The sequence below is a fragment of the Pleurodeles waltl genome, chromosome 8, assembly GCF_031143425.1.
Source record: "Pleurodeles waltl isolate 20211129_DDA chromosome 8, aPleWal1.hap1.20221129, whole genome shotgun sequence".
In the NCBI taxonomy this organism is placed as follows: Eukaryota; Metazoa; Chordata; class Amphibia; order Caudata; family Salamandridae; genus Pleurodeles; species Pleurodeles waltl.
In genome coordinates this window covers 644213062-644357240 of record NC_090447.1, presented here as the reverse complement: position 1 = coordinate 644357240, position 144179 = coordinate 644213062, and positions in this window count along the sequence as shown.

Genomic DNA, 144179 nt, shown 5'->3' with positions numbered 1-144179 from the left:
ACTCAAGTGGGTCAAAGACTGCATGGTGTGAGGACAGGCACAGCCCTTTGAGGTGTAAGTGTCAGCTCCTCCCACCCCACTCTGACCCACAAAACGCATCAGGACATGCAGGCTCCACCCCACCCCTTTGTGTCACTGTCTAGAGAGAATTCACAACAGCCCAACTGTCAGTCTGACCCAGATGTGGAATCCACATGCAGGCAGAGGCGCGGAATGGTTTGAGCAAGAAAATGCCCACTTTCTAAAAGTGCAATTTTTAAACTGACAATCTAAAAACCAACTTTACCAAAAGATGTATTTTTAAATTGTGAGTTCAGAGACCCCAAACTCCCGATTTCTATCTGCTCTGAAAGGAAAACTGCATTTGAAGGATATTTAAAGGCACCCCCCCCCATGTTAACCTATGAGAGAGATAGGCTTTGTAACAGTGAACACCCAATTTCGTAGTATTTCACTTTAAGAACATATTAAACACATCAGTACATGTCCCACCTTTAACATACACTGCACCCTGCCCAGGGGGCTACCTAGGGCCCACCGTAGGAGTGCCTTACATGTATAAAAAGGGAAGGTTTGGGTTGCAGGTCAAATTGGTAGTTTTAAACTGCACAGACAGACACTGCAGTGACAGGTCTGAGACATGTCCACAGGGCTACTCATGTGGGTGGCACAATCAGTGCTGGAGGCCCACTAGTAGCATTTGATTTACAGGCCCTGGGCACCTCTAGTGCACTTTACTAGGGACTTACTAATACATCAAATATGCCAAACATGGATAAACCAATCACCAATATAATTTACATAGGAAGCACTTGCACTTTAGCACTGATCAGCAGTAATAAAGTGTGCATAGACAACAAACCAGCAAAAACAGATCAGAAAAAATAAGAGGAAGAAGGTGAAAAGTTTGGCGATAATCCTGCAAAAAGGGCTATTTCGAACAACTACTAATAGGCTTAATAATAAAATCCTCTTTCCAAAGTCAAGTTAAATGTAGAGATTGTTACATCCCAGGGCCTTCCCTTCTCTTGGCTCACAAGGCCAGGGCATGCCATGGACTGAAGAGGAGTGAGATATCGAGCACAGGCGGGTTCTAATAACTGATAGATTGTTAATCTCTGAGCAATACATGATGTGGTTTGGGAGCAATCCTGAGCTGCACTGGAAAACAGCATACATGGATGATACTTTATATAAGCAGTCAAAAAGTCAGGTAAGCAACCTGCAAGTAATCATTGTATATAGAGTGACATAGTAAATTATATCAAGAGCTGAACCAAGTATACAGAGGAAAAAAACTGCAACATAGTGAATGTTCTATACGGACTAATTGGTGTTGACTCACAAGTGACCATAAGGAAAGCGCTAGATGCAAGTTGCCATAATAGTAGTTCAATAGCACCCATCAGGGAGCAACAAATCAGCAGTCCACAGCTTTCATTAGATACATGCCATCACTGAAAATCATTAAAGAGTACATTCCTCTTCTCCCTCATCAGATGATGCTGATGTACACAAAGGACACAAGAGCAAAGGGGTGGGGAGACAAAACATGGGAGAAATATGTAAATACCTGAATTATTGTACATTTCTGGTTCCCACATACTCCCATCAAGCTCACACACCTACATGCAGCACCTACAACAATACTCATGACTGTGCCCCTGACTAGTGGCCACTACCCCAGAATATACCCTATTACCCACATGAAACACGGACCTGAGAAACTGTGTGGACTACACACATGGGGGATCATGCCCAGACAATGCACCCACTAGTCCATGGGCCCACAAAGCATCCAAGAGAACAGGAAGGTGAACCCCCATGAGCCTATTTGGAAAGGCCACACCTGTCCCACACCATTTCAGGGTCTATGAGGGGCAGGACTGCAAAACACACCTGTCAGAGGTCCTGGCACTAGACAGCATCCATACCACAGCACCCAAACACATCCATCAAAGTAGTATTAAACAGTGTTAGTACTCACCCCGTTGTGGCTGCTGTGCTGCCTTCAAGTGCCCGTCCAAATCTGGATATGCCACCGCCAGAATGTGGGCCATTAGGGGGATAGCGTCTGACGGGCACCCCTTCCTCATTGGGAGGCTTTCCCCAGCTGGGCCTCGCAGGTCTTCCTGGCCCAGCACCTAAGGTCCTCCCACCGCTTCCTGCAGTGGGTGCTCCGCCGGTTTTAGACCCCCAGGGTCCACACCTCCTTGGCGATGGCTTGCCACATTCCTCTCTTCTGAGAGGCGCTGACCTGTATGGGACACAGGGAGCAGAAAAACAGACGTCAGGATGTGGGCATTTTATACAGATGGCATGTCATCCCCTATGGAATGGACATTTCAAAAAGACATGTAACCAACTCACAAACAGTACATGCCACACAATCTATGGCTGTGCAGTTACAAATCACACACATCCAAGCAAGACATCCACCAACTCAACTGCTCCTCTGGTTGCCCATATAACTTGGCATACAGGGGGTCGGACCCCGTCCACCAGCTTCTCGAGCTCCTCCGTGGTGAAGGCCGGGGACCGTTCCCCCTTGACTCACGCCATTGGAGTAACCAGAGTCAGGACGCAGCAGCACACCAGATTGCACGGGAATCAGGAGTCAAGTGTCGTGTGTGACGACATGGCGTACATTCCGTGGCGGTGTGCATTGTCACCGCCAGCGGCGATCATGGTAGGCCCAGGTTCCCCATTGGCAACCATGTAATCCAATGAGTGGGTGCACGCCGGTGAACACTGCCTTCCTCCATGACGACTACCACCAGCAGAATGATGTCACTTCCGATCCCTCAGACCTGGTTGGCAGGAGGCTGCCATCTTGCTAGCGCCACGTACATATATCCTGGCCAAGGGCCCCATTCAGGGCCTCCAAATCTCAGCCCTAGTCACTTGCTCACATGAGTGACTGATCCTCACATGCACCCATCTTATGAAATGTGTCCACACTGAGATGCCATTACAACAGACTTGACCGTGCACACATGTGCCTAACGTTGTACATAATCCATAGCGTCTGTCTGTGTAACCTACATATTGCACATCCATCAATACATTTACAACCTGTTGGGGACGTGTATGTGTGACCTTCATATGTGTTCTTTCATCCCCATAGGTACAGACCCATGTGGCGAGGGAGGGCCTCATCTGTGTACAGACCTCATCATTGTCACCGACAGACTCAATCGTGCTACAATCCATGACCTACGTGCCTTACTGGATCCTGTACTTAGACCATCTAGTCGGAATCAGTACTCCATCCCTACTGAAGTGCAAGTGCTATCTGTACTCCATTTTTTTTCAACAGGTTCATTTCAGGTGACAGTGGGCATGGGTGCAGGGTTCTCAAAGCCAATGTTCAGCCTCATCTTGTCAAAAATCCTGGATGCATTTGTCCAGCACCTGCCAACATATGTTCAGTTTCCCCAAGGGGCTGAACTACCTGCTATGAAGTCTAGATTTTAAGCCTTTGCTAACATCCCCCATGCCATTGATGGAACCCACATAGCTCTCATCCCCCCAAGAGAGAATGAACAGGTGTACAGGAATCAAAAGAACTTCCACTCCATGAACATACAATTGGTGTGTACTGCTGACCAGTACATATCACATGTAACTGCCAGGTTTCCAGGATCAGTCCATGATTCCTTTGTCCTGAGGAACAGCAGTGCGCCACACATGATGGACCAACTACAAGGGGACAGAGGTTGGCCCATAGGTGAGTGTGTATGACACTGGATCAGTACATAGCTGACAGCCAGGCTGTATGCAAGTAATGGCAGTTTGTTAAAGTCCTCTTTTGCCCACTTTTACAGGTGATTCTGGCTACCCCAACTTGCAATGGCTCCTGACACCAGTGAGGAATCCCAGGACAGATGCAGAGAGAAATTATAATGAGGCCCATGGATGTACTAGGAGGGTGATTGAGCGCACTATAGGTCTCCTGAAGGCTAGATTTTGTTGCCTCCATCTCTCTGGCGATCCCTGTGCTATGGCCCTGAGAAGGTGTGTAGAACAGTGGTGGCCTGCTGCATGCTGCACAACTTGGCTGTGAGGAAGGCTATCCCCCTTCTAGAAAAGGAGGGTGCTGTCCAACCAGACATGCAACCTCTGAGAGGGGGTGAGAGTAATGGTGAGGATGAAGAGTGGAAAGATGTAAACTCCAGGAACCAGCTGATCCTGTTATACTTCCAGTGACTATGAGGTACTGTTCACTGATGCTGTTGTCTTCACTGCATAGGTTTGACTCATGTGATTGGTGATGTGGTGTGTGTAGTCATTGACACTGTTAACTGAAGCCTGAAGTGGCCTGTGCCAGGGAAACCGAAATGGCTTACATTCTAACTTACTTCAGACACTTCAGTGCGTGGGATTTCCTTCCTGCAATAAAGGTATGATTATGAAATTGACTGCCTAATGCATACACACTCACAATTGTATACACATAATGACAGAGGACATACGATTTGGTGTAGATATGTTTTATTAAGTGTCCCAAATTTGTAAGTATGCTGTACAGTGATATGGAGAGGGCTCATGGTGCATATCCATACTCTGATACATGGGCTCAGCTGTTGGTGGCAGTGGGTATTGGTCCATTGGTCCCTTGGTAGATGTTGCATTGGTATTGGTGGGTCAACATGGTGGCACAGTGGCACACTTGGGAGACAGTTCAGGGCAGAGTCACTTCTTAGCGGGGGCCTTGGTCTTGGCAGGTGTTCCAGTGCCATATCTGGGTCTGAGGGCACGTTTGAGTGACTGGTGCTGGGCTGCAGGGCTAGGGGTGCTGGTCACCAGTGTGTCCTCTGGCAGTGCCATCAGTCCAGTAGCTGCTGCAAATGTAGATGGCAGGGCAGTTTCCTGGCTAGTAGTAGGGGTTTGCAGGCGGGTGGGGGTCTCAAGTTGGCTAGAGTAGTGGTGCTGCAGCACCCTCGCAATGGTGGCCATGGTGGCATTGAGTTGTTTCCAATGCTCCATGGCCTCTTGGTGTTGTGCTATCTTCAGCCTTTGATTATGCTCCAGGGTGGCCAGGATCTGTCCCATCCTGTCCTGGGTATGGTGGTATGTTCCAGGGATCTCAGAGATCACCTCCTAGGCTGCAGAATACATCCTTTGGCCTCCCCCTGGCCCACTGATGCTCTCCCACTGGACCTTGCCTCCTGTGCCTGTGTCCCCTGCACAGGTCTGGCAGTCCTACTTGCACTAGGGCCATCATCGTCCTGCCTGTTGTTAGGTGGAGACTGTGGCCTCTGTACATGTGGTCCGCCAGTCTGTGGCCTAGAGACACTGGTGTGGGGTAGTTTGGCCTGAGCTGATGGTGTTGGCTGGGTGGTAGGGCTGTCAGTGGTATCCTGGGTGGGGTTGCTGTAGCGAGACAGTCCAGGACTGTGTGACAGGCCAGGGTATTCCTCACTGTCCATACATCCCTCTCCCGTATCCAAAGTGGGGCCTCTGTCTCCATGTGGGACGCTGGAACTCCTTGGCCTTTCCGTCTGGGTGGCATGGGTGGTGGTTCCTGTGGGGGGGAATGGACATGTGTATTACATGGACTAATTCGGAAATGGATGCACAGCTCTGCCCAATTTTGCAGTTTTATTCCCCTGTCGGGCCATGCAGTGTCCTTTTGTGGAATTATCCTTTCATTTTGCGTGGGGGGTGGTGGTGCATTGTGGGTGCAGTAGTGCCATTGTGAATCATTGCAGGGGTAGGTGTATGTGCACAGTGGGAGGGATGTGGCCCTGTTAGTAGGTTTGGGGCCATGCAGGGTGACTGGATGTGGATGTTGTGGCCTAGGTGGGTATGTGGTCCTGGTGGTGTTGGGAGGGTTGGGGTGGTACATGCATTATAGGTGTAGTGGATATGAAGTAATTGTAGTTGAATTACCTGAGTTGAGTCCTACAGTGAGTCCAGTGAGGCCCTCCAGGTGAAGGATAGCCAGTACCTTCTCCTCCCAGTTGGTATAGTCAGGGGCTGTAGGTGGGGGTCCTCCATTAATCTTTTGTACCGGAATGTTGTGCCTTGATGCCATAGACCTCACCTTCCCGCGCAGGTCGTTCCATCTCTTGCGGATGTCCTCCCTTGTGCATGGATGGTTTCCCACTGCGTTGACCTTGTTGACAATCGTCTGCCATAACTCCATCTTCCTGGCGATGGCTGTCTGCTACACCTGTGCCCCGAAACGTTGTGGCTCAAACTTCAGTATTTCATCCACCATCGTCCTTAGCTCCCTATCTGTGAAGCGTGGGTGCTTATGGGGTGCCATGGGGTGTGATATGGGTGTGGTGTTTTGGGTGTATTGGTGAAGGTGCTGTTGTGTATTTGTGTGTGTGAAATTTGTTATGTTGTGTTCAGTGTGTGCATGTATTGTTGTCAGTCTTATTCATGCAAGTGGCATTGCAAAGGATTGTTGGGGTGTGTATGTGTGTGTTTTATAGTGTTGTGGATGTGTGTCAGGTGTGTGTGTTTCAAACTTGCCAATGTGTGCATTTGTTGTTGTTGGGTCCCTTTGCTGGCCGTGGTAGTCCGTACCCCCAATGGTCTTTCGACATCCACTATCCGCCGCAGTGATTTGTGAATCATTATTTGGTGGGCGGAGGATTTGTCTGCATGGCGGTGACAGGGTGGAGTGTTCAGCCTTTCTGCCATCATGGGCCCTGGCGGTGGCTGGAGGTTTCTGGATTTTTGGAGGTTTTAGTTTTTGGCATTATTATATAGCGGTGTACTGTTTACCGCCACTAGCAGGCTTCTGTTTACTGCTGCCACAGCCATGTTCATTATGAGGGCCTATGTTTGCCAAGGTCGGGTCAGGAATGACATAAGAGCAACCCACATCATATATTGTTTACAAAAAAACAGGATAAATGCACACTAATCTTCCACATACCCAACAATGTCCTTATATGTCCCACCTCTTACACATTGCAATCCTAACCACAGGGTGGCATATCTCTCAACAGACTCACAGCTCTCTTCTCCTATATTCTACCACAGTAAAGGAAAATGAGTGGTTCTCTATAGAATGAACAACATGCAAAATAGAACTGTGAAAGCTAGAACCCCAGAAGTGTAGAAGCCATACATTTGACCTAAGGCCTAAATACTCTGTTAAAGTCAAATAGTAGTATTTAAAACTTTAAAAAAATCCTACTTCTTCTCTAAATTAGCAAGTGTCTTTAATTTATTAAAGAATCTCTTCACAATTGTGAAGGAACTGCAAGCACCTGCATCTGTTCAAATTCTTATATCACCTCCAAATGAATTATGCAACAAACTAACAAGATTTTTCATTGATTAAATTACAAGTATAAGGCAACACATTGACTCAGAATGTATAAATAAACCATCAATAATAGATTAATTTTGCTTGGAAAGAATGGTTAAGGTGGCCATAGAAGAATGTCCCTCTATAAAAGGAATTTCACCTGATTGAGGTATAATCTATCCATGCTAATCAAGAAATTAGTATTCTGCTAATACTTGACTTTGTTGAATCCAACAACATCCTTGATTCACATTAGGCAAGTTTTGCTCCATGGAATGCGCATCAAATTGGTGGGAGTCTTCGTCCTAGATGATATAAATAAACTAATGGATGCCAAGAGGTCCAGGGACCCTTGAGCTACTAGAGCATCTTGCAGCCTTTGATATAATAGGTCAAAACATCCCAATCACCAGACTCAGGAAAATTGGCATTTAAGGTACAGTTTAGCAGGGGTAAATTGCTTTGTTGAATTAACAACAATTTCCAAGTTATTGGTTGTAGAATATCCCAAAGGTAAATCCTGTTGTCATTACACTTTAACATCTGCATATGTCCGCTTGCCACACATAGTCCACCAGATGGAAGTGAAATTCTATCTATGTAGTGGTGATACTCTACGCTGAAACCCCCTGCCTCAGAAACGTTTCCTTTTACCTCCAAACTTTATGAAGAATCATGCCCTTTCTTCTAAAAGACCTAAGGATTCCTCTGGTCAAATCACAAATCCAACTTGGATTGTTTACATGAATGCTCTAGTTTTAGATTACACAATAAACTGATTTCCTATCTTCAGCTTTTTCAAAATGCAACTGCTCGACTTTTGTGCTGGCAAAGAAAATACAAATAAATCTCTCACAATCTTAAGAAACTACATTGGCTTCCAAACCAGAAAATGATTGCTTTAAAAGTATTGGTTATTGTCCACTGATCTAGTGATACCAATAAATGTACATTTCTTGCTACAAAATTGAATTGGTATATGTTGCCTAGACAACTAGAGATATGACAAAAAATGACTTTCAGTACCAACAGCAAGTGCTTCAACATTTCAAGATAAATTTATCACCACTGCAGTAGCAAACCTTCGGAACTTCCTTTCCTCTTACTTACACAGTCAGGCATCCCTATTAAGATCTAGGAAATCCTTAAAATCTTACGACTTTAATGTTTAATTGTGCACTCCTCCAGCTTTCACCTAAAGGAACTTTTCTAAAAACCTTCACTTCTACAATCAGACAGAGATGAGAACGTTTAGTGCCCATGGGCTCTATGAATGCCCGTTACAGTGCTATTCTCAAATTCATAATCACCTGACCACAACCCTGAAGATCTCACCTCTAATTTTATATTGTATTTATCAGCAGTAATCAATGTATGGCCCCCGGGTACCTTTCCTTGCAGCCCACAGACCTTCCTTTTAATTCTGCTTGTCAGGCAAACCTTGTTTTGTTAGTTTCATCAGATTTTTGTAGGAGAAGGGCTGCCCTGCTCATAAAACAAGCTGAAACGACTGTAGAAACAAAACCCAGAATCAGAAAAACAATGTTGCAAGGGTAGGTTTTTGTGATCTGCGGATTAGGGTATTTTTTTTCTACAGTCAGTTCAGCTTGGACTGTTAGCGAGGCAGCCCTGTTGATAGGTGATTGGTTAGCCTAGGTATGGAAACTGTGATCATAAGCATGGCTGCCAAGGTAAAGCAACATTTACCTCTGTCTAATGAGCATATTTTCAGATATTACCTTTTTCAGCAATACAGTGGTCAAGAAACTCCAACTAGTCATTTTCATGGCCATTGTAATGGTCTATAAACTGACTTTCAAAGGCTAATAATGTGAAGTATGCATGGACAAAAAGGTAGGCAGGGCCATAAATATCATAAAAAGACACAATGCTACTTTAAGCTATCTCATGGGCTTGGCACTCATCTTTGCCCCCCACCCACCAAACACACACCAAGTCCCTCAGCAGGACACACACTAGATTTAATATTCAGCCAATACCCACCTAATGGACACCCAGGCCAAGATTTACAAAGCAGTTTGCACCACATTGTGTGGCTTTGTAAAGAAATGTAACACAACTCAGTGGCTTCAGTATTTTATAATGGTAGGCATTTCATGGGTGGAGCACAGGCATTCCCATGCATCTACCAATAGAATTTGACACAATCCCAGATTTACTGAAATCAGTAAACCAGGGATTGTGGAAAACTGGTACGCCACCCTGAACATGGCATATTGAGGAGAAATGTTTATTTCTCCTTGTTATAATCTCTATCCATGTGAGCTGCATTCTGTAGCACGCATCTGATTGTTTATCCTGGTTGTAAGGCGGGCACCCTTGCAGCATGGTGCAAAGGTGCCTGCAATAATAACAGGTGGGACAAAGTGCACCAGCACTATGAGGGAGCAGAAGTATGATGCATTTATGCTCTCTTTGTTTCCAGCAACTTTACTTGCTGCCCTTCATTGCAAAATACATTAGTACAATTTTCCCATATTTAATTTGTCCTTGCATAGTCAGTCATCCATCACTATCACCATCACTAAATCATATTAACGATGCAAACAACTATTGATTATAGAGGAGGTTATTGGATAACAGAAGAAAAACTTGGGCATCCATGCCAGAACTAACCTTCGGACGGATTTAACTTGCTTCGTCATCTAACTCCCTTAATAAGATGCACAGTAAGTTACCCCCTCAAGAAGCGTCATTACTCCCCTAAGATCATACAAAACAGATGGTTCATGACACAATTCATACAACTAAAAAGAATGAACAAGTTACTAAATCTTTAAAGGCTCTCCAAACACCACAAACAAGACAAAATAATACCTTATTACTAACTCAGATACTACAGAATCCTCCAATAAAATAAAAAAGGGATACTGTATAAACATAATTTCCCACAGTGCACAACCTCACAATGGGAAAATAAAGTAGCCAATCAATTTCAATTGTGCAAGGGTTTGTTCAAGACCATTAATTTTGCAAAACCTAATTTGCAAAGCAACTTTCAGAAGACAGAAATTTGTAAGCAGTGTGCAAGTATTACTTAAAACCAAAGCCCCAGATTTAAGAGGGTCTAGCACCTCCTTGCACCACATTAGCATCATTTTTTATGCAGCTAATGTGGCCCAACGAAGCCAAATTTGCCACACCACATTTGCAAAGTGTAGCAATGCATGCATTGCACCACTTTGCAACCCCTTGCACCACATTATGCCTGCGTCGGGCATAATGTAGACAAAGGGGGCGTTTCCCTATTGGGGGGACAGCAAAAATGGTGCAGTGGAATCTATAGGATTCCACTGTGCCATTTTTTGTAACATTTTTGTAATGTCTGCACCTAACAGGCGTTAAAAGGAGGCATAACATTGTTTTCAAAGGGCCCCTATGTATTCTGCAGGATTAGCACCAATATTTTGGCACTAATCCTGTACAGTACATCAATAGAGTCAAAAATGTTGATGCTATTGCTCCTACCCTGTTCCATGGTACGCCGTATATTAAATACGACACACACATTGTGGCGCTAAGTGGCGCAGCTTTGGATGCAGCGCCACTTTTCTTAAATTCTGCCCAAAAATCCACAATTCAACAAAACATACACAAGACATTTTGAGACATTGACTTGGCAGCAGGATGAAATCTACTGAGTTCAATTCAACAAGGGTCATGTAGCCAATTGACACAATAGTTTACTAAATATTCTATCACTATTGTTGATAACACTGAACAAACAGTTTGTCACATGCATCAGCTGGCAAGATAAATGTTTCTATAGTGAAATAAGTTGCAACCGTACAGCTAAAAGAACACAAAAAAACTTGTGGGACACTGTGTCAGCCGTAGTCATTGCAACAACACAACACAGGGGTTCTTATCATTTGTTTACCTGAGTTCTGGTACGGAAAAAATAAGGGCCATTAACAACGGACTAGGCCTTTGTCCCAACACATGAATATTAAACATTAGAGGGCAATAATAACCTCGGCACTTGGATGAGCCAGATTTAATACCATTCGACTGTAGGCGAAGAAACAATGTCAAATTATTACATGTCATTTGCAAAAAACTACGACGTGAACAACTCGGGAGAGACTGCATAGCCATACAAAGTTTTAAGCCCCAGTTGTTCAGACTCACTCTCGTAAAAGGACATGCCCAAAACATGTGCATTCGGTCAGCATCTCCAGCATGACATATTAAGCATATGTTTGGTGGGTATGTGCAGATTGTTATGTTGTATCAATTTAAACTTACATTTTCTAGATACCAGTCCTTGACAAGACACTGCTATGTGCCAATCTGCTGCGGACAGATTCTCACCCCATGTATCCGCTCAGGCCCCCTACAATAGTGCTAATATTGTCTTTGTCATGTTCAACCAAGCCAAGTATAACACTTAGTATAGTATACTTAGTAATACTTAGTATACCTTTTAATAGTGCCTAGGTATAATGTCAGAGCTAGCACAGCATGTGCCTGTGTTAGCCTGGAACTGAAAGCCCAAGTTTGCTCAAACATTCTAGTCAGTGAACTCAAAGCAAAGAATTGCCCTGATAAATAGGGTTTGTTTGTTGCAGACTCTGTTGTATTGCCTTCAAGTAACTCTCTGCGATTTGTGATAATGAACAACTGTCAATATTGCTGCGTTAGTGATTTCAGCCGCTCTTGCAAATCTGTGTAAACATCATAATGACTGATCAGGTGCATATTGCACATTTGTGGCTGTTAAGAGCAGCCCTCGATTCAATAATGTCTACCTGTAATAATGAGCCTGGAAAAGTGGTGATTTGTATGTTGTAAAAATATTTGTGTTAATATCAGATTTCCCTCTTTCATCTCACATGCATGGAAGCTTGCTTGTATTACAAAATATGGAGAATAGCACTATCGAGCGACATGAATATTGTGTCAAAATATAATTTACCAAAATATTGTGTTTCTATATTTATAATGTAAATAAAAAACATATCATCTCAAAAATATCATGGAAGAGAATATTGGCAAAAAAACATAAAATATATTTTTTTTTAATATAAAGACTTTGAAGTAATTTATTTAAAATAGTAAAGTAATAATATAATAATATGTTATGTTTATATATTCATTTTTTTAAATATAACAACAAAAAGTAAACAACTTTTTAATACCTATCATTCAAAATACTAACTGTAAAGTCGAACAAACATATGAATAACCAACAAAAATATCTAACCTAATTTAAATATCAAAAGGAACATAAAATCATTGTATTAAATACTTTAAATTAAGAGCCTAATTTATGAAATGTCTATGCCTCCTTTGTGTCATTTTTTTTACACAAAAGGGGCGCAAATTTACAAAATATAATTGTATTTTGTAAGTTTGCACCGCATTTGCGTAAAAAAATAACGCAAAGGCGCCGCAAATGTTTCATAAATCAGGCCCCACATTTACAAATACAAAAACAAAACACATATTTTAAAATAACAGTATTTCACCAATTTAAACAATTTACAAAACTAATGTTAGAACTAACAAAAATACATTAAAATATATTAAAAAATAATAATTTAAGCAACATAAGTATTCAAAATAATCTAAAATAAAAATAAAATTTAATAAAAATGATTACAATTTTCAACAGCAAAATATTAGTTAGTGGGGAAAACATTGAACTTTGGAAATGGTAGAAATACTGTTATACTCCAGTCTAATAAATAGTAGTGAAAGTGTTGGAGTTATGTTTACCATTTCAATTTCAATGTACACAAAAATAGAGAATGTGTTGGATTTGGAAGGGGTTACATTTACTACTCTTACTCCAGTCTAAGCAATAATAGGGAAAATGTTGGACTTCGGAGTTTAGGCTTACGATTTCCACTCCAGTGAATGTAAAATCAGAGAAAGTACTGGACTTGGAAAGGGTTACGTTTTATTATTCCCAATCCAGTCTAAGTTTGTAAGGGTTCAATCTACTATTCCTACTCCCCTCTATGGAACAGCAGAAGGCAGTTTTCGGATAATTACCCATATCTGCCCACCCGGGGGAGCAGATAGTCTGTTTCCCCATTTGTTGGGGTGGGGACATGGCCGTGCCCATTCTGGGCAACCTCCACCCCTACAATCCTAAAAGAAAAGTAACCCCAGGTTACTAGTGGGTTTTCTGACCCTCTCCTTGGGCTAAATCAGGCGTTATTAGCCCCCATCTGTCACCTGGGGGCAGAAATACTGTTTCTCCTCTTTTCTGGAGATGGGGGCATGGCCATGCTCACACTTGGCTCTCCCAGAGCACTGATTCACTGAAGGAGAAATGAGCCATTTGGCTTGTTTTACTTTCACTTTTGTATGCAATGACATCATTACATACAGAAAAATCTCAGGCTGCTCGGGAAGCTCTTCCCGAGCAGCATGCCTTGGGGATAAAAATGGAAACCCTCTGGTACAAAGCACCAGAAGGACCTTTCTAATCTTTCTCAGTCTTCACCAATGGCTGACATCCAATTTGTGCAACTATAGGGTTAAGATGCACTTCGGTCTTTTTACCAAAATATAGAAGAGTTCCACGACAAAGTAGAAAATATTGAATCCATTTTGATATGAGTACAGGCTACCAAACAAATTAACTACCTCATACCCTGGTATTTCTTGTGAATAGTGTTGGCCTTAAAATGGCACTAATGCAGGCTACTATAAGAAAAAAATATTAGCACAAAGCCAGCATTACCCTTTATCCACACATCATGAGTGATAATTTGGTTATAGATTCAGTCACCAAGAGCATGACCCTGAAGAAGGTGTGAGGTTCATTTAGTTACAATGGCCAAAACAGCATAGACACAATTAATAGGTATGTATGTCAAGAAAAGATACTTAAAAGAATATATCTGGCAGTCAGGTGCCTTAGTCAAGTAGACATTAGATTTTGATGGACATTAACTATAAGGAGCGTAGCAAGGGCCATAGATGCAAACTTATTCATAGGACCACTCATTAAAAAAGTATTCAAGACATGCTTCTTTCAACTGAATATCTTACATCACATATGTTTTTACCTGTCTAATATTTCTAATTCTGTTTCACACAGAATCATTGATCGCACTTCCTTAGATCTCCTCTCATATCTCACAATAAGACATGTACCGATGCATGTAACAACCTATAGCCCACTGCATCAAATGCACTGACCTTTGCTTCACAGACAGGGTGCACTAGGTAAATATCGCTTCTTAACTGAGAAGAAGATAAACTAATAATTCACTTTACATTAGCACATATTCATGGCTTGATTACAGATGTCAAGTTGGACACCTGTAAAATCCTGATTGTATTGTGCCTGTATCTCACCTGTAAATCTTCCTTGTTGACCAGAATGAACCCTAGCACCTGTTTCAGAATTTTCAGTGAAGAATTGGTTCTATCGATTTGACCTCTTTTGAACACTAATAAATACATTTAAAAAATTCGAGCCGAAAATATTTACTCCACCTTGCATTTATCTCACCAAAGGGTATCTGTATTTACTGAGGGAAGTAAATGCCCCATTTTCCAACATACCCAGCATGGGGGCCTAAGACATCTGAATGAATGAACAGTTTTGTAAAGTGCACAGCTCCTCCTGTGAGTGTTCCCTCGTTAAGGATATGTAGAAATAAAAGGCAATAGCACATCAGACAGAGGCAATCTTTTTTATATATAAGGTTACTCAAGATATTCTCAGATTTACAAATAATAATAACTGAAGAGATTCAAGACAGATTTGAAAGAGTATGTTCACAAAAGCCACACTACAAGGTCTTAGTAAACTGCAACCTCACTGCATTGGTATACAGTCCCTTGAAATCAGACCCTGGTTGTTGAAATCGAAGATAAGGGCAACTTCCCATATTAGAGCTAACTGGGGCCTGGAATTAAAACTCGTATTTTACTCCTTTGCAATATTTTTAGACTATAGATTATACGTGTACCAATAATCTATAAGGCCTTACTGCGTTAACAATTGTCAGTGTTGCTGTCTAAGCTCCTATAGTAGGCGATGCTGTTAATTATGTAATGCCATGATGATTATTCTTTTTGTAAACTGCTGCACAATACTTTAAAACAATTAATGATATAATTACATTTTAATGTTACTGTTATTTGTTTCATAGGTCTAAGCCCACAAACGTACATGCAATGTAAGATTAGGTAACCAATCATACCATCTCAACAACCCGACATATGTCATGCAAATGTAAAATCGTTTCTCCAAATTAATCAGGTGTTTGAACAAAACAAACCATGCCACATTAGAGTTTTCTATTGGCCAAGGGGACCAATTCACAAAGTTATTTCTCAGTATGTAAATTAGTTCTGCATAGCTCTCCCTTAGATACTTTTACGTGCCACTGTGAAATAGTACAAAACTCCTAAAAGGAGAATAAAGTGGGAGTATTCAGGGAATATTCATAACAGAGAGTTTGATGTTTTGGGCGATTCACAAAGGTGAATAAGAGTAAATAAAAGGATAGGTCTGTACTAGTACTTCCAGAAATCGTACATGCTTTTGTCACCTAGCCCCAATAGCATAAAAAACAATGGACACAGATAGAAGCAACAAAAACATAAAAACGGAAACCGTACAATGAAACATGGTATTCCTGAGCATTTAATATTTAGCAAATAAGTCAAATTTCCTTATTTTGTCTGGCACTTGTCAGCCAGGATGGATCCTCACCTTAAGCCTGCCCTAGTTTTAGAACTGAAGGATGTAAACCGAGGATGTGGGCTGATTGTAATAATGACATCACGATGATAAGTGTTCTTGATTTTAAAACTTAGTATTATTTAATATTATATGATGTATAATGTTTTGTGTAGATTTGTGCGGCACACCAAAATCGAAATATATTGGATTTCCTTTAATTTCGAAGGATGAAAGGATGAGTGGACTCACTGGGATTCAAATCACTATTACTCATTAGCCCATTGGTACCTTCTAAAGCATGGTGTAGTCCACTTAATCAGTAGACCAATCCGTAACTACCAGCCATCCACAGCACAGAAATCCAGCCTGCCCATCAGAACCCACCCCCACTTTAAGAAAAACATATGGGAAACTTTATGCACTAGTTCGGGGGAACATATGGAGAAACTTCCCTACTCAATAGACAGTCTGAGCACATTCAACTTTCCTGCATTAAAGTCCTCAAAAGACGGCTCTTCACGCATACAGACCAATCAATTTGCCTCCACTAACAATCAATTATACTACCTACTATTTCTTTGTTACCCATTCAAGAATGCTTCAACCTGTTATCTCACCAACCTTCAATCACATTTCTCATCTCCGGGTTCACATTTTTTTCCTAGCTCTTGAGTGATACTTAGGTTTGTAACAGCAGCTGTTTGCCTTAGGAGACTCGATACCTATTTCAGAACAATACAAGAGACACAGAACACTGTTGGAGCCTAAAGATAATCCCGCTAGTCCACATGCATACCAAGGGTCTGAATATGATCTTGGTGGACGGATTACTCTGTCACAAACGTGACGGATATCCCATCCTCCATATTATGATTCCGTTATGTCCTATGGAGATCGTAATATGGTGGATGGAATATCTGTCACATTTGTGATGGATTATTCCATCCGCCAATCTCGTAATCAGACCCCAAATCTCCCTTGTGACTAAGAACATTAACAGTCACATGAACACTCCCACATGCACCACTTACATTTTCACCATCTCAGGTTATTGAAAGGCCACTTACTAACCCCATTTGGAAGCATCCACTGATTATAAAGTGCTTGCTAGATTGATGTCCTCCAACCAGGCCCATTCAGACCTCCTACTGAGCCTCTGTGGTATCTCCAGCCTTTTGCCTTTTGCCTCTTTCTGCTCTTTTGCCTATTTGCTTCTTTACTTTGTTCTCTCTCTTGCCTCTATTCATTCTGTGGCATTTTTACCCTTTTCATTCTTTTGTTCTTTTGAAATTTTTTCACTCTTTTGCCTCTTTACCTCTTTTTGCTCATTGCTCTTTTGCGCTCTCTCGCCCATTTCTTTCTCTCACTCTCTCTCGTAACCCTCTTCTTTCTTGCACACTTTGGGGGTCATTCTGACCTCGGCCGGCGGCGGAAGCCGCCGGCCTGGCTGGAGCCGCCAGAATACCGCTGCGCGGTCAAAAGACCGCTGCGGGTATTCTGGGTTTCCCGCTGGGCTGGCGGGCGACCGCCAGAAGGCCGCCCGCCAGCCCAGCGGGAAACACCCTTCCATGAGGATGCCGGCTCCGAATGGAGCCGGCGGAGTGGAAGGGGTGCGACGGGTGCAGTTGCACCCGTCGCGATTTTCAGTGTCTGCATGGCAGACACTGAAAATCTTGGTGGGGCCCTGTTACGGGGGCCCCACGACACCCCATACCGCCATCCTGTGCCTGGCGGCCAAAACCGCCAGGAACAGGATGGCGGTATGGGGGTCGGAATCCCCATGGCGGCGCAGCAAGCTGCGCCGCCATGGAGGATTCCCCAGGGCAGCAGAAAACCGGCGGTACACCGCCGGTTTTACGTTTCTGACCGCGGCTGTACCGCCGCGGTCAGAATGCCCAAGGGAGCACCGCCAGCCTGTTGGCGGTGCTCCCGCGGTCGTTGGCCCTGGCGGATTTTACCGCCAGGGTCAGAATGACCCCCTTTGTGTCTCTTCTTCCCTTTCACTCTCTTGTCTTCCACTCTCTTTCACTCTCTCATTTCCCACTCTATTTTTTGTTTTGTCCTTTGCTCTGTTTTGCACTGTGCTTTTGCTCTGCTTTTCTGCCCAGTTTTTCAGTTTGCTCTTCATTCACTTTTGATGGAGTTTTACTCTTTCTTCTACCTCCTTTGCCAACTTCTCTCTATGACTCTTTTTCCTGCTGTTATTCCCACTCCTTGCCACCTTCCTTCCACACCACCCCATGCATCACTCCTCTAATCCAGCACCCGCCGGATCTCCTCCCCCTGCTCTGACCTTCAAATGGCGACTGTAGAAAGAACACACAAGTGGCGCACCAAAGGTTTGCCAAAGTAAGTTTACCTGCACTCATCTGTGCCCTGACCTTCCCAAACTCCAGGATGCCCTGTCCTCCGATCATCCACCCCAGCCCTACATGCTGGCTCTTGGCCCACAAGCTCTTCTCCCTTAACCTCAGTGCCCCTCCCTACTCTGCATCAGAGCCACTCAGATGTTCAGAACCTTCTCCTGCTGCACTTGCCTTCTCTCCTGACCCATTTACAGCACCTTCTCTCATGACACTCACCACTTGAACCGATCCCCAGTGCCCGTCCTGAGAACCACAGACCATGTCTCTGTCAAGCATGCCACTGAAGTCATACACTGCTTTGATGGCCTCTCCCCCGAACTGCTCATCCTCATGGAAACCTGGCTAAACTCTGCAATGTAATAAGACATAGCCATTGCCACTCTCCTGAGGCACAAAATTACCAAACACGACAGAACCAACAAACCCAGAGGTGGCTCTGCCATCATACACTGTGAGAACATTAACTGCGCTGCCACCTACACCAACATCAATAAATGGCTGGAATCCTTACCTTCGAAAGCAACATCTCCTAAACTACCACCACCATAGGCAGGGCTATAATTTGGTAGAAATAACTTGGGGGTCTCTCGAAGGGGCATGACCTGTACAATTAAGGGCATGACTTAAAGATGCAAGTTAAAAATCTTTGCAGCCTGACTGTTATTTTGCTGCCTCTTTCCGTCATTGTATGCAACTATATAATAGAGCAACTAGCATGCACTTAAAACAAGCCCAGACTATTGGGTTAATCAATGGCTGGTAGCTGCAGAAGATGAATGAGTAACAACAGTGACTTTATGGTGAATAATAGTGAAAATGTTCCAATTCTGTAATTATGATACCTTATGACTACATACCTTAGAGTCTGAACTTGTGTCTGCCTTTTACCCCTCATGCCCCGCTACGGATCCCCATGGCGTGCACTTTCAGATCACTAGCAGGTGATCAAATATGCTGATTAGCTACTCAGTGGCAGCATGCATAACAAGGTGTCTCTCCAGTGTTATATCAAATGCTGGTGATGTCTGTTAGTGTTCGCCATGAAAAGATTTCTTTTTACCCCCAGGGTGAGGTCAAACATGAAGAGCTCAATAGGGACCCGTTTCAGCACTTGTTTTTCAGAATTGCCAGTGTTTAACCCACTTAAAGCTCTGACCAGAGGCAGCACATTCCTTTATCGACTGCCTCGGCCAACAATCTACTTCAGCCTCACCCTCACTGATCTTGTTTCTTCAAACATACTAGAATCCAACACCTTCATCCTCCTTGGGAACCTCAGTTTCCAACGAGAGGACCAGACGGATATCAATTCTGCCAACCACCCAAAAGAACTTGAGATCCGAGGTATCACTCAATGAGTTAATGGCCCCACCCAATTGGCAGGTCACCTCCTGTACCCCATCTTCGCTAGCTTCCCCAACATCTCAGTGTACACCCCTATTCCTCTCACCTGGAATGACCATTATGTCAACCCATCCGACACCCAACTGCTCAACCAAGCTAAACCTGCCAATTTCCAAGCAACCCACCAGCAATGGAACAAAATCTCTGCTGACAACTACAGTAGAATGCCAAACTCCTTACCCAAAGCACTTCCCAGTCCACCAGCCTAACCCACACTATCTCAAATTTCAGTGACTGGTTAAACACCTGGGCCACCTCCATGGCCCTGTACAACTAACTCCCAGACCAGGATCCCTGTCACATGCTACCTAGTACACTGAAGACTTCTGACTGACTCCACTGAAAACAACTAGAATGTGCATGTCATTCTCCATAAAGAAAAGCAAGAACTCCACCAAAGAGTTCTTTGCCATCATCAAAGAGTTCAAATGCTAGACCATAAGCTCCGCGACTGTCACCCCTCATAGGATCTATGCAACAATATTTCCATCTACTTCTCTGGGAATATCAAAATCATCTACCATGCCTTCATCCCCCAATCAGATCCTGTCTCCCTTGACCTCCACTACACAGTATCCAGCACCTTACAAGGCCCCAGTGGATCTGCTTTTCAGAAATCACCTCCGCAGACCCCGCCAAACCATGTGATGCATCAAATTTTGGACCCCTACCCTTGCTACATCTTCTTAAAAGGGCTGGACCCCATCTGCTTACTACTCACCTCCATACTCAAACTCTCACTCTCCACTATCACCATCTTGGACACCTGGAAACGTACCACATTATTGATCCTCCTCAAGAAACCCTCAGCCTACCAGATAACCATGGCAAAGTACTGGCCCATTTTTCTCTTGCCATTGCCTGAAAAAGTCTGTGAAAAACTGATCAACGCCTGCTTGGACTGCTACCTCATGACCAACCTCCTTCTTAACCCTTCCCCATCAGGCTTCAGAACCAACCACAACACCGAGCTGGCTGTCATGGCCACCACAGACAACGTACGCCTCACCACTGGTAAGGGTGACACGGAAGCCCTTATTGTACTGGACCTCTCCGTAGGCCTCAACACTTTCTCTCACCCTCCCCTAATCCAGAGACTCCTCAAATCTAGAATCAGGGGACCCACCTTACAATGTATCATCTCCTTCCTCACCAGGTGTTCTCAAAAGTTCACCCTTGCTCTCTTCCAGTATGACCCAACCAAGTTGATCTGTGGCCTGCTACAGGGCTCCTTGCTGAATCCCACCATCTTCAATATATACAAGACCATACTTACCAATATTGCCCAATCCCACAATCTAAACATCATTTCAAATGCAGATGACAAGCAGCTATTCTTCTCCTTTTTAGAAGATATGACTTCTGCACCACCAATGTTTATCATGTGCATGTCTGACTGGATGACAGGAGCTGCCTCAAGCTCAACGGCAACTAAAGTGAAGTGATACTGTTCAGCAAACACACATGACTGTGGTCCCTAGCCTAGTGACCTGATGACCTAGGTCCAGCCACCAACACCACCAGCACCGCAAGGAACCTGTGCATGATAATTGACAGTCAAACCTCCATGGCCATCCATGTCAACATGGTAGAAGTGACAAGTTTCCACACCGTCAAGATACTCAGAAAAACATTCAAATGGCTCCCACTGGACACAGACATGTTACCCATGCTCTCATTGCCACCAGACCAGACTATGGCAGTGCCCACTATGCAGACATCTCCCCAAACCTCACCAACAGATTCCAAACAGCTCATAATGTGGATGCCAGACTCACTCTCAACCTGCCTCCTCAAGCCCATATTTCCAAACACCTTAGAGACCTACACTGACTCCCCATCCAGAAATGTGCCACCTTCAAACTCCTCACCCTTGCCTATAAGGCGCCATAAAACATAGGCCCTGTTTACCTCAATGACCTCATCCTCCTGCACACCCCGTTCAGACATCTCAGATCTGCTGGACTTCTCTTCACCTATTTCCCTCCCCATTTGGCATGTCAAAATATGTGGACCCACCTTCTCCAACAATGTCACAAGACCTGGAAAAAGTACCCCATCCCATCAGAGCAGCCAGATTCCTCCTAGAATTTAAACGAAACTGAAAGTCTGGCTTTTTAACTGAACTCTGCCCAGGCAGCTAGTTAGCTTCTTTCGGGGCACCTGGATACCCACTGAGTGATAAGCGTACCTTACAAATCCCGCTAACTTAGCAGAACTGTAATGGCTCACAAAAATGCAGGTGAAAGAATTGAGCAGTGGGAATATGTTGACAGAAAAATAAACAATCCCCATGTAAAGCCCTTGTATTTTAAGTGCCCAGCAACCCTAGAATAGAACATTCAAAACAAAACAGAGAATCTGATTATAAATTGAGCACAGCAAACTGATGCACTTCTCAAACAGGTGCTTAGCATTGTTTTCCTTAAGGATAATTGTTGGTGAATTATAAGAAGCTTGACGCATTTCCTCAAAGAAAACGGAAATAATTAGGCACTGTGAATCTTCTTTGCCAGAGTGCAGTCTTATTCTCCAGCAACCGTCCCCTTGCAAAAGTAAAGTGAGGAGAATTGCGATTATCCACTGTTGTGTGCCTTAAAATTGCTTTCTCTGCAATTGTGGACATGTAGGCCACAATAAGCTGTCTGTGTACTCATAGTTTATCTCAAACTTGTATCCACTTAGCAACATTAATCCTCATTTGCAGGGTAAAATAAGCAAATAATGAGCAGCTCATCTATTCCCATATGCCCATAAACTCAAACAATGTATTTTAACTGTGCTGCTGAAGCTGTAAACATGAAGGGCCAGATACATACATTTTTGGAATAGCGATTACCTAACTGCGATTTTATGTGAATCCCAATTAGGTAATCACTATTTGAATGTATGAAACTCCAAGAGTTTCATTTAGCGTTTCCCAGTGGCACACAAATTGACCTGCCTCATTATTATTCAGAAGGTAGGTCACAATTTGTGACCCATTAGAAAACGTTGAAATCACAGGGATGGTGGCCTCTGGGCTGAGCAGACCACCATGTCTGTGATTGCCTTTAAATAAAGCAATCTTTTTATTTTTGAAATGCAGCCTGTTTTCCTTAAAGGAAAACGAGATGTGCTTAAAAATGAAAAAATAAAAGTTTTTTTACCATTTTTTAAGTGCAGGCAGTAGTCTGTGACACCACTGCCTGCTTCAAAAAAACGTTTTTGCATGCATTCACAAAGGGGGAAAGGTCCCTTGGAGACCCCTTCCCGTTTGCAAATGCGCTACCACCTAATTGAAGTAGGTGGTAAAATGCAAATGTTCCTACATATGGCTGTGATACGGTATTAGGAAAGGACACCCTTGACACACCCCTTCCTAATACAGAATCAGTATGTAGTCGTAATTTCAAATTACAACTCGGTAACAGTGGGCCGTTTGCTACCACAAAAATGCATGATACGTCTAGCCCAAAGCATTTCAACGACCTCTACTCCCCACCTGCTTCTCAGTGCTACTTTTGAGAAGCAGTTCATTCAAAACAATGCACACTTGAGGATTTATTTCCTAACGGTGATACAGTGGTTGCTTTGGGCAAACTGCTCTAAGAGAATTCTTCTCGGAAAACATTGTAAGTGACTGCAGAGCTAAGTGCTTTAATGCAGCACTCAACTTTCGATCAAAGCCTGAAAATAAACAACAGTATAATCATACAGACGGATGTTCACACTTCACTGTGGCGGAAGGTTAGCATACCAGACCTCAGGGAAGAGCACCAAAAATAGACAACAAGCACTGGCAAAGCAAAGAAGTCTTGCCTGTACAAGATTAATGGTCTTGGCAACATGGTTTTGCATTGCTGTACACAGTGTGGCTGATGTTCAAAATAGCTAAAAGGTAGTAGTGTGGATTGTCATAGAGTGGGGGAATAGTTGTTGTAGAGTGAATTTGTTGGAGTAGAGTGTCGTAGAGTGGAGTAAGAAGAGTAGAGTGTCAGAGTAGAGTAGTGGGGAGTAGAATTCTGTGGTTTAGAGTGGAGTGGTGTAGAGTGAAATGGAGAGGGGTGCAATAGGGTGGAGTGGGTTGGAGTGGATTGAGGTAGTGGGCTAGATTGGATTGCAGAAGGATGGGGTGGATTGGATTGGGGTAGAGAGGGATGGATTGAGTGGAGTGGTGTGGGTTGGAGTGGAATGGATTGAAATGGGGCGAGGTCAGTTGGATTGAGGTGGATTGGAGTGGGGTGGATTAGATTCGATTGGAGAGGGTGAGTTGAATTGGAGTGATAGGACTGGGGTGTAGTGGATTGGATTGGAGTGAGTTGGTTTGGAGTGGGATGAATTGAGTGAGTTGGATGGAATAACTCGAACTGGAGTGGTGTGGATTGGATTTATTGGACTGGAGTGGAGTGGATTGGATTTATATGATTGGAGCAAGGGCGTAGCTTGGTCAATAGGATTGTAGTGGAGCAGATTTGAGTGGGGCAGATTGGAATGGGACAGATTCTTTTTTGAGCTGGTCAGATTCGAGTGGTGCAGATTGGAGTTGGGCAGATTGTTTTGGATTGGAGTGGGGAAGATTGGCACGGGCACATTGTTTTGGATTGCAGTGGGTCAGATTGGATTGGGGGAGTGGGGTGGTTTGGATTGGGTGAGGTGGATTGGATTAGAGTGTGGTATATTGGAGTGAGATGGATTGGAGTGGGGCAGATTTGAGTGGGTCATATTGGAAGGGGACAGATTGTTTTGTGAGTTGGTCAGATTGGAGTTGGGCAGATTGTTTGGATTGGAGTAGGAGAGGATTGGCATGGGGCACATTGTCTTGGAATGCAGTGGGTCAGATTAGGGTGGGGCTGATTGTTTTGGATTGATGTGGGGTACAGTGGAGTGGGGCAGAATAATTTGGATTGAAGCAGGGCAGATTAGAGTGGGACAGATTGTTTTGGATTGGAGTGGGGCAGATTGGAGTGGGACAGATTGTTTTGGAGTGGAGGGGCCAGATTAGAGTGGGGCAGATATTTTTGGATTGGAGTGGTGCAGATTGTTTTCCTTGGAGTAGGACAAATTGTTTCGGATTGGAGTGGGGCAGATTGTTTAGGATTTGAGAGAGGTAGATTAGAGTGGGGTATATTGTTTTACATTTGAGTGGGGGAGCTGTTTTAGATTAGAGTGGGACAGATTGTTTTGGATTGGCAATGTGCAGATTGGTTTAATGGAGTGGGACAGATTGTCATGGATTGAAGTGGGGTAGATTGGAGTGGTGAGATTCTTTTGAATTGGAGTGGGACAGATTGGAGTGGGGAAGATTGTTTTGGATTGGAGTGAGGCAGATTGGAGTTGGCCAGATTGCTTTGGATTGGATTGGGGCAGACTGGAGTGGGGAAAATTGTTTTGATTTGGAGTGGGTTAGATTGTTTTGGATTGGAGTGGGGCACGGTGGAGTGGGGCAGGTTGTTTAGGATTGGAGTGGGTCATGTTGTTTTGGATTGGAGTAGGGCGGATTGGAGATGTTCTATTGTTATGGATTGGAGTGTGGCAGATTGTTTTAGATCAGACTGGGGCAGAGTCTTTCAGATTGGAGTGTGGCAGTTTTGTTTGGATTGGCGTGGGACAAAATAGAGTGGGGCAGATTGTTTGGGATCAGAGTGGGGCAGATCTTTTTGGATTGGAGTGAGGCAGATTGTTTTGGATTGGACTGTGACAGATTAAAGTGGAGAAGAGTGGGGTGGGTTGGGAGGATTGGAGTGTGGTGGGTTGGAGTGGATTGGCTGAGTGGTTTGGTTTGGGGTGGGGTGCATTGAAGTGGGGTGGATTGGATTGGTCTGGCATCAATTGGATTGAGTGGGGTGGATTGGTTTGAGTGGGGTGAATTGGTGTGAGGTAGGATGGGTTGGCATGGATTTGAGGGGGAGGATTGGATTGGAGTGGGATAGATTAGTGTTGAGTGAGGTTGGATGGGATGGCATGGATTGGAGTAGTGTGGATTGGATTGAGTGGGGATGGATTGGTGTGGGTGATGTGGAGTTGTTTGTCATGGATTGGAGTGGGGCGGAGTGGGTGGATTGTGGTGTACTGCATGATTACGTGTTAAAGGATAATTTTGGAAATTATTACACATAAGAAGGAAACAATGTAATTTTGATTATTTAGAGCAAGATAATCATCATCGTTTGAGAACAGCGCCCACGTACAAAAATAATACATAAGTAAAAAGTGAGAAAAGACGACTTGGCAAAATGAAAGCAACAAGTTAACTATAAAATATAAAATTCTGCAATTTTGCTTGTCCTTTAAAAAATAAAACTCCTGCTTGGCACATTTTGTCAGTCACACAAGAATTACCTCAATCATGTCAGGAGCGTCTGAAGGGCACTCATTAAGTTGAATCAATCAGTGTGTGATCCCTGCTTCACAGACCGGAATGGAAATGATTCTTGGCCTCCCATGACCAGTTATGAGGCTGTAAAGGTGAGTGCCACGCAAGCCAACAAATGGTAAGCAACAGGAGTGCTCCAAGCCCACTGTAAGATTACAATAGCCTCACAGGGACAGTGCACTGTCTGGCCAAAACCTAAAAACTGCTTTGAGCTGTTGACAAAGTAACAAGTGGAGACGGAAACAGACATCTCACTCTGATAAAACTTCATATCATAGTAATGCAGAAGTTGGAATTAAATATATATTTCTAATGCTCCTTTTCTCTCTATTCTAAAGCACCTGCTCATGAAAATGAATATGTCTAGCAAAGTCACTTATTTAGAAAAAAAGATACAAGCTGCCAGTTTGAAGACAATTGTGCTGCACTAGTCTTCAAAAGCTATGATGTAATGGGACTGGAGTTTTTATTACATATCCTGGTGGTAAGTAAAGCAGAGCTTTGTGCATACAGCTTTTACCAACATAATATAAAAAAAAAACCTTTTCTCTAGTTCGTAATATGGGACAATAATGTTTATAAACATTTTTTGTGCTTCACTTCGTTGTGGTAGTGGTGTCTTGTGTTGTTTGTCAAATATGCTTTTTCTCTGCTTAACTGCATTGTGTTGTTGTGTGGCACTGTGGCTGATGTGTTCTGTTTCAACAGTGTAGGTGTGGTGGTATGTTTCTTTGTGTTAAATTATAGTATTATGTTCAGTTAATTACTTCAGTGAAGTCAACAAATTCCATGAATTTTCTAGCCAAAACTCTGTATTCCATTAAATTTCCAGTGCCTACCAACTATTTACCACTGTCTATGATGGTAAAATATTCATCTTTAGGGTCCTCAACTATTTAACCCCTAAGCCCTAAAATCTTTTTGGTCCACATAAGCTACCCATGCCAAATTTGGGTCCTTTTTGCCAGCATCCTAGGGATCCTAGAGGTACCCAGAGTTTGTGGGTTCCCCTGAAGGAGACCAAGAAATTAGCTAAAATACAGTGAAAATTTAGGTGGTCATTCCAACCCTGGAGGTTGGTGTTAAAGCAGCGGTAAAACCGCCAACAGGCCGGCGTTAAAAAAAATGGAATTAGACAGCCACTTTAACACTCCGACCGCCACGGCTGTACAAACAAACACTGCAACGGTAACTGCCAACAGACAGGCGGAGGACAATGTACCGCCCACAGAATTACAACAGTTCAATCCGCCACCTTTTCCGGGGCGGATTCACCGCTAACAAAAACACGTCGGAAACAGGACTTGGAAGGGAAAACGCTCACCTCTACACACCCCACGAGGAACCAGGACGCCATGGAACCGGAACTTCAGATACTACCAGCCTTTATCTTCCTGCTCCTCTACCAGGAGCACGAATGCCGGTGGTGAAGACAACGGTGAGTACTGCACCTATGACACAGGGGAGGGGGAGAGAAACAACAGTGACACACACATGCAATACGCAACACCCCCACCCTCACCCACTACAACACACACACAAATACAGCATGATACATTACAGTTACACCTCCAGCCCCACTGGAAGAATGTAAGGACAAAAGGAAATGAGTCGAATAATTGTAATATATTCAATTACATAAATCAAAAATATTTACATATATATACATTTACACTATAAACAATTATATACATCAAGAAGACAAGTCCAAGGGATTCCACCATCATAGTCCGTGGACCACTGGGCCCAAAAGGCATGGGCGAGGCCCACACTCAATACCCGAACAAGACGGAGAGAACACTGCTGGGGCATCAGATAGAAATAAAACAGGCACCTCAGGGGGAAGGGAAGGGGGGGCACCTCAGCCGGATGAGTGCACGACGCCAGATCCAAGAGGGGGCTCCATGCCCACTGTTCAATCCTGGTGAGTGCAAAGCCACAGTCTCTCAAGTCTCTACAGTAGGTGGGTTGCCCACTGTTCAGTCCTGGTGAGTGCAAAGCCACAGTCTCTCAAGTCTCTACAGTGGGTGGGTTGCCCACTGTTCAATCCTGGGGAGTGCAAAGCCACAGTCTCTCAAGTGGATGACAGTCTCCACTGGTTCTGGAAGAGGCTTGGTGCCCAGAGTGCTTCATCCTGACAAGGACAGAGGTAGTGGATGTAACTCTCTACTGGTTCTGTAGGGGGCTTTGTGCTTAGAGTGCTGCATCCTGCCAAGGACATCGGTGGTGGATGTAACTCTCCACTGGTTCTGGAGGGGGCTTGGTGGCCAGAGTGCTTCATCCTGCCAAGGACAGAGGTAGTGGATGTAACTCTCCACTGGTTCTGGAGGGGGCTTTGTGCCCAGAGTGCTTCATCCTGCCCGTGGCGGCCTCAGTAGCGTTGTAATCATTGGCGCTCACTGTCCTGCGGTGGTGCTGGCGGTCTTGTCCTGGGCAGCGGTGCTGCTGGCGCGGGGTCCTGGGCAGCGGGCTGGTGGCGGTGGTCTTGTCCTGGGCAGCGGGGCTGCTGGTGGCGGTCTTGTCCTGGGCAGCGGGGCTGCTGGCGGTCTTGTCCTGGGCAGCGGGGCTGCTGGTGGCAATCTTGTCCTGGGCAGCGGGGCTGCTGGTGGCGGTCTTCTCCTGGGCAGCGGGCTGCTGGCGGTCTTTTCCTGGGCAGCGGGGCTGCTGGTGGCTGTCTTGTCCTGGGCAGTGAGGCTGCTGGTGACTTTCTTGTCCTGGGCAGCAGGGCTGCTGGAGGTCTTGTCCTGGGCAGCGGGGCTGATGCTGGCGGTCTTGTCCTGGGCAGCGGGGCTGCTGGTGGCGGTCTTGCCCTGGGCAGCAGGGCTGCTGGTGGCTGTCTTCTCCTGGGCAGCGGGGCTGCTGGCGGTCTTGTCCGCCGTGCTGATCTTCCCAGACTTGCCCATTTTACTGTGCCCCTTCCCCACCTTGGATGGTGTCGCAGCTGTCTCCACACTCCCAACTGTACCCCTGGGAGCGGCTTTGGTGGCTGATTTCTTTCCCCTCTCCCGCCGGGCACTGGCCAACTTTTTATGCTTGACAGGTGGGGGACTGTCCGTGCTGTGGCTCCATGACACACTGGCTGCCCTGCTGCCTGGGGCACTCCAGAATCCGGTGACTGCTGGCACCACTGGTCCCGCCGATGCTGTCGCTGATTTGCTAGGTTGGGACCTGGAGAGTTGGGCCCTAGAAGACTGAAGGGATGGGGGTGGTGAGGGAAAGACGTCAAGGTTGGCCAGGAAAAGTTTCTTAGGAACACTGGGAAGGGTAGCTGGAGGGGGTTTGGGAGTGGAGGAAGAGGTAGTGGTTGTAGGAGGTGTACATTTGGTGACTTTGGGTGAAGGTGCATGGGCTGGAGACTGTTGTGAGGTGGATGGCTGTTGGATGGGTGTGTGGCTGCGTTTGTGTACCTTGGGAGGTGGCCTCACAGACCCAGTGGGAGAGGACACAGGGGACGTGTGAATGGTAGTGGGGGTGGTGACTGCACAGGAGCGGGGTGTGGTGGTGGGTGTGCTGGTGATGGACGTAGTGGCTGAGGATGTAGTGCATGCAGGTATGAGTGGAGACAAGACAGGGAGGGAGGAGGGAGATGAGGAGGAGGGGGACACAGTGGAGGCAGTGGATGTTGGTGTGTCTGTATGTGTTGATGCTTGCGGGAGTGCCTGTGGGATGTGTGGTGCTTATGTTTGCCAGAGCTTCCCTTGTGTGTTGAGTTGTGTGCATGCTGGTCTGATAGTGTGCTTTGGATAGGCTGAGGTACAGGGGATTGGGTCTGGGTGGAGGAAGTTGGAGGGGGAGGCTATAGACAGGGACAATGGCTGCCATCAGTGCTGAGGCCAGAGTCTGAAAAGCTTGCTGAAGGGCTGCCTGACCAGAGTGAATGCCCTCCAGGTATGCATTGGTTTGTTGCAACTGCCTCTCTACACCCTGGATGGCATTCAAAATGGTAGACTGCCCAACAGTAAGGGACCTGAGGAGGTCAATGGCCTCCTCACTGAGGGCAGCAGGGGTGGCAGGGGATGGGGCTGAGGTGCTGGGGTGAAGGTGATGCCCACCATCTTGGGTGAGCGGGCACGGGGCAAACGCTGAGGGGCTGCTGGGAGGGCGGTGCTGGTAGAGGGGGTGGCGGCTATACCTGTAGATACGGGGGGCACAGATGGGCCCGCCACCGCAAGGGAGCTCCCATCAGAGGAGGAGTCCGTATCTCTGGTGTCAGCTCCTGTCCCCGCCGTGGAGCTCCCCTCGCCCTCCGTCCCACTGGTGAATTCAGACTCCGTAGTGTTGCCCTCCAGGGCCGAGTGGGATGCAGCTCCCTCCTGCTCCGGTGCCACTGCTCCTCCGCCTGATGATGCTAATGCACACAAGAACAGGGAGACCACAAAAAGGGGGGGGGACGACAGAAGAAAGACATGTTGAGTGCATGGATTACCGCTACCGTTGGCGGACACGACAGACACAGAAGCCCACTGCACTACGCCGCGCACTTGGAGTCCACTATTCAATCCCATGGACATGGGTTACAAACCTATGCCTGATTTCTGCACACATGGATGTCACAGGAGCCTGACTAGGTGTAGTTGGCACTGTACACAGGTGGGGTGGGGTACCACAGGGCCTGCCTCAAGAAGGGTCCTTGCCTACTAAACTTGCCCTGGCCTAGGTGAACTCACAGCCCACTTCCCCTACCCTTGCCATGACGCACATGCACTCACCGTCATTTCAGGCACGCCTCATTCTCACCCCCCCCTATGTTTCATCCACCCCACTCCACACAGGCATTGCCCATACAGATTGCTCACAGTGTACTTACTTGTTTGTCTGGAGGACCGTAGAGTAGCGTGTACTTGGGGAGGACCCCATCCACGAGTTTCTCCAACTCCTCCGTGCTTGAGGCAGGGGCCCTTTCCCCAGACACACGAACCATTGCCTCTTCCAGACTGAGGTCACAGCTGCACTTGCAGTGTAGGTCCTCTCCTGTCGAAGATCAGGTATCAAGTGATTAAACAGATAGAAAATGGCGGTCACGTCCGCGGCGGTGCGTACCGTCACCGCCGGCGTATATCGTCATTGGCTCCTGGGACCCATAGGGTCCAATGTTAACCAATGCAGGATTGCGCCGCAGTCTTCGACCGCCTACCGCGACGGTGTACAACGCCAGAGCAGTTACCTCATATCCCCCTGTCCCACTTTACAGGTCAGGCAGCCGCCATTTCATGGGCCCACATGGCATTATTTTGGACTGCATCACACATATCTAGGCCTTGCCTAAATACTCATACAGGCATATTTCGAATTGCTAATATTTTCAAGTAAGCTGCGTTTACATACCTCAGAGTTGGTTGACTCTCTGCTCGCTGTTCTCCTCCATAGGCACTGTCCGCTGGGGCATGTGAGGAGATGGCGGCATCCTCCGGTGTACAGACCGCTGGTGGACCTGGAGGAGTGTCATGTGATCATCACCTACAGGCTTGATCGTGCCACAATCCAGGAACTGTGTGCCCAGTTGGAGCCAGACCTGATGTCAGCTATCTGCCATCCCACAGGAATCCCACCTCAAGTGTAGGTGCTGTCAGTACTCCATTTCCTAGCAAGTGGGTCTTTTCAAACAACAGTGGCCATAGCATCAGGGATGTCCCAGCCTATGTTTTCCAACGTGTTGTCCAGAGTGTTGTCTGCCCTGCTGAAACACATGCAGAGCTACATCGTTTTCCCTCAGGTGGAGGATTTGCCAACAGTGAAAGGTGATTTCTATGCCCTGGGACATATCCCCAACATCATAGGTGCCATTGATGGGACACATGTGGCCTTGGTCCCCCCCGCAGGAGTGAACAGGTGTACAGAAACCGGAAGAGTTACCATTCCATGAATGTGCAGATGGTGTGTTTGGCAGACCCGTACATCTCCCATGTTAATGCAAAATTCCCTGGCTCAGTGCATGACGCTTACATCCTGCGGAATAGCAGCATCCCTTATGTGATGGGGCAACTCCAGAGGCACCGGGTTTGGCTATTAGGTGAGGAGATGGACCCCATAAGTGGGAATAGTTGTCTGGGTCTGTGGATGTCCCTATGAGTTAGTGTGTGACTAACAGTTGTCCCTCGCCATTTGCAGGTGACTCTGGTTACCCCAACCTGTCATGGCTACTGGCAGAGGAACGCTACAATGAGGCACATGGGCGAACTAGGAGGATTATAGAGCGGACCTTCGGCCTCCTGAAGGCAGGTTCCGGTGCCTCCATATGACAGTTGATTCCCTATTCTACTCACTAAAGAAGGTATGCCAGATCATCGTGGCCTGATGTATGCTTCACAACTTGACTTTGCAACGACAGGTGGCTTTTCTGCAGGTCGATGGTCCAGATGGAGGTCTTGTGGCAGCTGTGGACCCTGTGGACAGTGAAGACGAGGAAGCAAAAGAAGAGGACATCAACAACAGGAACACGGTGATCCTGCAATACTTCCAGTGAGACACAGGTAAGAAGACAACACTGCCTGCTACATCTGATTTTAATCTACTACCTCTCTACTGTCTGTCATTTTCATCCAGTGTATGGTCACTGAGTTGGCACTTTCCCTTACGATTTCACAGATGTGGGACCCACTGTGTGACATCTGCTTTGTTTTCTCGTGGACTAGAGCTGTGTGACATAGGTATGTTGACATTACATTTGAAAGAGCATTTTGCCACTGTAATTGCTAATACACTATTTCGAAATCACAGACAGACTCCTGATTGTTTTGTGCTTTAAGGGTGTTTATTTAAGTGCTCAATATTGGAGGGGGCTGTAAAATGGTGAGGGGTGATGGTGGAGGAATGTCCATGGCATAGTCCAGTCTATTAGTCTCACGGGTGCATTGTCCAAAGGGGCATAGGAAGTGAAGCTGGGGCAGTTTAAGGATGGACAGGGTGACAAGGTGGGACAAAAGGATGACAATCAGGGTGGTCTCATTTCTTGGCGGGGTCTTGGCATCGTTCTCTGTCTTTGTCCTGGATCTCAGGGACCGTTTGTGGGGTGATTCTCCCTCTGCAGGGGGTGGGGTGCTGGTGTGGTGGTCCTGTGGCGGTGCCTCCTGTTCACTAGCGCCGGAGGAGGTGGTGGGCAGTTCATCGTCCAGGCTAGTGTCAGGGGCCCCTTGTTGTGCCACAGTGTCCCTCCTGGTGTTCACGAGTTCCCTCAGCACCCGTACAATGGTCCCCAGGGTGGAATTGATGGATTTGAGTTCCTCCCTGAAACCCAAATACTGTTCCTCCTGCAGCCGCTGGGTCTCCTGAAACTTGGCCAGTACCGTTGCCATCATTTACTGGGATTGGTGGTAGGCTTCCATGATGTTGGAGAGGGCCTTGTGGAGAGTGGGTTCCCTGGGCCTGTCCTCCCCCTGTCGCACAGCAGCCCTCCCAGTTCCCCTGTGTTCCTGGGCCTCTGTCCCCTAAACCGTGTGCCCACTGCCACTGCCCCCAGGTCCCTGTTGTTGTTGGGGTGGTGGGTTAGCCTGGGTTCCCTGTAGTGGTGGACACACTGCTGCTTGACGTGTCCTGGGGACAGAGGTATGGGCCCGCTGGGTGGGTGCTGTGCTGGTGTTTCCAGAGGGGGGAAGCTCTGTAGTGGCTTGTGCCAGTGTGAGGGGAACCGACCGTCCCGAGGTCCCAGATGGGCCGGGCTGGTCATCTAGATCCAGTTGGACAGAGCTGCTGTCATCACTGTGGGCCTCTTCTGTGGGTGGAGTGGACATATCTGAACCCTCCTGTCCGTTGACGTTGGGTAGGGGTCCTGCAGGGGTGTAAAAGCATGATTATTGCATCTGTGTGTGCCATGGTGTGCAATGGGTGGGTGACCCTGTACCCCAGTGCTTTCCTGTGTAGGACCTTGTGTGATGATGGGTTAGGGGGGTGTATGGGTATGTGCAGTGGCCATGCTTTGGTGATGGGTGTCCATTGCTTGGTGTTGCATGTAGGGCTTGGGTTTGGGATGTGTGGTTTGTGATATTGGGACATGTGTGAGGAGTTGGAGTGATGAGGGTGAGGGCGAGGGTTGGGGTATGTGATGGCATGCAGGTTGGGTGGGGGATGAAGTAGTAAATATTTGACTTACCACAGTCCATTCCTCCAGCTACTCCTGCGAGGCCCTCAGGATGCAGTATAGCCAAGACTTGCTCCTCCCATGTTGTTAGTTGTGGGGGAGGAGGTGGGGGTCCGCCGCCAGTCCTCTGAACCGCGATGTGGTGTCTTGAGACCACGGAACGCACCTTCCCCCGTAGGTCTTTTCACCTCTTCCTGATGTCATCCCGTGTTCTTGGGTGCTGTCCCACTGCGTTGACCCTGTCCACGATTCTTCGCCATAGCTCCATCTTCCTAGCTATGGAGGTGTGCTGCACCTGTGAGCCGAATAGCTGTGGCTCTACCCGGATGATTTCCTCCACCATGACCCTGAGCTCCTCCTCAGAGAACCTGAGGTGTCTTTGCGGTGCCATGGGGTGGTGTGGGTGATGTGTGGGGTGGTGTGTGTTGTGATGTGTGGGGTGATATTTAGAGGTGTGTTGTGTGAGGTGCGTGGATGTTATGTGAGTGATGGTGTTGAGTGCCTGTGGATGCTCATTTGTAGATGGTGGTGTCTCTCTCTGACCTTCAGTCGCAATTGTGGTCGTAGGGGTTTGAGGGTGATGTGGGTGTGTGTTTAATATTGTATTGGATGTGTGGAGTGGTGTGTGTATGTGTATCAGGTGTGTGTATTTCGATTTGTCCAATGTTGTAGTGTTTTGTAAACGTGGGTTGTGATAGTCTGGGCGTATTCCTGTTGCCGTGACGGTGGAGGTTTTGTTTTCGCCAGTTTATCACTGACCTTTGGTGTGGCGGACTTGTGTGGGTGTCTAGATTTTGGCGGATTCCGGGCTTTGGGTCATAATGACTGTGGCGGAATTCTGCGGCCACGGCGGTGTGTTGGCGGTCTTCTGCACGGCGGTAAGCGGCTTTTACCGCCAATGTTGTAATGACCCCCTTAGTTTTTTCAAAAAAATGTGAAAAAGGGCTGCAGAAGAAGGCTTGTGTTTTTTTCCCTGAAAATGGCACCAACAACAGATTTGCAGAGCTAAAATGACCAGCTTCCCATCTTTCAGGAACAGGAAGACTTGAATCAGGAAACCACATTTTTCAACACAATTTTGGCATTTTACTGGGACATACCCCATTTTTACGATTTTTTGTGCTTTTAGCCTCCTCCCAGTTAGTGACAGAAATGGGTATGAAACCAATACTGGATCCCAGAAAGCTAAACATTTTGAAAAGTAGACTAAATTCTGAATTCAGCAAAGGGTCATTTGTGTAGATCCTACAAGGTTTTCCTATAGAAAATAACAGCTGAAATTAAAACAATATTGAATTTGAGCTGAAAAAAACAGCCATTTTTCTCCACGTTTTACTCTGTAACTTTTTCCTTTGATGTCAGATTTGTGGAAGCAATATACTGTTACGTCTGCTGGACTCTTTTGGTTGTGGGGATATATAGGGCTTGTAGGTTTATCAAGAATCCTAGGTACCCAGAGCCAATAAATGAGCTGCACCTTGCAATGGGTTTTCATTCTATAACTGGTATACAGCAATTCATTTGGTGAAATATAAAGAGTGAAAAATAGGTATCAAGAAAACCTTTGTATTTACAAAATGGGCACAAGATAAGGTGTTGAGAAGCTATGGTTATTTTCACATTTCTGAATTCTGGGGTCCCCATACTAGCGTGTGAATTAAAGGGCATTTCTCAAATAGACATCTTTTTTACACACTGTCTTACGTTTGGAAGCAAAAAATGTAGAGAAAGACAAGGGAGAAGAACACTTGTTCTGCTATTCTGTGTTCCCATGAGCCTCCCAATAAAAATGGTACCTCACTTGCATGGGTAGGCCTCACGCCCACAAGAGGAAACACAAAATTGACATATCACATTTTTTACACTGAAAACTGATGTGTTTTTTGGAAAGTGCCTAGCTGTAGATTTTGACCTCTAGCTCAGCAGGCACCTAAGGAAACCTACCAAACCTATGCATTTTTTAAAACTAGACATGTAGGGGAATCCAAGATGGTGTGACTTGTGGGACTCTGTTACCCAGAATCCTTTGCAAACCTCAAAAGTTGTCCAAAAAAACACTTTCTCCTCACATTTCGGTGACAGAAAGTTCTGGAATCTGAGAGGAGCCACAAATTTTCTTTCATCCAGCGTTCCCCCAAGTCTCCCGATAAAAATGGTACCTCACTTGTGTGGGTAGGCCTAGTGCCCACAAAAGGAAATGGCCCTAAACACTATCTGGACACATCAAAATTATGAAAAACAAAACTACCTGTTTTTGTGGGGAGGCACCTGAGTTTTTGGGCATGGGCTCAACAGCTATACAGGGAAACCTACCAAACCCAGATATTTCTTGAAACTGGACACCCAAGGGAGTACAGGGAGGTGTGACTTGTGTGGATACTGCAGGGTTTTCTTACCCAGAATCCTTAGCAAACCTCAAATTATTCTAAAAAATCAAATTTTTCCCACATTTCTGTGTGGGATCACCACACCAGGACAAATTTTCTACCACCTAACATTCCCCTTAGTCTCCCGGTAACAATGATACCTCACTTGTGTAGGTGGGCCAATTGCCTGTGACTGGGCAGAGACAAAAATATGTTGAAATTGAGGGGGGAACCAAAGCGGGTCCAAAAGGGCAGTTTGAAAAAAAAACATTTCTATGCTGACAAGTGGGGCAGAAATGTTATCGGTATAGATGAGACAATGCTGGGTGGTAGTGTTGAAGTAAGCCTCAGCAAGGCCTACTAGTGCAAGGGGTTCATCCTTCTCTGCACAAAGTCCTCAGACCATATAGGAAGAAGTTGGCACAGAAACTGAAATAAAAGACAAAGTTTATTAAACCTCATGAGGTGGTACTACAGTTCAAACAGCACCCTTCGGTAATGTTTGAAGTAGCACACTGAACTGAGAGAGCATGGTCCTTTTATACCCACGAAGGGGCTAAAAAGAGGTGGTACAATTATAGAAGCAAGACTTGCATACATGTAAGGTCATGTGGAAATGCACAGTCGACAGGTAGGAGGGGCTAACAGTTTTCAAGGACTAACAGCTACAGACCTTTCTGGGCATGTGCGAAAGTGGGAGATGCTAAATATAACTTGTCACTAGGCAGATTTTCAAGAGTAGTTAACAGAAAGGTAGGACAGAGCACATGGTGAGCACATGGCAGCATGTGGCACAGAAAATGGCTGCCATGAATACAAAATGGATTCCGCGAAATGTTCACAATAAATACTAAATACAAGATGTCTTCTGCTAACGCTTAATCTAATCGCTGCTAAACTACAACAGACGACCCTTTCAGCATTAGCTGAAGACATTCGTCTTTCTGGGATAATCTAAATATTCATCTTGTATATTTATGCTCATCATTTCAGCTATTTCCTTATCTAACATGTGTTGTGCTTTCATTTCTGTAATATTTCTTTTGGTAGGCATACAAGCAGTAATACACATGGAGCAGAACATTGGACCACACTGAATACAGATACAGCATGTGAAAAATATTGCAATTATAACACACAGGATAGTCAGTAGTTTCCAGCCCCAGGCGGAAACAAGAGCCCAAAACCATCCAGAAAAAGTCCAAGTACCAGTCTCTGTGTGGATTTCTGCAGCAATTTGATGCAATTTAGATATTGCATCATGTACTGAAGGTGAGTGATCGGGAATAAAAACACAGCAACTACTACCGATGATGCGACATGCACCACCTCGGTCAGCTAATATCACATCTAGTACCATACGATTTTGGAGCGCTACAATCCTCGCAATTTGGAGTCCTCTGTAATATTCCCAAGTGCCAGAGCTGCCTGATTGGTAACAGCTTCCACAACCCTAGTCAATCGTCTCACTTTCCTACTGTTTAACGCAGCACCCACAAAGGAGAACAATCCTAAATTAAAATCAACATATTGTTGCAGGCTAGTATCCGTTTGGTCTACCTCATTTGTACTTATTGCACTTTGATATCTATTTTTAATGATGTCATTGAACAGTTTAAAATCTTGGTGATATGATGCAGGGGCCAAAAACACAGGGGGTTATAGAAAAGATACATAACACACACATGACCACCCAACAGGCAGTTGGTAATATCCATAGTTACCACAAACAAAATATGTATTATGTGAAGCTGTAAAACTACTATTATTTACACCCTCAATAGTTAAAATCAAGGTACAATCGCTTATCCCTACTGAAATTCGCCCAATGCTACGTATCCATAAATCTGCTTTAGTTTTTGTAACAGAAATCACAAATTGTTCTTTCTTGTCAGAGTCTCTTATATTTGTGAAGACATATGGTATTGAAACATTGTCCGGTTGATACTCTTCCCATTCCCATTTAGTTCCTTTGGCTTGGGGATACCCATCTTTGTCTTGGTAGCATACTTTATTAAGGTGAAAAAGAAGTCCGCCCTCTGTACGTTTTCCAGATGCAAACAAAAGCTTATACCAAGCTTGACAAGAACCATTGTGTGAAAAAGGAAGAGGAATGAAAGGTGTTCCTCCTTTCTTTTGATGCGCAGGTATCATTCCACATACCCAACAGTTAGTAGTATTTGTAGCATTATGAGTATGATGCAACATCTGAATGAAAGTATTATTGAAGTACGATTGACGGTGCTTCTGCTGCTGATAGGGAAGCGTAAAGTAATAGTGATCCTCTGGTACTGGAGTAGTGGCAACAAAAAACTCACGAGCAGGAGCCTTCTTTTCAACAAACCAAGTGATTATTACTATAATCACCAAAACAACAACAAACCCCATAGTACTAATGATCAGTTTGTTATTCATTTTAGCAACAGTGATAATCGACCCTTTCAGAAATGAATTAAAAACAATCGTTGGAGCTCTCATCCCTGGGCAACCGCTGATTTCTTCACCACGGGCCAAGACGGGTGTCACTACTCTAATGCATGGGTGATCTCCCCCCATTGCCTCATTGGCTCTCCGTTTCACTAACCCAGGGTGATAGCTCAACCAGTTTTTTTAAAAAAAAATTCAGATTCTTTCCTCGGTCTCAAATTATATCGCGACACTCCAGAAGTCGTATGGTCCGGGAAGACCGCTGCAGACTCGTCAGGTGATATAGCACGGCCTTTCTCCGTAGTCAAAATCTCTCGATGATCGGTCAGCGCAGCAGGTTCCACCAAGGTAGGTAGCATTCTCTTGCAGTGAGTACTATGGACCCAATTCTTTCGGTTCGTCACTCGAACTGCTGTCCTTGACGCAAGAAGCACCTGTTCTGGGCCTCGCCACCTTGGTTCCAAGCTGCTTGATCTTTCAAAGGACTTAATCATCACCTGGTCACCAGGTCGGAGTTCATGGCCTTCACCTGTAGATCTGTCAGGAAGTGCTTCACGAACCTGTTGATGAATAGAAACCAAATTGTCGGTTAACTGCGCCAAATAATCATTCATCAGGACACAAGGTACATCATATACAGAATTTGGCTTAGGAACTCCCCAAATGTTCATTGGCCTCCCAAAAAACACTTCATAAGGAGTAAGGCCGATTCGAGAGTGTGGCACTGACCTAATAGACAATAATGCCAACGGAAATGCATCCGGCCAAGTTAAGGATGTGGAAGCCTGTATCTTCGCTAACTTCAGCTTCAAAGTAACATTATACCTTTCCATCAACCCTGCTGATTGTGGGTGGAAAACCGCATGGAACTTCTGTTTGATCCCTAATCCTTTCAGGACATACTTAATAACTTCCCCAACAAAATGAGGTCCGTTATCATTCCATAAAAGTCTGCAAACACCAAACATAGGGAAAAATTCCTTCAAAAGCTCCTTCGCTGTGGTAATGGCAGTATAAACCATTTGTAGAACTTCAAAAGGTGCAGTTGGTGTAGCAAACCCTCCCGCAGGAGTACGTGTCCCTTTTCCAGGATTGTATTGTAAACAGATCAAACAAGACTGTACTACTCTCTTAGCTGTACAGGAAATTTCTGGATGCTCTGAAAATTGCGTAAGCAACTTTGTTATTGTTGAAGCTCCAACATGTGCCAGCCCATGTGCCATCTGAACCATAGGTTGTACAAAAGCCATAGGCAATTTCCATTTATCCATCTGCTTATTCCACCAACAGCCCTCATCATCCAATTCTCCTTCTTCAGACCATTGCTCATGTTCTTTCACAGAAGCAGATTTCTGTATATCTAATACGTCTTGTCTAGCATTATGCCAACGTTCAGCTTGTGTCTTCACTACATACATAGAAGTAGTACTTCGCTGCATCGCAGTCTCACGTGCTACGCGGTCCGCAAGAGCATTACCTTGCCCTATCTTATCGGTCACTTTCTTGTGTGAACTACATTTCACAATAGCTAGTTTCTTTGGATATTGCAATGCAGTCAAGAGGTTATGCACTAATTCTCCGTGCATTATCTGTATCCCGTGGGATGTAAGAATGCCTCTCTCCTTCCAAAGCAAACCAAAATCATGAGCCACTCCAAAAGCATAGCGGCTGTCTGTATAAATGTTCACACATAAGTCAGTACTAAGCTCACATGCTCGTGTCAAAGCTATTAGTTCAGCTGCTTGAGCTGACTTCTGTGGTATACGAGCTGTCTCCACTACTGTGTGTATTGTGGTGATTGCATATGCAGCTGAGGTCGTACCATCTGGCAACTTCAAACAAGACCCATCAACCCACAGTTCCCCGTCTACATCTGGAAGGGGCGTATCTTGTAAATCAATATGACCCTTTGTCTGTTCTTCGGTAAGGAATATACAATCATGTGTTTCTTGTGACTGAGGCTGAGTCACCGGATATGGCAACAAAGTGGCTGGATTTAGTGTTGCACATCTCTTCAGTGTAATGTGAGGAGCCAGCAATGTCAATTCATATCCTGTCATGCGAGCGCTAGTTAAATGTTGTGTCTTTGTTTGATTTAAAAGAGCATCAACCGCATGGGGTACCAACACCAACAGCTTATGTGACAAAACTATCCCTTCACTCTGACGTATTGACACAGCTGTTGCGGCAACTGAACGAAAACACCCAGGCAACGCTCGAGCGACAGGGTCAAGTACTGCTGAAAAATATGCACAGGGACACTGCTTATCGCCATGTGTCTGTACTAAAACTGACAATGCACATCCATCTTTCTCATGTACGTAAAGTGCAAAAGGCTTCATGTATTCTGGAGTACCTAACACTGGTGCTGAACAAAGGGCTTGTCGCAGCTGCCGGAAAGCAGTCTCACATTCATCTGTCCATGGGAGGGGCATTGGAGTATCTTTAGTCAAAAGTGCTAGCAAAGGTTTGACAATGTGTGAAAACCCTAATATCCATTGCCTACAAAAAGAAGTAAGACCAAGGAATGCCCGAAACATCTTTCTGAGTAGAGGGTACTGGTGTGTCTAAAATTGCTTGAATACGATCTGATGTAAGTGCACGGCCCTCCTTAGACAAAAGGTGACCTAAATAGGTTACCTTTGGTCTACAATATTGCAATTTCTTTCGTGACACTTTATGATGGTGTGAAGCAAGAAAAGAAAGTAAGGAAAAAGTGCACTTTTCACATTGCTCAGGGGTATCAGCCGCCAACAAAATATCATCGACATATTGTATGAGAGCCACACCTTCAGGCAAAGCAAAAGAATCAAGTTGTCGTTTTAACACTTGACTATAAATACTTGGACTCTCAGTATAGCCTTGAGGAACTCTGCAAAATCTACATGATCGTTTATTCAAAGTAAAACCAAACAAATATCGGCTGTCAGGATGAATAGGAATCGAAAAGAAAGCATTCTTCAAGTCTATCACAGAGAACGTAGTTGCTGTCGGGGGAACCAAAGTAAGAAGCGTCGTGATGTCAGATACCACAGGATATTGTGGTATCACAATCTTATTGACTTCTCGTAAATCAATAATGAATTGGTAAATCCTGGTATCAGTATCCTTTTTCAGAATAGGAAGAATCGGACTGTTACAAACATTATACAGAACTTCCTCAACAACTGCAATAAAATCATGCACAATTTGTGTGAGTGCTTCTTCGCCCTCCTGTGAAATTTTGTATTGAGGCAAACACGGCAATACAGCTCCGTCCTTGACACTAATATGTACCGGTGGAATAATCATCTGAAGTATCTGAAGTAGCCCACAAAGTACTAGGGAGTGAAGCAAATGCAATATCCTCTTTAACAAGACAAACTCTTTCCATCACAGGATGATTATCATTTAAAATAACACGCACCCCTTCAGGAGAGCATCGCATTGTAGCCCTGAAATACTTAGCATATCAAGACCCACAATATTGTCTGGTGTATTTGAAGAAAACAAAAATGGACATGGAGCAGTAAATTTATCAACATGGAATGCAAGTGGTTGTGACAATGGGCTAGGGGAAGGTGATCAATCGAAACCTATTGATGTAATGGTTAAGCCAGACAGGGGAGCCCTTGGAATCAATTGTTTAGACAAGGACCTACGAGTAGCTCCTGTATCAACCAGAAACTGATCAGTAGAACCCAAAACATGTGCTGTAACATAGGGACCCCTCTGATCTACTGGAACTTGAACTCATTCCTTACCCGATCCTAGGCAATCCTATGCATAAGCAGAATCTTGGAAATCAGGCTGCACATGGTTAGACATCTGGTATTGGTTCCGTCTATCAAAAGTGTTAAACCCATCCTGCCCTCGTACATTAGCATCAACCCTAGCATGATCATTCGTGCTTCTTCTAGGTCCTGAATATCATGAGCTATTTCTCATTTGTCCCCGACCACGTGAACACTGCTGAACACGTAGAGCTGGACAATCAGCAGCCCAATGCCCAAACTTCTTACCATACGCACACTGATCAACAGACAAATTTGAACAAGTGTAAGAAGAACCATAAGATCCACATCCACCTCTATCACTACCTCTAAAAGGCGGACCATAAACTTGAGCCAACATAACCTTCGTCTTTAATTCTTTAATCTTTTTATCCTCGCTACCTTTTGCTTCTAATTCCTGACATTCATAATACTGAGCCATAGTCAAAACAGAAACCGGAGTAGAGGTAGTCCATGAACTTTCACTAGCTTTTAGATGACTAGCTATTCCTGGTAACAGATTTGCGACATATTTATCGACAAACAAATGTCTGCCCGTATCATCTGACAATAACTGGCCGCTAAAATCATGAAATGCTTCTTCAAATCGTGTATAGAAATCAGAGACCGATTCATCTGCCTTTTGCTTACAAGATGCTAAAACAATCCAATCTATCTTTTTAGGGGGAATAATCGTTTTTAACTTAACTAATATGGCTGCAGGAAGATCTAGAATCAACTGATATGGCTTTTTCGCAGGTTCCCTATCCCCGTCCATCTGTTCTACTTCTTTCTATGACTCCCCAAAAACTACATGATCATCAATTTTACGAACAGTTCTCCACATATCTGGCGGTAATATCAATCCGAAAAATAAATCAATGTCAGCCAAAGTCATAGTACAAGAACTAATTGCTCCCTCAACTTCCTCATAAAAGGCGGCTGGATTTTTCCGCGGGTCAGGTAATGCTGTTTTAAGTGCCATTACATCTACCCTATTCCAAGGAGTATACACCCAATTATAAATGAAATAACCCTTAGCATCAACAGAAGTTTTATCATCACTTGTACCCAATCCTTTAGGAGGAACATACAAAGGTGCGGCCTCCCGCATTGGTTTCGCGTGAACTATCATAGTCTTATCTGTTCCGAAGATGGAAGCTTGCACCCCACCGGTCTGAGATGTCCGTTCAACTACGTCCACAGCCCTTTTCTCCTCTTGCAAACGGACTGCCACAACACATAATTTCACCAAACGCCTGATTGCATCAGCCACCTGGGAGAAAACAAAAAGACCATCACGCATTTGCTTATGATCAGCTGCTACATCATCGGGCTCTAACTCATCAGAATATTTCCGATATAGTTCAATAACTTCTGAGCCAAATGCCTCAGTAAAATATAGCTGCTCCTTTTCTGTCCACCCTTTCATGTTGTCTAAAAGTTCAGAAGCAGAGACAACGCTACGAATTGTTTTACGAGCAATAGATCTAAGCTCAGACGCACGGTCAGCAGGCATCATAGAGCGACTCTCTCGCATCTTCTGTTGCTCCGAACTGGAGACCTTAGCTAACTCATGAGGGGCAGAAGGAATGACATACGGAGGTGGAGGGCGATCTAGTAACAAAAAATCATCATGTGGTTTATTAAGGATAGGATAGAGAGGTTGCCTAACGGTGTATTGGCCAGTTAACTGTAATTTAAGTTCTTTCTCTTCTAGCTCCTTTAAGTCATTTATTTCTTTCTTTCTCATTTCCAATGCTTTCACATATACATTCTTCTGCTGCTCTTTCTCAAGCAAGGCTTGCTCACGCTTCACTCGTCCACGCACTTCTTTCTCCCACATTCCTACACAGTCAAACATATCTTGCCTAGACTTTCGCTTACACATACATTGTTCCACATACTCAATCTTTCGCAAATCAAATGACCCATGCATAGGCCAACGTAACTCAGGATCCGCACAAGTGTATTTATTCCACAATGTGCTGTACATTATAGAAGAAAGACCATGTTTAACATACATATCTCTGTTGGGCGTCCCCTCTGGGTGTGCCGGTTGCGATTCTTCCAGTCTCAAATTGGTACCATTACAAAAGCAACACATCCTACGAAGTGTGCTAAAAACAGGCATGCCAAAAATAGTGCAGAATATGCAACACTATAATCAAAGTAGCACTTAAGGTGCCGTTCAAATCAAAATTAAATTGGAGAATATTCTCCTCATTACCTGCCTATATAAATTGCAATTTATATAATAATTCAAAGGACACAAATTGACTAGTCACCCAAAACACGAGAGCCACAGTAAGTAGTGCTAATCTTCATTACCAAACAAAGGCATCAAAATCCACAGCAAGTGCCGTAAAACAGCTCTTACCAATCACAGGGTGTCCAAGTTCCAACTGCCAAGTTCTAAAATCGACCAAATGGTCACTGCATGAGGAATGAACAAAAAGGATCTCAGTCGAGGACCGGCGCCACCTAGATGGTCAAATCAGAAAGAAGGGAAAAACGCCATTGTTGCCAAGACTCGGGTCTCCTCAGGCATTGATCGTCCGCAGCGAGATCCCAATCCTTCGTCGCGACCAATCCGTTGGGCGTCCGAGTCGCCGATGAGTCACTGTTCGGGCGCCAATTTATTGAGTCGCTGATGAGTCCCTGTTCGGGCACCAATTTGTTGAAGTAAGCCTCAGCAAGGCCTACTAGTGCAAGTCCTCAGACCATATAGGAAGAAGTTGGCACAGAAACTGAAATAAAAGACAAAGTTTATTAAACCTCATGAGGTGGTAGAGTTCAAACAGCACCCTTCGGTAATGTTTGAAGTAGCACACTGAACTGAGAGAGCATGGTCCTTTTATACCCACGCAGGGGCTAAAAAGAGGTGGTACAATTATAGAAGCAAGACTTGCATACATGTAAGGTAATGTGAAAATGCACAGTTGACAGGTAGGAGGGGCTAACAGTTTTCAAGGACTAACAGCTGCAGACCTTACTGGGCATGTGTGAAAGTGGGAGATGCTAAATATAACTTGTCACTAGGCAGATTTTCAAGAGTAGTTAACAGAAAGGTAGGACAGAGCACATGGTGAGCACATGGCAGCATGTGGCAGAGAAAATGGCTGCCATGAATACAAAATGGATTCCGCAAAATGTTCACAATAGTTACTAAATACAAGATGTCTTCTGCTAATGCTTAATCTAATCGCTGCTAAACTACAACAGTAGGAATTTTGTGAATTCCTGCAGATTCTGGAAGGTTCCATCACAAAAATGAGGAAAATATGCATGATTTCCAGCAAAGTTGGAGGTTTGCAGGGCACTGTGGGTAAGAAAATGGTGCAGGGTGCATGCGAAGCACACCACCCTTGACTCACCCAGACGTTTAGTTGTCAGATGTGTCTAGGTCTTGTGGGTTTTCCTACGTAGCAGTGTCCCAAAGTCCAAAAAGTGCAGCCCTCACCATTCCAAGTGGAACGATTTTGAAAGTTAGCCAAGCTCTCATGGCCCAAATGTAAAACCAAAACTCAAACTAATCAAATATCCTCTTGCTTGCCGTGGGATAATATGTTTTAGTGTGCGGGGGGACAGCTGAAAGACTGTTACCCCCGTCAGTTGGGGTGGGGGCATAACCATGCCCATACTGGTTGGTAGCTACCACCCCACTATTTTGTTTTTTAATTCCCTGGCATCTAGTAGACTTTCTGCCCCCCCTCTCCCAGGGTGTGGATCTGGGTTAATTGCCCCATCTGCCCTCTGGTGGGCAGAACAACTTTGGCCCCTTTCTTTGGGGCGGGGGCATGGCCACACCCCCTACCTCTTATTGAGAAAAACAAAATCTTCCCTGGTCTCTGGTGGGCTTTCTGCCTCCTTGGGGACAGATGGGCCTTCCAAAAATAGGCCGATCTGCCACAGTAATGCGCCCCATGGGGTGCGACCCTTGAACAAGTGGCTGCCCCCCCCAAACAAATCACACACATACACAAACACCAATCCCTGGTGCCTAAGTGTTTTCTGCCCCCCCCCCCAGGGCAGATTGGCCTAATAGACGTAGGCTGATCTGCCTCCAAGGGGAGCAGAAATGACCTTAAATTAATTTGCCCCCCAGGGGAGCGACCCTTGCCTAAGGGGTCGCTCTCCTTGCGTGAAATTGGCAAAAAAAAAATACAAATCCCTGGTGTCTAGTGGTTTCTGCCCCCCTTGGGGGCAGTTTGGCATAATAAAAATAGACCGATCTGCCCCCAAGGTGGGCTGAAGTGGCCTAAAGACAATTTGTCCCCCAGGGGAGCAACCTTTGCCTAAGGGGTCACTCCCCACATATAAAAAAGTAAAATAAGCAACAACAACAAAAAATCCCCAGTGCCTAGTGGTTTCTGACCCCGTTGGGGGCAGATCGGCCTAATAAAAAATAGGCTGATCTGCCCCCAAGGAGGACAGAAATGGCCTAAAATAAATGTGACCTCTTGAAGAACGACCCTTGCCTAAGGGGTCGCTCCCGTTGCGTGAAATTGACGCAAAAAAATAAAAATCCCTGGTGTCTAGTGGCTTCTGCCCCCCTTAGGGGCAGATTGGCGTAATAAAAATAGGCCGATCTGCCCCCAAGGTGGGCAGAAGTGGCCTACAGACAATTTTCCCCCCAGAGGAGTGACCCTTGCCTAAGGGCTCGCTCCCGACATATAAAAAAACAAAATAAGCAAAACAAAACAATTCCCTGTTGTCTGGGGTTTCTGCCCCCCTAGGGGCAGATCGGCCTAATTACAATAGGCCGATCTTCCCCCAAGGGGGGCAGAAATGGCCTAAAACAAATTTGCCCCCCACCAGCGGAGCGACCCTTGACTAAGGGGTCACTCCCCTCATGTGAAACTGAAAAAAAAAATCCCTTGTGTCTAGTGGTTTTTGCCCCCCTTGGGAGCAGATTGGCCTAATAAAAATAGGCCGATCTGTAACCATTACGTCCTTCTGCGAAGGGGTTAACACATAAGTCAGTTCAAAACTGTGGCAGAGATCTGTCTTTTATCAGTATTTCTGGTTGTCATTTTATGTGATACAGAGCATGATTTCAGTGACTACATTTGCTTACACCAGGGCTCAGATTTCCAAACAATTTCCATCTAGTTTGCAATTCTTTTTTAATCAAACCTAATGCAAAGTGTTGTGGTGGGATGTCCAATTGCAAAACAAAAGGAACACAAAGCTGCACAATGTGCTGTGTTGCATTACTTTGCCTTAAAGGGGCGTTCCAAGAGTGGTGAATGGGCACCCATGGCTTTTAATCTAAATCTCTATCTACAAAGAATTGTAGACAGAGATTTGTAACACGATCCTGTCCCTCTTTGAGGCATATATAACAAAGTAAAATGTTTATTTCCCTTCACTTTTTTTCTTTGTATGTATTGAATTCAACAGCTCACATACAATGTAGGTGCATGGCAGCCAAACTTGTGCCAGTGCACGAAGAATGCAGAATAGTGCTGATAACGCAAATGTACTAATTAGAAATTATTAATGAGTGCTTATGTAATAAAATGAGTATAAGAATGAATAGTGTAGAAAATAATGTGCATGTTTGAAATTATGACCATGATGTGTGGTCGTCAATGTTGATGAAAATATTAAAAAAGAAGGATGAAAATGTGATAAAAATAATGTAGTAATGTGACATATTGAAAGATATAACCTATGTCTTATTAATTATGTGCCTTGACTTAGCAATTGTCTGGACCTAGTCTTACCAGGCCTCATTGCAGAAGCTGTGTAAAATGGAAAACCATTGGTGAAGCTGAACTAACCATGAACTGCCTATGGTTTAACAAAATCTGCTGAGCAAGGAGTCTTCTTGTGAACCGACGGACAGGAGATGGGAAAGGTAGCAACTATCGTGTAAGATGAACGAGGTGTACTTTCCCAGGACTTGAACAATGGAACACTGACTGGAGAAGAAGATGCAACATTTTCAATACCTGACGAGCTGGATGATGAGGACATCGCAAGACAAACCACACAACAGTCTGAGAATCATGAAATACTAGAATCTATAGATTTGGTGTGTTTTATTAATTGGCTATGTAAATAACGTGTGACTAATTGACCAATTAGGAATTGGAAGACAGTCTGGGTGACTTTGATATAACACCATGACCAAGGGAAAAGATTTCAGATGCAAATGGAGAGAGGAAAGGAGAGTTTGCTAGAGCAGACTTTATCGAATTTGCAGCGGTGACTCGAGATTCTGTCATTGGGCTCAACTCTCTGACTGAGAGCCTGATGAGATGCTGATCGACTGATGACCTGAGAACGAAGGCTGATTCTGTTGCTGACCCATACCGAGGATAGGCAGAAATTACAATGTGACTGTATTGCATTGCTTTTCTTTTCTAGGTACCAACTGCGCTGTCTATGTAGCATTCCTAGGTTAGATGTTTTCTTCAAATTTGTGTTCTAAATTGTTTTTGCATGACGCCCCACATGCTAATGCTGATTTGGTTCAGTTAGGGTTACTCCACCTAATGGTACTTGACATGATATTTGACAAATTGATTGACTGACAAAATTATGCTGAACTTATGCCACTAACTGGGTTGTTGGGATTGATCTTCTTATTGACTTGTGTTAATGCGCTAGAATGTATCTTGATGCAAGCTTTGATTAGATTATGTTTATGGCATTTTGTGATTGACTAATCGTGGTTTATTGAATTGAATAAAGGTTGAATTAATCTCATGACTTAGTATTGTAACCAAAGGGCAATAAAACTAATAAACGTATATTTGAGGTGTGGTTATTCATGACTGAAAGGTCATGGTATGTCTATCATTTGATGTTCTTGATTAATTTGTTAATGCTTTGACTAAAGTTATTAAAACGGTGCATTGATCATTGTGTACACTTGTCACAGTGTAGCTAGGATACTCCATGCAAATCAAAAGGTACATCGACCTATACACGTCACCTTGTAAGTTTACTTATTAAGGACCAACGCGCTAACAGTGCCACATTTTAGTAGATGTAGGGTTAGATTTACAATGCCCTTGTGAATTGGTGGAATGCATGCATTGTGCCACTTTGTAACCCCTTGCGCCACAATATGCCTGCGCCAGGCATAATGTATGCAAGGGGAGTGTTCCGGCACTGGGAGGCCACAAAAAATGGCGAAGTGAAATCTACGATTTCACTGCTTCATTGTTATTGTCATTTTGAACGCCTGCACAGGCTTTAAAGTGATGGCCCATAATAACCAATTGGCCTCCCTAGTACTTTGCTGCACTAGTGCCATTTTAGGGCGCTAATCCAGCAAAGAACCACAATATCACCATAAATGATGTCGCTATTGGGTGAACGAGCAGCATGGTGTGCCGTATTATAAAAACAGTACTATCATAATGTTGTTAGGTGGCAGTAGGGGGGTGCAAGAAAATTGGCGCATCGGACCGATGCACCATTTGCTTTTCTGCACTCTCCCGGTTATGCAACATAGTGCACCAACTTTACTTGCTGCACTGTGTTGTGTAAATGTTTGTAAATCTAGGCCCAGGTACACATCCCAAGGGAAAATTAGCTAATAAACTCATCATAATGGTATCAGTCCGTCCTAAATCATGAGTAAGTTTGCCACTAACTCACACACACCTTTTGCATTTGATAAATAAAGCAAATGTTTTAGCTTTGAAAAAAATACATCTTTCATAAGGCCCATCCTCTTGAATCTGAATCAAAGGCTTTCTCCTGCTGGGTAAACAACTCGGTCTTCGCTCGCGAAGTTTGTCCTGCCACCAGGGAGCTTTGAAAAAGACTTCCTATTCATAATCCATGTTGCAGCATATATAATTTCCTTTATTAACGGCACGGCACGCACCACGAATGATTAATTGCAACGATTATTCCACATCAGTACCGGTCTATTTCATCCACATATTATACGCAGTTCTCGTTGATATGCTGATGAACATTTTTCCCTACTCGAATTGCGTGTAAGGTGGGAACCTATCCCTTACAGTGTTTAATCTGCAAGTTTTGCACAATTGTCAGAAGACTTGAACGGTTCACATAAATCATAATTATAGCTGTGCAACGTTATTGGTCTCAAAGGATGCTCTTATCGGCTTTGAAGCAGTTCAATTCGTTAAAGCCCGAGTTTGACTTGGACAGTGTCCTAATGACATAAAAATGGAAGAGGAAAAGAAATACCTCTTCGGTGACCCACCGGGGGCTTTGCTGTTATAGCTTGTGCCAACGGGCTGCAAAGACTAATGGATTACAATTAATAGACCGCACTCTCAGCGGACCATATGAGAGGGAAGATGGATGAACTAGCAGGCGGGAGCATCAAAACGTAGCCCGTGCGCTGCCGTGCTCTTTCTCAGAATCCTTACACGAAAACACACTTCATATCCTTTTAAGTAGCACACAGCAGCAAACCGAAGGAATGAATGGAAACGTCTTTCTTTCACAACTTCAATTCCTCTGAAAGCACGCAGCCATCGTCTCTGTGATTCATCTTTTTTTCTCAGAAAATCTGAATTACCAACTCTCAGCTGTTCTCTTCTGGGCAACCTAAGAGCTTGGCTGCAAAGCCCCAGAAGGCTGCATGTTTTTGTTTCCAGCTGTCTTGGCAATGCCATTATTGGAGGACGCCAAAGAGCAGTTCATATATTATACATTTAGGAGATTGGCTCCACGATTCGTTAGAAATGTGTCATATGCAGTAATTAGGGCTATTCACTGCTAATTAAACCCCCCTAATACTCCCATCTTTTATTAAAAGGACACCATTGACAGAATTACACTGAGTTTAATGATGTTTGCTACGGAACACTAATTAATGTTTCACTTTGCTGTATGAGGTGGCCCAACAGATCAAAAGTGTTTTATGACTGGTCAGATACTGTTGTGAAAATATTGTCACTTGTTTCTCAGGTTCTAAGATAATGTAGGCAAGGCATCATATACCAAATATAAAGGAGCCCGTAGAGGACATACTGGTTTTGTGTATGTACGCTCTTGGGCAATGCATATACTCTGTAAAAGATTACATATGTAAAAGGTAAATGCTGGAAATGGGGTTGCTGGCTGAGGGGGTTAAAACCTTACTCAAGCAGAAACCACAATTTCTGTCAGGGTGAAACATAAGCAAACCCCAAATTAACCTGTGCTTAACCCTCTGTTAGTTTGGCGCAAAACAATCAGGCTTAATTTAGAGAACGTGTTTAATATTTATGCAGCACTTTAAACAATAATAAAGTGAAAACGCATAACAAGAACAATTCCACACCAATTCAGAAGCACAGAGTAAAACGTAATAAATTATTTGACACTCAAATTACGAAAATCCAATCAGTAGAACTGGAGATATGCAATTTACAAAGTCCAGCACAAAGAGTTCAATTTGCGGTGGAAGCGTCCATGAGGAGTAGGGAGAGTGCTGCGGATGGTCATCAATGTGGGGTGAAGAGTAAGCTGGGTATCGTGGATGGTAATTGCTGTAGCACAAAGATCCTGTCAGGTGTCATGGACGGTTGTTGCTGGACCTTCCCGCTGTCGGTCACTATAAGCTGTCAATGCTGATCTAGCAATGCTGGGCGTCATTGGCAGTCACTGTGGAGCAAAGAGTCAGGTCTGCCGGAAATTCCCATTGGCAGGCAGCACCATCAGCAAGATCCCAACATGAATGGTCCCGTTCGCAAAGAGCCCAAAACTTTAGGATTTCTTATTTTCTTTGGGCAGGAGCTCAACTGAAGCCACACCAATGGTCCCGGGCTTGAGAGGCACCTATTGGAGGTCAAGAACTCACTCCAGCAAAGGCCAGCAAGGTTCAGGCAGGTCCAGTTGCTAATCCAGTTGCAAGTTCAGGAAGTAGGTCAGCTGGGCAGTTGTAGGGAGCCTCTGGTGCTTGTTATGCCCTGTAGATCAAAAGAGGAGGTCAGTCTGCTGACCCCCTGAGTCACTTCACCCTGGGAAGAAGGGTTCAGGTCCATTCTTTCTTCTCAGCAAGAAAGACAGCTGGTCACAGAGCAGCAGAGTAGGAGGGCAACCAAGTGGCAGTCATTCTGTCACCAAACAGAGGCACAGCAGTCCTTTTTTTGTATCATCCATAGGTCCAGGAGTGTACTGAGGAGTGGTTTTGAGGGCCCTATTTTGTATACCTGTTGCCTTCTTTGTAGTCAAGAGAAGTTTCCAGAGAATTCCCTTTGAAGTTCTTGAAGGTTCCTGACTCCCTTGCCTTGGCTTCAAATTAGTTGCATGACCATTGAAGTGATGAAAGGTTTGTGTGAAGGCAGGGCACAGCCTATTCAATTGCAAGTGGACCTCTGCCCACCCACCCTCCTCCTGCCAGTTGAAGGCCCATCAAGGCACACAGAATCCATCTATTGTCAGGCTGTCTGGCAGGAATAAACAAAGTCCAACTGCAAACTACACCCAGTCATGTGATGGAGGAACAGGCTGCAGGCACTAAATAGGGCAGGAGAATTGCAACTTTGTAAAAGTGGAATTTAAAAAATTGTAACAAACTCTGACTTTGCCATTATAGAGAATTTTTAAAAACAATTACTGAGACATGTTTAAAGGGCTACTTAAGTGGGTGGCACAATCGGTGAGTCCAGCCCCCTAGTAGCATTTCATTTACAGGCCCTGGGTACATGTAGTACCGCTTTACTATTGTTCTTAAAATTAAATTATATGTGCCAATTGTGTGTGGGCAAATTGTACCATAATTTAGGGACAGAGACAAGCACTTCAACACTGACTATTAGTGGTAAAGTGCACATAATTCCAAAATCCAACAAAAATGGGTTAGAAAACACAAGAGTGAAGGCAACAAGTTTGGGGCTGACCCTGCAGAGAGAGCTAAGTCCAACAGTGCACACACGATAAACCTCAATTTGTTTCAAGGGATAATTATCCTTTTTTTGCTCTTTGGTCATGGGGGACTTTGCCAAGATGGACTCAGCTTAATGGTTGCAGCCATATGGCTGTTTGATGATTCTCATATCTTTTAACCCAAGACCTTTTACAAATTGTGGCAACTGATGGCCTTCGGCAAACACATCATTTTCCCAAAATGTCACTTGTTCCATAGAATACACATTCCTCAGTGTATTAACCTGGCATGAACACTTCCCAGAGTTGTAAAACAACACATGACATTGACCTGGAGGTCTAGTAAGGTCATGGTTAAAGTTTCAGTGACAGCATAATGATCATCCAAACAAATTTGTATCTTGTGCCATCAGAGGCAATATCATCTCATATTATTGCTTGCTAGATCTATACGGGAGTTAGCTTCGGTGCTGTTGCAATTTTAGTGCCCTACTGGAGAAAAGTTTTTACACTGTAAGCTTCAGTTAACAAAAACCTAGTTTCACAGTATCAACTGCATTAAATGTTATGTCTGGCCACCATATATTACAATTCACACCCTTTGTTTTAGCAGACCTTTGGGCCTAATATTCATCACTCCAATCCTTTTGATAAAAAATGTGTACTTTGAATATATATGGTGATGGTTCCATGCTTTACCTAATGCGTTTTTAGCACCAGAAAAATATTCTGATGGCACCAGGACAGTATTAAAGATAGGGTGCACATCTCACTTTGAACCATGGAGCACCTTTGTACTCTTGAGAGTTCTGGCACAAATGTGTGCCTGCACTCTCTGAACAGCACATTGGTGAAAGGCAGACAGTTGTTTGAAATCACTGGTCTACCTTTCACTGCAGGTCAAGACTGAGCCTTTGTGTCAAAGAGGGTGGAGGGATCTTCCCACAGGTGGGTGGAGGCACTCTTTGCACCCACCTGTGGGGTGTGCCTGGACAGTTCTTGGGATCTCCATTTTTCCTTCCCAATTGGTGTCCTCAGAAGGTGCACTGACTGTGCTTCATCTCTATATGGCACACAATCCATGCTTCTCCCAGGCCGTCTTTGCCTCTGTGCTTACATCCACCACACTGCACAAGTGGAAATTCTTCACCCATTTGCGCACAACCACGTCCTCATGGAAATTATGGCACACACCATGGGATTGAGCCAGCACATATTTAGTGTCAGCACAATCTGTATTACACGGGGGGGACACAAACATTTCAGGCTCCTTCTATAATAATAAAGTGCCTCATGAGTGATAAAAGTGCTGCAAGCACCAGTCTGTTTAGTATGGTCCCACATGCCAATGTAGGTTTATCAGGATAAGGCACCTGTGTTTTCGCATTCTTCCTCAACAAACCAACAATGGTGCTGCATTTTGTACCATCCACAACATATAATGGTGGAAGGCAAAATTGCTGAAACATAGGCACATGGCTTATTGCAGTAAACTTGAGACTAGGAATGGTTATGCTTTACAAGTGCTGGCTGAGCATATTCAGCCTAAACAGACAAGCTACCTCTTCCCTTCAATCATACCCATACACTGGGTTGTTTAAATGTTACAACCAATCATCTGTGCATATTTAATAACAAACTCTTGGCAGTATCTCATTTTCAACATTTATGTATTACTAGGATTTGCAAGATAAATACATACATCAATCTTGGCACTATGCAATGATAATCATGTATGTGTTTTACACATTGCAGGCTCCCTTATACGTACTAATAAATTGTGCATTCCTTCTTTTCAGGGAACTCACCAAAAAGATCATGGTTGTACAAGAACAGTATTCCTGAAATTGGCTTGACTCATTTCTTTGTCAATGACCAATAATTAAAAAAACAAATACAGCTTGTGAGGTTGCCAGTGCAATGATTGAAATGGAACAAGTTAGTCTTTGAAAGACTTCTTCAAGGACATTGTTAGACCTGACAGCCTTAGGCTGGTCACCCCCAAATTTATGCCTGCCTCCCTCCACTTTTCTGACATTGTTTTTGCTGTTTTGAGGACACTGCACACTTTACCACTGCTAACCAGTGCTAAAGTGCATATGCTCTCTCCCTTAAAACATAGTAACATTGGTTCATAGCCAACTGGCATATTTAATCTACTTGCAAGACCCTAGTAAAGTGCACTACATGTGCCCAGGGCCTTTAGATTCAATGCTACTAGTGGGCCTGCAGCACTGGTTGTGCCACCCACATAAGTAGCCCCTTAACCATGTCTCGGGCGTGTGCAGTTTCACTGCCACTTTGACTTGGCATTTAAAAGTAATTGCCAAGCCTTAAACTCCCCTTTTTCTACATATAAGTCACCCCTAAGGTAGGACCTGGGTAACCCATAGGGCAGGGTGCTGTGTAGGTAAAAGGCAGGACATGTACATGTGTGTTTTCTATGTCCTCGTAGTGCAAAACTCCTAAATTCGTTTTCCACTGCTGGGAGGCCTGCTCGTTTCATAGGCTAACATTAGGGCTACCATCATATACATTCTGAAAAGAAAGTGGTAAACAGATCATATTTAGTACCGCCAGAATGGTAATACAAAATCCCGCTGACTGGTGAGATTGGATTTTATATTACTGTTTTAGAAATGACACTCCATCTGTGCCTTACAGCCTGTCTCCAATCCACGTCTAAGCTGGGCTGGTTGACAGCTCCCTTGTGCATTTCACCCAGACAACCACAAACGCAGGATGCTCAGTCACACTTGCACTCATCTGCATACTGAATGGGTCTTCCTGGGCTGGAAGGGTGGAGGGGCTTGACACTTACATTTCAAAGAATAGTGGCTTGCCCTCACACAAAGGTCTGCCAAAACCCCTTTTGGGACCCTGGCAGACAAACCTGTACTGAAAGGGGACTTTGTGCACTTCAAAACCACTCTTTGAAGTCTCCCTCACTTCAAAGGCACTTTTGGGCATATAAACTGGGTCCCTGACCCTACTAACTCAGACACTTCCTGGGACAGACAGTCTTAACAGGATCCTGCAACCCACCAAGAGAAGCTGCCAGGCTGTCCAAAGGACTCACCTGGACTGCTTTGCTGTGAAGGACTACTGCCTTGCTGTTGCCCTGCTGCCTTGCTGGCCTCTGGCTCTGCTGAGAAGTGCTCTCTAAGGGCTTGGATTGAGCTTGCCTCCTGTTCCTGAAGTATCAGGGCCGAAAAGACTTCTTCTCTTCAAAGGAACTCCTTGTGTGGCACAAATCGATGTACAGCCGGCCAGAAATGATGCACAACCTGCCTAGTGGTGAAAGAATCACCACATTACTGACCCATAATGACGCAGCCCAGCTCCCCCAAGTGGAGATCAACACAGCACCAGCATTGTGACCGAAATTTGATGCATAGCCCACCAGATCGACGCTTTGCCGAACCGGAAAGACGCAGCCTGACTTCCAGTGTGAGGAATCGACGCAGCACCTGCCGTGCAACAGAAACTCCAGCGCATCATCCACCGGATCGACGCAGCACCTGTGACTTCATCCTGCACACCAAGGATTTCCACGCTTCATACCTGGGTGTCAAAAGACACTGAATCGCAGTGAGGATCCAAGACTGTGTGCCGGAAAACAACGCAAAGCCCTTGCAGCATGGGAAGAATCGTTGCATCGTCTGTGTGCATCCGGAAATCTGACGCACACCTTCCTTTTTCCACTCATGTTCTCCTCTGTGGTCTTCGTGCGGATAATTTTGACGTATACCAGGTACTTTGTGCACACAAGAGACATCTGTTGATTTTTAAAGACTCAAGAATCTTCTTATCATTGAAACTGTGATATTTCAACTTGTGCTTATCAAATCTTGATTGTTTTGACCTTAATTTACTCAGATACATTTTTTATATTTTTCTAAACTTGTGTGGTGTATTTTTGTGGTGTTTTCACTGTGTTATTGAATGATTTATTGCACAAATACTCTACACATTGCCTTCTAAGTTAAGCCTGACTGCTCAGTGCCAAGCTACCAGAGGGTGGGCACAGGGTAATTTGGATTGTGTGTGACTTACCCTGACTAGGATTGTGGTCCCTACTTGGACAAGGGTGTATACCTCTGCTTACTAGAGACTCAATTTCTAACAGACACACATTCTGAATTATTTCAAAAGATTTAAGCCATGCTCTTATATAACATTATATAAATCTTGTGGTCATTGCTAATTAGAGATGATCAGAGCTTCTATTTCTCCAAAGCTGCATTTCATAATTCAAAATGCAGCCTGCACTTGATTCACAAACAAGTCCTTGTGTGGCCCAGTTGATGAGTTCACATTGAATAATTTGGTCAAGTGACATCTGCTTCATTTTTTTGCATTCTATTTTGGGAGAATTTAGACATAGAAATTAATAGGTGACTTAAATGTGAGAGGTCCACTTAACTATAGTTGTTTTTGGTGTAATATCTTTTCCTAGAATAAAAATGATATACAAATAGTGGATTCGCTTTTCAGACCTTAGTGGTCCCCACTTTAGATGTATGTGTTGTAAAGTCTATTTTCCCAAGACATGTCCAGTGTTGACTTCATAAGTAATGTATTAGGTCTCTAAGTGGGACTGGTGTGCCTAGGTGTGGGTCACTTGCATATCTTGCCATTGTAACCAAGCTAATAGGAGCAAAACAAATGTAGGGTTTCTCGTGTTATTTTTCAAGAAGGGGCTAACCTAGCAGTTTGGGCTGAACTGTTCCTGTAGGAGCAATTTAAAGACTGATTAGCATATGGCTGGGTCCAAACTGAGGTGCATGGTGTGCAAAATTACAATGGACTGGGATGCGGTCAGAGTAATTACCATTGGCTGAGATTCATTTGAGCATTTCATCCATCACTTTTTGTATACTTCAATGTGGCATTTTCTTTGGGACAGGAATGCCCACACATTGGCCCCATGTACATTGTGTCACTGAAACCAAGCTATACCGGATATATGGGCCTAATAAGGGTGATACTGGCCTTGGGTTGCTTATCTTCTGATTCAAGGAAAACCTGTCCTGGCAGTTCAGACTGAATTGCTCCTAACAAAGCAGGTTTAAGACTGAGTTACATACAGCTGGGTCCAAAATGAGGTGGCATGGTGCACAAAATAGGGATGGAATGGAATGCAGCTCTGAGAATTTAACAGTGGCTGAGATTAATTCAAGCATTCTATCCATCACTTTTTTATGTACTTCAGTTTGACTCCCTTTTTGGTATGGGTATGCTTAGATGTGGGTCCTGTGCATGCTGTGCCACTGGAACAAATCTATACCTGGCTGATGAGCCCTAATAAGAGCAAAGCCGGTCCTGGCTTGATTCTGTTCTGGTTCAAGGATGACCTGGCCTCTCAGTGTAGATGGACTATAGGTACTCGAGCAGGGTCAAAACTAATTTCAATGTGGCTGTGCCGTGCTTGGGTGTCATGTTGTCCAAACATCATACTGGACTGGAATGCAGCCCACAAAATTACTGAGACTAAGATTACTTTAAAAATTGTATCCATTCATTTTTTGTATATTTCAGTGTGACACTCTAAGTGGAATGGGTATGCCCAGACATGGTTCCTGTGCACACTGTGCCACTGGAAGCAAGCTATAGCTGACTGATAAGCCCTAGTAAGGGTGAAAAAGGCCTTTGCATGCTAGTGTTCGGGTTGAGGGAGGAACTGGTCTGGCTACTTAGGCTAGGCTGTTCCTATTGGAGCTGTATCAAGTCTGGTTTGCATATGACTGGATCCAAACTGAGGTGGCATGGTGTGCAAAATAACAATGGACTTGGATGTGGCCCTGAGTAATTACCAGTAGCTGAGATTACTTCAAGCATTCTGCCCATCACTTTTTTGTGTACTTCAGTGTGACACTCTTAGTGGGATAGGTATGTTCAGAGGTGTATCCTATGCACACTGTGCCACTGAAACCAAGCTATACCTGACTGATTATCCCTAATAAGAGCAAAACTGGCCTTGGGTTGCTTTCCTTCCAGTCAACTCTTTGAAGAACGTTAAATATTAGCTAAGTGAACTGCACTGTTGAGAGCAATGCTGAATACAGGGGTTGACGTCAGAAATCCGCTACCTAATGTCAGTTCTATCCTTCACTATTGAGAGTAGTAGGAGCTGCAAAGTAAGAAAACCTGTCTGCAGACAGTGAGGGTAACTCCATTTTGCCCTGCTGTAACAATTCATCCAGAGGTTCACCTGCTCTGCATTTAGGAGCTTACTTGTCAATTCAGTGATAAACTAGTTCTGTCAGACTCTTCTTGTTCACAGTGAACTGCAGTGGGCACACCTCGGGAGTCAGCAATATAGATTTTCAACCTTGTACCACCCAATAAACTCAGCAATACAGGGATCTGAGAGATAGAGGATAGGGCTGAGCAAAGGTCCTGGGAGATCAGGAAAATATCAGAAAAGGTCACTCTTTACCCTCTGCCCAGTGCAGTTAAGAGGATTGGAGGTATGATGTGAGAGAGGTGTGATCCCCACAAAATACACGTTTTCTGGACATGTGCTGGCAGAAACGAATATAAAGACACTCTTTACACTGCCAACTACTGCTTTGTGACCCTGCCTACCTCTTCTTAGAGACCCCCTGAACCAGCAGGCAGTTGTGTTAACGGATAAGGTCATGAGCAATGAGGTGGTACTCTCTTCAGTTTGGACTGACAAGGACAACACCTGAGGCTATTAGTACTTCAGTCAAGATGGCATCATTTTTACAGCTTATTTATTGAGATGGTTATTCATAGAAGTATTGCATATATGCACATTGGAAGGACCAGAAAAGAAATTACCAGGGCAGCAATATTACACTCTGAATGTACTTTCTGCCTCCAACTTCTCTTTCCACTGAGATATTATTCCTGATTGGGTGTTCTTCTCTACACCTCAAAAAATGAGCAGGCATCTGTTGCACATACACAGTGAAGTAGCTGCCACTTATAAAATTTAATATTCCCCAAGGAAGAATGAAAGAACATATTGGAAACCATGAAATCTCCTGCCATCACCTTATCATCTGCAACCAACTGACTCTCCTCTCTTGCCCTTCAGAAAATATTTAAGGCACAAACTCCTCCACTAATACTTTTGTAAGCACCTACCACTTACCATCTTTCATCCCAGTTCTCCCTACTATTGTCTTTCCTGAAACTTGTTCTATGCATACATTGCTATGCTTGCTCTTTCTGCATTCTTCTATTTCTTCACAGCCTTTTGTTAATATTCAAGCTTTGTTTTACTCATCACTGATAGAGTCTCGTTACATGTTTATTGTTTTGTTGTCCCTTATTGTTGGTTCTTCATTAATAAATAGCCCTGCTCCTAAAGAAATACCTGTGGAGCCTCTGGAGAAGCTTGTGAGACCTTCACCCGGCCATGTCTATATGTGTTTGTCCATAATGAGTGAAACTTGCAGATTGACTTCCTATCTTTCTTTCCATTAGGTATGTTCTCCACTTGCTTTCTGGGTTTGTAGATTTCTAATTTCCTAAGGATTGTGGGACCTGTCTAGTTATTTTAAAGGAGACTTGGCCTTCATTTTACCATACACTACTGGTGTCATTGGATTTGGGTTGTACTCTGAATGTCTTTCTACATTTTTGTTTTTCCATGGATTCATTTGGAGTAAGTTGTGGAAGGTGGTGCTGTCCCCTTCACAAGCAACAGTTAGATTGCAGTACTTCACATTCACAAAAGGATTTCATATCTCTTTTGATATTGCGGTCCACAATAGAGTGTTCTCTCTACTCTGTCAACTGGTTTTATGCACTGCACAATGCTAGCTACAGAGAGGTGCACTCTGAGTTTCATTGAGATGATGGCCCTCCATCATTTCTAGGTTAAATCTATATAACAAATCTTAATTTTATGTTCTTGAGCAAAGAAATGTATAGACTTGGTTCCCTTTATCTCTGATTTCCAAGGGATCTGTGGCTTTCGTTTGCTCCTCCTTCTGATGAAACCCTCTGAAGGGGGTTTTCCTCTCAATACACTTTTCAGTTTTTGTGTTCATGGATCCTAGTTTCCATGGGGCCTGTTTTCCTTCAGGCACCATTTCTGTAACGTTTGTTGCCATATCCCATAAGTTGAAATACGTCTGCCACGTGCGCTAAGTCTGAATTGGGTGTTGGGAATAGGCAGTCAAGATGTAGGACTGTGTTTCTCTGTACAGGTTGGATGTCTTTTGAATTATATGTTTCCCGCCCCCTTAAATTAACATTGTTTTTGCCTGATTTTTGCACACTGGTGTGCTGGACAGTAAGGATCATATGCCAGCCAAATATTTAGGTCTCTCTGTGCTTTTCTTGTTGGAGAGTTATGGAGTTGAGCTCTATTTTTGTGTAGCTGCATGGCTTATCAACTTCTTTATGTTCTATCATTAGATTGTATCAATGTCGCCCCTTGATAATGGTGACTTTGACCAATGGATTAAGAATGTTGTTTACATTCTGCAATTTAGTTTCTTTGCCTCTGACCACAATCAGCAGTTGAGAGGAAGGATCCTCAGAGATTAAACCATAATCCAATAGGTAAACCAGCAGTAAGACTGATGGGCAGTTGCTCATGTAAATTCCCATTGGGTGTCCAAATCACACACCACAAGAAAGGATGACCCATTGGTGACATGCCACCTTTGACAGTAGAAGAGAGAATGTATGTGATCAACCATGATGTGTCACCAATGGAAACACCAGTCATGTGGATGAGTCTGGGCACTGTAAATTCCTACTGAGTCCTGAGTCAGTGGTAAATTCTATCCACATAAAAAGGCAGATCTAAGCTTAGCCATGACTCCTGTTTAAAGTTGTTTTTTAGTTCAACCTCATTGTCGATTCCCCAAATAGGAAAGGGAGGGATACCCCTTGATGTAGACCAACAGTTCTCATTTGAGGTGAGAGGAATCATAGTTTCTGAAATGGTAAAACATTAAGTGGAGGCACTAAATAGGATATGAGTACCAGAAACACCAAACTTGGGAACTGCACATGGAGATCACACTCCTGCTTGGGAAGCTCACTCCTGATAAGCCAGGACAGGTTGCACGGCCTTCCATCAAACCAACTGGGCCACAAAAGTATGTCCTGCAGTATGCATATCATAAAACTTTGGAAACTGGAAGGTAAATAAGGGTATACGTAAGATTAAAAAAAAAAATTATTCATTCAAATCATTGACTTGAGACCTCATTTAGAGAAGAGCACAAATGGTAAAAGTGTGCAGCAACATGATTTTGGTAAAGGTGAGAACATGGCGGTCAGCCGGTAACTGATCACGGCATCTCTCATGAGAACAGACCTGCTATCACATCGAAAGGAGCGGAAGCTGAGCACGTAAAGAGCATTGTCTATGAAGGTCAGAGAGGCGAAGCAGAAGTAAATTTCTTCCTTACCGGTCGCCATTTTTCCTTAGGAATGGCAGCAGGTCCCGGGCAGGCTCCACGACGAGGGAGGCAGGAGCGGTAGGAGAAGCGGAAGCTTGTATCGACACAGCTGGAGCAGAGCTGTCCTGGAAGTGAGAAAGGTGCGTAGACTCACTTCCAGGGTTACAATAAGGGGGACGAGCAAGGGAAGTGGAGGCAGAGGCAGCACTAGCGAGGAGACTTTAACCTCTCCTCACAACCAAAGGATTTTTGGCCGACGTTAGCAGTGGTTTCTTCGGTAAGGGGGAGACAGCTCTCAGCCCCCCAGAAGGGCAAAAAGAAAACCATGGAGCCAGCGGAAGACAAGCGGTACAGAGAGTCTGTAGGAGGTGGGGAGGCAGACTCTCAGAAAATGAGGACTGTACACCTTGGGGACATCAGTTAGGGCAAGGGGGCCCTTGGGAATATCTGTGAGGAATTTGTTCAGGGTGAACAGATAGGGGAGATTCCCCAGAGAGTGAGTGCTACCTCAAACCAGAAAAGGCCCCAAGCTAAGGCATTGTCACGAGGGAAGAAGACAGCCCTAGAACCTGATAAGAAAATTACTCCCTCTCTTAGGTCATTTTTTAAAACCCAGGGGGGCCTTTCTGAGATTCCTGCCATAACTCCACCTCTAACTTATCACCTGGGAGAAAAACAAGGTAGAATCTTGGAGGGTAATAATGGTGGGATGGGGATGATTTCGATACCACTAGCTCAAACTCAATACCAGTGCCTGGCAGAAATAGAAGGAGTACAACTAGCATTATAGGAGCTCAGAAGCTGTTAGCCCATGAAGTATGTGGGCATCAGGAGTCTCCAGGTGAAGAAGGAAATGGAAACTTGAAACCCCAAGAAACCTTGGAAATTCGGGGTATGCACTTGGATATTGAAAGCCTGCAGGGCTCCCAGGACTGCTCTTCGGAACAGCTATTGCAGTCCCTAAAAAGGGAGGTTAGAAATGTTTTTTCCATATCCCAGGCTAATACGAAAGAGATACAGGAAATGTGTGAAGGGCTAGCAGCTAAGTTAGACATGCTGACTCACGAACCCAAGCTCAGGAAGTCTTGGTAGAAAAGCTAAAAGAAACCACCACAAGGGACACGCAGGAGATTCATAAATTGAAGCCAAAATACAAAGAAAGCCTGGATAAGCTGGAATCCCAGGAGAATAATGTGAGGAGGAATAATATTAGATTGATGAATGTCCCGGAAGGGAAAGAAGGAGAAGATATTAGGGCATTGGTAGTTGAGTTATTAATACACAATGGTGCATGGGAGGGTTCAGAAGATACCTTGGTATAAGATATCCAGGGAGTGCACCAAGACCCATTTCAAAAGTCTGCAAATAAGAATAAGCCCAGAAGGATTCTAGTGAATTTCCTCACGTATTCCATTGAAGAGAAAATACTGAACAAGGCATTAAAGTTGGGAACGCTGAATGGGAAGGACTGTTCCTTTGAAATAAGGTTGGATATCGCCCATACCACGTCAAATAAACAGTGGGAGCGAGGGAAGAGGATGGATGAGTTCAAGATAATGGGTGGAACAGCGCAGTTAAAATTCCCTGCCACTCTAAAAGTTATGATGAATAACAAAATGTACAGTTTAAAGGATTGGGAGGAGGCGGACAATCTATTAGAGTCAATAAGAAATAAGTCCCAAGAAACCTCTAGGGCTGCTGTGTCTTCTTTTTTTTTTCTTTTCCACTTCAGGTCTCTCTGACAGGTAAAGCTTCTAATTACTAAGTGGTATGTACTACTTCCCGCTCTTCTACTTTTCACATTCAGACAAGCCCAAAAGTGCCAACTGGCTATCACAGCCAAGTTGGAGCAGGGTAGGATTCTCCAGGGAGGAGGGGTGTTTGGGGTAGGGAGAGGTGAAGGGGAGCATTGGGTGGGTGTTTTTGCACTAGGACAATTTAAAGGATTTTTAATTGGTTTTATTTCAAACTGTAACGTGATACTGAGCACAAGGACAGGATCCCACCGCTGCCACCAAAAATGTTGGAAAATGGGTTATTAGTAAGGGCAGGTAAGTACCTACACTTAGCAAAAGGCCACTAACCTCCACTTAGGTCCAGTTAGGTCTCAGTAAATTTAACCTAACTCAACCCTTGGTAGCTTGGCAACAAGCGACACGGCTTAACTTAGGAGACAAAGCATAAAGCATTCAAATATCACAAAACAGTAATTAAATAAAACACAAGAAACTTTTTAAAAATCCAAAATCAATTTATAAAAATAGGAAATATTTTTAGCTTTAAAATGACACCAAAACGTATAAAATCGGATAAGGGGAACCAGAGATATGAATTTTTAAAGAATTAATGCTTTCTAGTGCATAGAAACAAAAAGCGACAATCTGGTCATCTGGTCACACCTTGACCGGGGCAAAGTCAAAGTTTAAGGCCGACAGCGATGGACCCCGGCTCGGCTACAGCCCGCAGGAGGCCTCGATCAAAAGTTTACCTTAGGACTTTGTCGTTTTTCTGGAGATTTTCTTCAGTAGGACGAACCTGTCAGTCCAATCTGACCTCCTGGAACTCTTCCTCGGATACGCGTCACAGAAGCCCTTTGTGGAGATTTTTACCTTCGGACTTAGTTGTTTTTTCGAGGTCAAAATCCTTCGACCAGGGCACACCTGAATCTTGATCCGACGTCCTCGGAGCCCTCTTCGGATACACTGCCTCGGAGGTCCCGGGCAACTTCCTACATTCTGACTTAGTCACTTTCTTGGATATTTTCTTCACCGGGACGAACCTGCAAGTCAGGCCGGGTCGCGGTTGAGGCAAGCCGTCTAGAGTTGCCGCTGCGGGTCGGTCCATCTATGGAGCTTTTTTCCGAAAGTTCTCCAAACTTCTGGATCTTCTTCCAGATGTTCTTTTAAGGTTCTTTTGAGGTCCACAGTTCACCCCAAGGTTCCAGAAGCTCTGAGATGCTCCTTGAGGGTGCGGACTACAACTCTCAAATTGCACCTGGTGCAAACTCCTCTTTGGCCACTGGACAGTGGTCAGCTGTTTGGCTTCTTCAGGAGTTGGTGCAGGGGACTCTGGTTAGCAAGTTTTCACCTGTAGCAAACAGGGAGTCCCTCCTTGAACCAGTTGAAGCCAGGCAAAGTCCTTCTTGTGGTGAAGCCCAAGTGTGCAGCTGGTGCAGTCCTCCAGAGTGCAGTGTCCAGGTGCAGGCCAGGGGTCCAGCAGGGCTATCCTTCTTCTTCTGTAGTTCCTCCTTGTTGGGATCTGATAGGGATCTGAGGTGTGGGTGCAGATCTGCCAGTTTTATCCTTGCTCCTGGGTGAAAAACAGGGGGGTCCTGGTTCTCCAATCAGGGGCGGGGTCCTTCCCCCTGTGATGACCACTTCCTGGGAAGTGTGGCAAAAATCCATCCCAAAAGGCAACAGTTGGAGGTTACATCTGGCTGAGCCCACCCACTGGTGTGGCTACAAATCCTAAACACACCCCTCTCCTGCCCTCTTCTATTCTAATCAAGAGGGCACCTAATTGTTTGGGTTTGCAGGATGTGAGGGTGTAGCTGGGTTACTCCAAATGTCCTTCCCTGCCTTTGGAGACCAGTTTGGCAGCCCTTCCTGCCTTCCCATCTGCTGAGGGGAGATCTCCTCCCCCAGGCACATCTCTTTGTGTTGAGCCAGGCCACTTCACACCTCATCAAGGCAGTCTGGCCAAGCTGCCAGAGGCTGGCCAATCAGAGCAAAGCAGAAAAAACACTACAGGGCTGACGTTGGCAACGTTTCAGGTAAAGTTTAAAACTCTTTACCTGAACAAGTTATATTAAATCCCACAACTGGAAGTTGTGGGATTTATTATAACAATTAATTTGATACCAAACTTGTGATATCTGTTACTTAAGGGTTTTTTTAAATTTAAAATAAAGTCTCCCAATTCTAGCCTAAGGAGGCCATTCACTACAGTGAGGGAAAAACAAATTTGGCTATTTTTATAAGTTCCCTGCTTATAGTTACATGGCACCCAACCCTAGGGGCACATAGGGTACACCTTAGGGGTGACTTATATGTAATAATAAGGTAGTTTAAGACTTTGGAACTACTTTTAACTCCAAAGTCGAATTTGCATGTAACTTTAATTTAAAAGCAGCCAGCAAGGCAGGCCTGCCTTTAAAATGACACTGGGCACCTTAGAAGTGCACCTATGGGGGCACTACCTATGCTCGGGTCTCTAAACCTCCATGCCCTACCCTATACTAGGGACTTATCGGTAGGTTAATTTTTCCAATTATAATTAGCCTAATTTGCATAGCCACTTTACGCAGACCACTGACCCTGGGACTGGTAAGCAGTACCAAGGGCAGAGCCAAGAGTCAGTAACCACCAGTACCTCTCCAAAAAGTTTAGGGGTGACCAGGGCGAAAAGGAGGACTTTCCTACAGTGGGGAGCAAAAAAAAAAAAAGGTGGACCTCAAATCTCACTCGGGCGCTCAGGAGACAGTCACTTTCAAAATTGGGATAGTAAAGTAAAGATGACGGATGATAGAAGAGATTTCCAAGTTTTATCTTGGAACTTGAACGGTCTTCGAATAAGGTCCAGGAGAGATAAAATCTTTCAAATTTTGAGGGATGCCCCAGCTCAGATAGTGGTGTTGCAGGAATCACATCTTACAAGTAAGGAATCCTGACATCTTTAAATCCTAGAGATGGGTGAAACAGATGGTTTGAACAGACCATACTACCTACTCGAGAGGGGTTTTAATATGAATTTAAAACCAACTAAATACCTCTATAATTAGTCACAAATCAGATAGGAGGGGCAGGTGGGTTATAGGAAATATTAAAATCTTTGAGAAGGTTTATATGTTAGTGGGCTATTATGGCCCTAATATAGATGACACAGAGTCCTTGCAAGAATTGTGTTGTGCATTACTGGACACCTCGTACCCAATAATAATGTCAGGTGATTTTAATGTGGTTCTGGATAGCCGTTTGGACAAATCAAGTAAGAACAGATCTTTAGGATGTTCAAAATCAGAGATAAACGATAAATCATTAATGAAAAAATTTGCATTGTCGGATATCTGGCTAGAAAGTCACGGCTCAGATCGAGGCTATACATTTCATAATAAAAAGTATAAGCACCAATCAAGAATAGATTACTTTCTGGTAGATAGGTCACTTATAGCAGAGATTATAGATATTTGACACATAGCTGCCCATTTGTCTGATCATGCAGCCATTGTTTTGAAGATGAAGTGTAATTCAGACAATCAAACAAGGAGGTGGACCTTAGATCGCTCACTTCTGAAAGATCAGGAATTGATAGACACCTTGAAGGATAAAACCAGTGAGTTTTTTTCGATTAATTCTAACTCTGCTGTGCCTCATGTGGTCTGGGGCTCACAGGAAGTGTATATAAGGGGCATCCTGATTAGCCTTGCAGCTCAAAAGAATAGGGAGTATAGGAAGGCAATACAGGAGCTGGAGCAGGCCATTTCCCTCATAAAGGGAAAGTTGGTAGCATTGCCGATGCAGGAAGAGGAGGGAGAAGCCCTGATGGGAGAGATCATGGAGCAAGAGGCTACTTTATCTGCCATTGTCGATGCAAGGGTTAAGGACAAATGGGAGGCTAGTAAACTAGAGCATCTAAAATATAGTGAAAGTCCAGGGAAACTCCTGGCATGGAAAATCAAGGCAGATCTAATAAGAAACGAGGTGAGGGAGATAAGATGCAACACCACAGGGGAAAAGCTGAAGGAGACCATAGAGATACAGCAGACTTCTGCAGACTTTTTTAGGTCATTACACACTGAAGAGAAAACTGCAAAAGCACCCTCAAGATTTGACTGGCTAGAAGAGTTGCAGATAAAAAAACTCACAGAATGGGAAAAGGAAGAGTTAGAGAAGGTAATATCATCGGAGGAGGTGTCACAGGCTATTAGTAAGGGCAAAAAGGGGAAGGCGGCAGGACCAGACACGATGCCTTATGAATTCTATCTGGGTGTTAGAGAAATTATTAACCCAATTATTTGATAGTATCTTTAGAGGTGATTTTTTTCTTACCAAAATCATGGGATGAGGCAGTGATCACCCTGATATTAAAACCAGAAAAGGATCCCCTTGTGTGCGAGTTGTAGAGGCCAATTTCTCTGTTAAATAATGATTATAAGGTCTCCTCTAATATTTTAGCAAAAACATTGGGCAGTGTGGCTGGAAGATTGGTTGCGGAAGATCAGAAGGGCTTCTTAAAGGGGAGGTATATGTACGAACTATCCCATGAATTATTTTGAGCTATAGACCTGGCAGCGGCAAATAAAATACCTCTTGCCATAATTACTTTGGACGCTACTAAGGCTTTTGACAGGGTAAATTGCCAGTACTTAAACACTCTTATGGCGCATTATAATTTTGGTGAGAACTTTTGTAGGATACTCAAGGATATTTACAAAACCTCAATGGCAAGAATACTGCTAAATAGGAACCTAACCATGGCCTGTCTACTCTCCCCATTATTGTTTAATCTCTATATAGAGCCTTTGGTGGAAAGGATTAGGAAGGACCTATTTTTTAAGCCTTTTGTATGCGGAGGCTGGGAAAAGAAAATATCATTATATGCGGATGATATTGTGATCTACACAAGCAATCTGCACCCCACCCTGGATCAGTTAGAATGTTTGATGTTGGATTTTGGGAAGGTGTTGGGGTATGCAGTTAACATGTCAAAAACAGAAAGCATGACCTGGAATATGGAGGATGAATATAGTCTGGTAAGGAAAGAATTAAAATACTTGGGCATTAAGATCTGTGATTCCCTGGAAGATACAGTAGAGGCAAATTTTAACAGCACCATGAAAGAGGCCAAGAGGCTACTTCTAAGTTGGGCTCATCTCCCACTCTCTCTGTACGGAAGGACAAGTATGATAAAAATGGCTACCCTATTGCCCTACTGAAACTCATGTTTTTTTTAAATATGACTGCTTTGCACTTTTAGAGTGTTTGGGTACAACAGCTACAGTGGAAAATAGACTCCTTTATTTGGGCATATAAGGGAGTTAGAATCGCAAGAAAGAAGCTGAGAAGGAATTATTATAAAGAGGGAATAGCAATTCCAGACATTAAACTGCACGCTTAGGCATTTCAGCTGAAGAACGTGAAGGACTTGCTATCTGGGACAGTAGGAAATCAGTTAAGGGAGGCCATGCTGAAGGGAGTGGTAGGAGGAGAGTTTAAATACATGTACAAATATGGCCACCCCAGATTCTACAAAAGAGTGACACTAAGGTGGTGTTGGAAAATGGGTTATTGGTAGGGCAGGTAGGTACCTACACCTAGCAACAAGCCACTAACCTCCACATAGGTACAGTTAGGTCTCAGTAAATTAATCCCAGCTCAACCCTTGGTAGCTTGGCAACGAGCGTCAAGGCTTAACTTAGGAGACAAAGTGTAAAGCATTCAAATATCACAAAACAGTAATTAAATAAAACACAGGAAGCAGTTTAAAAATCCAAAACCAATTTATAAAAATAGTTTATATTTTTATCTTTAAAATGACACAAAAACGATTAAAATCGGTTCAGGGGAACCGGAGATATGAATTTTTAAAGAATTATTACTTTTCTAGCGCTTAGAAACAAAAAGCGCCAATCGGGTCATCTGGTTGCACCTCGACCGGGGCAAAGTCAAACTTTCAGGCCGACCGCGATGGAGCCCTGCTCGGCTACAGGTCGCGGGAGGCCTCGGTTAAAAAGTTACCTTCTGACTTAGTCTTTATTTTGAAGTTTTTCTTCACCGGGACGAACCTGCCAGTTGAATCCGACCTCCTGGAGCCCTTGTCCGGATACGCGATGTGGGTTTCCTCGGTGGAGACTTTTACCTTCGGACTTAGTCGTTTTTTCGAGATGAAAATCCTTCGACCGGGGTAAACCTGGATCTTGATCCGACGTCCATGGAGCCCTTCTCGGATACGATGGCTGGGAGGTCCCGGTCAACTTTTTACGTTCGGACTTAGTCTCTTTTTTGGATGTTTTTCTTTACCGGGACGAACCACGAAGTCAGGCCGGGTCGCGGTTGAGGCAAGCCGGCTAGAATTTCCGCGTCGGGTCGGTCCCTCTCTGGAGCTTTTTTCCAAAAATTCTCAAATCTTTTCCAAACTTCTGGGGCTTCACCCAGATGTTCTTTTAAGGTTCTTTTGGGGTCCACAGCTCACCCCAAGGGTCCAGAAGTTCTGTGATGGTCCTTGGGGGGTGCGGACTTCAACTCCCAGAATGCACCTGGCGCAAACTCCTTTTTGGCCACTGGACAGTGGTCAGCTGGTCGCTTTCTTCAGGAGTTGGTGCAGGGGAGTCTGGTTAGCAATTTTTCACCTGTAGCAAACAGGGAGTCCCTCCTTGAACCAGTTGAAGCCAGGCAAAGTCCTTCTTGTGGTGAAGCCCAAGTGTGCAGCTGGTGCAGTCCTTCTGAGTGTAGGGTCCAGGTGCAGGCCAGGGGTCCAGCAGGGCAGTCCTTCTTCTCCTTTAGTTCTTTTCTTGTTGAAATCTGGTAGGGATCTGAGGTGTGGGGGCAGGTCTGCCAGTTTTATTCTTGCTCCTGGGTGAAAAGCAGGGGGGCCCTGGTTCTCCAATCAGGTACAGGGTCGTCCCCCTGTGATGACCACTTCCTGGGAAGTGTGGCAAAAATCCATCCCAAAAGGCAACAGTCTCTAAAAATCCAACATGGCTGAATCTGATTTTTGGAGGTTACATCTGGCTGAGCCCACCCACTGGTGTGGCTAAAAATCATAAACACACCCCTCTCCTGCCCTCTCCTAATCTAATCAAGGGGGCACCTAGCTGTCTGGGGTTGCAGGATGTGGGGGTGTTGCTGGGTGCTCCAGATGTCCTTCTCTGCCTTTGAAGACCAGTTTGGCAGCCCTCCCCCTTCCTGCCTCACCATCTGCTGAGGGGAGATTCTCTCCCCCAAGCACATTCCTTTGTGTGAAGCCTGGCCACTTCACACCTCATCAAGGCAGCCTGGCAGAAGCTGCTGCAGGCTGGCCAATCAGAGCACAGCAGCAAAAACAATGCAGAGCTGAAATTGGCAACTTTTTAGGTAAAGTCTAAACTTTTTACCTGAACAAGTTATATTAAATCCAACCACTGGAAGTTGTGGGATTTATTACAACAATCAATTTGATACCAAATTCTTGGTATGTAACATTTAAGGAGACTTTAAAATTTAAAATAAAGTCTGCCCATTCTAGCCTATGAAGGCCATTTACTTCAATGAGGGAAAAATGAATTTGGCTGTTTTTACCTCACCAGGGCTTATAAATCTATTTGTATAAAGTCCCTGCTTATAGTTACATGGCACCCAGCCCTAGGGGCACATAGGGCACACCTTAGGGGTGACTTATATGTAAAAATAAGGTAGTTTAAGACTTTGGAAGTACCTTTAATTCCAAAGTCGAATTTGCATATAACTTTAATTTAAAAGCAGCCAGCAAGGCAGGCTTGCTTTTAAAATGACACTGGGCACCTCAGCAGTGCACCTAGGTGTGCACCACCTATGCTGTGGTCCCTAAACCTACATGCCCTACCATATACTAGGGACTTATAGGTAGGTTAACTTAGCCAATTATAATTAGCCTAATTTGCATATCCATTTTACACAGAGCACAGGCCCTGGGACTGGTTAGCAGTACCCAGGGCACCATCAAAGTCAGGAAAACACCAGCAAAAAGAGGAAAATGGGGGCAAAAAGTTATGGGGCCTCTGCAATCAGCCCTGTTTTCTCACAGGTGGTCATTCTGACCGTGGCGGTCGGCGGTGAAGCGGCGGTAAGACCACCAACAGGCTGGCGGTCTTTTTTCATGTATTCTGACCATGGCGGTTACCGCCATGGCCAGCCGCCGCTTCAACGTGCCGACCACCACGGCGGTAACGACCGCCGGGCTGGAGACCTGGGTCTCCAGCCCGGTGGTCGTCACATACCGCCGGCGGTATTACAACCCGCCTGACCCCGGCTTACCGCCATGGATTTCATGCGGTTTGGGACCGCCATGAAATCCATGGCGGTAAGCACTATCAGTGCCAGGGAATCCCTTCCCTGGCACTGATAGGGGTCTCCCCCACCCCCAACACCCACCCCAACTCCCTCCCCTACCCCCCCACCACCCCTGCCACCCCCAAAAGGTTGCAGGACCCCCGTCCCCCACCCCGATCCCCAACATATACACACACATACACGCACGCATTCATGCACATACACACACCCCCCGCATTCATGCACGCATTCATCCACATACACACCCCCCCCCCGCATTCATGCACGCATTCATGCACATACACACCCCTCCCACATTAATGCACGCATTCACACGCCCCCTCAACATACACACACGCACACCCCCATGCACGCACACAACTCACAACACCCCTCACCCCCCTTCCCTAGCGGACGATCACCTTACCTGTTCCTGGTGATCCTCCGGGAGGGAACAGGACCCATGGGGGCAGCTCCGCCGACACCGCCACGCCAACAGAACACCTCACAGCGAATCACAGGTCGTGATTCGCTTGGCGGTGTTCTGTTGGCGTGGCGGTGGAGGTGGAGCTACCTCCACTTCCCCGCCTGCCGCCATTATGGCGGCTCTTCGTCCGGAAACGGGCGGAGCGCTGCCAACAGTCAGAATGGCTTGGGCGGTCTTCCGTACGGCGGTTCCTCGGCGGTCTATTGAAAAGACCGCCGAGGTCAGAATGACCCCCTAAACGTTTTACAGGCAGCAGCCCAGCTATGGGCCCAGATAAGGAAAATAACTGATCTAACATACTACAGCTACTACGGCCCTGTGTCAGACTCCCCTGGAGCACTGGAATGCCTCATAGGTAATTTATTGTATCCCTTGAGGGAAGCAGGTACAGTAGAGAGGGGACAGATGTTTCAGAATGGGAAACTCTCCCTATGGGAGGGCCTCATGGTCGAAACTCGGGGGACATTATCAAAATTGAAATATTATCAACTGCAAAGCCGGGCTTGATCCTTGCGAGAGGAAGAACAGACACAAACGAGCTGGAGGAGTTGATGGTTAAAAACCCAAATTGCAAGAAGGAAGTGTTGGCCTGCTATAGTATACTTTTAGATGCCTTAGACAAAGATCAGCATACTCCAGTCACTATGTGGGGAGAGCCTTTTCTGAATGAAGATGTCACCTGTTTATGGTTGGTATCATGGTGCTTTCTCTATCAAGTGGTTAAACCAGCATACTTAAGAAAGACCATCTTTTTGTCCTTCATAGGTTCTATCACACTCCTAAGAAGGTGGCAAAATTAACAGGTGCAGAGAATACGGGTTGCAGAAAATGTAGCTTAGTTAAGGTGGATTATCTTCACATGTTTTTTGTCTCCCCTCATATTCAGGAATTTGGCAAAGTGCTAAATGAGATATTTTACCTGCAGATAGATGTGAGCCTAGAGTTGGTTGTTTTTGGGTGGTCACCTAAAGTAAGTGCTTTATATGGACACAGAAGAAACCTTTTGTTTTACTTGATGTCAGAGGAAGATCTGTAAACAATGGACATCCTTGAAGTTCCCCTCCAGAGCTGAATGGTTGCATACAGCAGCCTACATATGTAAAATGGATTTTAATCGAACCCATGCAGACAAGGCTGGAAAGATGTGGTCTCCATGGATGAGCTGGCTGGAGAGGAAGGGTGGGGGACAGCACCAGTACATCACTAGTATCAGCTTCTGCGCCGTGGTCGCGAGGTGTACTGTCTGATGATTAGAGCCATGTGGGATTAAGACGTGGTGATGGGTGGGTACACCCGTTAGTCTTGCTTAATCCCTTAGCTTCCTACTCGGAGCACCTCGATCTTGCAGGGGCCGTCTTCACACCGATAGAGTAAGATCTTGGAGCCCATTATGGAAGTGAAAAAGGCAAATGAGGACACCAAAAAAAAAACATGATTTCTGTACATATTTATGTTTGTAATACATTTTCAATTATTGGTACGTTCACTGTTCATTTGATGTGTTTGTTGCATTTGTGATCTGGAACAATTATCTTCCACTACGCAAAACATCTGCATGGAGAGTTCCCTTGTTTCATGCAAATCTTCATTCATCCTCATCAAACTTGCCCCATTGCTGTATAAAGCATATCTATTTTATGGTGAGAGCACAACATTATCATGGCTCCTTACTTTAGAAATATTATTACCACATTATACAAACATCTGTTTGAGAATGTCAATGTGTGGCAAGAACGTTTGTGCATATGTGCTATGTTGCATTTTGTTTTGGTAGTAATGTTTTGTTTTCTTTTGTGCTGATATGCTTTTGCTGAATTACAAAGTGAGTCCTCAGTTAGACACACTATCTGCCAAAGTTTTGTGCTCACCAGAGTTTTCAAGGTATAGTGTGGCTTTTGGCCGAGGTTGTAGTAACACTTATTGTTATAACTAAAGTAAACAACATAAAATCATACCATACCAAAGAACATTTCAAAACAATTAAAACATTAACAGACCACAGCATAGCAAAGCAGTCAAAACAGAATGAAACACAACAACTGCAGAACAGACCAGCAACATCACCTTTCATTAAAGCTGCACATAACTACAGTCACACAAAAAATCAGGTCATCATCACTACAACAAAATGTCACATAACAAATGTTCACAACTGTTATTGTCACCGTTATTAGAGAAATTGGATTCATTTTGGTAGTTTTGCTTAACAAAATATATGGTAAATTAACAACATTATGCCATTTCACCACATTGTGTAATTTAGAGGAGAAATTTTAACAACAGATGTACCATTTTGGTAGTTTATGGATGCGAGCAGCATTTGAGGTAGGTTTGTTACCTGGGTGGACCGTTTGGGTAATTTTTTAGCACAAAACCATAAACGTGAAAGTGAACTGCAGTGTTATGAATGTGAGCAGCAGTTCCTTTAATATGGGCAGACAACAAACATTTCAGGTAGAGTTTTTACCCAAGTGAACCTTTCAGGTAGTTTTGTTAGCACAAAACTACAAATCTGAGCAGAAGCTGGAATGCTTTGAATGGGATCAACTGGATATAAACATAAAAAGGCATTTTTGAGTTGTAGTTTTGTTCAAACAAACAATTTTAAGTGCAAGAAGGATTTTGCATATTTACATTAAATTAAATGAGTTATGCCAATACCCTAGTTTGGAGCAAGCACAGCTTTAACCTATCACCAAGGACATGAAATACCGTCAGTCAAAAATGTTTTGTGATTTTGCCCAGTGTCTTAAATCAGCATTTGTGTGCTCACTTTTTGTGAAATGGTTCATTATGCACAAATTAATATAAGATAGTTTTTGGAAAACAAATCTGCTGACATAACATTTTGCAAACATTTGGAATCATGTTGAAGGATGTGAATAAAAATTATAGGAAACATTTCACCTATCCATTTTATTTCTATTTCAAGAGGTTTTTGGGCTTTCTAGCCTGTCAATTTCATGCTTATTTTTCACACACATCTGCCTATAGGAAGGAAATGTGTCACTCTAGAAATCATATTCATCAGGAAATGCTATTTAAAATCCTTGACCATCAGAAGCTGAACAGGCACTTGCTTACATACATATATGTCAATTAATTAGAATTCTAATCGTGAAACAACATCATATTCTCCTCCCCTAAACTCACTTCACACGGTCACCATGTTGACTCCTTGTGACCACTAGTACGATGTGGTGTACATTGCCACCAGCACAAACATCATTCTTCTGGTATTGTGCTTTTGTACTAAGTGATGGCCATTCTCTATTACACTAGAGTTACTACTCGTTTGCCCAGAAGGCTGATGAGCCTGTTCTTACAAATGAGCAAGTGGTACTGGTTTCTAACACATTGCATTCTAGGCACATTTATTGATGCCTAAGCACAGGAACTGGTCAGTCAGGAGAAGGAGGAAACGCATACCAGCAACATAGCTATCAACAGAATGTTAATTTGAGTACTCAAAAAACTGAGCTACACAAAATACACAAGTAAATTATCTTTGATAAGGCCCGAATGGGACGTTCAAAAATTAAAACTTTTAATGGTAATCACTAACATGAAAATGAATTGTTAGCCCCAAAACTGTTGTTGCTTGAACGCTTAAAAGCATGCTCTGAACTCTGTGTAACCTGTGCTGCATGACTTGCAAAACTTGCCTGACTGGCACAATTTTTGTAACTGTTTCTCTTGTAACCTCTTCTTGACTTGTGAAATGACACGACTTTCTTTAAGACAATAGATCCAGTATAACTTACACCCTTACTCACCTACTAACCTGCTTTGGAATGATCTGACATGTACTCAGAAAATAACATTCGCTTGAGTTGAAACATTAACATTACATTAATGAAGTGAAATGAGCGGGTATTAACTATGTAAAATTGTTCTTAAAGATGTAAAAAGCGTATGGGAAAGGAAGCACATGTATCCAATCCTTGCCATCTAACAAGATGATGCATTGTCTCCTGTTACATCTAAAGAATTCATAACATTGTTAACAACTGTATCAATTGAATTAATTCTAAAAGCTGCCCAGAAATGTAAAGCAAAATCTCGAAATAATATCACAATTTCCAATGATTGATGGAAATGATGTACTGGATTTTTGCACGTCACAATGACGGTACCTGACAGGGAAGGCAGGTTGCATGTTTGGTACAATCTTAGCAGTAGACCAGAGTGTTTCATATTTAGGTAGAATTGTAAATGGATTCACAGTAGTGTTTTTATAAAGACACTGAGCTACTCTTTCCACTGTCAGAACAGCGGAAGAACCAGACCTACCACTCACTGAAATATATTACAAGTAATAGGTGTTGCAAATAAACTGAGTTACTAATCCAATTTCAGAAGTCCCGGTAAGAACAGGATCTTTTAGAGACAACTATCAGTTAGTAGTATGTGATTCGAGTCCTGTTAACCTGATAGGAAGGGATCTATTGTGTAAGTTAACTTGCACCATCAGTTGTACTTCGGACACAGCTATTTTCCAGATTCAGATTGAGGAAAATTTGGCAACCAGACCAGAGACTGCAGAGTACTTCCCAATGTTAGTATTAAATCATTTGCCCAAGGAGCTAATTGAGAAAGTGAAGGCAGGTTTCTGGGACGTTACCGATTCAGACATTGGATTAATAAAAGGAATTGAGCCAGTACAAGTAAAACGTAAACCATATGCTATTTTTCCCAGAACACTTCTTACCCAATGACACCAGAAACAATAGCATGAATTACACACCTGATAAACGAAATGTTGGAGGAGGGAATACTAAAACAACTGATTGGGAGTCCATGTGACTCACCAATCATAGGATTACGTAAACCAAACTGCAAACACAGAATAGTGCACGATTTGAGAAAAATAAATGAAATCGTAATCCCATCTTGTCCTGAAGTACCGAATTCAGCCACCATATTTTACCAGATACGGTGTACAACTGAATGGTTCACAGTGATAGACCTTTGTAATGCTTTCTTCTTTATACCTTTATACAAAGACAGACTGTTTTTATTTTCCTTCATATTCCAAGAGAAGGTAATCGCGTAGTATCATGTCCCACAGGGGTATCCTGAGAGTCAGTCACTTTTTAATCAGATTTTAAAGAAAAATATGAAACCTTTGAAATTGGCATGTAACTCAGTCCTAATTCAGTATATTGTATACAGTACTAATAAAGACAAATGTCAGGAAGATTCCATAGCATTGTTAAACCATGCAGCTGAGAACGGACACAAGGTGTCACTGCAGAAACTGCAATATTATCAAGAAGAAGTATAAAATTTGAGACATATCATGGAGAAAGGAACAAGGGAAGTGTCCAAAGACAGGGTTGAAATTATTTTAAAAATGAATACCCCAAGAACACAAAAAGAGGTCAGAGTGTTTCTTGAAATGGTTGGCTACAGTAGACAGGGGATACCCAACTTTTCCCTGGTGGCAAAACTGTTGTTGGAAATGACTCACAAGGATATTATGGATCCAATTCCAGGGTGCAACAAATGCATGAATACATTCCTAGAATTGAGAGAATGTCTCTGTCGCACACCTGCATTGGGAATGCTGGATTATAGTAAAGAGTTCATTCTGTTCAGCATTGAGAGGGAAGGGTGCACTCTCTGAGTGCTAACCCAAATTCACTAAAATTACAAAAGAACAATTGCATATTTCTCTGTGACTCTTGATCTTATAGCAGCTATTTTGCCTGGATGTTTGAAAGCGGTAGCCTCAGTAAATGCGAGTCTCGAAAAATGTGAAAATATTGTACAGGGATTGCCCTTAACTGTTATGGTTCGGAATTTGGTTAAGGTGTCACAAACCAAAACTAAAACACAGCACCTCATGAATTCACAACTTACCAAGTATGAGCAACACATATTGTCTGGAGACAATGTTGTCCTAAAAAGATGTAGGCCCTCATTACAACCCTGGTGGTAAATGCCGCCTACCGCTGTGCTGATGGCCGCCAGCATAACATGACTGCTGCGGTAATCCGCTACGGGTATTATGACCCACACATAGAAATCCACCACTATACAGACACCCACACAAGTCTGCCACACCAAAGGTCAGTGATAAACTGGTGATAGCAAAACCCACACCGTTACGCCAACAGGAATACGCCCACAGTATCATGACCCATGAATCACCGCAGCGGTCTTTCAACTGCGTTAAACCATTGGCGGTACACACCGCTGCGCTCAAAATACACACACATTTACAAAACAACACCACATTGGACAATTCAAACCACACACACCTGACTCACATACACACTCCACACCCACACACTTACACCATTATAAAACACACACCCACATTACCCACAACCCTTTCAATGAAAAATAAAATATTGCTAACTGAGAGAGATACAAGGCAGGAGCACCCACTCAATCAGAGGCACAGAACACCATCACCCATACACCATCCACGCACCTCACAGCACACACCCCAACACATCACCCCACACACCCTTACACATATACTCACACCACAACCATGGCACCCCAAAGACAACCCAGGTTTTCAGAGGAGGAGCTATGGGTCATGGTGGAGGAAATCATCCGTGTGGAGTCACATCTATTCGGATCACAGGTGCAGCAGACATCCATTGCTAGGAAGATGGAGCTATGGCGGAGAATCGTGAACAGAATCAAGGCTGTGGGACAGCACCCAAGAACAAGGGATGACATCAGGAAGAGGTGGAATGACCTACGGGGGAAGGTGCGTTCCGTGGTTGCTAGATAACAGTTAGCTGTACAGAGGACTGGCGGTGGACCCCCACTTCCTCCCCACAACTAAATACATGGGAGGGGCAAGTCTTGGCGATCATGCATCCGGAGGGCCTCGCAGGAGTAACAGGAGGACTGGACTCTGGTAAGTCAAATCTTAACTACTTTATCCCCCCCCTACCTGCATGCCATCACAAACTCCTACCCCTACCCTTACCCCCATCATCCCACCACCTCACATATACCCCACTATCACAACCCACCCATCTCAATACCAAGCCCTGCATGTTACACCAATGCATGGGTACCCATCACAGACCTGCATAGACACATATCACTACAGCATGCCCATCACAGAGACTCACCCACAAACAAAACCACCACAAACACAAGGTCATTCTGACAGGGAAATCACAACCATACAGGGAAACACACCCATGCACAAGATGGCACACACAGATACATTAACACTGCATTTGCATCCCCACAGGACTCCTACTCAACATCACTGGAGAGGAGGTGCCAGCTACAACCAGTCCCCCCAGAAGAGGCCCACAGTGATGACAGCAGCTCTGCACACCTAGATCAGGATGACCAACCTGGCCCATCAGGGACCTCTGGACAGTCGGTTACCCTGCCACAGTCCCAAACCACCACGAGCCTCCCTCTTCAGGAAACACCAGTACAGCAACCACCCAGCGGGCCCATGCCACTGCCCCTAGGACACGTCATTCAGCCGTTTGTCCACCACTACAGGGACCCCAGGCAATACCACAATCCCAGGATGATCAGGGGCCTGGGGTCAGTGGCAGTGGGCACACGGTTCAGGGGACAGAGGCACAAGACAATAGGGAAGCTGGGAGGACTGCTATGCGACAGGGGAAGGACAGGCCCAGGGAACCCACTCTCCACGAGGCACTCTCCAACATCCTGGGAGCATACCATCATTCCCAGGAGACCAGGGGCCAGATACTGACCAAGCAGCAGGAGACCCAGCGGCTGCAGGAGGGACAGTACCTGGGGATCAGGGATGACCTAACAAACATCTATACCATCCTGGTCACCATTGCTGGGGTGCTGGGTGACATGGCCAACACCATGAGGGAGGCAGTGGCACAACAACTGGCCCCTGACACTAGCCAAACAGATGAACAGCCTTCCACCTCCGCCGGAGCTAGTGGACAGGAGGCCCTGCCACAGGAACAACAGGCCACCAGCACCGACCCCATGCAGAAGGAGAACCACCCCACAAATGGTCCATGCGATCCAGGTAGAAGACAGAGAACATTGCCAAGAACCCCGCCAGGAAATAAGACTCTCCTGATTGTCACCCTTCTGTCCCACTCTGTCACTCTGTCCACCTTGAACTGCCATGACTCCCCTTCCTATGCCCCCTTGGACAATGAACCTGTGATAGCAAGAGACTGGACTCTAACTGGACCTTCCTCCACCATTACCCCAGCCCATTACACATCCCCCTCTACTTATGAGCACTTAAATTAACACCCTTGGAACAAATACAAGTATGGAATCTGTCAATTGATTGCAATATGTATTAGTTTAACAAGCTGTAAACATTTCAATCCATTCGTCCAGTTATATATACATTGGTATGACCTGTAGTGGGCAGCAGTACACATAGCAGGAGCCAGAGTGGGGCACAGGGATCTGAAAATAGAGATGGCAAAGGGCACAGTCAGTGGCCAGAGACATAGGGTAAGAGGCTGCATTGTACAATGTCCAACAGATAACTGAAATGTAAATTGAACATACACTGTCTTACCTGTGTGTCACTGGAAGTATTGCTGAATTATGTTGCTCCTATTGTCAACATCTTCTTCCTCTGCCTCCTCTTCCTCACTGTCCACAGGCTCCACCGCTGCCACAAGACCATCTCCAGGCTCATCCTGCTGCAGAAAAGGCACCTGGCGTCTCAAGGCCAGGTTGTGCAACATGCAACATGCAACGATGATCTGGCACACCTTCTTGGGTGAGTAGTACAGGGATCCACCTGTCAGATGGAGGCACCTGGAATCTGGTCTTCAGGAGGCCGAAGGTCCTTTCTATAATCCTCCTTGTACCCCCATGTGCCTCATTGTAACATTCCTCTGCCCTTGTCCTGGCATTCCTCACTGGGGTCAGTAGCCATGAGAGGTTGGGGTAACCAGAGTCACCTGCAAATATCAAGGGATACCTGTTAGACACACACTCACCCTTAGGGACAACCCCATACCCATACACCAATATATACTGGGTGGGGAGCTTGGGATCACCTATTAGCCACACCCGGGCCTCTGGAGTTGATCCATCACATATGGGATGCTGCTATTCCTCAAGATAAAGGCATCATGCACAGAGCCAGGGTATTTGGCATTCACATGGGAGATGTACTGGTCAGCCAAACACACCATCTGCACATTCATAGAGTGATAGCTTTTTCTATTCCTGAACACTTGTTCATTTCTCCGGTGGGGGACAAATGCCACATGTGTACCATCAATTGCACCTATGATGTGGGGATATGTCCCAGAGCATAAAAGTCAGCTTTCACTGTGGCCAAATCCTCCACCTGGGGGAACACGATGTAGCTGCACATGTGTTTCAGCAGGGCTGAAAATACTCTTGTCAACACGTCAGAGAACATTGGCTGAGATGTCCCTGATTACATGGACACTGTTATTTGGAAGGAACCCCTTGCCAGGAAATGGAGCACTGACAGGACGTGCACTAGAGGGGGGATACCAGTGGGTTGCCGGATAGCTGAGATCAGGTCTGGCTCCAATTGGGCACACAGGTCCTGGATTGTGGCACAATCAAGTCTGTAGGTAATGATAATGTGTCTGTCCTCCATTGTTGCAAGGTCCACTAGGGGTCTGTACAGTGGAGGATGCCGCCACCTCATATTCAGCCTCAGCGTTTGGAGCCTATGGAAGACAACGGTGAGCAGAGGGTCACATTCCCACATCTATTGCAGTAATGCTGATTTATTTACTTTACAGAAACAAAATGTGAATCCGAAAATCAGTTGCTGTGCCAATGTCTGCCGTGACGCAGTTAGGTGCCAGGCCCTGTGGCCCCCTGAAATGGCGGATGCCTGGCCTGTGCGGAGTGACAAGTGGAAATGAGGTAATTGCGCTGGCGTTGTGCGCCGTCGCAGTAGGCGGTCGATGACCGGCACGCAACTTCGCATTGGTTATCATTGGGCCCTATGGGTTCCAGGACCCAATGGCGATGTACGCCGGCGGTGACGCTACCCACCGCCGCGGACGTCACCGCCATTTTCTATCTATCCACTCACTTGCTACCTGGCCATCAACAGGAGAGGACCTACACGGCAAGTGCTGCTGTGACCTGTGTCTGGAAGCGACAATGGCTCAAGTGTCTGGGGAAAGGGCCCCTCCCTTCACTGTGGAGGAATTGAGAAACTGGTGGATGGGGTCCTACCCCAGTACACTTTACTCTACGGTCCTCCAGACAAACAGGTGAGTACACTGTGACCGTAATGTGTGGGCCATGAATGTCTTGAGTGCTGTGTTTGTAAGGCACATGTAGGGGGGGACAGAGGGGTCTAGGCCAGAGTGCTACATGTAAGGTGGTCAATGTATGTGCATAAGGGGATGGTAGGGATATGGTGGGCCATGAGTGTGACGGTCCAGACAGGTGACTAATTCCCTTTTCTGCTGTCTTTTCCCTGCAGGTCAGCGCCCACCAGAGGAATGGTATTTGGCGTGCCATCGCCAAGAAGGTGCAGACCCTGGGGGTCTTTGACAGGCGGAGCACCCACTGCCGCAAGAGGTGGGAGGAGCTGCGCCACTGGGCAAAGAAGACGGCGGAGGCCCAGGTGGGGCTGGCCTCCCAACGAGGAAGGGGTGCCTGTCGCACCATGACCCCCCTGATGTTCCGCATCCTGGCGGTGGCCTATCCAGAGTTGGATGGGCGCTTGAAGGCATCACAGCGGCCACAAGGGGGTGAGTACTGAATCTGACTCCTGTTGTGCATGCGTTAAGAGTTACCCGGGTGGGGGCTATGGGTGCCCCTAGGCCAGGGCAAAGATGGCAGGGTAGGTCCCTTGTTGGGCAGGTTCTGAGGCACACCTACCCCAATTGGGTTAGTGGGCATCTACTACTGGGCAGGGTCCTTTGCGTTTCTGGGGTGCAGCTGATGGCATTAGGCATTGTTCCCCATGGGCTGGTGACTATCTTAGGAACTGGTTGGGCATGGCCTAGTGCATAGGGCTGCTCCTTGTATGTTGTGTACACCAACGGTAGTGGTGTTGCTGGCATTGACCAAGTGTATCCTGTCTCTCCCCCCACCTTTTTGTTTTGTCACCCTGTCCTTATATGCATTAGCATCAGCTGGCGGAGGAGCAGAGGCATCGATGACGGAGGGAGCTGTATCTCACATAGCCCATGAGGCCAAATCCACTGACGGTGAGGGCACCAGTGGGATGGAGGGCGAGGAGAGCACCACGACAGGGACAGGAGGGGAGACCACAGACGGCGACTCCTCCTCCGATGGAAGCTCCCTGGCGGTGGTGGACACCTCCGTACCCACCCCAACAACAGGTACAGCCGCCACCCCCCTACAAGCACTGCCCTCCCAGCAGCCCCTCAGCGTGTTTCCCGTGCCCGCTCACCCAGGAGGGTGGGCATCTCCTTCGCCCCAGGCACCTCAGGCCCTGCCCCAGTCAGCCCTGCTGCCCTCAGTGAGGAGGCTATTGACCTCCTGAGATCCCTCACTGTTGGGCAGTCAGACATTCTGAATGCCATCCAGGGTCTAGCAGGGCATTTGCAACAAACAAATGCATACCTGGAGGGCATTCACTCTGGCGTGGCAGCCCAACAGAGAGTATTTCAGGCTCTGACCTCAACACTGATGGCAGCCATTGTCCCTGTGTCTAGCCTCCCCCCTCCAACTTCCTCTACCCAGTCTCCATCCTCTCAACCCCAGCCAATCCCAAGCACACCTTCAGACCAGCAATCACCCAGATCAACACACAGAAGTGACTCAGGCAAACACAAGCACCACACATCATCCCACAGAGACTCACACAAGCACCATACCCATGCAGACACACCAACATTTACTGCCTCCACTGTGTCCCCCTCCTCCTCGTCCTCCACCTCCCTTCCAGTAGCATCTTCACTCACACCTGCATGCACTACATCCTCATCCACTACCTCCATCACCAGCACGCCCATCACAACACACCTCTCACGAGCAGTCACGTCCCCCACAACCATACACACATCCCCTGTGTTCTCTCCCAGTGTGTCTGTGACCTCTCCTCCCAAAGTACACAAACACAAGCACCCACCCATCCAACAGCCATCCACCTCACAACAGCATCCAGCACATGCACCTTCACCCAAACTCAGCAGACAGACACCTCCTTCAACCACTCCCTCTTCCTCCACTCCCAAACCCTCTCCCTCTTCCCGCCCCAGTGTGTCTAAAACACTTTTCCCGGCTAACTTTGACCTGTTCCTTACCCCTCCCCCGTCATTCCCCTCGGGCCAGGGTGTCCAGAACCCAGCCCAGCACCTCAGCCACCAAGTCGCCGTCCAATGTGGAACCTGCAACTCCCAGAGGCTCAAAGGGGGCACCAGTCAGGAAAGCCAGTGTACCACCAACTCCTGCAAAGGATCACACCATTCCGCCACCTGCCAAGGTGAAGAAGGGTCCAGCATGCAGCAAGGGCAAGGAGCACAACCCACCCAGCAAGGCCTCCTCCAAACCTCCAGCTGACAGAGCCAGGGGCACAACAGCATCTGCCAAGGTGAAGAAGGGACAGAAAACGGAAGGCAAGGCACTTCAGCCGACAGAGGATGCAGGTGAAGCCCTGGTGCCCACCAGCAGAACCGCCATCCCCGTCACCTGCACCGCATGCAGCACCGCCAGCAGCCCTGCCACAAGCACCGCCACCAGCACTGCCGCTGTCACCACTACTGTCAGCAGCAGCATCCCCAGTGGGCAGCCGTCCGAGGCTGCAGAAGAAGGGCTGGAGCCTCCCTCCACCACTGGCAGCACCGGCATCTGCACCACAGACAACACCGCCAGCAGCCCTGCCACAAGCACCGTCGCTAGAACCTCCACCTGCACCGCTGACAGTAGGACCACTACCAGCACCAGCAGCCCCAGTGGGCAGCCGTCCGAGGCTACAGGAGATGGGCAGGAGCCTACCACCACCACTGGCAGCACCCCCACCAACACCGGAACTACCAACACTTAGTCTAGCCCTGCCTCCATGAACTATTATGCTACCTGTTCCCTGCTAATCTCGTGCCTCAGACACCCAGATGAGGGAATGTGTACTGGTACACCACAAGTACTGCATCACTGAGCACAAAGCCCCCTCCAGAACCAGTGGAGAAAGGCATCCACTCACCCTATCCTTGGCAGGATGAAGCACACAGGCCACAAAGCCCCCTCCAGAACCAGTGGAAGAAGGCATCCACTCACCCAATCCTTGGCATGATGAAGCACACAGGGCACAACGCCCCCTCCAGAACCAGTGGAAGAAGGCATCCACTCACCCAATCCTTGGCAGGATGAAGCACAAGGGCACAAAGCCCCCTCCAGAACCAGTGGAAGAAGGCATCCACTCACCCAATCTTTGGCATGATGAAGCACACAGGGCACAAAGCCCCTTCCAGAACCAGTGGAAGAGGGCATCCACTCACCCAGTCCTTGGCAGGATGAAGCACAAGGGCACAAAGCCCCATTCAGGACCAGTGGAGAAGCCATCCACTTGAGAGACTGTGGCCTTGCACTCCATAGGACCAAGCAGTGGGCAACCACCCACTTGAGAGACTTGAGAGACTACGGCTTTGCACTCCCCAGGACCAAGCAGTGGGCAAACCACCCACTTGAGAGACTGAGGCTTTGCACTCCCCAGGACCAAGCAGTGGGCAAACCACCCACTTGAGAGACCTTGGCTTTGCACTCCCCAGGACCAAGCAGTGGGCAAACCACCCACTAGAGAGACTGTGTCTTTGCACTCCCCAGGACCAAGCAGTGGGCAAACCACCCACTTGAGAGACTTGAGAGACTGTGGCTTTGCACTCCCCAGGACCAAGCAGGGGGCAAACCACCCACTTGAGAGACTTTGGCTTTGCACTCCCCAGGACCAAGCAGTGGGCACGTAGCCCCCTCCAGGAGCAGTGGCATAGTACCATCTTCCGACTGAGGTTCCCCCTTCCCCATCCCTCTGAGGTGCCTGTGTGTTTTTGACCTGATGCCCCTGCAGTGTTCTCTCCATATTGAGGCAGGAGTCAAGTGTGGGCTTGGCCCATGATTTTTGGCCCAGTGGCCTACGAGCATTTGCAAAGGACAATGTACGACCTTATGTGCATATTGCATATTTTCGTAAATACTGTTTTTTAAATCGTTATGTATATCTGACTATTTCTAAAATATCACTCTTTAACTCAATTCCTTTTGTCCTTGCGTTTTTCCAGGGGGTTACGGGGTATAAATGTAATGTTGCTACATGTGTTTGTGTGTATGGTGTTGTGGGTGAGGGTGGGGGTGGGGGTGTCGTGTGTTGCGTGTGTGTGTCACTCTCTTTTTCCTCCCCTCTTCCCCTGTGTGCTAGGTGCAGTACTCACCGTGGTCGTCGCCGCCGCCTTTGATATTCCTGGTATGAGGAGGTACACCATCATCAGGAGGACCTGTAACTCGGGCTCCATGGCGTCCTGGTTCTTCTTTGAGTGTCGAGAGCTGAGTCGTTTCCCTTCCAAACACTGTTTCCGCCATGCTTTTGATGGCGTTGGTACTGCCCTGGAAAAACTGGTGTACTGGTGGGTTGTAATGGAGTGGGCGGTACATTGACTTCCGCCTGTCTGTTGGCGGTGACTGCCACGGTGTTTGTTGCTACCGCCGTGACGGTCAGAGTGTTAAAGTGGCTGTCTATGATGGCAGTTTCCGCCATGGTCGTGATCCAATTTTTTAAAATGCCCGCCTGTTGGCGGTATTACCGCCGCTTTTACACTGACCGCCAGGGTTGTAATGAGGGCCCTAATGTTTTAAACCCCTTTACTCTGTTGCAATACCTGAGGACAGCGATTTGTGTACAAAACCCAGACCAGACATAAAAGATGAGCTTTTGATTAATTTAGATGACATGCTTTTTGTGGATGGCTCATGCTTAAGAAGGATTGAGGGATGCTTAAGAGCAGCATATTCAGTCTTCACTATACAAGAAGTAGTTGAAGCATCTTGGTTCTAGGGAATTAAATCTGCTCAAGTTGCAGAATTGACTGCTCTCACTAGAGCCTGCAAACACATCACTTAAGAGTAAGAGTGACGTATATACTGGGAACTTATAGGCAGATTGTACCCCCTTGCCCTTTTAGCTACTAGGGACTTACAAGGTTTTCACAGACAAACAGGTTTGTTGTTATCCATTACTATCAGCAGTTGTGGGCGCAGCAAGGTTTTATGACTTCTGCCGGAATGCCTACTAGAAATGGGCAACATGTGAAAGATCTTTTGAAGGCTTTACAACAACCCATTGAAATAGCCATTAAAACTATATGGCACATTGGAGTGACTGCCGCTATGTTACAATTGGCAACAAATTGGTGATGAAGTGGCACACTACTGTGCAACTATGTCATGCAATTACAACGGATCATACATGACTGGAAATCAGGAAGGGAACCTTCTTGCAATGATTCTGAGAACTGCATACATTTGGGATGAATTGAGACAAATGCAGGAGAATGCACCTATTGAAGAAAAGCAAGGTTGTATCAAGGCAGGATGTGGAATTGGTGACAATAGCATGTGGGTCTCCTTAGAATCGCAACCAATATTACCAGACAACTTACTAATTGAAATGACACACCAGCTACATGGTCAGGCAGATTTGGGTAGAAATGACATGATTAGAATATTCAAACGATACTGGTACAACTGAAGCTTTGGAGCAGAAGAGGTTTGCAACATATGTGTTGAATGCCAACAAATGAATGTGGGAAAAGGGGAGATGTTACACTGAGTTATGTAGGTAAATCAGGAGGAACTTTCAACAAGATGCTGATGGATTTTAATGAAATGTCACCTTGCAATGGGCTAAGGAACATTTTGGTTATTGTCTGCATCTTTTCCCTGTGGGTGGAGGCTTATCCAACAAGAAGAAATGGCAGTCTAACAGTGGCTAAATTACTATTAAGAGATCTGATACCACAATATGGTATGCCTGTTTCTCTAGAATCAGATCAAGGTACTCCCTTTAATAGTGAGATTATAAAAACGTTGTGTGCAACATTGAGGATTGATCAGAAACTCCATTGCAGCTACAGTCCAGAAGCTTCCAAGTCATTGAACAAATCAATGGGACTATTAAATCAGGATTGGATAAAGTCTGTGCATCAACATCATTAAATTGGCCAGTTGCTTAACTCCTAGTTCTTCTAAGTTTACGAAATACACCAGATAAAAGAACTGGGTAGTCTTCCCACGAGATGTTGATGGCGAGAGCCATGAGATTGCCTGCAGTCCCAGCAGCAAATGTGCTTGTGAACATAACAAATGAAATAGTACTTGATTACTGCAAAGGTCTGGCTGATGTGTTATGTTCTGTATATCAACAGGCTGAACCTGAAACCAAGAAGCCAAGTCAAGGACAGTGCTAGATCCTGGAGATTGGATTTACATTAAGAAGCATATGAGAAAGTCCTGTTTGTAGCCTCGTTGGAAAGGCCCCTTTCAGGTAATTCTGATCACTTTGGAATTCTGGAATTCCCAAATTGGATTAATGCCTCCCACACCCAAAAGGCAAGACATCCATAAGAAAACATGGAGGCTAGCGCTTTGGTGTAAGTGCCACCGAACGTTGCAGAAATCAGTGGTCAAAATCAGCAAAAAGAAAATTGGGATGAAGAAACTCTAACAAGTGAAGTGGTCCAATTGCCAGACATCTCACAGAGTGGAGACAACCATGAGGTGTAAACAGTAATTGTCAGAAACCAAGGTACTGAAGGAAATGCAGAAGCACCAAAGGAACTTGAGGACCCAGGCGAAGGTACAAGGTACAAAGTCCAGAACCAGCAAGAATACCAAAAGAACAGCAACTGAGATCTGGCAGAGGGGTGCCAAAAAGAAACAAAGATTGAGTGTGGACAATAATCTACCACCACTAGAAACAATTAAAGAGGAGGTAGAAACAAGTAGGGTCAGTGGCTTAACAAGGACCCGCGCAGCCTCACATTGAGGGGGGGGAACTCCAGCAGGCCCTCTCAGCACCTGATTTGAGCCTAAATGACCCCAAATTGGGGGGCCCTACATTCACTCTGAAGGGGGGGCCCCCTCCAGTTTTGTTACACCACTGAGTGGTGTTAGTGAAACAGAAGAATCATCAGACACACTCAGAAGGTCAAAAAGAGCACAAGTACATTGTCGAAGATATTCATCACTCTAATGGGCATACTACAATTTTTACACCTGAAACTGAGAAGACTATGGGCTTTATTACCACCTTGGTGAATGGGATAATCCATCAAAACGTGGCAGATATCCCGCCCACCATATTACAAGTTCCATTATGTCCCTTCGTGCACAGATTTCATCTCCCCCACAGGGCAGTCATTCAAGTCCCTGGTGTGAGGTTGGCAGCGTTGTTAGACAGCTGCATATTTAGAGCTTGCACAGGGGACAGCAAAGGTTTGCCTTGTAACATATTAAACACGGTGCATTCCTGCATAGTGAAAATGATGCAGCATGGTGCTGCCAATTTAGGAGCTGCGTTGCGCTCTGTCATTTACCCATTAATATGGGCCTGTTTAACTGCATCTGTACCGCCACATGGCAAAATGGCACGGATAGCCAGGCTTTGTAGGGCTACTATGTTGTCTCCACATCTGACACCATTGTGGTGCAAGGATGTGTCAAGGCCCCTCTAAAAATAGCACACTTCTACAAAGATGCACTACACAAAACATTGTATATACATACTGAGCATCAATTAAGAATCCTAATTATATGTCCCAGGTCCTCGAGCCAATACATACGATTGTCATGTTCAACAACACTGTGCAAGTAAATCTTAGCAAAAGGCCAGGAACTCACATTATACCACAAATACATCTGATTCTCCAATCCAACTCCAACTAACAACTGCCATGCTACATACAAAACCTTCTTCAAGCTTTAACAACAATTTTCATCTCTTACCTTTGCAGTGGATCAGGATTACGGCATAAAGCCATGGGTGATGACCCCATTTGCTAGCCCTAACACAACAGCAGATCATGCCTACAATTAGGGAAAGCATCAGACACACAATGTGGTGGAAAGGACATTTGACATCCTCAAATCCAGATTCAGGTGCCTGGACCTGACAGGAGGTAGCCTCCTGTATGCCCCACCCATTGTGTGTAAAATAGCCCTCACATGTGCCCTCCTGCACAACATTTATGTGTGAATGAACATGCCATTGTACAACCAGGTTACTGGCCGTCTGAGGAGGAGAAAGAAGACGGTGCTGATGATTTAGAGGGGGAACAGCACAACACAGCTGCTGGGGTACACCGGAGACAACGTAATGTTGATAACTTTTATTCATAAAAACTACAGAAATCACAATGTAAATATTGTAAATAAACACTTCTCATTTTTCACCAATGTTGCCATGGTCTATTCATTCTCCGCTACATATACCATAGGAATGTGACTAACCACAGAGAGCATGTAACAAACACTAAAGTGACAAGTATTGTAGCAACATCATATGTGATATAAGAGATCATACTGTCTCCATCACACGTATCACTCATAGCCTCCTTAATGGTATGTGACAACTGAAAAAGACAATCCATGGACCACTACATATTTTGTACATTCACGTTGCCAACTTTCAATTTAATAGCCCATCACACCCAACTACATCATGACCTAATAGGATATATACAAGGGGGCTACACATAAGGTATGGGATGTCAAAAGATTTAACGTAAGTAATGTTGGAACTGAACACTGTCACAACTGAGTGTGATAGTTACAATGGATGTGTGGAGCAATGGGGGACTTCATAGGCAACTAGGGTCATCATGATTTGCCCAGGGATAGTAAACAATGGAATAAGTAGAGTCTACACAGTCTATCCATGGGATACTGTCCTGCCACTGCTATGGGGCACAACCTTGACACAGGGTAAACTTGATTTCACTTATTGCAGACACGCGTCTGTGGAATACACATTGGTTTGGATGAGAAATAATGCAGCTAGGGCTGCAGGCTCCCTATACAAATACAACAACTATTGGCAAGAGCAAGGAGTTAATTCCACAATGTATGATCAAAGCATAGTCTGGGTGGAATGTAGGCAGAGTGTGTTACACTCACTATGTACTAAAGATGTACACTTGTCAGAGAAATATGCTGTCTTCACACATATTGTCAGAAAATACCTATCTAACTATGGAGACAGATGCGTGGTTGTATCTCTTAGGTAGCAACAGTTAGCCAATCATCAACAATGCCCGAACTGTGTATGCAGCTTTAAATATTATGGTCTGTATGACAACACCACACACATCATATACCAAAACACAACACTCAGTCTCACTCACAATACAGAACAATTACATGGTACTAGCTGTAAAAATGTATCCCGTACATGTTTTAGACTCCAACAGCATAATCTGGTGTGGGTGCGCTACTACATGTTGCAATGTCCAATACAATCAGATATCCAACATCACATTGAGTTGGAGTATACCTAGCCATGTAAGTAGGTTGTTCCAAAAGATAAATACAGCACTGAGATGATTTCTAACCGTTACATCATTCAGTCATGGTAAGAGTTAGCTAGGTTGTGGGATGCTGGAAGAATTGCATAACTATGCTCGATGGTGGGTGTAGATGGACAGCTCAAAGAAACCCACTGATAGGACCAGATAGAACACACCATGTCACTTGGAGACTACACAAGTGCTGTGCCATAAGTTATGATGTGTGTGATTGCCACTAATTATATCTGACAAATACCACCAATGGTACGGGAACTAACAAGTTGCCAGTAGTAGGAGGAGGCTAGATCCCGACATTACCCAAGTCATACATTGAAAAATGTCCCTTCATCACCACACAATGTTGTTGTTGAAGATGTGTTCAAAACAGTAGCTGACAAATATCTGGCATTAATGGAGGACACACTATGGTGGTCATTCCGACCCTGGCGGTTTCAAACCGCCAGGGCCGTGGACCACGGAAGCACCACCCAATAGGCTGGCGGTGCTTCCAGGGCCATTCTGACCGCGGCGGTAAAGCCGCGGTCAGAAAAGGGGAACCGGCGGTTTCCCGCCGGTTTTCCCCTGGCCCAGGGAATCCTCCATGGCGGCGCTACTTGCAGCGCCGCCATGGGGATTCCGACCCCCTTCCCGCCAGCCTGTTCCTGGCGGTTTTTACTGCCAGGAACAGGATGGCGGGAACGGGTGTCGTGGGGCCCCTGGGGGCCCCTGCACTGCCCATGCCACTGGCATGGGCAGTGCAGGGGCCCCCTAACAGGGCCCCAAAAATATCTTCACTGTCTGCTTAGCAGACAGTGAAAATCGCGACGGGTGCCACTGCACCCGTTGCACCCCTGCAACTCCTCCAGCTCCATTCGGAGCCGGCTTCATTGTTGCAGGGGCTTTCCCGCTGGGCTGGCGGGCGCTCTTTTGGAGGGTGCCCGCCGGCCCAGCGGGAAAGTTGGAATGGCCGCTGCGGTCTTTTGACCGCAGGGCAGTCATTCGGCGGCCAGATATTGGCGGGCGGCAACCGCCGCCCGCCAATATCAGAATGAGGGCCTATATATCTTAACAGTAATGCCTGAAAAAATCAGGAAATGAAAAGACATACTCCAAAACAGACAGTGCAACACATCAATGACTGCAGGTCTATCCATCACATATGTATATTGAGGCTGCCCAGGTACGTACATGACCCAGACATCTTTGGCACTATCATAACATGATATTTTGCCTTAACTTAGCACCATGACATGAGCCTGTCACGTACAACACCATCTGTACCATGCCATTAGTTGATTGTTGAAATCATTACAGTTATTCAACCCCTAAACATGCTGTCCATGGAAATAGATAATGAGTCCTATGAAAGAGAAATGTCCTACATGTGAAAGCAGCTGAGCACTGTACCTGAGAGGGGAAAGCCTGACTTCAAGTGCCGCCTAGCAAAGCATTACATCCTGGTCTGTATGAACACATTTGTGCATGTGTAGAGCCACTGGGGAGTCTGCATAGGCTGCTAAGTTCCAATCATTAATGGCCAAGATCCCAGCTTTATTAAGCCACAGACCACTGTCCTGCCTACATCAACATATGACATAGTCAGGTGCCTGATGTATCTGCACAGGGAAGAACAAAGTGGAGCGCCAGAACCTGCAGCTTCTCATTCAAACATGTGTTTCTGTTGTCATATGTACCCACACAGTGATTATGAAGAGTAGGCCTGCAATCTATACCACAATGCAACACTGGTAGCCCATGGTACAGCAGAGTATGTGACAGTAATGACAAACATGAACTAGACAAATCTGAGTGTCCATTTGGAGGCTGACACACATGCAGCACATCTCAGCACGCATTTACCACATAATGGCCCTGGCATAGTAACGTGTCAGGATTCAGGACAAAAAACAACCTAGCAGCACAATAATGGCATGAGTAGCAAAAAACCTGTGACATTTACAAATCATCACATGTGTTCTGACATACAAAATATATAGGTGCCAGTGATGTGACTGCATATGCAATAGTTAAATGCCAAAATCTGTCCATGCTGGAAGATTGTATTGTATCCTGGATCATCCCCTTCAGACACCAATCTCATAATGTGTTACTTGAATGCACTTACACTTGTTTCTACACACACTTGGCATTTAACATATTCCAATAACACAGGTGTACATGACATCACCAGCAACTGAGATGCATGGGCAACCACATGGGACACGTGCACCTGAGCAACAAGACGGAACATCCAACTACAAACCACAGAGCCAACACACAATGCCACGTAACGGGTCAGGGTAAATCTGATGTTTAAGCAGTCCAAGTACACTGCATACTCTGAGTCCAAATTGTAATGGGTGACACATGCCTGAGCATGTCTCGGAGTCAGGCCATCTCATATTGTCATTTATGGGTATGTTTAAACACTATTGTCACAGAGATTACTGTGTAGTACACCCACACATTCAGATACCAATCCATATATTCACATAGAGCACACATGTCTCAACATATATCTTTATACACTGTAGGTACTCATGCATATATACACAAGGTGAGAGTGATTGCATGCAGTCGACTCCAAAACACACTTAGTGGTGGAACCAACCAATCTCACTATTACCACATTGCTGCATGGACTTCCACATGTAGCCATACCCAATTTACCACATTGCAGCGCAGCCCGTGTCATATGTTAGGTGAATCAGGGTGCACTCAAGGACAATGCAAAAAAAAAACCTGCAAACAAGAAATGAGGCAAAAAATATGACTCAAATGCATCAAAAACATCCACCAATGTGAAGAAAATGAAACATGGGCCCTTCGCAGGAATTCAACATGCACACTCCTCTTAATACACCCTTGTGAGAAATTGACACATAACCGTCATGAGTCATAATTTTTTATGCATATGCATGGATAATACAAGTCCTATCACCAATATGACGCCTAGCCCTAGAAACTCAATAGGACATCCACAGGCTTTTTGACGCCTGGACCAGATGGAATCGCCGCATTACCATCATGCATCAATAAACATGATGCACAGCATCATGCGTCTATTAAACGTCGCATAAGCCTAATGCGTCAAATAAAAAGACACATAACTGAAAAACGTGACAGATACGCCCAGAAAGTGATGTAACAGGAAATCCTGTCTACAAGCATGGTATAGTGGTCGTAGTTTCACTTTCTTTTTACAGTCTGTTCCTTTGTGACTGTGTGGGTTGTGTTTTAGAGCTGGTTGTCGATTGTTGAGTCTGTTGTCAAATTTGTAGTGTCCATTGTGCTGTGTCCTGTGTTTTTTGTGTGTATTTAGTCAACTAAGTTGTATTTTGTGTAGTGATTGTACTGTTTTGTCATTGTATTGTGGGGTGTCTGTCTAGGGTAGTTAAGTAGTTGGGGTAGTTGGGTTTAGTTAGTGGGTTTATGTTTCCTTAAATTTTTCTAATAGTATTTTTGGTGAACTATATTCCCAGTGGCCATGTCTGGCAAAGGGAGGTTGAGCAGGATGTCTGCGGATGAGCTGGGGAAATTTATATGGCTTGTGGCCCACTACCTGCCAATTATGCTGCAAATGGGTGCCCGAGTGATCCTCGGCTACCGGACGGAGGCCAGGCAGCTGAGGTGGGACAAGATGCTCCACCACCTTATGCGCATCTATCACACAGGACGGAATTACCACCAGATCAAGCATCGCTGGGCAGAACTGGTGGCCAGGAAGCAGGATCTGCTGGATCACTTGGGGATTTGAGATTGGCGGAACTGTTGGTAAGTCTCCCATTGGCATACAATTGACTGTTCATTGCTTTTGATTGATAGTAGCAGATAAGTTGGAGTGCTGCATGCAATGCTTGTGAACAGGTTGCATGCAACCGGTATGAAGAGTCTCTGCACCAGTTCAGGCCTGCAGTTCACATGTCCAACAATGAAACCAATGCAGGTCAGAGGTTTGATGAGTTCTGCACAACCATCACGAAGGCATGAATTTCAGAGCCCATAGCGCCACCTGTGCACCGGCATTGTGTCATGTATGAAACACTAAGGCACCGCCACAATACCATTTTTCCCAGGATTGCGTAAAAAAAGTGGCACAATGCATACATAGCACAACTTTGTCAACATTTCACACACACGGGCCCTGCCCCAGGCATAATGTTTGCAATGGGGGGTCTTCCCCCCCTAAGGAGGCAATGAATATGGCGCTGTTGAGTCAATGAGATACACTTGCCACATTAGTCATGACATTTTTAACGCATGATCATTGCAGAGATTCAAAAGAGCTGCATTGCATTTACAAAGTGCCTCCAGGTACCTTGGAGGACTAGCATAAGTACTTGAGATGTAAGTCTTGAAAAGCACCAGAGTAGTGTCAGTTATTTGCACCACAATGCCCCATAACACTATGGTACGCCATAGTTGTCAGGAGTGTGCTAAGGGGCACACTTCATGTGGGGCAGCACTGGGGCCAGATTAATTAAAAGTTAGCGGCACCCTTGCGTAATTGATTGACACATAGAAGGCACAAATGTACCAAATACCCTTATGATTTGTACGTTTTTGTTGCTTTTGCATCTGAAAATGACTCAAAGGCTGTGTTCATTTTTCATTAATCAGGCCCTAGGTGCTGCGTCACTGTAGTTCTATAGGCCCCTTCGTGTCATTAGGCAAGGCAGTGTAATGGAACTTGAAAATGAATTGGGAAGAGACTACTGGCAGTTCCATGTTCCAGTTCACTATCTATCACAGACAGTGTATACCACCCCATAACACAAATATCTGCAGAGTCGGCCTACAGCTCCTCACTGACAGTATAGGGCTGCACTGCATCAGCTCCATCTCTGCCACATCACTCACTAACCTGCAACACCAGATGCAAGCGTATCCGTGTTCAGCGCTATTTCCATGCTCATGTGCTTATCCCTCACTGGATTAACAATGGTATGCAATGGCATCAATGGCAGGCCACCCACTATTTGCAATACATACATGTTTCAATTCAGTCGATGTGCAGGTAGGAAAACCAACTGTACATGAGTCTACAGCCATAGCAAGTTATAAAGTGTGCCTGCCTTGTGATGTCACACACATTTAACTATGTTCTTTGCAAGGTGTATAATGCAAGTCCTCAACACCTTGCAATACCCACACAATCCCAGGGTATTAGTGTGCCTGTGAGCTATGATAATGATGTAGATGTTTACTACATCTGTTGCAGGCAGAAATGCTATTGGTGTGACAATGGTCCTGCCATTGCAACAACTATAGCATGACCCTCAGATGGAAAATTACATGATCAAACAGTCCCATTTGGTAATGGAGGTGTCCTGATCACAGACAGCTGCACCAAGCAACAAGCTCCTCAGCGGTGCATAGCTGGCCCCACCCCAACCACATCTGCTGCAGTGGTTGCCACAGAGGCACAACTGGTCACACCACCTGAGCTGGTTTGTTGAAGTTGCTGCAGGATCTGCGTAGGGAACTCTCTTTCTAACACATTTGGACAAGTTCGAAAGGGAAGTAGCGGACAACAAAAAATTGTTTAAATACATCAAGAGTGTTAGAAATGGGGTCTTTGGTTGGCGGTCAGGTTACCCACTGTCTAAGTAAGGACCCTCACTCTAGTCAGGGTAAAGGAGACACTTTGGTAGCTTGGCACGAGCAGGCACGCTTAACTTCACAAGCACTGTGTAAAGTATTTGTACCAACACACAAGGTAACTAAGTGAAAACACTACAAAATGACACAACACAGGTTTAGAAAAATAGATAATATTTATCTAAACAAAACAAGACCAAAACTACAAAAATCCCACATACACAAGTCAAGGTATGAATTTATGAATTTTATAAAGAATAAGGCCCTCATTACAACCCTGGTGGTAAATCCCGTGTACCGCCGTGCTGACAGCTGCCAAGATACCGTGTCCGCGGCGGAAATCCGCTACAGGTATTATGACCCTCATCTCGTAATCCGCCACAATACAGACACCCACACAAGTACCCCACACCAAAGGTCAGTGATAAACTGGCGATAGCAAAACGTACACCGTCACGCCAACAAGAATACGCCCACAGTATCACGACCCACAAATCAATGCGGCGGCCTTTCAAACGCGGTAATCCATTGGCGGTACACAACGCCGCTCTCAAAATACATACACATTTACAAAACACAACCACATTGGACAATTCAAAATACACAGACCTGATACACATACACACACCACACCCACACACCCACACCACTATAAAACACACACCCACATTACCCACAACCCCTTACAACAACATTTTTGGAAGAAGCAGAGAGAGAGAGAATAGCAAACACAACACCAGCATCCACAGGCACACAACACCATCACTCATACAACATCCACGCACCTCAAAGAGCACACAACAACACAACACTTCACACAGCACAACAAACATCACCTCACACATCACCCACACTACATTATGGCCCCTCGAAGACACCTCAGGTTTTCTGAGAAGGAGCTCAGGGTCACAGTGGAGGAAATCATCCGGGTAGAGCTACAGCTATTCGGATCACAGGTGCAGCAGACCTCCATTGGTCCGAGCTATTGTGGAGAATTGTCGACAGGGTCAACGCAGTGAGACAGCACCCAAAAACACGGGATGACATCAGGAAGAGGTGGAACGACCTACAGGGGAAGGTGCGTTCCATGGTATCAAGACTCCAGGTAGCCGTACAGAGGACTGGCAATGAACCCCCAACTCCTCCCCCGCAACTAACAACATGGGAGGAGCAAGTCTTGGCGATCATGCATCCTGAGGGCCTAGCATAAGTGGCAGGAGGACTGGACTCTTGTAAGGCAAATATTTACTATTATATCCCCACACCCTACCTGCATGCCATCACAAACTCCTACCCCTACCCTCACACCCATCACCCCAACACTTCGAAGATACCCCACTATCACAACCCACACATCCCAATACCAAGCCCTGCATGTAACACCAATGCATGGACACCCATTACAGACCTGCATGGACACCCATCACCAAAGCATGTCCAGTAGAGAGACTCACCCAGGCCACAAAATCACCACTCGCACAAGGGCCAAGGCAATAATGCAAGCACAGGAGTAGAGGAAAACTCACCCATTGCACAAGATGGCACACACAGATACAATAACTATGCATTTACACCCCAACAGGACCCCTACCCAACATCATCGGACAGGAGGTGCCAGCCATATCCAGTCCTCCCACAGAAGAGGCCCAGAGTGACGACAGCAGCCCTGCACGCCTGGATCAAGATGACCAGCCCATCAGGGACCTCTGGACAGTCGGTTCCCTTGCCAGTCACAAACCAAACCTCCCCCCTCAGGAAACACCACCACATCACCCACCCAGCGGGCCCATGCCAGTTTCCCCAGGACACGCCAATCAGCAGTGTGTCCACAACTACAGGGACCCAAGGCAAACCCACTAACGCAAGACAAACAGGGACCTGGGGTCAGTGGCAGTGGACACACAGTTCAGGGGACAGAGGCACAGGACAATAAGGAAGCTGGAAGGACTGCTGTGTGACAGGGGGAGGACAGGCCCAGGATTCCCAGGAGACCATGGGCACGGTACTGGCCAAGTTTCAGGAGACCCAGTGGCTGCAGGAGGAACAGTATCTGGGGATCAGGGAGGACTTGAAGTCCATTAACACCACCCTGGCCACCAATGCAGGGGTGGTGGCAGACATGGCCAACACCATGAGGGAGACAGTGGCACACCAATGGGCCCCTGACACCAGCCTGAATGATGAACAGCCCTCCATGTCCGCTAGCGCTAGTGGACAGGAGGTCCCGCCACAGGACCAAAAGGCCACTAGCACCCCACCCCCTGCAGAAGGAAAACCACCCCGCAAACTATCCCTGCGATCCAGGCACAAGACAGAGAACATTGCCAAGACCGCCGCCAGGAAATAAGACTCTCCTGATTGTCACCCTTCTGTTCCACTATGTCACCCTGACCACCTTGAACTGCCATTACTCCACTTCCTATGCCCCCTTGGACAATGCACCGGTGATACCAAGAGACTGGACTGTACCATGGACATTCCTCCACCATCACCTCAGCCCATTGCACATACCCCACCACTGATTAGCACTTAAATGAACACCCTTGAATCACAAAACAATCTGGAGTCAGTCTGTACTTTCACAAGTGTGTTATTACAACCTCTCTGACAAATATCAATGCCAATTTTCATTTGCACATACCAAAGTATGACAGTTGTTGGCCACCAGTAAACATAGCAGAAGGCAGAATGTGGTACCCAGAGCTGTGAAAAGGAAAGGCGAAGTGAACTTTCAGGGTCCATACACAGAGGTAAAAAGGCAGAATCATACAATGTCCTACAGTAGTCTGATATGAGAGGAGCAGTGCCAGTCTCTTACCTGTGTCTCACTGGAAGTACTGCATGATGATGTTGTTTCAGTTGTCTATATCTTCTTATTCTGCCTCCTCTTCTTCACTGTCCACAGGTTCCACAGCTGCCACAAGACCAACATCAGGCCCATCCTCCTGTAGAAAAGGCACCTGGTGTTGCAAAGCCAGGTTGTGCAACATACAGCATGCCACGATGATCTGGCACACCTTCTTCGGTGAGTAGTATAGGGAGCCACCTGTCAGATGGAGGCACCGGAACCTGGCCTTCATGAGGCCGAAAGTCCGCTCCATAATCTTCCTAGTTCACCCATGTGCCTCATTGTAGCGTTCCTCTGCCCTTGTCCTGGGATTTCTCACTGGGGTCAGTAGCCATGACAGGTTGGGGTAACCAGAGTCACCTGCAAATATCAAGGGGTATCTGTTAGACACACACCAACCCTTAGGGACTCTCCCATACCCAGACACCTATTCAAACTGTGTGTTGATCTTGGGCTCACCAGGTGACTCTGGAGTTGGCCCATCACATAAGGGATGCTGCTGTTCCTCAAAATGTAAGTGTCATGCACTGAGCCAGGATACTTGGCATTCACATGGGAGATGTACTGGTCTGCCAAACACACCATCTGCACATTCATGGAATGGTAACTTTTGCGGTTTCTGTACACCTGTTCATTCCTGCGGGGTGCGACAAATGTCACATGTGTACCATCAATGGCATAGAAGTGACCTTTTACTGTGGGCAAATCCTCCACCTGGGGGAACACGATGCAGCTGCGCATGTGTTTCAGCAGGGCAGACAACACTCTGGACAACACGTTAGAAAATATTGGCTGTGACATCCCTGATGCCATGGCCACTGTTGTTTGAAAGGAACCACTGGCTAATAAATGGAACACTAACAGGATCTGCACTAGAGGGTGTACTCCTGTGGGATGGCGGATAGCTGACATCAGGTCTTACTCCAACTGGGCACACAGTTCATGGATTGTGGCACGATCAAGTCTGTAGGTGATAATGATGTGTCTGTCTTTCATTGTCGACAGGTCCACCAGGGGTCTGTATACAAGAGGATGACGCCATCTCATCATCTGCCCCAGCGGATGTGCCCTATGGAGGAAAAGGGTGAGCAGAGGGTCATATACCACATAGGTTGCACAAGGGTGTTTTGCACTATTGTGATGTAATCAGTGTGTGGCGCTGTCTGTCCCTATTCCTGCCCAAAAGTGCTGTGATGAAGTTAGGTGCCCTGCCATGTGGCCCCCTGAAATGGCGGCAGTCTGACCTGTAAGGAGGGACAACGGGAAATGAGCTAACTGCATTGGCGTTGTGCAGCATCACGGTAGGCGGACGAAGACCGCTGCACAATTCAGCATTGGTTATCATTGGGCCCTATGGGTTCCAGGAGCCAATGACGATGTACTCCGGCGGTGACGGTACGCACCGCCGCGGACGTGACCGCCATTTTCTATCTGTTCACTCACTTGATACCTGACCTTCAACAGGAGAGGACCTACACTGCAAGTGCTGCTGTGACCTGAGTCTGGAGGCGACAATGGCTACAGTGTCTGGGTAAAGTGCCCCTGCTTTCACCGCGGAGGAGTTGGACAACCTAGTGGCTGGGATCCTCCCCATTACACATTACACTAGGGTCCTCCAGACAAACAGGTGAGTACACTGTGAGCATGATGGATGGGACATGAATGTATGGAGTGGCGTGGATGGAAGATACATGGGGGTCTGTAGCCAGCATGTGTTTATGGTCAGTGTATGTGTTTCAGGGCATGGATGGGAAGTTGTGGCCAATGAGTAGGAATAACCGGACAGGGGAGTAAAATCCATTCTTACTTTACCTTTCCTCTAGGTCAGCGCCCACCAGAAGAAGGGTATTTGGCATGCCATCGCCAAGGAAGTGGGGACCCTGGGGGTCTACCATAGACGTAGCACCCACTGCTGCAAAAGATGGGAGGACCTGTGCCGCTAGAGCAAGAAGATGGCGGAGGGCCAGCTGGGGATGGCCTCCCAACGTGGAAGGAGTGCCCTTTGCCTGATGTACCCGATCCTGGCGGTGGCATATCCGGAGTTGGATGGGTGCTTGAGGGCATCACAGCAGACACAAGGGGGTGAGTACAGTCTCATTCAGCTGACTCTGCACGCTTTACGAGGTGTATGGGTGGGGGAAGCGGGCTTGTTAGGTAGGCTCTGTGGCACTCCAACCCCAATAGTGGTAGTGGCCATCTACATCTGGTCAGGCTCCTGTGGGTTCCAGTTGTGCAGCAAATGGGCTTAGGCACAGTCCCCCATGGCCAGGTGATTTTCCTAAGAACTATTAGTGCGTGGCCTAGTGCATAGGGCTGCTCCCTGTGTGTTGTGTCCGCCAACGGTGGTGTTATTGCTGGCATTGACTATGTGTCTCCTCTGTCTCCCCCCCTTTTTGTTTTGTCACCCTGTCCTTGTGTACATTAGAACCATCTGGGGAGGAGCAGTGGCACCGGAGCAGGAGGGAGCTGCAACCCACATGGCCCAGGAGGGTGAATGTACGGAGTCTGAAGGCACCAGTGGAACGGAGGGTGAGGGGAGCTCCACGATGGGGACAGGAGGAGACACCAGCGACAGCGACTCCTCCTCTGATGGGAGCTCCCTTGCAGTGGCGGGCACCTCTGTGCCCACCGCAACATCAGGTACAGCCGCCACCCCCCACCAGCACCGCCCTCCCAGCAGCCCCTCAGCATGTTTCCCATGCCCGCTCACCCAGGAAGGGTGGGCATCTCCTTCGCCCCAGGCACCTCAGCCCCTGCCCCAGTCAGCCCTGCTGCCCTCAGTGAGGAGGCTATGGACCTCCTGAGATCCCTCACTGTTGGGCAGTCAACCATTTTGAATGCCAGCCAGGGTGTCGAGAGGCATTTGCAACAAATAAATGCATACCTGGAGGGCATTCATTCTGGTGTGGCGGCCCAACAGAGAGCATTTCAGGCTCTGGCCTAAGCACTGATGGCAGCCATTGTCCCTGTGTCCAGCCTTCCCCCCTACAACTTCCACTACCCAGACCCAACCCCTCTACCTCAGCCTAACCCAAGCACACCATCAGACCAGCATGCACACACATCGACACACAAAAGTGGCTCTGGCAAACATAAGCACTACGCATCCCATAGGCACTCACACAAGCACCATACCCATGCAGACACACCAACATCAACTGCCTCCACTGTGTCCCCCTCCTCCACATCCTCCACCTCCCTCCCTGTCTCATCTCCACTCACACCTGCATGCACTACATCCTCAGCCACTACCTCCATCACCAGCACGCCCATCACCACACACCGCTCATGTGCACTCACCACCCTCACTACCATGCACATGTCCCCAGTGTCCTCTCCCAGTGTGTCTGTGAGCCCTCCACCCAAATTACACAAACACAGACACACACCTACTCAACAGCCATCCACCTCCCAACAGCCTCCAGCCCATACACCTTCACCCAAACTCAACAGACGTACACCTCCTACAACCACTACCGCTTCCTCCACTCCCAAACCCCCTCCATCTTCCCGTCCTAGCTTCCATTGACCTCTTCCCTACACCTCCCCCCGTCCTTCCCCTAGGGCAGAGGTCTTCAAACATTTTGATGCCGGGACCCCCTCTGAAAAAAATGTACGTGTAAGGACCCCCTCTTGATAAAAATGTCTAGAACCTGGTACTCCTCATCATCAACAATAATAAACATCCCCATTTCACAGAGCAAATCATTTTTACTGTGAGGAAATAATATTAAACAGTGTTTAGCAAATCAAAGATCAGTGAGTGTGGGGGCGTGGTCAAGGGTGTGGCTAAAAACAAAGGTCCTCATTTATTAGGAATTGACATGGGGCAGAGATGCAAGGCTTCTTGCTACACTGCAACACTCCAATACAAAAGGGCAGGAATGGACCGTATTTATGAAATACAGAACATTTCTGCCTTTCCCCCCTGTGCTGGTGCACAATCTCTGCCTAGTGCCAACATAGGCAGGATTGTATTTGTGCAGGAAGGGGCACCTTCCTGCACAAAAACAATCCAGAAAGGCATTGTACCTCTCTCTAAATGTGTGGCAGATAGCAGCACACATGGAAAGAGAAAAAAACAAGGAGAAATTAAAACATTTCTCCTCATTATGCTTGCTCTAGGGAGACGTAAGGTTTTGGTACTGCTCCAGTTTACGTGATTTTGTAAATCTGGGGCAGTGTCAAAATCCATCTGTGTTGCATAGGAACACCCACCACTACGCCTGTGGAACGCCTCCTTGACGCAAAGTAAGGCAATGCAGCAACTTGCACTGCCTTGCCTTACTCCATATCTACAAGGCCATTCAATCCACTCAGGGAGGCTTTGAGTCAGCTCATAGGTACGAGTGAGAGGCTTGTGATGCTGGAGCATCAAAAAAAGTGATGCTCCAGAGCGCAAGCCTCTCAGAAATAAACCCAAAATATTCTCTACATTTTTTTAAGTCTTTCACCGCCAGGTAGCTACATATAAAATAATAGCCAGCTGAAATTAAAAACAAATAAAATAAAGTTGTTACTCATTGGGAAATGCACTGTAGTGCATTATGAAACCTCTATTAGTTAATGCACTGCTGAGGTCTGTGTTTAACCGGAGAGCAACAGAACTAAATCTTTGTTAGTACAGTTGAGAATAGTGACTTGTGTATTTTTAGTGCCATGAGGTCACAGCCTGTGACAGAAAGCACTGTGAATATATAAAAAGGCATTATTTTATACTTACATTGCACACAGTATAATATAGGCCACTACAAAAAGGTTTATTATAAAACTGTGCTTCCAAAATGTGGATTTAAGTAATATCAGAGCATATGCAATACCTTTTTTTTAATAGCTGTCCCTTCAACACCTCCAGGTGAAGTGAGTGCTGTGTAAATACAATTACAAGCATGCACTTCACAGCTCAGTTGTTAACTCTTCGCACTACCCCTCAAAAAAATAAATGTTTGTCCTCACAAAGCTTTGATCATTTAAAGCTGCTCCCAAGCACCCTTTACATTTGCAGATCAGCTTGTAGAGCACATTTGCTCTTCATTCAGGAAGCAGAAGCCCTGGGCTGAAAGTCTCCTTAGCTGTCTGTGCGGCTTTCACAGCACAGGAGACTCAAATTAAAGTTCAGCTGAGGCATTTTAAGGATCAGCTGGGGGAATGTGCGACCCCCTTTCCAGGTCTCCATGGCACCCCTGGGGGTCCCGACCCCCAGATTGAAGACCTCTGCCTTAGGGCCAGGATGTCCAGATCCCAGCCCAGCACCTCAGACACAAAATCCTTGACCACTGTGGTCCCTGCAAGTCCGGGAAAAGCAAAGGCGGCATCCATCAGGGCTGCCTGTGTGCCACCTAGTGAGGCCAAGGACCACCCTATTCCGCCACCTGCCAAGGTAAAAAAGGGGCCCACATGCCGAAGGGAAAATCTGCACCAACCACCCAGCAAGGCCTCTTTCAGAACCAAAGAGGACAGTGCCAAGGTCCCAGCAGCGACTTCCAAGGTGGGGAATTCAGCTCTGCAAGACAGAACAGCAAACTGTATGGCGGTGGCCACAGCCGCAATGACCGCCACCTGCACCGGCAACTGCACCGCCACCTGCACGTCTGCTGCGTCTACTACAGTCCCCAGCATCATCCCCAGTAGGCACCCTTCCGAGACTGCAGGAGACGGCCTGCTGTCTCCCTCCACAAGTGCAGACACCTGCACCACCAGCAGCATCTCCGCCGCAGACACTGCCGCAGCCACAGCCACCTGCCCCACGACGTGCCCAGCCAGTGCCACCACATCGGACATCAGCAGCATCCCCAGTGGGGCGCCGTCCAAGACTGCAGGAGACGGCCTGGTGTCTCCCTCCACAGGTGCAGACACCTGCACCACCGGCAGCATCTCCGCCGCAGATACCGCCGCAGCCACCACCACCTGCCCGCGACGTGCCCAGCCAGTGCCACCACAGCGGAGATCAGCAGCATCCCCAGTGGGCAGCCGTCTGAGGCTGCAGGAGACGTCCTGGACCCTGCAGACACTACATGAGGCACCACAACCAGCACTGGCACTACCAGCAGTTGGCAGGCTAGGTTGCCACAGGGTGGAGTGTGTCTCTGCCTCCATGGAGCATCATGCTACCTGTTCCCTGAAAATCTCGTGGCTCAGACACCCAGGTGAGGGAATGGGAACTGCCACACGCCAGGTGCAGCATCACTGGGCACCATGCCCCCTCCAGAACCAGTGGAGAAAAGCATCCACTACCCCAGTCCTTGGCAGGATGAAGCACTCTGGGCACCATGCCCCCTCCAGAACCAGTGGAGAAAAGCATTCACTACCCCAGTCCTTGGCAGGATGAATCACTCTGGGCACAAAGCCCCCTCCAGAACCAGTGGAGAAAAGCATCCACTACCTCAGTCCTTGGCAGGATGAGGCACTCTGGGCACCATGTCCCATCCAGAACAAGTGGAGAAAATCATCCACTACCCCAGTCCTTGGCAGGATGAAGCACTCTGGGCACCATGCCCCCTCCAGAACCAGTAGAGAAAAGCATCCACTACCCCAGTCCTTGGCAGGATGAAGCACTCTGGGCACAAAGCCCCCTCCAGAACCAGTGGAGAAAAGCATCCACTACCCCAGTCCTTGGCAGGATGAAGCACTCTGGGCACAAAGCCCCCTCCAGAACCAGTGGAAAAAAGCATCCACTACCCCAGTCCTTCGTAGAATGAAGCACTCTGGACACAAAGCCCCCTCCAGAACCAGTGGAGAAAAGCATCCACGACCCCAGTCCTTGGCATGATGAAGCACTCTGGGCACAAAGCCCCCTCCAGAACCAGTGGAGAAAAGCATCCGCTAGAGAGACTGTGGCTTTGCACACCCCAGGACCAAGCAGTGAGCAAACCACCCACTTGAGAGACTGTGGCTTTGTACTCCCCAGGACCAAGGAGTGGGCAGACCACTCACTTGAGAGACTGTGGCTTCGCACTCCCTAGGACCAAGCAGAGGGAAGACCACCCACTTGAGAGACTGCGGCTTTGTACTCCCCAGGACCAAGCAGTGGGCAGACCACCCACTTGAGAGACTGTGGCTTTGTATTCCCCAGGACCAAGCAGTGGGCAAACCACCCACTTGAGAGACTGTGGCTTTGCTCTCCCCAGGACCGAGCAGTGGGCAAACCACCCACTTGAGAGACTTGAGAAACTGTGGCTTTGCACTCCCCAGGAGCAAGCAGTGGGCATGAAGCCCCCTCGAGGAGCAGTGGCATCATCCCGTCATCCAGCTGAGGTGCCCCCCCTCCCCTTCCCCCTGAGGTGCCTGTGTTTTTTTCGACCTGATGCCCCTGCAGTGTTCTCTCCGTTTTGAGGCAGGTGTCATGTGTGGGCTTCGCCCATGCTTTTTGGGACCACTGGTCCACGGACATTCAATGGAACAGTATATGGACTTGTGTACTTGCTGTAAATATTTGAATATACTGATCTTTTAAAGTTATCTTGGTCTATCTGGATTTTCGATGATTACACTCGTTACAAACATTTTGTTTGGTCCTTGCATTCTTCCAGGGGGTGATGAGGTGTATCTGATGTATTTGGATGTGTTTGTGTGTCTGTTGTTGTGGGTGAGGGGTTGGGGTGTTGCGTGTGTGTGCCACTCTCTTTTTCCTCCCCCCTCCCCTCTGTGCTAGTTGCATTACTCACCGTGGTCGTCGCTGCCATCTTTGATGTTCCTGGCAGATGAGGAGGTAAACCAACATTGGTAACACCTGCAACTCGGGCTCCATGGCGTCCTGGTTCCTCAGTGGGTGTCGAGAGGTGAGTGGTTTCCATTCCACAGACTGTTTCTGCCGTGCTTTTGATGGCATTGGTACCGCCCCCGGAAAAGCTGGCAGATTGGTGCCTTGTAATAGTGTGGGCAGTACATTGTCTTCCGCCCTGGCTGTTGGTGGTGAACGCTGCGGTGTTTGTTTCTACCGCTGTGGTGGTAGAAATGTTAAAGTGACTGTCTGTGTTGGCAGTTTCCGCCATGGTCGTGATTCCATTTATTTTTACCGCCGGCCTATGGGCGGTATTATCAGGGTTGTAATGAGGGCCTAAGAGTCTTAATCCTTAGAAAACAGTGAGAATGTTGTTAGCGTACAAAGGTACCTGGGTAGCATCAAATTAAAGCTGCACGGGTGAGTGTGCATCGAAAAAGGCCAGCAATGCGTTGGTTTCTCACCCTCAAGCGAGAAAATGCTTCGTTTCTTCTCCGGTCGGGTCAGCGTGCGTCGTTTCTTCTCTCCCACAAGAGAGCAATGCGTCAATCCGGATGAGCACCTTGGATCCAGGCAGGCTTTTCATTGATTTTCTGCACCCAGCGAAGTTGCATTGAAATCCGGTCGCACAGTGTCTAGAAACGGCGCTGCGTTGGAGCTTGCGTTCTTAACAGCAGCCGCTGCAGATTTTGTGCATTGATCAAAAAGAACACAACAAACCTATATTCAATCTGACCAGAAGATTTGGCTGCCAAGACTAGAGTATCATATAATAGTACCACTGGGAACGGCCCTGAGGAAGGTTGTCCACTATACCTATAACACCGAAACACGCGTAGGCCTTCGGTCCCTACGGTACCACTTGGATAGAACCATGTCAGCATTGTTTCTGTGTTTGTGCATTAGATTATTAATACTAATACATTAGAACAATCTATATCTGTATATTCTTATCATTCTAAATTGTTTTAATCTTATTATTTGGATTAGTTTTTTGAAGTGTTGTTTCACTTGTAAATAAGACACGTTTTCTCACTTGTATAATCCAGTGTGTATGTGGTATGTTTGATTTAGGTGCTTTGTATGTCTTTCTTATTTTTCTGATTTAATGTATATCTTTTATGATTGTATTATTATTGAATAATGAAATATTTGTATTTGTAAAATAAGTTTATATTAATTATATAGTAGGATGACTTTATTTGCAACCGAGTACCTAAGTGTAGTAGCCTGACATCATAAGCATATAACTGGTCAGTAATATATAGTTAGTATCATTCTAAATCATAGTATTGGTATGTGAAGATGATGGTATATTCAAGGTTATCTTAGTAGCTCTTATAGTAGTTTTTCTCTACCTTCAGCTGTCATTGTTGGGGTACTGTTTGGACAATGTTGATAAATGTGACAGATCTGACATCAGCCCCAAATGGTACTCTATCCTGCAACATAGGCTGGTGCCCATCACTGATGAGGTTAGCTACCTCTGTACCACAGCACTGAGTTATTCTTGTACTCCCAGCTGGCTACATTGCCTTTTACTTTGTTTTCTGCCTGACCTGCCATATATCTTTACCAAAGTCCATATGTATCCATTAGTTTATGAGAAGTGTACATAATACACCATTGTAATGCTTGGATTCTTGTGTGTAGCTTTGTGGCCCCACAGTTCTGCACTCATTTATTGATCTTCTAAAGTCATTGACATGGATTCACACAATACTATCATTTCGCAGAGTAGATGGATCACAGAAAACGTTGACTTGGAAAATGTGTACAAGATGTTTATTTACAGGTGGAAATGTTTAAGTGATATATCAACAATGTCCAGGTGGGAACCCCGATTTGTGAGTAACAGTTTTTGACACAATCAGAGTCCAGGGTTGCGGGACCTGTCATGAAACATGCTTTAGAGTAGTGTTGATAAGTGTGGAGGAAAGAAATGCCAATTGGTAAGTGAGAGACAATGACAGTTCATAGCAGACTGGTCAACAGTGGGTGGGTGAAGAGTGCACATATCCTACTGTGACAACACTGGCATGATCTTTGCCCCAGAACTAAGGAGTACACTGTCAATGTGGCATAGACTGGTGCAACCGGGTACTCTTCTGAGTAAAAGTGATCTGTTCCACATCTTCATCCTCTGATGTGTGTGTTGGCTCCTGTGCCATTGGTGGTAGTGGTGGAGAGGTAGAGGGGGCCACACACACTTCAGTGGTTGAAGATGTGGAGTCCCAATTTCTGTCAATTTCCATTTGTGGTATGACATATGGCATCACTGCAGCAAGGAGGAACTGCTGATTTTTCAGGATAGCAGCAACATTCCGGTAGTAGGCAGCCATGTCTTTCCTGAGGGAGGCCACTTCACACTGAATGGAGTCCAGCTTGTTCTCTATCATGCTGCTGCCAGTTTGGGAGGGCAGTTGTTGTGGCCTCTCCCTCATGGTAGCAGCTATGTCCACCAGACACTGCTGGACTCAACATAGTGGGGAGTGTGTGCCTCGGTTGGCAGCTGTGTGTTCATTAGTTGTCACGAGGCACGTGCGCATTCCCTCTAGGCTGGCTGCCATGGTCTCCATTCCAACCCGCACTTACTTGGCTGGATTCCTACCCCTGTCCTCTGGAAGCTTGTCCCTTGGTCCTCGGAGTCCTGAGCGGTTTCTGTACTGGCAGGTAGTACATTTTGGGCATTGGGTGGGTTATCTGGGATGGCTGCAACATTGGTTGTCCTCCTTGCAAATGGAAATTGTGCCTGGAGGGATACCAGGACATCCTGGAGAGTCAGTTGGCTGACGGTTGTCACCTGGTCATCCAGGTCATCGTAGTGCTCCAGGACAGGCAGATCAGCAGGAGAGACTTCATCCTCTGCAATGAGATGGTGTAAAATCAATCTTTCTCTGTTGTGGCAGTTGACATGTCATGTCATTGAATTGCAATTGGAGGCTCATTGACAACATACACCCCAAGCATTGTTCTTGTACATTATGGGTGCAATTTATCAGCCCTTTGCCCCACCTGAGTGTCATGTAAAGGGAAACTCAGGTGGCACGATAGGCTGCGTCATATTTACAAGGTATGATGTATTCCCTTTTTTGTGGCCTGATACCATCTTATTATTGTGACCCATTCCAATGCATCAATTTGCATGGTAGGGTCTTGCAATGGTCAAGCCACACCAACACACATTGCAATTTGTCCCTGTTCCAGTTTTACTTTTTTTTTCATACATCAGGGCAGCACCAAAACCTTACACCACACCAGGGATGGCATTACCAAGGTGCAATGTTGTAGTCTACTTTGATAGCTCCTCATGTTGATGTATGTGTATATGTGCTACATTCCACAGCACACATGGACCGAGCAGATTGCCATTTCAGTTTCTGGTTGTGCTGGAACATGCTCCTCCTACATTACTCATGTCACCCCTTCAATGCAGCCAAACATGCACTATGGTGCAAGGGATGAAGCATTGTGGCAGTGCAGCTAATTTAACACTGGCACAGGGGTGGACCCAGGGATGGCCAGCATGGGTATTATTTGTTGATGTGGATATCATTTTCTATTTTCTGACACCACCAAATTATGGACATAGCCAGTTGACTCATTTTCAACTTAAATCAGTGCCTCAAGCTAGTTTGGTGGAGATTTTGCAGCTGGTTGTACTGGTGCAGACATGGACCCTCATTAATAGTCTGGCAGTCCTATGACCACCGGACTGCCATTGACAATATGACCAACAGCAACAGTGCTAGTGGAAGTGGCACATGTTGACCATGGGGAATGCCCCTTGGGCCAATGGCCTGGCACTGACAGGTTGCTGGCAGCTTTTAGACTGGCAATGCCACTTTTCCTGTGACACCAACTCAGCATTACGATTAGCGCTACCCTCCAGGTATGTTACCAACCGCCATGCAAAGGTTAGTGGTAATGTGGTGTGGTGTGCCCCTGGGTGGCCCTGTACAGACCATGCACTCGGCATGGACAGATCAGGGGGGGCCATTCCCATGCTCTTTGCACTTTCCACTGCCTGATTTGCAGTGACAAGAGCAGCGTGTGCTGTCTCACTGAATGCAACCCAATATTGGCGCTGGGTCTATTTGATCCAGCAACAATGTTGTGGTAACTGCCCCACAGAGCTGGCATGAGTTGACAGATTTCCACCCACCATCCCAGCGTGTAACTCATACTGCTAACCGCGGAGGGTAAACTGCACTAGAAGACTTACCAACACCATATTTGTCCATGCACCACCCCCACCCGTCAATGTGATTTTCTGCACCATGATGTTCTCAGACATACACCATATGTTGTGTTTGTTTTATTGTTTCCCCATTCCTATGTGGCTCACATGGTTGTGTCAGAGTTGTTGTGGGGTCTGCCTGTATGTGTTGTGTTCTCAGATTGCAATCTGTAATGCATATGTTCTCTAGTGGCACAGTTCTGATCAGCGTGGCTCCACACTGCACCAGGTTAGTTACAAAAGGTAGTGCCATGTTTCCTGTGATACGGGACCACCCTGCAATTCCCCAGCAGCTGCACAGATTAGTTTTCCCTGTACCTAGACAGGCATCCTTTCTGCGTGATAGAGAAGTGGCTGACTTATAAGGATGTGTTGTTTATGTGCGGGGTGGTGTTGCTTCCTACGCATGTATGAGTAATGTTAGCTAAGGTGCCATTTTAATATGTGCTGTAAGATGCAGGACACATGTTTTTGGGCATTGGGACATGGCAGTTGCGAAGTGTTTCTGCAAGAGACACCATCATGACATAGCCCCAGGAATGATATTGACTGACTTCCTAGTCTCTGGTGTCTATGTTGTGTGAAGGATAGGTTACACTGTCTGCAAGGGGTGTTGTGATGACACAGCCACAGGCAAATTAATTAGACATGCCTTCCATCCAATCTGCTGCATATGTACGTGTTGGTATATAGCCCTGGTGATTGACGTATGTCCAGGTTGTGTATGTGTTGTGGTGCGCTCCCTTCACATGCATTGAGTGTGTCCTATGCGCCTCCCCCTTCTAGCATTTGTAAAATTGGCCGTTATTTGCCCCATGCAACTTACCCTGCATTTGTGGTGGTTGTTCAAAGTCTGCGCTGTCCTGTTCATGTATTCCTGTGACCAGCTCTTCCGGGATGACTGCTGCAACCATCTCCTCCATCTCATCCAGGTCCTCCTGTGGTGCAGGACTTCCACCTCCAGTTAACATTGCTGCCTTTCTGTTCCTAGCCATTTTCTCCTTATTTCTTCACATACAATCATGCCAGTGTTTCTTGCATTCTGTGACAGTTCACTTCACCTCTGCCACACTGTTGATTTTGCCGACTATTTGCTGCCCTATTGCCTCTCTCATGCCAATTAAAGGTGACAAATAGCTGGTGTTGGTGCTCTGTCACCTTTCTCACAGGGATCTCATGTTCCTCCTCACTAAACCAATACTTTCTCTTTTTCTTGTCCTTGTCATGGGACTTCTGTGTCTACTCCTGGCTGGTTCCGGGGTGTATGGGGTCACTCTGGGGTCTCTCCTGGCCTGCTGCTCCCATCTTCCCTTTGCTTTGCAACCTTTCCTGCTTTAGCCTCTAAAGCTGACACAAATGTGGGGTTAAAACAGTGCATATCCATTTGCGACACGTTTACATGCTGCAAAATGGGTTAGAGTAAGTTTTGCAGCAGTAACGTGAATTTGACAGAGCGCAAGGGCTTACGTCAAAATTGTTTACTCTAACCTTTTCTTAGCGCCATCGTGCACCAAAGTATAAATGTGACGCCCAAAAGGCGCTGAGAATGGCACAAGCCACCGCTAAACATTTTGATGCGAAACTGAGTTTGCGCAGTTTTGCATCATAAAGTATAAATATGGGCCCAAATGCCCTCAACCTTAAATTTGTTTGGCAAGTGGCACTGCTTTCACCCAAACATTGACCAGTAAGTAAACCATGCATCATAGAACTTTCACTATGCACAGCTAAAATTGGCTCCAAGGTCTACCTATGTCTCCCAAATGCATTCACAGGTACCTGCACACAGTAATTCTGTGCTGCAAATGACTGTAGGACATTTCATGACACCTTTCTTATTTAAAATGATGTAAGGATTTAGGGAGTACTCTAAATAGCAGTATCCCTGATGATCCGATCAGTGATGTCAGCACTTATGTCTTCTGAGATGTCATAAGTGATGTAATATGTGGGTTCATAAGCAATGCATGATGGAGGTGTGAGCTAGCAAGTATCAGTGTCTTTCAGGATTTATAACCACAACTGCACTTTGACTGTTTATCTTTAGTGAATCTCTGTTTTAACATACGCTAAGGAGTTATTACCAAAACTAACCATAACATCACTTTAACCTTTGTTTATTTCAGAGATTATGGGGGTGATTCCGACCCCGGCGGTCCTTGACCGCCAGGGCCGGGGTCGGCGGGAGCACCGCCAACAGGCTGGCGGTGCTCCTAAGGGCATTCTGACCGCGGCGGTATGGCCGCGGTCAGAAACGGAAAACCGGCGGTGTCCCGCCGGTTTTCCACTGCCCTGAGGAATGCCAATGGCATGGGCACTGCAGGGGCCCCCGTAAGAGGGCCCCACTTTGAATTTCAGTGTCTGCTTAGCAGACACTGAAATTCGCGACGGGTGCTACTGCACCTGTCGCACACCTTCCACTCCGCCGGCTCCATTCGGAGCCGGCTTCCTCGTAGAAGGGTGTTTCCCACTGGGCTGGCGGGCGGCCTTTTGGCGGTCGCCCGCCAGCCCAGTGGGAAACCCAGAATGACCGCCACCCGCCAAGCTTGGAATGACCCCCTATATGTCTATTCCAATCTAAATTAGCTTACCTAACATTAGTTCCCACAGGGTTTTAATTTAATACCTCTATCTTTTTCTATGGCTGTGTGTTGAGGTACCAGAGGTTGGCCATGTGTGGTGCGTGATTTACTCCAAAGCTGGGCTACAGTACATTCAGGCTTGTTTTGACATCTGTAATGCTGTAGTAACATTGGAAGTGAATTTTATTAATTACAATTGTTTTATTCTTTTAAGTGTGTTTGTGTGTTTTGTATTAGCATATCTCTCCCAAACTTCTCCTTGATTTTCCCTAGGCCCCTTTTATTTACCAGACATTATATAACATTTTCCCATTTTCCCACAGCTCCCTTTTGTTTCATCCCATATTTACTACTACTTCATACCGTTAGGTGTGCAAAGATAGCCACATGCCTGGTGGAGATCTTGATACAGAAAAAATAGGACAAGCAGAGGTGAAGGTCTCTGGCCAAAGATTAGTGAGGTGTATTTTGTAGTACATGGCTAGTGATACTGCAGTACTAGATTATGTTCTACAAAAGGCATTTTGTGCATCGGGCCAAGTATGTATCAAGCAAAAGAAGACATTGTCAGCATCAAAATAGCATATTTTGTTTGTAGCAATGAAATGAAACATGCTAATGTGGAATGGAGTTTATCCGCAGTTTATTTCAGCAATTGAGCAGACGCTCTTCCCTCATCTGCTCCCTCATATGCAAGCACCATCTGCATTATAGATGCCAGTAGGAGCTGACTATGCTATCTCCCTATGTCACTCTCTTCTAGGAAGTATATCACCTGCTCCAATGTCCAAAAGGCACTTGAGTGATGGATCAGTTCACCATCTGTATGAAGCTGTTGTGAGGCCTTCTTGGGCCCACTCTGGTTCTCCATTTTAACTAAGTTTTACATTTTACGCGTTTTAGGCTGACATTGTTTTTAGCAACAACATTTTACACACTTTATGCTTTCACAATATTATTCTGATAAGACGCTGTATGTGTTGCTTATTTTTGGAAAGCCTTTCTAACTATGTAATCTGTACAATCTGTTCAAGCTAGGAACACAGAACAAGATATCCTAGTACTTGCATTGCCAATTTGGAGACAGCTCCTAACATCTAGACTTATCATTGTATCAAAGCTGTGCCTCTAACAGAGTGTGGTTTTGATTATATAAATTGTGCACTGCCCTACAGGGGTCAGAAGAGAACTCTGGCCACCACTGTCCTGGAGTGTATCTTGTGTTCTACATATGTCTCTGATCTCCCATCTTGCAGGAAAGAATTATTGCCAACTCCACTCTAGACCATCTCCCTGGCTCAACTCTCCAGTTATAGGAGTCTCAGGCTATCCGCCTAGATCAGGCAGTGGGTGTACCAGTTATGTTCTCAGATTGTAGGTAGTGATAGGTAGGAAAATATAGGTTTAAAATCACAACGGTTGGACTGTTTAATCTTCTCACCATCTTGGTACTGCTGGTTACAATGCTTTGCCCCATCTGCCTAATAACTGCAGCACATTCTCTCTATGCAAAAATACGATCACTTCAATAGATGTTTGAAAACTTTTAATCATATAGTTCTTGTGTTTACCATGGGCATGCATGAGTAAGATCTGTTTCCACAACTTCCTTGGGCGTTAGAGTGTCATGTTTGAGGCTGATGAAATCATCTTCTACCCTGAGGAGCTTTGGGGGTTCAGATGAGGCTCTGTGAGATAGCTAGAAACTGGGGTTGACAATTCCTTATGGGGAAGTTATTTTGCCTTGTACGCAGTCCTATCTTTTTAATGGGAACTGTATAACAAAGCATAACAGCACTGTACCATTTAATATTTACCTCATCGCCATTGCCTCCATTTCTCATTTCAGCTACGTATGCAGTCCTTCTCAAAATGTACTTACCTCTTAAGTCCCCACTCCTCTTTTAGCCAGCCATATGCCTTCAACCATCCAATCAACCTGATGACAATTCTTACCTCCTCAAGGCAAGGTGTCAAGAGTTAGCCAGACATGTTGCTGACTTGTCTCATTACAGGGTTCACAAAACCTTCTGTTCCTCTGCCCTCTACACCTTCTTTTCTCTCAAATCTTCTCATTCACCTCCACTAGAAAGACACCCAAGATCAGTCAATCAGTCTTGCCACTCTCTAAGTTCAGGTGCCTTGCCCTAGGCCAGCCAGGTGCCCAGTGCTGGCCAGTCCGACTTGTTAGTGAGTCCCCGTCAGTTAAAGCACACATACAATACCTTTTACTTCCTTGATACCATCCTTCCACACAGGTAAAAACCCTATTATAAATCAGTCTAACCAGATGCTGACCGATTCACTCTCAAGACTCTCTTTCCTCCAGCATGTAGCGCATTATCAACCCCCAAACGGATTAAGAAAATATGTAATTGTATTTAATTGAATTTCTCACCATAAGTTTAAACAAATAGATACTGTGTCCTTCCCATTGTATGTAGTCCTTATTGCATGTCTTCTACAACACTGCCCGTTGTTACAATTACATGAGAGAATGTACAGAAAAGTACACTTTGTTCTACATTCTACACATGTGTGTGCTGTAAAGTGAAGCGGTAATACAATTGAACTTAGTAACAACTTCAGTTTAATTGAATAGATACTTCTAATCAAACCAGTAAGCTTTTTCTTTTTATGACAATTATTTAATTATACGACAATAACGATATCATGATGAATAATTTTAGTTGGAACCATAAAAAATTGAAATAAAACATTATCCAATTTAAAACAGGACATTTTATAAAAATTACATCTAGTTACCAATTACATTATTGATGAGTCATTCTATTTGTCAAATTTAAAAGTCGTCCTTTAGCATTATTTATATTTTCTCCAAACAGTCTAAAACAGAATATATTTCAACGTGATTTCACAGTATCTTTTAAAGCTACAGTTAAGATAAACTCTCATCTAAATAAGATTCTCCATGTTGTGGTAGTGGATATTCTGGACATAATATTATGGCTTGACAATGTTTATAACTCGATGTTGTGGTAGAATAGTGTTATAGCCAATAGATGTGGCAGTGACTGCCACCCCTTTGGTTTTGTCAATGCTTCTTTTGCTTTATCATGTTTTTGTACACATTTATTTGAGCTGCTGAACCCTCTCCAATATAGGAAATACAAATTGAGAAAACGCAAAAATATGTTTGGGCCTCACAAATCACACATTGTGATAATAGTCGCTGGCACTAAGGAGAACTTCCTTGTATGGGTGTGTTCTTTGTGAAAGAGCAGAATGGTTTTAGTCACAGAGACGTCGGCCAATGACTGAAGTGGGTTGACCTACTGCCCCATGCTTTATGTTGCAGCTGGGGGAAGACCAGGCCAAGGTAAATGAGGGACAGCTTAAGTGAGAGCTAATGCGAGAGGGCAAATCTGACAGTGCGGTTGGTCTAAAAGTAATCTTCCCAACACAATTTCAAGATTACACTAAGGGTAAAACATTGTGCAAAATGCTCTTTGTAAGCATGTTGATCAAATTTAGAAGAATGGTGGGTGTTTTTCAGCCCCCTCCTGCCTATGATACTTGCCGCAGCACACCGTTATTCATTCACCAGTGATCGAAGACAGAATCATCAGGGCCGTAGCATAGTGACTGAGATTCAGGGGGTGGGATTCTCGGATTTCTCAACTGAAAGGTTGGTAGGTGACAAAGTGACAGGGGGGAGGACTGAAATGACCATCGAGTACAGCACTCATGAAAGGTTTGAAACCTATGGGTAGAACTTTCTGACTGTTATTTGAATTGGACACTCGAGCCCAGATTTAAGGGCCTAGCACATCCTTGCACCTCATTAGCATATTTTTGTAACATTAATGTGGCCTAATGAGGACAAAATTGTCACCCCAGATTTACAAAGTAGCGCAAAGCATGCACTGCACCGCTTTGTAGCCCCTGTGCCACATTATACCTACGAAAGGCATAATGTATGCAAGGAGAACTAAAAAAATGGAGCTAAGAAATCATTGTTTTGGCATATTTAATGCCTGATCAGAGCAGGCGTTAAAAGGGGGCACACCATTATTTATAATGGCCCCCTATGTACGGTTCAGGGTTAGCGCCAAACAGCACATCAAGAGCATTAGAAATGTTGATGCTATTGCCCATAACCTCCACCATGGTGCGCCATATTTTACAAATGCCGTACAGGTGGTGGCGGGAGGGGGGCGCTAAAGGGTGCAAAAAAAGTGGAGCTGCACTGGGTGTAGCGCCACTTTCTTTAAATCTGCCCTTGACCTTTTATTCAATTAAACTTTATGGAAACTGTGTTGTCAAATGAATTGTTATTCTCCAAATTTGTTTCAGATTTAGTTGGTGGAGAGAGAGCGTAGCTTATATACTTAAATAATAACATGAAATGTTTACGAATTATTGCATAATAATGCCGCACAGAAAATGTACTAATATATTTTGCTAAACGCATGCTTGAAATGTGCCCACGGGAAGTGGCCACCAATAGATACAAGGACTAATGAAACTGACTAATAATGATGACATTTTATGTTAAAGTATGGTTTTATGCTAATATTAAAAGGTTATATGCTAAAGTTTTGCTAATAAATCATTAGGCCTTAGTTAGCATGAGTCGAGGCCTAGCTGCCTGGTTTTCATATTAAATGTGTTTTCCTAACGTGCAGTGTGCTGACTTGCTGAAGGACATGAACTCTTGTTTTCCTAAAGCTAGAAGATGAATGTAACTGTAGTAGATCCATTCTCATGAAATTCGACTTGCCCAAAGAAACATTTTAGCTGAATGCAACAGTGTAGACTAATCCCAGGTACACGGTCGCCTGAACCAGTACAGACAATGGAGCCACTGACTGAAGATGTGCAAAAGACCATGAGAGGATGAAATCATAAGAGACATTCTACCCACTGGAGACGTCAATAATAAGGACCAATAAACTACGTGAGAACTGTTATGGGGTGACAAATTTGATGAGTTAATAGGTAACCTATTGGATGGAGATAGTGGGGTGCAAACCCCAAACCAATCAAAATTTAGGGGACTGTACAACAGAAAAGGGATAAAAAACTCTTGACACAAGGAAGTAGTGGAGACAGGAGAACGCGGACACTAGGAGAGAGGGGAGATGCCATTGCTATGACCCAGACACTGCCACTCTGCATAGAGACTTTGCTGTTTGGTTCTTTAAACCCTTATATTGCCAGTTTATACTTTACCTCCCTATGAGGGAAGTACCTTTTACCTTGCCTTACCGAGCTTTTGCTGAGTTCCTGACTGATGCCGAATCAACTGATGTCATGGAAGACGAAGACAGAATCTGTATGCTGACCCAATACGGAGGGTAACTATATGACAATTAAATTGTGATTGTCTGTTTGCTTTTCCTTTCTAGGTACCAACTGCTTCTCTTGACAGAGACCTTAGCTAGATGTTTTTCCAAATTGATGTTGCTAAATTGTTTTGCATGAAGCCCAACATGCCAATGCCAATTCGAGGTTAGTTAAGGGGTTCATTACCCAGAAGCAAATAGACAAATGTCTGAACCTATGCTTTGTTGGAAGGGCGTGCTAATGTTACTCTGCTAAGGATAACCTATGTTGATGTTGAGTTATGTTCTAATATTTGTGATCCTTGCTTTGATGAAGTCTTATCAGAGTTGCCATATTGTGACTATATGCTAATGTGTTTATTGATCTTGAGATTAATAAATTTGCTAGTAGAATTATAATCAATAGGAAATAAATATCACAAAATTGTATTAAACTGGTGTGGTTATTCATGACTGAAACGTCATGGTGGTTTTTCTGAATCTTATTAACCCCTTCCCCACCATGGACGTAATGGTTACGTCCATGACAGCACCCGTGGGGCGCCATGGACATAACCATTACGTCCTCCTACCGGCCCTAGGGGGAAGCGCTAGCGCTCCCCCCGAGGGCCACCCCTCACCCCCCCAGGCCAGGGCTGAAAGGGGAATCCCTTCCCCTTCAACCCCCGACCCCCCCCACCCCCGAGCGCGCGCTGACAATCACAGAGCCTCCCCCATCGCGCTGGAAGCTCAGCTTCCAGCGCGATCGAAAGAGAAATGCTCAGCATTTCTCTTTCGATCACTTGGGGGAGGCAAATTTATTTTAGGCCATTTCTGCCCCCCCTGGGGGCAGATAGGCCTATTGTTATTAGGCTGATCTGCCCCCAGGGGGGGCAGAAACCTCTAGGCGGCAGGTCAAATTTTTTTTTTGTTTGTTTTTTTAGAGATGGGGAGCGACCCCTTAGGCAAGGGTCGCTCCCCTGGAGGGGCAAATTGTATTTAGGCCATTTCTGCCCGCTTTGGGGGCAGATCGGCTGATTTTAGGTCAATCTGCCCCCAAGGGGCGCAGAAACCACTAGGCACCAGGGATCTTTTTTTGCGCCGTCACGCAAGGGGAGCGACCTTGTAGGCAAGGGTCGCTCCCGGGGAGGGGTTGGGGGGGCCAAATTTATTTTAGGCCATTTCTGCCCCCCCTGGGGGCAGGCTGGCCTATTGTTATTATGCCGATCTGCCCCCGGGGGGGGCAGACACCTCTAGGCGCCATTGCAATTTTTTTTGTTGTTTTTTTTTTGTTTGTTTGTTTTTTTAGAGATGGGGAGCGACCCATTAGGCAAGGGTCGCTCCCCTGGGGGGCAAATTGTATTTAGACCATTTCTGCCCCCCTTGGGGGCAGATTGGCCGATTTTAGGTCAATCTGCCCCCAAGGGGGCAGAAACCACTAGGCACCGGGGATTTTTTTTTTTGGCGCTAATGTCACGCAGGGGGAGCGACCCCGTAGGCAAGGGTCGCTCCCGGGGGAGGTTGGGGGGGCAAATTTATTTTAGGCCATTTCTGCCCCCCCTGGGGGCAGGTAGGCCTATTGTTATTAGGCCGATCTGCCCCCAGGGGCGGCAGAAACCTCTAGGCGCCATTGCAAATATTTATTTTTTTTGTTTGTTTTTTTAGAGATGGGGAGCGACCCATTAGGCAAGGGTCGCTCCCCTGGGGGGCAAATTGTATTTAGACCATTTCTGCCCCCCTTGGGGTCAGATTGGCCTATTTTAGGTCAATCTGCCTCCAAGGGGGCAGAAACCACTAGGCACCGGGGATTTTTTTTTGCTGCCAATGTCACGCAGGGGGAGTGACCCCGTAGGCAAGGGTCACTCCCGGGCGGGGGTTGAGGGGACAAATTTATTTTAGGCCATTTCTGCCCCCCGGGGGGCAGATTGGCAGATTTTAGGTCAATCTGCCCCCAAGGGGGCAAAAACCACTTGGCACTGGGGATTTTTTTTTTGGCACCAATGTCACGCAGGGGGAGCGACCCCGTAGGCAAGGGTCGCTCCCGTGCGGGGGTTGGGGGGGGTTACAAATTTATTTTAGGCCATTTCTGCCCCCCCGGGGGCAGATCGGCCTATTGTTATTAGGCCGATCTGCCCCCAGGGGGGGCAGAAACCTCTAGGCGCCAGGGCAAATTTTATTTTGTGTTTTTTTTGTTTTTGTTTTTTTTAGAGATGGGGAGAGACCCATTAGGCAAGGGTCGCTCCCCTGGGGGGCAAATTGTATTTAGACCATTTCTGCCCCCCTTGGGGGCAGATTGGCCGATTTTAGATCAATCTGCCCCCAAGGGGGCAGAAACCACTAGGCACCGGGGATATTATTTTTTGGGCGCCAATGTCACGCAGGGGGAGTGACCCTGTAGGCACGAGTTGCTCCCCGGGGGGGGGTTGGGGGGGTGGTGGACAAATTTATTTTAGGCCATTTCTGCCCCCCCTGGGGCCGGCTGAGCTAGAGGCCAAAATCCACAGGTAGGCACTGTTTTCTATGAAAAAATGTGATGTGTCCACGTTGTGTTTTGGGCCATTTCCTGTTGCGGGCACTAAGCCTACCCACACAAGTGAGGTATCATTTTTATCGGGAGACTTGGGGGAACACTGGGTGGAAGGAAATTTGTGGCTCCTCTCAGATTACAGAACTTTCTGTCACCGAAATGTGAGGAAAACGTGTTTTTTTAGCCAAATTTGAGGTTTGCAAAGGATTCTGGGTAACAGAACCTGGTCAGAGCCCCACAAGTCACCCCATCTTGGATTCCCCTGGGTTTCAAGTTTTCAAAAATGCGCTGGTTTGCTAGGTTTCCCCAGGTGCCGGCTGAGCTAGAGGCCAAAATCCACAGGTAGGCATTGTTTTCTATGAAAAAATGTGATGTGTCCACGTTGTGTTTTGGGCCATTTCCTGTCGCGGGCGCTAGGCCTACCCACACAAGTGAGGTATCATTTTTATCAGGAGACTTGGGGGAACGCTGGGTGGAAGGAAATTTGTGGCTCCTCTCTGATTCCAGAACTTTCTGTCACCAAAATGTGAGGAAAACGTGGTTTTTTAGCCAAAATTTGAGGTTTGCAAAGGATTCTGGGTAACAGAACCTGGTCAGAGCCCCACAAGTCACCCCATCTTAGAGTCCCCTAGGTCTCTAGTTTTAAAAATTGCACAGGTTTGGTAGGTTTCCCTAGGTGCCGGCTGAGCTAGAGGCCAAAATCTACAGGTAGTCACTTGGCAAAAAACACCTCTGTTTTCTTTAAAAAAATGTGATGTGTCCACGTTGTGTTTTGGGGCATTTCCTGTCGCGGGCGTTAGGCCTACCCACACAAGTGAGGTATCATTTTTATCAGGAGACTTGGGGGAACGCTGGGTGGAAGGAAATTTGTGGCTCCTCTCTGATTTCCGAACTTTCTGTCACCAAAATGTGAGGAAAATGTGTTTTTTTAGTCAAATTTTGAGGTTTGCAAAGGATTCTGGGTAACAGAACCTGGTCAGAGCCCCACAAAGTCACCCCATCTTGGATTCCTCTAGGTCTCTAGTTTTCAAAAATGCACAGGTTTGGTAGGTTTCCCTAGGTGCCGGCTGAGCTAGAGGCCAAAATCTACAGGTAGGCACTTTGCAAAAAACACCTCTGTTTTCTTTAAAAAAATGTGATGTGTCCACATTGCGTTTTGGGGCGTTTCCTGTTGCGGGCGCTAGGCCTACCCACACAAGTGAGGTATCATTTTAATCGGGAGACTTGGGGAAATATAGATTATCAAAACAAGTGTTAATTCAGAATTTTGTCTACTTTTCAGAAATGTTGCGGTTTCTGGGATCCAGCATTGGTTTCATGCCCATTTCTGTCACTGACTGGAAGGAGGCTGAAAGCACAAAAAATCTTAAAAATGGGGTATGTCCCAGGAAAATGCCAAAATTGTGTTGAAAAATTGGGTTTTCTGATTCAAGTCTGCTTGTTCCTGAAAGCTAGGAAGCTGGTGATTCTAGCACCACAAACCCTTTGTTGATGTCATTTTCAGGGAAAAAACTACAAGCCTTCTTCTGCAGCCCCTTTTTCCCATTTTTTAAAAAAAAACGAAATTTTCACTGTATTTTGGCTAATTTCTTGGCCTCCTTCTGGGGAACCCACAAAGTCTGGGTACCTCTAGAATCCCTAGGATGATGGAAAAAAAGGACGCAAATTTGGCGTGGGTAGCTTATGTGAACAAAAAGTCATGAGGGCCTAAGCGTGAACTGCCCCAAATAGCCAAAAAAAGGCTTGGCACCTTAGGGGGAAAAGGCCTGGCAGCAAAGAGGTTAATGTCTTCAACTAATCTGAATTGTCTTGATATGGTAAATATTGATGACGTTATTGACATATTGATTGACATGCTAGGTGTCTTCAATCAGGGTCAAAAGATTCATCGGCCTAAAACGAGTCTCTGAGTGTATAAATTAGTCATAAAGGGAAGCGTTACCAGTTTTGGTAGCAGAGTTCGGTTTGGCTCTTTGGGGGCCATAGGACGGAAGACCATTGTTTAAAATTGTTTTTTGAGATAATGCAAATTTGAGGTATGATGTGTTTCTAAATTCCCCATGACTATCCCGGAATCTTGGAGCCTGCCTAAGTGAGTTGGGTATGTTCTAGGCGTTTTAGCATGTGTGGTGTAGAATTTGCGCTTGCTCAGCTTATGCATATTGCAGGTGATTTGTGAAGTCTGTGTATTTAGGCCAGGTAATGTTGTTTTAGTAGGAGTGGGCGTACTCCGCAGTATGAGAGTAGGGAAGTCGGCAAACTTCATGTGATCGTGGCGCTTTGTGCACAAAAATTATCCAGATGGTTGTTGGTGATGTACGGACCCGTCGTGGTCTAAGATTCCGGAGTATATTGACAACTGTAGGAGTCACTTGGTTTATGTTGTAATATGTGCGGTTTAATAGGTCAATCGGGCGTGGTTGACAAGTCGAGTTTGAGTCAATTGTGTGAGTGAAACCTTCGATGGAGATTTGGCAAGTTCTAAAGTGCACTAGAACAAACTATTGACAAGTCGAGAGTAGGATTTGCAGGTTGAATTTTGCTTGCGAGCGCGGGAACTGAGAAGGAGAGAGTAGCGGCCGAGGCTTCAAGTGAAATCTCTGTAAAGTTCTGAAGCGATTGTGTTACCCTTCCTGTAGTAAACCGGCAAATTTGGGTTTTTGTGGTTAAAGGTGCTCGCAATTTATTGCATTCGTTTTCTGCGTGAGGAGGACAAGCCGCAAGACTTTGTCAGCCGTAGTGTGTGTGAGTGTGACGTCATTTGAGTCGCGCTGAGATAGGTCAGTTGCCGAGAGAGGTCACGCACGGATTGGCAGCCGTCAGTGAGAGACAATTGGTAGAGAAAGGTGGGTGAATAGTGTTCTGGGGATTAAAGTCACTTCTTGATTAGATTCTAAACAAAATAAAAGACGCAAAAATGAAGTTTTTCAAGGGTTTAAAGTGAGGGGAGATACATTAATCGCAGCAAACGTAGGGGAGTCTACACCGCCTGAGGGTACTCCAGCTTATATCGTAATGGAGGAAAAGGTAGTCGCGCCATGCCTTTGGTTAAAACAGTGGTGCAAACTGAGAGAGAAGGAGGGATGTTTGGCGTTTCCAGAGCATGGAACGTTTAATACAAGAATTTTGGAGAATGTGAGGTTAATGTTAAGTTTACAAAAACCGCCTCCGAGACCAGCTCAGTATGAGGCATTATCAATCTGGGACTTAATAGCCATACGACAGAGACTGGAGAAGTTGGAAAGGAGAATGAAAAGAGCAGAAAAGACTTTAGCTGAAGTTAGATGGGATAACGAGACCAAGATGTGGTGAAGGGGACTAGTTGACGGAATTAAGATGTTTCCGGCAATAACTCAAGAAGATGAGATACAGGGAAAGAAAGCCATTTGTAAGACAGACAAAGGCTCTAGTAAGACAAAGGAGACTCAGAGGTCCTGGGTAGATGAAGATGATTCAGATGACAAGGAGTTTCTTAATCAGTTGTTACATGATCTCCCGCCACCATATGCCATGAATGACAATACACAGAGTACTAGTGTGGGTCCTGATATCCGGCACAAAATAAGGGAATCATGAGTACAGTGCAGACAAGTGATCCAGTCTTGATATAAAATGGTGTCAGTGTACCCACTGCGCCAGACACACAGATACAGTTGCAACCTCCGCCGATTCAGAGGCTCTATCCAGATGTCCCCGTATTAGAGACAACTACGAGCTTAATGGTGCCACCTGATTCGGCATACACAAGATCAAAGTTGGTACAGATTGCGTCAGCTCCACAATTGCTGCCCCAGCCGCAACAACAGATAGTTCTGAGTTATACTTCTGTTGCAGGATCGCAGTCTGTAGTTACAGCACCTATGATCAACTAAGCTATGGGAGTTAATGCTCCGCAGGGTTTGGGAATGAGGCAGTCACCAGCTGCTATATCATTGCCAATTACTGTTGGTCCACCATTACCGCTGTATGTGCAAGGTAAGCCTGGCGTATGTGATCAGGGAGTGATGACCCAAGAGGCAATAAGAGGAGGGTCTACCAGAAACTTGCAGGGAATAACAAAGGGAGGACAGACAGCTGAAAGGTCTAGATCCTTATTAGATTTTAGTCCGATTGGGGTTCCTTTGGAGATGATGAGGCAAGCAGGGTTAGGAACGTTAACCCCACAGGTAATGAGTACAAATACGACACAGACACCGTTGTTGCAATCTGGAAATGTCTTGTTGCAAGGATTGACAGCGCAACAATTGAATGAGTGGTTAGACAAGCTCAACACTCCACAGACTGCTACTACAGTAACTAGAGAATGGTCAGAAAGAGACGAATACCTGAATTTTGTGAGACTGGGTGTAAAAGCCATAGAACTAGTTGAAGCAGCAATGGAGGTGAACAGATTGGAGTCGTACACAGAGGCAGAATTAAGATACCTGTGCCCCAAAAAAACCAAAGAGGTGAGCAAGGTGCACCAGAGGTTGGCGAATCTGGCAGACAAATACGGCACAGACATAGAGAATACTAAACATTTGAAGAGGAGTTACAGGTTAGACTTTGAGCCTAAAGACTTTGAACAAATGAGATCTACTGGAATGAAGGCACATCTTAAAGAGAGACTGCAGAGTGCTCAAATATGGGGAGCATTAGAGAAGTGGGAAGGTAGATGGGCAAAGAAGAGAGATAAAGAGAAAGGTGACGGTCCGGAACCGAAGCAGGTTAAAACTGCACCGGATACGGGGACAATAAAGATGGTACCAATGAGAGAAACAGCTGGAGGGGTTTTAGTTCATGTACCGTGGTCTAGAGGTGACATTCTGCCATTTACAAATGATTACCCCAGGTTGAGGGAGAAGCCGATAGAATGGTACCAGCAGACGGACAGGTTTGTGAAGCTTGCAAAATGTTTCTGGAAGGACTTGAATACCCTGTTTGAGATCATAGTTCCACCTGACTTATGGCTTGAGTGCAAGAGAGGTGTGGATTGGCCGACAGAGGAGCCGGCAAGGGATAAGGTTACAGGAGCACCGTCGGCAGCTGCAATGAGGTATTATCATTAGGTGATTGAGTTGCTGAAGCAGAAAGTGTCACCGAAAGTTACTGATTGGCAGAAAATGTATTGAACATCACAGGAAGCCAAAGAGTCGATACATGCTTACTATGAGAGGTTGCTAAATGCGTTCAAAAACTATAGTGGCACTGAGACCATAGAACCGAAAGACATGAATCACCTTGTGTTCCGATTTGTTGAAGGGCTGAGACCAGAGATTAGCCAGATGATTAAGAATCATTTGATCTGTTAGCAAGCGAAGCTGATAGATGAGGCGTTACAGTATGCAAAATACTGTAGTGATGAGATTGAGCTGAAACAGAGAAAGTTGAAGGAGAAAGTGATGGTGACGCAGATTAAGGCAGCGCAAGCAGGGATGCAGGGAAATGGAATACAACAGATGGTACAGCAGCAACCACAGGTAAATGGAATGTTTCAGGCACAACCAAGAGGACGAGGTCGAGGAGGTTTTATAAATAGTGGTCCAGATGTGAATACCGTTGTGGTTCAAAATGATGTTCAGGGGATGAAAAAAGGTGTCACCATGTCACGCGTGCGGGGGCGTGGGACACTGGAAGTGGGAATGTCCAACGATGGTGCAGGATGGTGTTGTTCAACAAAGCAATGATGTCAGTACATTTCAAAATGTAAGGTATCCAAAATGAGGGGTCAAATTCAGAACTTCCAGAATAACATGGTTCAGATGCAGGGGTTATAGCCCATGCAGCAGATGCAAATGCTGCGTGTTCAACCAGCACAAGTGCAACAAGCACAACAGCAGATTCCCATGGTACCTAGACAGCAAATGCAGATACCATTAGCTCCAATGGGACAGCAACAGGTGATGCTTCTTCAACAGGTCACAGGTCAAACAATGAGTCAAAATAACACAGTACAGCAGTTCCCATTGCGTGGTGAGGATGGAATAAACGAAGAATGGTTGGATGATTGTTCAGATAGTGAGGAGTACAGACTTGCAACGTCCCTAGAGGTAGATCAGAGGGGCCCTATCTAGAGGGAAAAGTGATGGGTCACAAGGTTTCATATCTAGTTGATACAGGAGCTACACGCTCTACAGTCAGAAGCGCAGAAGTTCCAAAATTGACACTTTCGGGGCGTACAATAAGGGTGGTAGGAGTAGCAAATCAGTTCCTGACAAACCCGATTACAGATCCGTTTCAAGTTGAGATTGGTAACTTCCAGGGATTACATAAATTTTTAGTCTGTGCTTCGAGTCCCGTATCCCTACTGGGAAGAGGCTTACTGTGCAAAACGAAGTGTCCGATTACCTGCTCCAATGAAGGGATTGAGGTTCAGACAAACAGTGATGATGAAGGGGATGATGTTCAGATTTCTGAGTTAGAGACGGAGATGGCAAATGAGGAATACCCTTTGATAACCTTGTTCCCGAAATTCACGGTGAATGAATTACCAGCTGACCTGCAGGGAACAGTGACAGATGAGGTGTGGGACCTGACAGGAAAGGAAGTGGGACTAATAAAAGGAGTAGAACCAGTCAAAGTAGAGGTGAAGCCAAATGCAGTGTTTCCTTAGGTACCGCAGTACCACATGGCACAAGATGTTCTTATACAGGTGACGCAGATAATTGCAGACTTTGTGAAGCAAGGGGTTCTGAAGGAAGTATTGTGCAGCCCGTGTAATTCAGCAATAATGGGGTTGAAGAAGCCTTGTGAGAAGGTTCGAAATGTCCAAGACTTGAGGACAATACATGAAATTGTGGTAAAATGTTGCCCCATAGTGCCAAATCCAGCAGTGATTATGTTTCAAGTTCCGTGTGATGCAGAGTGGTTCACAGTTGTGGACCTGTCACAAGCATTCTTTTCGGTATCTCTTCATGAGGATAGCCAATTTCTCTTCAGTTTCAAATTCATGGATAAGTTCTACAGTTGGTGCAGAATTCCTCAAGGGTTTTCTGAATCACCTTCCATCTTCAATCAGATATTGAAGAAGGATTTGGAATCGTTAGAATTGCCTTTCAGTTTGATCCTAGTGCAGTACATTGATGATTTGCTGATTGCGTCCAGGACAAAAGATGACTGAAGGTATGGCACAATTGCCTTACTGAACCATTTGGGAAAGAATGGACCGCGGCGGGCGGTGGTCGCCGCCCGCCATGCGGTTACCGCCAAATGGCCGCTCCGCGGTCAGGAGACCATGGCGGCCATTCTGGCTTTCCCGCTGGGCCGGCGGGCGACCGCCAAAAGGCCGCCCGCCGGCCCAGCGGGAAAGCCCCTGCAACGAGGAAGCCGGCTCCGAATGGAGCCGGCGGAGTTGCAGGGGTGCGACGGGTGCAGTGGCACCCGTCGCGATTTTCACTGTCTGCAAAGCAGACAGTGAAAATCTGTATGGGGCCCTGTTAGTGGTATGGGCAGTGCAGGGGCCCCCAGGGGCCCCACGACACCCGTTCCCGCCATCCTGGTTCTGGCGGTGAAAACCTGGCGGGAAGGGGGTCGGTATCCCCTGCAAGCAGCGCCGCCATGGAGGATTCCCTGGGCCAGGGGAAAACCGGCGGGGAACCGCCGGTTCCCCTTTTCTGACCGCGGCTTTACCGCCGCGGTCAGAATAGCCCTGGAAGCACCGCCAGCCTGTTGGCGGTGCTTCCGCTGCCCTCTGCCCTGGCGGTCAGAGACCGCCAGGTTTGGAATGAGGGCCAAAGTGTCCCCAAAGAAGTTGCAATACTGTCAGAAAGAGGTGAAATACTTAGGTCACCTGAATGAAAAGGGGTCTAGGAGAATTTCCAAAGAGAGAGTGACAGCCATACTGCAGATGAATCCCCGACAACACAGAGAGATGTTACGATGTTTCTGGGAATGGTGGGCTACTATCGTCAGTGGATTCCCAACTTCTCGATTATCTCTAAACCTTTGGTAAGGTTGACGGTCAAGGAGATTCAGGATGGACCAGGTACTATAACCATGTCCGAGAAAGAGATGAAGGCATTCATGGAACTGAAGGAAAGTATGTGCAGGGCACCAGCTTTAGGTATGCCTGATTACACAAAGCCTTTTGTACTGTTTTGTCATGAACGTGATGCTTGTTCTTTGTCTGTTCTGACACAGGTCCATGGAGGTGAAACCACCCAGTAGCATCTTTTTCAGCTACTTTGGACCCAGTCGCAGCAGCCTTACCAGGTTGTTTGCTTTCAGTTGCAGCAGTTGGTCAAAGCCTCACTCAGAGTGAAGGTATAGTAATGGGACATCCCCTAACAGTAATGGTCCCTCATTCAGTTGAAATCCTGTTGACCCGAACTAAGACGGAGCATATGAAAAATGCACGTTTAACTAAATACGAGACAATTATATTGGGGTCACCTAATGTTTCCCTTAAGAGATGTACTGTATTGAATCCGGCAACTTTACTTCCTATTGAAAATGCAGACATTGATGATGCTGAGGAAGTGGAACATGATTGTCTTGAGGTAACAGATCTGTGCACCAAACCAAGACCTGACATAAAAGATACCCAATTAGAGGAAAATGATTATATTATGTTTGTTGATGGTTCATGCCTAAGAGACGCAGTAGGAGTACTGAGAGCTGGTTATGCCGTGTGTACAATCACTGGTATCTTAGAAGCTTCATGGCTCGAGAGAGTGTACTCCGCTCAAGTGGCTGAATTAATTGCTCTTACTAGGGCATGCCATGCAGCTGAAAATCTAAAAGCCACTATCTATACTGACAGCAGATACGGATTTTTACATGATTGTGGCCAACTATGGTCACAGAGGGGTTTCATGACCTCTTCTGGTTCTCCAATGAAAAATGGGGAGAAAATTAGGATTTGTTGCACACGATTCAGTTACCTCTTGAAATTGCCGTGGTGAAATGCACTGCCCATGTTAAGTCACAAGACTTTGTGTCAATGGGGAATTGATATGCAGATCAAGTCGCAAGGTGTTGTGCATTAAACTGTATATCGTTTCGATATCAGTGGGAATTGCTACCTGAAACTGAAAATGAAACATGCACAGGGTATGCATTAAGGGTGGTTGACACATTAGATGAGTTAAAATCTTTACAGGGACGTGCTAGCAAAGAGGAGAAACGCTCCTGGCAGAGAATGCAATGCGTACAGAAGTCTGATGACTTGTGGGTCTCGGAGGAGGGGAAAATGGTTTTCCAAACTGTCTTTTGTCACAATTTGCGAGGTTTTACCATGGTCAAGCACATGTTGGGAGAGACGCAATGATCAGGTTGTTCAAAATCGATTGGTTTAATCCAAAATTCAGACAAGCTGCAGAGGTTATCTGTCACAGGTGCATCATCTGTCAGCAGATGAATGCGGGGAAAGGGACTGTGGTGATTTTGAGCCACATTGGGAAAGCTGGAGGTCCGTTTAGCAGGATGAAGATGGACTTTATTGAGATGCCTGTGTGTGGAGGACTGAGATACATGTTGGTGATTGTGTGTGTATTCAGTCACTGGATTGAAGCTTACCGTACACGTAGGAATGACAGTCTCACAGTAGCAAAGCTGTTGCTTAGGGAACTGATACCACGTTTTGGGTTTCCGATCTCTGTAGAATCAGATAGGGGTAGACACTTCGACAATGAGGTGATTAAGCTCTAATGTGCCGCATTGAACATTGAACAGAAGCTGCATTGTAGCTATCACCCTGAAGCATCAGGACTAGTAGAGCAGATGAATGGTACCTTGAAGCAGAGAATCGCAAAGATGTGCGCAGCTACCAATTTGAAATGGCCAGATGCATTGCCTTTAGTGCTGATGTCAATAAGAAACACACCTGACAAGAAGACAGGACTCCTCATGAAAGTCTTATGGGTCGAGCTATGAGATTGCCCGCAGTGCCTGCAAATGCTCTTGTGAATATCATGGATGATATGGTGTTGGACTACTGCAAGGGTCTAGCTGATGTGGTCTGCTCTTTTTCTCACCAGGTGGAGGCCACCACATTACCACCGATAAGTGATCCAGCTCACACCCTGAAAGCCGGTGACTGGGTTGTTGTCAAGAAACAAGTGAGGAAGTCTTGTTTGGAGCCGCGTTTGAAGAGCCATATCAAGTAATACTGACAACTACTACTGCTGTGAAATGTGCAGGTCTTCCTAATTGGATACATGCCAGTCACACAAAGAAGGTGATGTGTCCAACTGATGAGGAGCTTGAATTGTCCAAAACAACAGCTGCCGAGAAGGAAGTCTCAGGGCCGGAGAGTAATCAAAGGGGAACTGAGACTGAAGGACAGCCTGCTGAGGACGGCTTAGTCACTCAAACAGTAAACGGGTTCGAGAGAGGTGACAGTGAGCCTATCTCAGCCGAGGCAACAGGGAAACCATCACAAAGAAGGGTTCTCCCAGAAGCAGATGAATACGGTTTGAAGTTGAGCCCATAACTGACCCTGAAGGCGAAGGAAGTGATGCAGAAGGAAGTCAAAGTGTTCTGACTCCTCCTGAGCCGCTTGCAGGTCCATCAAGAGAAAACACCATAGCACAAGAGGAGGGTGCTGCTCAACGTCCTGAAAGGCCGAGCAGAAAGAAAACGCCTAAAGGAGATAATTGGCCAGAGCTAGAAGCTGCAGGGGAGAAAGTGATCCCTAATGACACAACAGAGGAAGAAGTTGACACAACCAGGAAAGATCTCAGTGAAGGAGAGTTACAGAGTGACCGCAAACTGAAAAGAAAAAGAGTTGCAAACAGAAGATACGCAGGTCCTGAATGGGCGTATGCAACATCACCTGAATGGCAACAAGAATTCTTGGCGTTCTGTTTGGATCAAGATGTTCCAGGTCAATACTACAGCACCTGAATTCAACCTTAGAAAGAGACTGTGTTAAATTGAAATTGAAAAGCTGAAAAGCTGAGAAAAGAGACTGAAAAGTTACCAGATGTGACATTGTTAACCTGAATTGACTTTGGAAAACTGATTATGACAAGCTGCTAACCTGATTTGACAAAAGGGTCCTGGAGTGAGTGAAACGCTGTAAATAATTGCTGAGAAAGAGTGACTTTGCACAAGGAAAAAAAAGAGCTTTTTATATTGTCCTCAAGTTGATTGTTGCTTTGAATTCTTCCGCTCTCTGATTCTTTACAGATCATGAGTTACACTAGGGATAGTAGTAGTAAGGGTAGGACTCATGCATGTTTAGTTGTTGGTGTGGGAATTATGTGTGCAATAATAATTATAGATGTGATTGTGGGAATGCCATTGGTAGATAAGAAAGTGACTAACAATGCTTCAATTCCTGAGACTGCTACATTAACACCATGGGAGAAGTTTGAGCAGGTTACGAAATACTTGCATGAGGGAACTAATTCAAGAAGGGAACTATCTTCTAATGTCTTCTATCGCTTGCTGAATGAGTATGTTGACACAATGGATGCGCAAAAATTGCTATGTGTGCACAAAAATTCCTTTGTCAGTACAAGAAGGGGTTACTTATCATAGTCTGCCGCTCACTTACGGAATAAGCTGTAGTTTGCCATTAAAAAGATTCTATAATTAAGAACATGTGCAATACTTCTATTCTAATCTAGATGTAGTGTTTTCTTTTGTGCCTGTAATAGAGTTTTTGAACAAATTAGCTAAGGAGCATACCATAAAAATAGTTAGGGGTTTCTTTGAGCCGGCACTGACATTTGGGACAGCTTATGCACACTGCAATAATCTAGCCTGTTTATTAACGCCTGTAGAGAAAAGCTTCTTAGATCACACTGATGATAGACGGAAAGCAGTAAAAGAAAAGCTAGAAAAGGGGTTAGAAAAATGCACGTTTGCAAATGATTATGCTTACACTGCAGCAGGTACACAGGGTAAATTAGCTATAGATGCAGTACACGTAGGAAAGCTTTGCATATATAGGCCGAAATCTGAAAGTGACACTTTGTTTGTGGGAACGAGTGAGTGCAGGCATGTGTTTTTGTTTCAGAGTAAATGGACGTTCATGTTAAATGGACAGGATCCAGCGATCCCTGGGATCTCTTATATATGTGGACTTAATGCTTAATACCGTCTCCCAAAGGGATGGTATGGGACTTGTTATTTGGGAATAGTTTTCCCAAAGATCTACCAGATTGATGACTTAAAGCCACTACCTAAAATGTCTGAATTACATCATGCTAGACAAAAGAGAGAGAGAGCGGCTGCTGTCGTAGGTGACATATTTGGAGCCATAATTCCTTCAGTAGGGGTTATCTTAAACTCCATAAAGATTTGAAAGTTGTCTACTATTGTGTATAACATGCTGACTAACTTCACAGAGGCTATACTCCCGATGGATACTGAACTTGCTGCGGAGAGGGCTATGACTCTTGAAAACCGGCTTGCTTTAGTCATTCTTGTAGCGAAGAGTGGCGGAGTCTGTAAGATGCTTAATGAGCGCCATTGTTGTGCATTCATTCCTGAAAATAGTAATAAGATTAGAGGTATGCTTACTAACCTAACAAGAGACAGTACAGATTTGAAAGAGCTGAGAGAAACTGGAATTTGGGAAAAGGTTGGGAAAGGGATTACTAAAGTTGGGAATTGGTTTAGTAGTATCTGGAATGGGGTACTTGCAAAAATAATAGGGGGTATATTAATTGCTCTAACTTGTCTATTCAGAACGTGGTTCTCATGCAAAATTAATAAAATAATCAAAAGAAATCTGGCAAAACAAAATAAAAGAAAAGAAGAAAAGGAAAAGGAGAAAATGTTCAAAGAAATTTGGGAAAGATCACACAGAGAAGAAGAAATTGAAATGCGTACTCTGAAGGAAATGAAAGGTTGTGAAGGGAAAGGTTTTGTGTGATGACAAGTGTCATCAGTGGAGGGACTGAGAGAGCGTAGCTTATTTGCTTAAATAATAACATGAAATGTTTATGAATTATTGCATAATAATGGCGCATAGAAAATGTACTAATGTATTTTACTAAACACATGCTTGAAATGTGCCCACGGGGTGTGGCTGCCAATAGATACAAGGACTAATGAAACTGACTAATAATGATGACATTTTATGTTAAAGTATGGTTTTATGATAATATTAAAAGGTTATATGCTAAAGTTTTGCTAATAAATCATTAGGCCTTAGTTAGCATCAGTCGAGGCCTAGCTGCCTGGTTTTCATATTAAATGTGTTTTTCTAACGTGCAGTGTGCTGACTTGCTGAAGGACATGAACTCTGGTTTTCCTAAAGCTAGATGATGAATGTAACTGTAGTAGATCCGTTCTCATGAAATTCAACTTGCCCAAGGAAACATTTTAGCTGAATGCAACAGTGTAGACTAATCCTAGGTACAAGGTCGCCTGAACCGGTACAGACAATGGAGCCACTGACTGAAGATGTGCAAAAGACCACGAGAGGATGAAATCATACCGGACGTTCTTCCCACTGGAGACGTCAATCATAAGGACCAATAAACTAGGTGAGAACTGTTATGGGGTGACAAATTTGATGAGCTAATAGGTAACCTATTGGATAGAGATAGTGGGGTGCCAACCCCAAACCAATCTAAATTTAGGGGACTGTACAACAGAAAAGGGATAAAAAACTCTTGACACAAGGAAGTAGTGGAGACAGGAGAACGCGGAGACTAGGAGAGAGGGGAGATGCCATTGCTATGACCCAGACACTTTGTCACTCTGCATAGAGACTTTGCTGTTTGGTTCTTTAAACCATCCTTTCCCTTATATTGCCAGTTTATACTTTACCTCCCTATGAGGGAAGTACCTTTTACCTTGCCTTACCGAGCTTTTGCTGAGTTCCTGACTGATGCTGAATCAACTGATGTCCTGAAGACGAAGACAGAATTTGTATGCTGACCCAATACGGAGGGTAACTATGTGACAATGAAATTGTGACTGTCTGTTTGATTTTCCTTTCTAGGTACCAACTGCTTCTTTGGACAGAGACCTTAGCTAGATGTTTTTCCAAATTGATGTTGCTAAATTGTTTTGCATGAAGCCCAACATGCCAATGCCGATTCGAGGTTAGTTAAGGGGTTCATTACCCAGACGCAAATAGACAAATGTCTGAACCTATGCTTTGTTGATAGGGCGTGCTAATGTTACTCTGCTAAGGATAACCTATGTTGATGTCGAGTTATGTTCTAATATTTGTGATCCTTGCTTTGATGAAGTCTTATCATAGTTGCCATATTGTGACTATGCTAATGTGTTTCTTGATCTTGAGATTAATAAATTTGCTAGTAGAATTGTAATCAATAGGGAATAAATATCGCACAAGCATATTAAACTGGTGTGGTTATTCATGACTGAAAGCTCATGGTGGTTTTTCTGAATCTTATTAATGTCTTCAACTAATCTGAATTGTCTTCTTATGGTAAATATTGATCACGTTATTGACATATTAATTGACATGCTGATTAGCTATCTCGTCCTAAGATGTCTTCAATCAGGGTCGAAAGATTCATCGGCCTAAACGAGTCCCTGAGTGTATCAATTAGTCATAAAGGGACGCGTTACCAGTTTTGGTAGCAGAGTTCAGTTTGGCTCTTTGGGGGCCCTAGGACGAAGGACCATTGTTTAAAATTGTTTTTCGAGATAATGCAAATTGGACGTACGATGTGTTTCTAAATTACCCATGACTTTCCCGGGAATCTCGGAGCCTGCCTAAGTGAGTTGGGTATGTTCTCGGCGTTTTAGCATGTGTGGTGTAGAATTTGCGCTTGCTCGGCTTATGCATATTGCAGGTGATTTGTGAAGTCTGCATATAGGCCAGGTAATGTTGTTTTAGTAGGAGTGGGCGTACTCTGCAGTATGAGAGTAGGGAAGTCAGCGAACTTCATGTGATTGTGGCGCTTTGTGCACAAAAATTATCCACGTGGTTGTTGGTGATGTACGGACCCGTTGTGGTCTAAGACTCCGGAGTATATTGACAAGTGTAGCAGACACTTGGTTTATGTTGTAATTTGGGCAGTTTAATAGGTCAATCGGGCGTGGTTGAGAAGTCAAGTTTGAGTCAATTGTGTGAGTGAAACCTTCGATGGAGATTTGGCAAGTTCTAAAGTGCACTAGAACAAACCATTGACAAGTCGAGAGTAGGATTTGCAGGTCGAATTCTGCTTGCGGGTGCGGGAATTGAGAAGGAGAGAGTAGCGGCCGAAGCTTCAAGTGAAATCTCTGTAAAGTTCTGAAGCAATTGTTTTACCCTTCCTGTAGTAAACCGGCAAATTTGGGTTTTTGTGGTTAAAGGTGCTCGCAATTTATTGCATTAGTTTTCTGCGTGAGGAGGACAAGCAGCAAGACTTTGTCAGCCGTAGTGTGTGTGACATCATTTGAGTCGCGCTGGGATAGGTCAGTTGCCGAGAGGGGTCGCGCACGGATTGGCAGCCGTCCGTGAGAGACAATTGGTAGAGAAAGGTGGGTGAAGAGTGTTCTGGGGATTAAAGTCACTTCCTGATTAGATTCTAAACAAAATAAAAGATGCAAAAATGACGTTTTTCAAGGATTTAAAGTGTGCCTTGAGGGGAGATACATTCATCGCAGCAAACGTAGGGGAGCCTACACCTCCTGAGGGTACTCCAGCTTATATCGTAATGGAGGAAAAGGTAGCCGCGCCATGCCTTTGATTAAAACAGTGGTGCAAACTGACAAAGAAGGAGGGATGTTTGGTGTTTCTGGAGCATGGAACGTTTAATACAAGAATTTTGGAGAATTTGAGGTTAATGGTAAGTTTACAAAAACCGCCTCCGAGACCAGCTGAGTATGAGGCATTATCAATCTGGGACTTAATGGCCATACGACAGAGACAGCAGAAATTTGAAAGGAGAATGAAAAGAGCAGAAAAGACTTTAGCTGAAGCTAGATGGGATAACAAGACCAAGATGTGGAGAAGGGTACTAGTTGACGGAATTAAGATGTTTCCGGCAATAACTCAAGAAGATGAGACACAGGGAAAGAAAGCCATTTGTAAGACAGACAAAGGCTCTAGTAAGACAAAGGAGACTCAGAGGTCCTGGGTAGATGAAGATGATTCAGACGACGAGGAGTTTCTTAATCAGTTGTTACATGATCGCCCGCCACCATATGCCATGAATGACAATACACAGAGTACTAGTGTGGGTCCTGAGGATCCGGCACAAAATAAGGGAATCATGAGTACAGTGCAGACAAGTGATACAGTCTTGATACAAAATGGTGTCAGTGTACCCACTGCGCCAGACACACAGATGCAGTTGCAACCTCCGCCAATTCAGAGGCTCTATCCAGATGTCCCAGTATTAGAGACAACTACGAGCTTAATGGTGATGCCTGATTCGGCATACACGAGATCAAAGTTAGTACAGATTGAGCCAACTCCACAATTGCTGCCCCAGCCGCAACAACAGACGGTTCTGAGTTATACTTCTGTTGCAGGATCGCAATCAGTAGTTACAGCACCTATGATGAACCAAGCTATGGGAGTTAATGCTCCGCAGGGTTTGGGAATGAGGCAGTCACCAGCTGCTATATCATTGCCAATTACTGTTGGTCAACCAGTACCGCTGTATGCGCAAGGTAAGCCTGGCGTATGTGATCAGGGAGTAATGACCCAAGAGGCAATAAGAGGAGGGTCTACCGGAAACTTGCAGAGAATAACACAGGGAGGACAGACAGTTGAAAGGTCTAGATCCTTATTAGATTTTAGTCCGATTGGGGTTAATTTGGGGCAAGCAGGGTTGACAGCGCAACAATTGAATGAGTGGTTAGACAAGCTCAACACTCCACAGACTGCTACTACAGTAACTAGAGAAAGGTCAGAAAGAGACGAATATCTGAATTATGTGAGACTGGGTGTAGAAGCCATAGAACTAGTTGAAGGGACAGTGGGGGTGAGCAGATTGGAGTTGTACACAGAGGCAGAATTGAGATACCTGTGCCCAAAATAACCAAAGAGGTGAGCAAGGTACACCAGAGGTTGGCAAACCTGGCAGACAAATACGGCATAGACATAGAGAATACTAAACTTTTGAAGAGGAGTTACAGGTTAGACTTTGAGCCTAAAGACTTTGAACACATGAGATCTACTGGAATGAAGGCACATCTTGAAGAGATACTGCAGAGTGCTCAAATATGGGGAGCATTAGAGAAGTGGGAAGGTACATGAGCAAAGAAGAGATATAAAGTGAAAGGTGACGGTCCGGAACCGAAGCAGGCTAAAACTGCACCGGATACGGGACAATAAAGATGGTACCAATGAGAGAAACAGCTGGAGGGGTTTTAGTTCATGTACCGTGGTCTAGAGGTGACATTCTGTCATTTTCAAATGATTACCCCAGGTTGAGGGAGAAGCCGATAGAATGGTACCAGCAGACGGACAGGTTTGTGAAGCTTGCGAAATGTCTCTGGGAGGACTTGAATACCCTGTTTGAGATCATAGTTCCACCTGACTTATGGCTTGAGTGCAAGAGAGGTGTAGATTGGCCGACAGAGGAGCTGGCAAGGGATAAGGTTACAGGAGCACCGTCGGCAGATGTGATGAGGTATTATCATAAGGTGATTGAGTTCCTGAAGCAGAAAGTGTCGCTGAAAGTTACTGATTGGCAGAAAATTGATTGAACATCACAGGAAGCCAAAGAGTCGATACATGCTTACTATGAGAGGTTGCTAAAGGCGTTCAAAAACTATAGTGGCACTGAAACCATAGAACTGAAAGACATGAATCACCTTGTGTTCCGATTTGTTGAAGGGCTGAGACCAGAGATTAGCCAGATGATTAAGAATAATTTGATCTGTTGGCAAGCGAAGCCGATTGATGATGTGTTACAGTATGCAAAATACTGTAGTGATGAGATTGAGCTGAAACAGAGAAAGTTGAAAGAGAAAGTGAAGGTGATGCTGATTAAGGCAGCGCAAGCAGGGATGCAGGGAAATGGAATACAACAAATGGTACAGCAGCAACCGCAGGTAAATGGAATGTTTCAGGCACAACCAAGAGGACGAGGCCGAGGAGGTTTTATAAATAGGGGTCCAGATGTGAATACCGTTGTGGTTCAAAATGATGTGTAGGGGATGAAAAAGGTGTCACCATGTCACGCGTGCGGGGGCGTGGGACACTGGAAGCGGGAATGTCTAATGGTGGTGCAGGATGGTGTTGTTCAACAAAGCAATGATGTCAGTACATTTCAAAATGTAAGGGGTCCAAAAATGAGGGGTCAAAATAAGAACTTCCAGAATAACATGGTTCAGATGCAGGGGTTACAGCCCATGCAGTCGATGCAAATGCTGCGTGTTCAACCAGCACAAGTGCAACAAGCACAACAGCAGATTCCCATGGTACCTAGACAGCAAATGCAGATACTATTAGCTTCTATGGGACAGCAACAGGTGATGCTTCCTCAACAGGTCACAGGTCAAACAATGAGTCAAAATAACACAGTACAGCACTTCCCATTGCATGGTGAGGATGGAAAAACGATGAATTGTTGGATGATTGTTCAGATAGTGAGGAGTGCAGACTTTCGGCGTCCCTAGAGGTAGATCAGAGGGGTCCCTATGTAGAGGGAAACGTGATGGGTCACAAGGTTTCATTTCTAGTTGATCCAGGAGCTACATGCTCTACAGTCAGAAACGCAGAAGTTCCAAAATTGCCACTTTCGGGGTGTACAATAAGGGTGGTAGGAGTAGCAAATCAGTTCCTGACAAACCCGATTACAGATCCGTTTCAAGTTGAGATTGGTAACCTCCAGGGATTACATACATTTTTAGTCTGAGCTTCGAGTCCTGTATCCCTACTGGGAAGAGACTTACTGCGCAAAACGAAGTGTTTGATTACCTGCTCCAATGATGGGATTGAGGTTCAGACAAACAGTGATGATGAAGGGGATGATGTTCAGATTTCTGAGTTAGAGACGTAGATGGCAAATGAGGAATGCCCTTTGATAACCTTGTTCCTGATGTTCACGGTGAATGAATTATCAGCTGACCTGTGGGGAACAGTGACAGATAAGGTGTGGGACCTGACAGGAAAGGAAGTGGGACTAATAAAAGGAGTGGAACCAGTCAAAGTAGAGGTGAAGCCAAATGCAGTGTTTCCTACGGTACCGCAGTACCACATGGCACAAGATGTTCTTATACAGGTGACGCAGATAATTGCAGACTTTGTGAAGCAAGGGGTTCTGAAGGAAGTATTGAGCAGCCCGTGTAATTCACCAATAATGGGGTTGAAGAAGCCTTGTGGGAAGGTTTGAATTGTCCAAGACTTGAGAAAAATAAATGAAATTGTGGTAAAATGTTGCCCCATAGTGCCAAATCCAGCAGTGATTATGTTTCAAGTTCTGTGTGATGCAGAGTGGTTCACAGTTGTGGACCTGTCACAAGCATTCTTTTCGGTATCTCTTCATGAGGATAGCCAATTTCTCTTCAGTTTCAAATTCATGGATAAGGTCTACAGTTGGTGCAGAATTCCTCAAGGGTTTTCTGAATCACCTTCCATCTTCAATCAGATATTGTAGAAGGATTTGGAATCGTTAGAATTGCCTTTCAGTTCGACCCTAGTGCAGTACATTGATGATTTGCTGATTGCGTCCAGGACAAAAGATGACTGCAGGTATGACACAATTGCCTTACTGAATCCTTTGGGAAAGAATCGACATAAAGTGTCCCCAAAGACGTTGCAATACTGTCAGAAAGAGGTGAAATACTTAGGTCACCTGATTGAAAAGGGGTCTAGGAGAATTTCCAAAGAGAGAGTGACAACCATACTGCAGATGAATCCCCCAACAACAAAGAGAGATGTTAGGATGTTTCTGGGAATGGTGTGCTACTGTCGTCAGTGGATCCCCAACTTCTCGATTATCTCTAAACCTTTGGTAAGGTTGGCGGTCAAGGAGCTTCAGGATGGACCAGGTACTATAACCATGTCCGAGAAAGAGATGAAGGCATTCATGGAACTGAGGGAAAGTATGTGCAGGGCACCAGCTTTAGGTATGCCTGATTACACAAAGCCTTTTGTACTGTTTTGTCATGAACGTGATGCTTGTTCTTTGTCTGTTCTGACACAGGTCCATGGAGGTGCAAACCGCCTAGTAGCATATTTTTCAGCTACTTTGGACCCAGTTGCAGCAGCCTTACCAGGTTGTTTGAGTGCAGTTGCAGCAGTTGGTCAAAGCCTCACTCAGAGTGAAGGTATAGTAATGGGACATCCCCTAACAGTAATGGTCCCTCATTCAGTTGAAATCCTGTTGACCCGAACCAAGACGTAGCATATGACAAATGCACGTTTAACTAAATACGAGACAATTATATTGGGGTCACCTAATGTTTCCCTTAAGAGATGTACTGAATTGAACCCGGCAACTTTACTTCCTATTAAAAATGCAGACATTGATGATGCTGAGGAAGTGGAACATGATTGTCTTGAGGTAACAGGTCTGTGCACCAAGCCAAGACCTGACATAAAAATACCCAATTAGAGGAAAATGATTATATTATGTTTGTTGATGGTTCATGCCTAAGAGACGCAGTAGGAGTACTGAGAGCTCGTTATGCCGTGTGTACAATC